Here is a 109,788-nt window from a genome sequence, read left to right as displayed (position 1 = left end):
AAACATGCAGAAACTCCTCACTGCAGGGATCTTTGGCACCATTGTGTGCTTCTGTGGCTGAGACAATGGGAACAATTTTATGCTAATCAGTGGAAATAAAATGCAACATTTTAGTACAAGAGAAATTAGCTGACACCAGCACTTGAACTTTTCTAAGCAGAAGTTTTGGTTTGTGGGTTATCACAGCAGATAATGCTGTAAGGCACTTCAAATCTAGTGCGAGTTCTGACAACTGGAACATGTGCTTGTTTACTTTTCCTATTTATTTATTTATTCTTTTTGGCAGCTAGAACATATGCAACTTCTCTGTTTTCCTTATTTGTTTGGTTGGTTTTTTTCTTTCTGGCTTTACTGGTGTTTTTTTTCTTGCTTACAATAACTTATTTTTTCTTTGGATGGAAGGATTTACTACTTTCACATGCCTAGGTTAAATGTCCTGCTTAAGGGTACTTAAAAGTGATTGATAATAGTTTCTCAGAAAACAAATACAAAATTAGAGGCAGTGGCAGAGAGAGGTCAAAGGCAAAGGGCCAGTGGGGGTGAATGTGGCCAAGTACTAGGGGGTGATAGGCAGAGGACACTGCATGAATATATGCGTGTGGAAAACTTTCGATTTGATAGCCTGTAACTCTTTTCAGCCAGTTCTGCTGCTAGACCAGAGATTTTCCTGGACTTTTGTAGATAACCCCTAGGTAACACACGTGAAAGTATGTTAAATGAGTATTATACTTAGTTGCACATTGAACATTTTAGAGATACACGCACATACACGCAAAATATTATAGACTTTCTTCATTGTAACAAAACTTTGAGTAGTGAAATAAGTAAATGAAGTTATTAGTTGTTACAATTTTTATAAGCATACTATTTCAATGGGGATTTATGATTTTGGGAAGCAAAGTCAGCAGGAATCATGGGCTTTTGATGCATTAGAATGTGGGCATGAAGCAAGTTGCATATCGCTGTTTAAGTCCTGAACATGCTGGTAGAAAATGAGGATTCTGTGAAAGAGGTTTTTTATCGAATGAGAGCAGACCCTGAACCCATATAGCTTCAGGGAAATTACCTGATGCACAGTTCTGCTTTAAAATATCAAGACACATAAACTGAACCATGGAGTCACTTAGGATATAGAGGCAAAAATAAGGAACGACCAAATAAATTTGATTAAAGAAGTTACCCACCTTCTGTGAAACTGATACTCCCAGGGTCTGCCTCTGTGGTAAATATGGTTTGTCTAACAAAGGCTTTCTTGGCTAATTTGCATTAGCTTGTGCTGAAGTGTTTACCACTAATGATTTTTAGTAGCCCAAATACTGTAGAGGTGTTCTGATAATTAGTAATAAACTATATCTGAATGTTCAAATGACTGCAGATGTTCAGTCTCGAGGCTTGCAGCTCATCCCAGAAAAAGAATCAGAAATAGCTCTTAGAACAGAAAGCTTTTGATGGCAAAAATAAAGGCTGCCTGAGAACACAACACAGAGCTTGAGAGGGGAGTTTGCAATACTGGCATCAAAGAATATGAGTGGAATTGGTGGAAAAAGAGCCTTAAAATACATGGAGCATTTGTGTGTGGTCCACAAGATTGAAAGGGCTTTTTTCATGGCAGTAGTCAGTATTTTATTTTCTTGTTTTACCAATAAACTAAGAAATACTTAAATTGATAAGCAAAAGGAATAAAAAATAATGTGATACTACCCAAAGAAAAATTATTTTTATTTAAGAGGTGATTTTAACAAAAACATGCCTTTCAAAGTACCTTTGACTAATTTGTACATGGTGAAAAACACACTGTTAGACGCTAAAATAGAAACAAATTGGCTGCACTAACAAGGAAATATTCTTTAAATGAAATTCTTGTTCCATGTGTTTGTTTGATAAACTCTGAGTAGGAGAGGATTTATATCTCTATAAAGTATGCCAACCTGGGTTTTTCAAGACCACAGTTCTGACTGAGGAAAGATAGATAGATAGATAGATAGATAGATAGATAGATAGATAGATAGATAGATAGATAGATAGATAGATAGATGTATCTAACAGCAACCTTGGAAATGGTTTTAAAATTTTCTCATGACTACAAGCTGGGATTAGTGACAGTTTAACAGTAGCACAGGACCAATATTAGGCATGGGTGTTATTATATACCATTGGAGATGGCCTCTTTCAAATGAGAAATACTTCAGTTGCAGCCTGGGGTTATTAAAGACCATGTTACATCCCTCACTCCCTATTAAATAAATGAGTGGTGTCTACCTAATTACTTCTCAAGTGAAATCTTTATTTTGTTGATGTTTTGGTTGACTTGTTCAGGGTTTTATCCTCTGTGTGAGTAGCTCCAAGTTCTTTAAATGAGACTATTTGCAGCTCAGATGATAGCCTTCAGCTGGTGGTTTGATAGACATTATATGAAAAGTGTTCCTCTCAATGCAACTGAGTTCAGTAGGATCAGAAGTGACAAGCAGGAAATATGTTGATGCTTAGATTTTTATACTATGTGATTAATATTACTGAGAAGTTTCTTAGCCTTGCAGGCTAAGGATTAAACCTTGAAGTACATTAGGCATAACATAGTGTTGCAAAGAGGACAGAATATGGCCTTTATATAAGCTAAACTGCAGCTTCTGTGTGCTTGCTGCTGCATGGAAATACACAAAGCATGTGTGTGTGAAGGGTGTAATGATCTGAGGTTTACTTTGAGGATGGCAAGTTCACTTGTTGCCATTTTTGTTCTATGATGCAGCAAAATGTTTCTGGCCCGGAACCTGATGTAAACTGAGATATAACTACCTCTGCCTTCATAAGGTCTGAGTTTTACCCTACAGTCCGCATTTTCTAGAATTCAGTAGTAACAGAAGTGGGGCAAGAAGAGGGCCAGGAAGAGAAAGAAACAGGGATAAACACAACGTTTCCACATTGCTTCAGTTTTAAATTCAACTCGGCATCCCTGCTTTCTTACCCTTCAGTATTCCGCCTTGCTCCCAAGTTTATTTGAACCTAGTACCTCACATAAATAAAGAGCATGCTCATGTTAAAGAGGTGTCAAGGAACTACTTGCTTCTCCCAGCTCCCTAGTAGTGAATGTCTGCTGGGTCTCCTTCCCTCTGGAATAACAAGTGATGAATGTGGGTACACAGCCATGTGTGCAGGCCTTCTGCATCCTGCTTTGTCAGCACTTGGATCACTAAAGCAGCTCTTGGTGACCTCAACATCCTTCAGTCAAGACCGAGCAAAGCTGTGAAATACAGAACTGAATAGTTTTTATACTTGTGCATGCCCTAATGCAGGAGAAGTTATGGATACAACATCAGAGACTACATACAAACTTTCTTCTGTTGGTTCATTATGTTGTTACAACTTTTATTTATTTGTTTTTTAAGGAACAGGAGAAAACAGATGAAAGATATTTACCTCTTATATGTGGTTGATTTTTGTGTGATAATGAGAAACTGCAAGAGCAATTGTTGACACTTAGAGAAGCATCTCTTTTGACTTAGAGATACCAAAATACCTTGTGTTCAGTATCACTCTTTTCAGGGAGGCTCCAAGCCTTAAAAGAATTGCCACTTTTTCAGTCAAATCCAAGTAACATCTGCTCTATGCAACCAGTCAATATTGTGGAAAAGTTTAAAGAATGAAGATCATTAGTAGTGTCAGCTTTACAACCAGAAGGTAATGGCATTGAAGTGAGCAAGCATAATAGCCAACAATACCAGGCTCATTAACCAGTGATTTATCATGATGAAAAGACCTGTTTAACCTTTAGTCTTCACATGCTTTCTGTTTTTAACAAAAAGACCTATTATTTCTAGTTGTCAAGTGATAATTTGTGGGTTGTTAAAGGGATGTATTAAATTATACTTTAAACGATTATACACAATTACACAAATATTGCACTTGCAATGGGATAAGTTGAAGCTAATATGATTCCCCTCCCTTTTTACTCTGTTCATCCATTTGAAAGTCAAAACAAAGGCATTATATATATTATGGATAACAGTATGTGACTTGTAGGCAAGTTAAATAAGGTTTGATTTGTGCAGCAAGCAACAACATTGTTTCATGAAGTAGCAAAATCCACATAAAATAGTTTGAAAGCTGTATAGGCCAGTGCAGAAACCTTGTTCTTGCCCCTGAATGTACAGATGCATGTAGCTGTCTGTTCTGTAAAACCGTGTTTCTTTCAGCCATATGCTGGGATGTGTCATTAATTTAATTAATTTCTTCTTGGAAAGCACGCACTGTTGATCCTCACCAGTTTTTGACAATTGCCATGTAACCTTGCCTATAGCAGATCAGCCAACACAATTTATTCTGACCTACAGTATCCATGACTTGCCAGCAATAAACCTCTCTGAAAATGTCAGTTCTGTCCAATTGTGCCAAACTGTATGGTGGCTTTTGTGATGTAGACAAACTTCCATCAAGGTCTGGAAAGACCACAAGCCTCATTTCAGGTCTAGTTGGATCATTTGTGAGCCAATTCAGATTTGCATTACAGGGCACTAGGAGCACCATGTCATTCTCTTTGTAGTTTCATGTTTTTTTTCTATCTATGGATATGAATCTCTCTATATTCATAGCCCAGAGAAGCTATGGCTGCCCCATCCTTGGCAGTGTTCAAGGCCAGGTTGGACTGGGCTTGAAGCAACCTGCTCTAGTGGAAAGAGTCCCTGTCCGTGGCAGGGGGTTGGAACTGGATGAGCTTTAAGGTCCCTTTCAAACCAAACCATTCCATGTTTCTATAATATAAAGATAAATTTATAACTGATTCAGTAATTCTCCAAGTGTTTCTGTAGACAAGAAGATTCTAGATATACCAGCTAGCATGAGCAGATAAGATACAATTAGTGGACTTCACAGCTGTTTTTTACACCTATATTTTACTCAGCATTAGGAAGTTAGCAGGAACACAATGATACTGGTAAACATGGTAGTAGAGAGTTAATATACAATATTAAAAGTGAAGAGTCAGGAAGGATTTTTTAATCTATGAGTAGATTTTGTGATTTTAGAGTTGGAAGGCAGTTGTACAGGTAATGCTGCATTTGGGAAAGTGTTGTTCTAACATGTTTTATCTCCCTTGAGCTTTATTAACACAGCTTTTCATCTATTCTTGAGAAAATGGCTAGGTACAATTTAAATTACAGAGACTCTAGCTCTGTAGATCTCTAGATACCCTCTGTATAGATATCTGTAGATACTCTCTTCCTTTCTTTTCCTACAATGCTAAAATACTGAACTCTAATTTCTGCGATGAAAGTGTTATATGAATTTTGGGGGGAAATTGCTGAGAATGTTTCATGGTGATGCTGCTCCTCACCTCCTTGGTGATCACTTCTAGGTCTGGATAAACCTTTGGGGATGTATTGCTACCTACCAATTTGGTTGGGAAATAGTCTTGGTTGTTGAGAGAGTATTTGAAAGTCTTGCTGCATTTGGGAAAGTTTGGAATGAAAATACACCATAGTGATCCCTTTTTATCCCGTATTTGCATATTTGTTCATACTTCTGGAGTGCTAGTTTTGGTGTTCTCAATGTGGAGAAAGATCAAATCTGTCTTCCTTATGCAGAGCAACTTTGCAAAGCACCATGGCATAAAAGCATGGAGAGGGTGAGGTGAGTTTCCCTTGTTTCTTGTAGGTGGTGTGTCATTATGTATTAAACATTCAGAGAGATAAGAAATGTAAAATGAGACTTGAAGAACCTCATGATGAGGACACTGGCTCAGAGAAGACACTTTATCTGCTGGCTTCAAATATCACTGACTTTGTGCACAATGGAATTGCAGTAATATGAAAGGCTGGCAATCATACAGCACCAATGTCATCATATATCCTGGTGGTCTTAGTGCTTTTTGCAGAAGCACTTCAGATCCTTTCAAGAAAGTTAAGGATTGAAACCAGGTCTTCCGAGTGACCTCCACCTGGAGGGGCTGCAGACATACATCACTCTGAATATACACTTTCTCTTTACTGTGTTCCTTTCTTTTTCTTTTTCTTTTTTTGAGAAAAACAACAACAAATCACAAAAAAACCCCAACCAACCAACCAAAAAACCCCCAACCAACCTCCCTCCCCCACAAAAAAAAGACCCAAAACCAAACACCAAACCCCCCCAAACCCAACATACGCTTCATTCCATTTCATTTTAGCTCTGAACTTTTTTTTTTTTTTTTTTTTTTTGGCTATTTTTCTGCTTTATTTTTGATCAGGAAGGTAAACACCCCATGAAAGAACAGTATTCTATCAGCTGAAGCCTATTACTTGTATGTTTGAGAGGATCAGGTTCCTAAAACAGTGCTTTTGGTACAACTAATTCGCAGTACTTTTCAAATGATCTAGTAACAAATGGGAATCATTCCTTCTTTATCCGTGGTTGCTGCAGGACTCTGCAGTTTGGGTGAAATTTGGGCCTCATGTGAATTTTCCCACTGATGATTACAGGAGAAGGGTCTCTGCTTTTGTCTTTCCACTGCGGTGTGATGAGGAGAAAGACAGACAAATATCTGAAGGAAAGAAAAAGATAAGTGACCTTGTTTTCATGTGTAGAGTTACAAGATTTAAGTGATTGACTGCAATATCTTTTTAAAAGGGACAGGATCTCTGTCTCTTGGATTGCAATTTTGCCTGAAATAGAACTTGCCATACACTTTTGCCTGTGAAAAAAAGGTTACTGCGCAAAAATATGCATATGTATGAACCTCGCATTTTCCTTTGAAAATGTAGAAAATACCCAAATTTTATGTTTGGCTTTGAAAAATTTGTGAATTATCTAGTTTGTGAATTCTCATTTGTCTCTTCTCCCTCTTCCTTGTGAGAAGAATTGGGTACGTTCAGTTTTTATATGAAACTATTTGTAGCACTCAGTGGTGTATACCAGATTAGTTCCACAGCTGTAACAATTATTTGCTCTTTTTGGGTTCCATTTTGTGAGTTCCTGAATGGATCAGACCATTTCAGGGTATGTTATCTCAGAGATAACCCATGTGTACAAGTGCTTTCCTACATGTGGGTTGAAATACCCACCACTGAAGCCTACGAAGTAACATGGTCTATGAGATCACGAGCAGCATGGTGCCTGTAGTAGGATTGCTAGGAAACTGGAATGTGGCTGAAGCATCATCTGGGGATGTCTATGCAGTTAGATGGGTTTATATAAATTTTTCAACACTGAAAAATGTATATTACTTTCTTACTGAGAAAAAAAGCCCAAACCATATTAGATTTAATTCTATTTGATCATCTAATAAACTAAAGTTTTACCATAAATGGTAGTAAAGGAATATTACTAGAAGACACCAAGAAAAGGAAAAAGATAGATGTATTTGAAAGATACATTGCGCAACTGCTTTCAAAGAGAGCCTAAAAGCAGCACAGAAATACAGAGCTTGCTTGCTCAGTGGCTCGGCACATCCCGTAGTCTATATCTACATACACATTAAAATGCACTTGGCCTCAGAACGGGCTTTTTCCACTCCCTCTACCCCACTTCCCCCTCCCCATTCTGTGCTGCCTAACAAAAGGTTTTCAACAAAAGAAATTCTTCCTGGTTTGTAAAACAGTTGTGTAAAACTTGGACTGTAAAGCCACAGTTGACTGCTTTAATGTGGAACAGTTGGGAGGGTGGGGAATCGCTGGCAGGTTGGGACAGGACACAGCAATGGTGCCCCTATTCTGTTGAGGGTCTACTTAGTCACACCACCTGCTCTCCCTATTCTTTCAAAGGCAAACCAGTCATGACAGTATGAACAGACGGATGTTTAGCCTCAATACCTTGGACACACAGCACCAGACGGAGCAAGAGGAGTTAAGAAAAGATAAATTAAGTGATCAATAAAGATAAGGGACCTGTTTTAGCAGTAAATGGTGGGGACAGAGGAGACAGAACAAGGGTGAACGTGTGTTAAATAATGCAAGTGTGTTCAGCTAAACTCAAACTTTTTAAATCCATGTATTGTTCCCCCAAAAGCATTTTTTTTACGATCATTGGTTAATTGTGTTTTAGGTAGATGTGAAGTGCCCACAGGCACATACCGGCTCCCCAGTATAAGTCTCTTCAGAGTCAGCTGTGTTGTTCAGTACTTGGCTGGACAGTGAGGAAAAGGTAGAGAAAAAGGGTCTGTGTCTGGGGCTGAGTCAGTGACTTCGTTGCACCTCCCACCTTTCTGATACAAAGGGAAAAACAGTAAGGACCAATGAAGTTCTGACAAAGAGTAAGTAACAGTGCTTTGACAGCTGATTGACTGTTCAGTGATCCAAACCCGTGGCCTTATTCTAACTGACTATCACACTCTTCATCTCAAGGGCACTCTTCTTGTTCTGTCCTTCTGCCTAACATAGCAAAGATCTTGACTTCAGGCTTAGACTTCTAGCCCTACTGTGAGCATTGCTGGAAGTTTTTATACTGCACATTGCTTTATGTTAAGTGTAAAAAAAGCTGCAGTTAAGTAGCTGCAGAAAAACTGTGTAGTTTTATGTACCAGTAGTCTGCACCACGACAAAGTTTCCTCCACCTATGGAGAGTTACACAAGAAACTGTTGATGTAGATGATCATGCCCAGCTCATATGAGAACTGTTATTTAATATGACCATGTCTCTTTTGTTCCTTTAGAGCCCCAAAAAGGAGGTGCTTTTCTCTCTGTAAGATTCAGGGTTGAGGCAGTTACATCATTACTTAATATGGCAGCAATGAGTTTGTCTTACTGTGCCTCAACTACGCTGTGGTAGCAGCATACAAGGGAGAAGCTAAATGCTGTTTAGCAAGAGAGAATCCTGGAGTAAGTGTAGGCATAGAGGAAGGTGATAACTTCACCAAGGCACCTTGTCCTTGTGTTGAGGTCACTAGTATCACCCACTCATTCAAGGGAACTGCACTTGAAGTACTACTAATGTTAGAACAGTTCAGTTGAAAGGGACCTACAAGAATCATGTCATCGAACTGCCTAAGTGTTAGTGCACAATATGTTGAGTGAACTAGGACCTTGTGGCACTCTCAACTCTCACATAATGGTTCAAAGCCCAAAGAATATAATGGCTTACCTGTCGTAGTCCATTAAGCTGATTAACTCTCTCTTCTGCTATTTGTCCCAGTATGATTGAAGGCATTGTAATTCTGTTTAAATGGATAATTGCCAGATCACACTAAATAGGCTCTCCTGATTATACTTCATCTAGTAGATCATATAGGTCCCATGGCCTCAGCTCCTAACCTTTCCATTATTTTGTGTACTTGTGTAATGCTAAAACAATGGTGCTGCGCAATAAGTAGTAAAATGTTATGAGCCTTCAAGGTGTCACTCATCAAAATGTCCCAGGATACAAAAACTGAATGGTAGCGGTGTAATGGGGCACAGAATCTATTTCTGTGTTATAAAGGTATATAAAAGTCTATTGCTTTTCACATGGCAGAAGAAAATGCAGCTTCATAGAAGTCATTGGCAGTTAGACTGAAGGGACAGGGAGAACCAGTTGACTCAAAAAGAAGAATTTGCCTCAGTGATTTGGTGATGCCTTGTAAGCACAGCTGAGCCTCAGCTGTTCTCTCTAGCGAGCTAACACTTTGATTTTCCTTTTAGAGCTGAAATGTTTCTCACTGAATGTTCTCCACAGCTGATCCTGTGCAGTGGGAACCCATTTCCTGAGAGAAGAAAGGCCAGCACAGCTGCATGCAGACAGATGTTAGGGTCGGGTGGTTCTCACCACTGTGAAGGTGGAGGTATCCTCCACAAACCATTCTAGCATTTCATGTTGCAACATATGCCTCCAACCACCCTGCCTGTTCCACAGATCTGTGGAAATACTGGCTAGCTCTGTGGCAATACTGGCTAGCTCTGCTTGGGAACCTTCCTGTGCTCCAGGAAGTGCTATTGTAGCCTTCCTCTGATGGCCACATCAAGTTCTATAGGCTCCAGTGAGAGCTCGTGGCTTAAAGGCCCTTCATGGTACAGGATCCCTTTATTTTTGCTGTACAGTGGTTTTACTGATCATGAGAATTCCAAGATAAGAATGGAGAAGGAGGTAACCCAGAGAATGAGCTTTCTGCCTGTTTTAGATACAAGCCACAGGCTGTTGAAGGGATACCTGGTTATACACCATAGTGACTGAAAACCAGATACCAATACTCAGAAACTGCCAGTTCCAATATTTGGAATTATTCCAACAGCTGTGGGAGTTAATGGCTCTGGACCAATATCCTTTGTCCTTATGAAGCTAAACTTATGAAGCTAAACTTTTTACTTTCCCTTTAATGAGACAGTGAAGCTTTCTTCCAGTGTGTGTTTCTTGGCTGCCCAGAATCCCAGAGCTCATCTGTACTTTGGAGACCTGCCTAGGCTGGAGGTTGTAATGGTATTTTCCCACTTTTATCTTTAATAGGTTTTCTGGGGGGTGATGGTAAAGGGAGAAGAAGGTATTAAATAGAGTGGGACTGGAGGATATGATGGCTTCTTGCAGTGCTGTTAAAAGTCAGTGCCATGTCACAATAGTGCTTGAAAATGGGATGGCAACACTAACTAGAAACAAAGCAAATTATCAAAACAGGCAGAAATTCGAAATATTAGCAAATAATGCAAAATGTTTCTGTTTCTAAAAGTTATTTCAGTCTTAGAATCCGAGACTGGTTTGGGTTGGAAGGGACCTTAAAGCTCCTCCTGTTCCAACCCCCTGACAAAGGCAGGGACACCTTCCACTAGACCAGGTTGCTCCCCGTCCAAGCTGGCCTTGAACACTGTCAGGGATGGGGCAGCCACAGCTTCTCTGGGCAACCTGTGCCAGCACCTCGCCACCCTCACAGGGAAGAACAAAGATTTGAAGTGAGGAAAAATACAACCCACTGTCCTCCTTCTGTACTTAATTCTGTCATCATTCACAAGGAACAAGATGGACAAATCAAGGCAGGATCTTCCGGGAGTCAGGATCTTCTCCTGATTTCACAACCAGGCCTTGTCAAGTGTAAGCATGCGATGAGGATTTTTTTGGTTCTCTTTAAAATCAGCAGCAGTGTTGAGATGTCTGTGTGTATGCTAAATAAAAGCAACAGGAAAACATTCCACACATGCAGTACCTTGACAGTGCTGTAATGAATGTGGCTTGACTGACCACTGTTGTTTTATTAGGACCTGATCCTTGCAGGTGCAGAGGGATTTCAGCAGCAGGCAACTGCTGTCTTCTTTGTGCAAAGAAGAACATAATCTAACCACAAACTTCATAAAGCAGACCCCTGGTTTTGGTAATTACCTTGATATATTCTGTGCTTAATGATTTGAATTGGTGGGATTATCATTCATGAGCCTGGCAATAAAGCTGTTTATGGGATATGTTATAATTTGAACTCCAAGAACGGCATGGTACATTAGTGTTGGTACATCAGCTTAATGTGCGTGCAGCATCAGAAAATGGTTCAAACAAACAACTGGGATCATTATTATGTGCTCTGGAATCTACCACAGTGCAGCCCCAGCATGGTTCATTTGGCAGCCTTCTCCTACAGCTTATTGCAGTCAGTTTAGAAGACTGTGGGTCTTTTTCCACAGAAAATCAGCTTGATAGTAAGATGTATCCTATGAATAAAGTGTGTGATCACTAATAATAAAGTACTCCAATAAGCCAATGTTCTGGCTGGCTTGTTCACAACATGGCTTCTCTTGCACTGAGATGTTTAGATAGTAATTTGAAGTGAATGGTGAAAACATACCTGGGTGTTTGCTCTTATATGAAGAAATCATAAAATCATAGAATCATTAAGGTTGGAAAAGACCTTTAAGATCGAGTCCAACCAAAAATTAGTATTTTTGTTCAAAAGCCTCAAATGAATTCTATGAATTCCTAAATTAATTACCAGTTCCATTCAGAAACATGTCTGGAAGGGCTAACTTGAACCACAGAATCTGGTTGTCATAGGAAACCCTGTTTTGTAGCTCTTACAGTTTTGCAGCAGACAGACGATGTGTTTGACTCTCCAGCATTGAAGGCGCTGGCACTCGGAGCCCAGGTGGCTGAAGAAGTATTTACATTTTAGAGTCTGTCCTGTTCTGGCAGCTAATCTGTTTGTTGGGTCTACATTATAAACCCAAACATGAAAATAATGTGAATTAAAAGTACACTTTTCTTGGGGGAATAAGAGGTAGCAAGGGAACTTCTGATGCCCCTTTCCCTTTTGAAGCTGGGACCTTAGAGAATTTCCCAAGTGCAGGCATACAGCAGAGCACATAAGGAGCTGTTGAAACACCTGCAGCCCTTTTCCTCTTTGTAATAGTCCTGGCTGAACCTGAGTGTCTGGAAACATAATGTTTAGATCAATGTGTGTTGTCCTTCCAGCAGTGGTTTGGCAACTATTGCTGGTTCATTAATTATCCATACAGGATGGCAGGGACCTGATTTCTTATAGCTGCAAAGTTGGGTGTTACAGGTAACCTTACCCTGCAGACAAAACCAGCATTGTCAGAGCTGCTGCAGAAGGCTCAGCTCCTGCAAGAAGCAGAGAAAGAAGGAAGGAAATGAAAGGCTTTGTTATCAAGAGAGGAAAGTGGTTGATTGCACAAGCTGGTGGTACTTTGTGTAGCCTCCTGAAAACCCCACAAGGTCAAACATAGTCTATCTGTATTCTCCATTCTTGGTTCTCAGCAGGGATGTGTGGCTGCCATAAATGAGAAGTGGGTAAAGACATGGGGAATTGCTTGTTTCTAGTGGTAGGGTACGGTTTACTTTAGAACAGGGAAAAGAGACGGCACTACTGTGGCGTCTTTAGAATACCTTTTAGAATACTTAGACGCAGACACTTGCTAAGTAGCATAACTACAAAATTAATTGTTTTGTGGATAAAATAAATAATTTGGATGTAGAATTTTATTTGGTCTCTCAGCTGCAATCAACACTGCTTTAAACAAGAAAAGGGCAGAGCAGGAGCCCATGTGTAAGCCTACAGCACATACAGAGAATATTGTACATGATGTAGGTGTCACCCAACAGAGGAAGTGGAGCTCAGTGAGTGCAGAAACAACTCCTTGGACTCTGGTAACTATGAAATGGTTTGGGTTGGAAGGGAACTCATCCAGTCTCAACTCCCTGCCATGGGCAGGGACACCTTCCACTAGACCAGGTTGCTCCAAGCCGCGTCCAACCTGGCCTTGAGCACTGCCAAGGATGGGGCAGCCACAACTTCTCTGGGCTACCTGTGCCAGCACCTCACCACCCTCACAGGGAAGAACTTCTGCCTAAGATCTCATCTCAATCTCCCCTCTGACAGTTTAAGCCATTCCCCTTGTCCTGTCCCTACAGGCCCTTGTCCAAACTCCCTCTCCAGGTTTCTTGTAGCCCCCTATACCCTGGAAGCTGCTGTAAGGTCTCCCTGGAGCCTTCTCTTCTCCAGGATGAACAAGCCCAGCTCTCTCAGCCTGGCTCCGCAGTAGAGGTGCTCCAGCCCTTGAAGCATCTCCATGTCCTCATCTGGACATGCTTGAATAGGTCTATGTTTTTGTGCTGGGGGCCCAGCGCTGAACTGTCAGCATTATATCCCACACCATCCAGTCTGAATCCAAGGATTCATGTCAGCTGTAGGGATATGAGGCTTCACAGTCTCTGTGCTGTCACCCAAAGGTGACAGAGCCAATGCATGCAGTTCACTTCCAGAGAACCCTTCCAGGGCTTAGGGCTGGGTGTGTTCCTGGGGACAGAAGCTGTAGATGGAAGCTGTAGTTCCTGCCTGGATTTTGGAGTCTCCAGCAGCCAAGGAGATTGGTTGTGCCCATGCATCCTTGTCTTCCAGTGGCTTGAGAGAAACAAGATGCAAAGCAACTTCTGATGCATATCTTCTCACATCCATGAGCTGCCTCATCAAGTCAGCTCACAGCCTAAGGTACGCATTAATCAAGCTGATATAATTCAGGTACGGAACTAAGGAGTAAATGTTGGGCTGTCTTTAATTTAAACATCCCACTTTACATCCAATTAGAAAGACAGTAGAGTCTTCTTGCTTTGTAAAATTCAGGTGAAAAGCTATAAATGACCGTAGCATCACTGAAATACAAGTAACTATATTGACTGTACATGGAGTCAGTAATACAGATTCGGTCACTGGTAACAAATAGGGCCCATGTTGCTCTAGTTTCGTGCTGCTAGAACTGTTCCAATGAGGAAATCCTGGAATAGCACAAGGACAAATGACATTTTTTCTTAACACCGCACTGCCACTGTGCATTTTGTTGTTTAAAAGACAGGAATTTTTTCCTTTTTCTCATATCTCTAACTAAAGGAATATTTAGTTTCTCTTATTTCACAAACAACTACCACTGCAAAAAAATCCCACAAAATAAAAAGGCAATAATAAAATAAGTTGAGATTTTACTACCAAAATACAAAGAAGTGTAATTAATATAATAATGGTGGTAAGCTTTAGGGATAAAATATTAAAAAATCTGCTGCCCATGGGTGTTGCTTCTGTTGTTATTACATTTGATTAGTCCCATCTTCTCTGTGCCCCACAGCTTCATTTACATAGTCATTTTTCAGTTATTAAGCTATCCTAAACAGAAGAGAGCATTTGTCAAATTCTTGCTGAAGTGATGTGGCCATGTTAGAATGTCTGAAATATTCCCCATCTCTAAATACCGTGGCTCCAATTATTGTCTGTTGTGCTGTGCTTGTGCCTTCACATCCTGCCAAGCCTGTCTTTGGCATCAGGCTTTCCTGAATTGTTTAGAATATTTTCTTCTTGCCCTTGTTGAAGGAGCATTGTTGGCACTATGGGAGAGACAATCTTGCATCATTGGTCACACAGAGTGATTACTCCAGCTGTCCAAATAATGTAGGAAATGGATTTTTTTTTTTTTTGCATTAGAATTATGCAAGCCCCGCAAATACCCTCAACAATTGCTCCTTAAGTCAGTGAAATTTCAAGCCATTCAGTTTTCTTGTAAGGAGCTCACGGCTTCTTTGATGAGGAGGTTTGTTAAGCCCAAATGTGGAGAACTAATAAAATAATAAAAAGACTCCAGAGGTGTTTATAGATTTCAATTATCTCTTACTTTCTCTCCCAGGATTGGGCTACGCAGGATTGTGCTGCCCTCAAGTACTACTTGAGGCAAGGCTCCATTTTCTGCTGGCTGTCTCTGAGGTTTCTTCTTTGTGGCTGAATCGCTTTAGTGTGGGTCGTGTACAGAGGTGCTAAGGGCTCGCCTAGACAAAGCAGCCATGCTTCACAAAAGCAAAGGAGTAAAGGGAAGCCAAATTGAATCTCTAGCACCCAGCTCCTGGGCAAACAGACAAAACTAATGGATCCACTCTTGCTCCTCCCATCCAATTACTGTGATCCAGGACAGAGAATATGGCAACATCGGTTCACACAAACTCTAATACTCTTAATCCCTTCCATACATATAAACCTCACATTCAGCACTGTTACTTCATTATTGAGCCACCCAGGCAGCCGGAGCATCGGAATGGACCCACCGGCTGCAGAAACCTGCCTCCTTCAGGTTTTAATCAGCTAATTAGGGATATGCAAATGACAAGCTTATGGGATTATGCCTTGTCTAACAGTAGTCCTCCTCACAGTGATACAGTACTAATACAGGTGTTAGTAAACTGGCTATTAGGCACTGGCTAATTTAGGCCCATTCATGCTGGGATTGTGCTGGTAGCCCTGCCATTTGTACTGGGGTTTGTGGCCCAGTAGGAGATCTATTAGGGCTGTGGTGGGTCTGACACAAACTCATTGCTGCTAGATATGAAGTTAATAAATCCAATTGGTTTGGTCTTTAGCCATACATACAGCAAGCCAGGACTGAACTGGGGACTTCCCCCTTCTTTTGCCCCAGATGCCTGGGAAATTGCCACAAGAGGGCAAAGGGGGAGTTTAATTAACAGTTAGTGAACATTGACATGATTTTTTCACATACTTTGCAAAAAAATATAGAGTGTAGCAGTATAATTGATCTATATATTCTCTCTCTTCCATGAAAAGAGCACACAGCCTGAAAGTATACAGTGAGAATGAAATATACTGTTTCTGGGGAAGAAGGCTCTCTCTGGGGCTTTGGCTGTTTGAATGGTTCAGAACAACTTCCTGCTTCTTAATTATTCTTCTTCAGTGATATTTCCTTAGAAAGCTCCTTCACTATGCATCTAATTCTACACTGAAGCACATTTACTCACTGTGTCAGTGTTGAAAAGGGGGGGGCGGGGGTGTGACATCAGAAAGGTATTCACAGGCCAGTGAACATGTGATGTGAACAACCACTGCTATATGGTTGTCTAAAATTTCCTTGAGTATACTTATTTTGTAAATAACAAATATTAGAATCATAGAATAGGACAGAATCACATAATCAACTAGGTTGGAAAAGACCTTTAAGATCATCAGGTCCAACCATTACTCCAGGACTGCCAAGACCACCACTAAACCATGTCACTAAACAGCAAATATTCCAACAAATATGGCATGTCTACAGCAATTTGCACTGTTTCTCCAAAGGACTTTGGTGCCAGTTCACACAAGCCTACAGTAGAAATTAAGATAGGATTAGCAAATAATTTTAAAGATCTGTGATTCTATGATCTCTGCTTTATAAATAATGAGATACAGAGGCATAGCTGTTTCCACGTATGAGGGACATAGAATATAGTAGAAATTGACATGCGCATCTTCTGAGAAGTGCCAAAATTAAATAGAAGATGCCCAATCAATGACAGCTTTTATCTTCTCCAGCCAGCAGAGGAAAGGAGGCACTTTAAAGTAAATCTTAGTTTAAGGCCATTGTTGAGGATTTTGCCAATAAAGATGTGATGATGTGGAGTTGTTTTTTTTTTTTAATTACAACAGTAAAAACTCAAATGACTCTTTCCTTCATTTAAATATTACTTAAAAATCAGGGACCTCACTAGAGTGTTGACGTGTCCTAGAAGAAGCCAGAAATTCTGGGGCCTAAGTAGTCTTTAAGGAGTTAAAATCTTTGATTTCATCTTCAGACTGATCGAGTTAGAATTGTCAGCCTTATACATAAGGAGACTGAGACAAAGGTTTAAAGGGTAAAGTGTTGGGAAGTGGGTCCTCAAATGTAAATAGGCAAAACCTCTTTGATTTAATGCATGCATTTCTCTTGTTCAGCTGTTTGCTCCAACTAACCCTACCTAAATATATATCTTTAGAGGAAGGTTCTGCATCTGAACTTTTCTGATACCAAAGCATTTGAAAATCAAACACGGTTCTGAAATTTGCACATTGCAATCAGCAGTCAATCTCTTGAACCTAAAGATTCTGGATAAAAGAGGCTGGCTCATCTGCTGATATATGGCACTTATACTAACACTGCCTTGCTCTCCTGGTCTGTAAACTGGAACCTGCGGTGGCCCAAGGACACTGTCTTGTTCAGGTTGTGCTTGGGATAACCTGTTGCTATATCTCATGAATTTTTACTGGATCTTGTAAAAGACAAAACATGCTGGCTAATGGATGGGGGAAAGCCAGACATAGTAGAATGGTTTAAATGGAGCATGTATTTTTGGTTTGTTCTGTCATCCTGTTCGCCTCTAAAACCTGGAGGAAATGATAAAGAAAATTTGAATCACATTGATTACAGCCCAGTGGGGTCCTGGTAGCAGGAAGTTATTGTGCTATTTGTAGTCAATAAAGGGAGCACTGCCTATTTATCCTTATGCTTTATACCTGGTTGTTATTGCTTCAAATATTGAGGTAAAGAAAGTTTATTGAGTTTGTACCTATTCAAAAGCCTAGGAACCAAAATCCCTGAATGCTCACAAAGAACATAAATACTCAGAAAGCTTAAGGAACTCTTTAGAACAAAGAAAAAGAAAAAAATCTTATAATGGATATGTCAGTGAAACAGCAGCACCTCCAGATGCTGATATCTCTGTTTTACTTGAGAACTGAAAAGGTGAAGGTATTGAATATATGAAATGCAATGGACTTCATGCATTTCATGAATGCAAAAGACATGGCAGAAAAAAAGCCTATTTGTACCTTGTACTTTTCTTTCTTTCCTTTTTTATATATATATGCACAAACAAGGATGACTGCTTCTGGCAAACCGAGGACAGTGCATACTGAATCCACGAAAAAGGTTACTCCTTCATTTGGTGAATTATACCAATATAGTTTGAAAATGAATGCGTGTGTGAAAAAGTGTCTGTGCAACAGCAGAGAGAAACACATGGGTTACAAGAATGTATACATGTTGAGGGATAAATCAGTGGCAGTAAATATTAAATTAAAATTAAATCATTAACTAACGCATGCTGATTTCCATTGGATGACTGCTGGTGAAGACAGACAATCTGAGTTTGTGAGCTCTGAGGCACAAATCAAAGGCCCATCAGCTATGAAGCTGGCCTCTTTGGAAGACCAGGGCAGCCTAGCAGCAGTGTAATTTGCCAGGTAATGCTCATTTTATTTTTTGGAAATGAACCCTTCAAATGCTAAGCATCCTTGACTTCCACATAAGTTGTAATCAAAGCATTTATGATACTACAGCTTCAAGAATCCCATTTTATCTTGCCTTATTGCAAATGCTCTTTGATTTCTACTTCTTTGGCTCTAGAATGGAAATGCAGAATGATATTGCCAAGGTTCATGGCAGTTTTAGTTTAAACAGATTTCAGGAAATCTGTTTTAGGAAACCTCTTTTAGATTTCAGGCAAATCAGTTTTTCAGCCTTATGTTTTACTTATGCTTTAAATAACAGGCATTTCCCTGGTCACCCTTGGAGTAATATTTTTGCCAATAGAAGTTGGGGGTTAGATGAATCGGGCATCTGTTTTCAGAAGCCCACTATAAAACACTTATTTCCCATATATGCAGAGAAAATACTAATAAAAAGCAAACCAAGACACGTAGCTCTTTATGAAATAGAACTGCTGTTCCAGTTTTGAGTTTTAGATGCTGGGATCTATCTACAGCTGCTGATTTTACTGCAAGTAATTTTAAAATTACTTCATGGAAACAGACATATTCATAGAAAAGATGATCCATTTTTACCCTCCTTAGCTTTGAAGTGCATCCTCCACCATACTTAAGAGTATACAGTTTGCTGATGACACCAAGCTGTGTGGTTCTGTTGATATGCTGGGGGGAAGGGATGCCATCCAGAGGAACCTTGACATGCTTGTGAGGTGGGCAGATGCAAGCCTTAAGAAGTTCAACCATGACAAGTGCAAGGTCCTACACCTGGGTCAGAGCAATCCCAGGCACAGCTACAGATTGGGCAGAGAAGAGATTCAGAGCAGCCCTGCGGAGAAGGACTTGGGGGTGTTGGTTGATGAGAAACTTAACATCAGCCAGCTTCGTGTGCACTTGCAGCCCAGAAAGCCAACCGTATCCTGGGCTGCATCAAAAGAAGCGTGACCAGCAGGTCGAAGGAGGTGATCCTGCCCCTCTACTCTGCTCTCATGAGACCTCACTTGGAGTACTGTGTGCAGTTCTGGTGTCCTCAACATAAGAAGGACATGGAACTGTTGGAACAAGTCCAGAGGAGGGGCATGAGGATGATCAGGGGACTGGAGCACCTCCCATATGAAGATAGGCTGAGAAAGTTGGGGCTGTTCAGCCTGGAGAAGAGAAGGCTGCGTGGAGACCTCATAGCAGCCTTCCAGTATCTGAAGGGGGCTTATAAGGATGCTGGGAAGGGACTCTTCATTAGGGATTGTAGTGATTGGACAAGGGGTAACAGGTTAAAACTTAAACAGGGGAAGTTTAGATTGGATATAAGGAAGAAGTTCTTTACTGTTAGGGTGGTGAGGCACTGGAATGGGTTTCCCAGGGAAGTTGTGAATGCTCCATCCCTGGCGGTGTTGAAGGCCAGGTTGGACAGTGCCTTGGGTGACATGTCTAGTGTGAGGAGTCCCTGCCCACGGCAGGGGGGTTGGAACTGGATGATCTTAAGGTCCTTTCCAACCCTAACTATTCTATGATTCTGTGATTCTAATATATTATTCCCAGTCTGCCAGAATATCTTTTAGAGCTTCTACTTTGTAGGACCATTGGCAAGCAATTGTATGTTGCTTAAAAAAATCCTATGTTCTCACTAACGCAGTAAAGTATTTCTGACAAGCAGAGATGCCTAATCAAGAGATGGGGTTAAGATAACATTGGAGATCTAGACTATGAATCTAGCCTAGCCTGAGCCCACTGAGCTGTGTCCTGAAATGGGTCTTGTGATGTGGCCCATAGTTAGGCAGTAGAGGAGGGTCTGTGGAGCTTTACTGTTCTGCTATCTTCTATGCTACGGGCCACAGTGCTTTGGCCCCATTCCATGTTGTGGTTTCAACAGAATGGCTGGCAACACAGTTGATGAGAAGGTGAGACCAAAATGTGATGTAATGTTGGTATTTTCTAATAAGTACCACCAAAGTTGTAACGCTGCATCCTACATCGTAACTCAGTTTATGTTTCACAGCTTCTTTCCATGCCTTCACTCTTGCAACCTAGATTCAAGATAAATCTGACTTCTTTTCTTATTCAAAGTGAACCTCATGGTATCACAGAATTATAATTCCTTCTTTTTCAGGCAGATTTCCTTATCTGTCTGCAGCAGTTATATTTCGCATACTTGTTCCAGGCAGTCATTTTCTATTACGTGAAAACATTATAGCATCTGTCTGCATTATATGGGTTTTAGTTATAATCCCAGGGAAGGTCTATACCTAGCTTTTCAGCTTTACCACTGATCCACTTCTGGTCCCTTAGGATAACTCTGTTATGAGGAAGATCAGTTGCCAAAGACAGCTTTTATGTCCCCTGCCCCAGGGAAAGTAAATATGGCTTCCTTCTGTGTCACTTCTGAATCCTAAATTGTTTGCAACATTTTCTGGAAAGAATTCCCAGCTCCCTCCCTGCTAAATGGGATCACAAATGGGGAGAAAAAAAAACCCGAAAACAGGCACCATGAAAAGTAAGTTTGTTTGGATTGTTGTTTAAGGAGTTATTTGCAAATGCCCAAAGATGCGAGAAAATTACATCCAAAAGTTACCTTCAGAAAATCCTGAGGTCAAACAGCCTTAATGCTACTCCTTGTGTATCTTTACAATGTGAATTTTAAGCGGATTCCTCCTGCAAGGCAGTACATAGGGTTAAAGGTTAACAACTGACCAATTCCTTGGACAAGGTGTTATTCAAAATCAGGTACTTAAGACATTTGCTAGAGGACTTAGCCATTATAGCTGTTTGGAATCAGTGCATTTTCCAGCAGGGAAAGTATTTAGGGGAACAAAAAGAGTGCAGAGATGGGGAATTCCAGAAAGCCTGTTGCCCTACAAACTGAAAGCCACCATTAGAAGATGAGTTTTCTTTACAAAAATCTGATAGTATCCAAACAGGTTGTGTAGAAATCATGGTCGCTAGAAAGACAGCATTCTCCACAAATACTTTAGCTTGGCTCTACTTAAGCTCTGTTTTCAATGTACACATAGTTTTCTCTTCCCATGTTGCTGTTCTTTGATGTAGTTCTGCCTTTCAAGACCTATCTGACTTCTTTTTTTTTTTTTTCTTTTCAGAGCTTGTAAAGTAAGTGGTAATTTTACAGCCAGATCTGAATCAAATGAAAAGGCTCTTGGAGGCTTCTGAGCTCGCACTGTTCAAAGCAGTATCTCATCAGATATTGGAGTTCACTTGGGAGAATCCTGGAATAATAAAAACTGTCCAGGTTATAGTGTCCTGTTTTGAAGAAAACTTTATAATGTAGGTGGTCGGAAACATTTGTATTAAGCAGTGAGCGCAGCTGTTGGGTCTCCTTTCTGATCCGGGTTGCAGGGTTTCTTTTCTACCTTTTCTTTGCTGTTCCTGAATCTTCTGGGTTTTGGAGTGGTTGACTGTTATGGACAACAGGGCTGTTGTCTTTGTGGGCTATGAAAATGTCCACAGTGGTTTCGAGCACCATGTAGGGAAGACAAGACAGGCACTTACGCAGCCTTGAAGGACTAACGGTTCTCAGGATTAAAACTCTGTGTGTGTGTGCATAAAAGCAAACATACTGGATTCAGGAATATGTTTACCAAAATATAAATACTGGATTCCAACACTGTCATGAGGGGAAAATGTTCATTCCACCTTCTGCTCAATCACTGTTTTGACTCAGGGTGACAAGCAGCTGGTGTCCTATTGGTTTCATTTTGGCTGTTCTGTGGCAGTTGTTTGCTGTAGCCTCCCAATGTGTAAAACAGCTTTTAGCTACAAGGCATTTCCAAGGCTTCAATTACAGGCACTGTGTTTATAGGGAAGAATAGGAAGTTTTATATTTTGCATATATTTGGACAGAAAGCAATATCAGATAGCAATGCAACACATTTTGGAGAACTGAGTTTAGAATTAAGTGGATTCTTCAGTGTTCTTGCTTTAATACATACTTTCATGCTTAGAGCAATTTTGAAACCATAGTCAAAACAGCTGTTTCTCTAAACAGAATATAAGAAGATTTGAGCTCAAGCATGATTCAAAGCCTAACTAAACAATAACAGCTTTGAGTAGCTTTCAAAATTGTTTAATCTTTTCTTTTTTTTTTTTGTAGTTGTTGCTGTCTCAGACTCATTGTGGAAATGAATTTCCCAATACGTATTTCAATGAGACTCTGTTAACTTCCTTGTCTCTTCTGACTGCAAATGTGAAAAATGGATAGATACCAATCTATCCATATAGATACAACATTTAGGAGCTGGTGGTATCCCACTGGACATTAACCAGTAGCCTTTGGTTATGCTGATTTGTAATTTGGTTGAAGTTTATCCTGCTTTCTTACGGCTGAAGAATGACCATCTGGAGGATGAGGAATTAGAAACAAGTTTTCTTAATCCCTTTTTACTACTTGAATTATGAAGACTTTGGTGGGAGTTGTGGCTTATAGTAAAGCCTGACACGATCAGGTTAGGCAGAATTTCCTAAAGAATGTAGCTAAGATTGTAAAAGCTCTGTTTTTCATCTAATGTCATGGGCAGATGCTCTTGGGTTGATGGTTCTGCTGTTGACTTCAAAGAGCTAATGTGCATGACAGTTTTTACTCCAGTGTTATTATTACAGCCAAACTGATGTTTTGCATAAAACATGTGAATTACAACAGTTATGTCATCCTCCTAGAAGAGAAGAGATTGTTCCAAACGAAATCATTCGTCCCACAGTTTATTTCCTCACCCTACAAGACAGCTAGCTGTGAAGCTGGAGTGCAGCTGGAGAAAGGGAGGTGGAAACTTGATTTGCAAAGAGAGGGATGCCTCCTGTTGCCGGCTGCGGGGAAGACGCAGGTAACACCTTTAGCTCCCAAATATGTTCAATTAGATGGACATGTCATCTAAACACCTATTCCACTGTTGAAACAAGATGTCTTCCTGGATGAAGTGCTCTGTTCACAAGGTAATGCTACTGCTGCTGGATATTTATGAAATACGAAATGAGGATAGATAGAAACATCTTCCTGTGTGTAGAAGACAAACTAACAAAAAGTAAAAATTATGTCCCCATTCTCAACTGACTGAGATTTGGGTATCGCTTCAATAGAAATTTCCAGGGCTTTAATTTGGGTGAATACCATCGAAGATTCAGGATTTAGCTCTCCTTCAGATCCTCCATGGCAGTCATACATTTATGTTTCAGTAGTGAACAGGAAGAAAGCCTGCAGCGTTCCAACTCTGTCAGGAGCAGTTTTGTCCTCACCTCATTAAGACATCTGTTATTGTAAGGCAGAGAACATGGCCCTTCTCTTTCTCTGTCACTTTAATCCAAATAACAAACAAGAAGCCTGACATCCATTTGAAGGGATGATTTAGGCATTCCTGGAGCATATACTTTGTGGAGATAAACAGCTTTGGAGATAACATGTCCAGTGCAAACTTCAAAACCACGCAGGTGGGCAAACTTGTATGACATGCAGGTGCTTCTGTTATTTCTTCTAAACTCCCGTTGATGTTTTAAAGTGCAAATACCTTACAAATTTGAGCAGGAGACCAGATCCTCCGGGTCTTAATCTTGTGGTCATGGACATTGGTTTCAAAAGACTGGTTGTGCAGAGAAATGGTAGATGTTGTTTGTGGAGCTAGGGCCAAATTCTGAAATGGTTAAGCCAGACACCATGTAACCTGTGCAAGTTCTGTTTCTGAGGTCTAGTGGTGACCTCCTGGGCTTCCCCCGGGGTCCTGTGCAGCCCTGAACATCTTGTCTTTTCCCAGAGAATGGAACTCTTTCCAATCATGCTTATTATCAACACTATAATAAACTAACTCTTTAAGGCTATTCTTATGACAAAGAGCATTGTATTAAAAGCAGTGAAATGAATCAAGAGAAGTCAGTTTTCTCTGGTTGGGTCTTGCAGGTATTTTGCTTCCATTTTTCTTCCACATTATGAGAAGTATTAAATCAAGTTGGGGATATTTTTTTTCCCTCCTTCAGCCTCCCCAGAGCTCCTAAAATTATGTATTCTCCATTGCTTTCTAAGATTACTAAGCCAGCTGACCCAAACAGCAGTGGCACCAATTAGACATCATTCAAAATTAATAACCACTATGATGATAACAAATCAAAATATTTATTCTTCTGATAGGAGAATAATTTTAATTAATTTAATCCTTGTTGAAAGATCAGCTGTGAACAGTCCTGCTCACCAGAGGGGCCCATTTGTTCCTGTATGTCCCCCATCACCTAAAGCCAGTGAATATGATCAGTAGCCAGCACTTAGGGAACAATAAGAAACAGATTGTACTGTCAGGCTTCATTAAAGATCATCATTAGTATTCCAATTTGGAAACAGTCAATCTACCCTAACCTTTTACCAATTCTTTTCTGCTGCTTTTGTGAAGTTTGGTTCAGCTGCTAAACGTAAAAACGCTGCACAGGCTTTTTGAAGAAAGCAAGCTGGATCTGGCTGACGCCTGTCAGGCTGCAGCTTAGGGACAAAGCTCGGGGGAAATACGGGTTACGCAGACGGGCTCTAAATGATATCATGTGCAGCTGCTTATGATCGGAGTATTTCTGGGCAATGAAACTTTCTTAAACTTGAAGCTTAACAATGCTGAATGGAAATGAAATGGATATGGCACTCTCTTTCATCCCATTGCTGAGGTTGGTTTTGGTCCCAAGGGGGTTTTTGTGAGCTGTGCTCTCCTGCTCCCATCCAGTGTAAGCTGCAGAGGGCATTTGGAGCATGTTGATGAGGGAGATGGAATTTGAGATGTGTTTGCAGTTCACTTTATCTTTCTTTTTGCTGAGGTCAGATTGCTTTGTTTGTTCGTTCTTGATTCCAGTGGCTGGAAATAGTTATGGAGAAATGGGTTATAGGATTTTGGGATATATTTCTGTCCAGTCATCCCTTTATCTCAGTCATATCCTCTGGCTGTGCAGGAGACGTATCTTGGATCTTAGTTTTCAAAACAGTTTGGCTGCCAAGCAATGATCACATTATTTTAATATTCTTGACATTTATCATTTGTTAACCTTTGCACTCGTCCAAACAGCTTCCTGAAGACGGTGGGAGGGCATGGATGTTTCAGGAATGCTCTGATGGAAATCCCAAAATTTAAATACCACCCTGTCATTTTGAATAATCTCTTAGAGTGCTTAAAAAAATTGGGTGTTTTCTGACACGTTCTATGTATCAGGAGGAGTTTCACAGAGATTATGAAAGCAGAATTAGGCCAGTGAAATAAGGAGGGAAAGAAAGTTGTTTCTTTGTACAAAAACAACTGTCTCCCCAAATTTGATTAACAATTTAAAATGTTATTAGTGTAATAAGAGAATGACAATAAAAAGAACCCCGAACAAAACCCTGGTGTGAATTAATGTAGCTTCTCTGTAAAAACTCAAATAATTTTCTCTAGTTTAGTACCATTTTATTTTCTGAATGTTTTCTACAGCAGAGTAACACTCTTGGGGACAATTAGTTGCAATAACTGGTTGCTCATTGCGTCCTTATGAAGATTTCTGCTACTTGATCCCATGAATAAGTGGGGTTTTCAATAAACAAAAATTGCCACAGTAAAAGTACATACTTCATAAGGATGAACTAACCCAAAATATACTCCTGACACCCTGCCATCTTTAAAGTTTTCCAAACACAACCCAATGATAGGGAAAACACTATTTTTTTATTCAGTCAGCTGCACTAATATGGAAGAAAATCCTTTAGTAGGTAATTGCAGCTGAAGCCAATGTTCATCAATTTTCTGTGTGAATTTGATCAGATATCCATTACTTTTATGCTTTCTGTGGTGAAAACTGAAAAATCTCACTGGGATCATTATTTTTCTTTCTGAGAAAATGGGAAAATTTAATTTGCTGATAAAATACAACAGTGGCATGAATGAATTTCAAATGTTTTCCTGTGTGCTTTTTGCTGTGCATAAGTTCTTGTATCTCACCTCTACCCCTTTACCAGGATGGTTTTAGCCACGTGTTGGGACAGTGCAGACACCAACCTGGCTGATCCATTTTTGAAGGTTTATTTTTCAGATTAATTTGTTTTTCATTCATTTCATTCATTCAGGAGCAGGTTAGGGTACGGTACGGATGTGAAACAAGAAACAGAAGCAGGGTACCTCCTTTTTTTGTCAGAAACAAAGTAGTATTATCGTTACTGTTACATTTGTTACCATTATTATGATTATCTTCGTTATTATATCTTATAAGGTGTTTTAAAATGTGATTATTCACTAGAACGTCTTCTATTTTCTTTTTTACCTGACTGGAATAACTACTTGAAACTACTCCATTTACTTTTTTATCTGCCTCTAAAGAATCATAATGTTGCTTCATGCTGCAGATGAACCTAGGTGTCAAAATGAAATGTGTTGCATGACAGTGTGATTTCTTGACAGTTCTTCAGTCTTAATAGTTAGTAAAGCTAAAATTTGAAAGACAGAAAAATAAATACACATATATATCAAAGTAGAATGCAGCTCACAAAAATGTTAACTAGAAATGATCATTAAAAATATCAGTATAAAATAACGATGATGGATATTACCAAAGAGTTCTACAATTTCTGTATATCTCTCTACGAGAATGTGTATTTCCAAGGAACAATGAGAAGAACTAAAAACGTTTAGGAAGTGCCACAAATGGATGATGTACAGAATTTAACGAAAACATTTTCATGATTAAGAAGTTTTTCAGCACAGAAACTCCACTGCTGTGGCTACAACGGATTTTGTGAGATTTTGCTACCGTATGATCTGCGTGCTACATGGTGCTGTTGGTAAAATATCACCCATCTTAAGTAACCATGTGCTCTAAAGGTTTCTCGACATTGTGGGATGTGATGGGATCCCAACCTTGAGTGGGACTGAGGAGGTTTCAGAAATACCTCACTCCACAGGTTCTGCACAACATAGGAGCCTGGTTAAAGAAAATATACTGCTAACAACACACTTTTATTCATGCTAACTAGCTGACTTTGCCTCAGCATGCTGGGAAAAATAGCTGTGCTTAAGAAAACTGTGCTTAAATTATGGCACCAAACAGGGCAACTTTTATTTCCCCAAACTGCTTGTTTACTTCAGTGACTATTTTGTTTGGGTGGTGTTAGTTATTTACTTTGCAAGATGCCTTTTCACTAGGGTTGCTGGTTGGAAGAACTGCTGAGAAACAAATGCACTAAAGTAAACAGAATGTGACAGTTGAAATCCATTTTAAGGACGAAATTTGCAGGAGGAGGAGGCTGACCCATCAGAAGGCATAAGAATAAATCTGCTGAATGGGTTACCAGGAAAGAAGAATAGGTTTTAAAAGTGTTTATTTCCCTTACCTATTTCACATGTTTTCGCCAGTAAGCAATTAATGCGATTAGCAATCACGTTTGCACACACACACACACAAATTCAGTATACTTGCATTCTCTAGCATTGCCTTTTTATTACAGACTTTAATTCTCTTGATAGTCTCTGCTTATCATGGATAATACAGCCGTTAAGATGCTGAAAAAGAGACGTGTAAGAAAGCAAGACTATTTGATTTTATTTTAATCTCAGACTCAGGATGGGCTCCTTTTGCTGTGGGGGAAAGGCTGCTGCACTAACCACCCACTTAGCTGAAATGGGTATAGAGTGTACTAGTTACATGGTAATACTGACGGCAGTCTGGAAGAAATTTTAAAAGCTTTGCTTTGCAGAGCCCTTACCTGGTGCCTTTAGGAAGCTCGATTTCAGACACGCTGGGTCTGCTTTTGATCTCAGCCCAGGGAGGCCAGAGCATGTACAAATGGCCATGACTCCAGAGCCATTATGGGTGATGAGCACCTGCCAGGATTTGGTTCCTGGGAGCACTGATTGAGCCACTTCCTTACACCTAGGGAATATCTGCCATCTTCCCCCCACCCTTTTCCCTTTGCTCCCCTTTTCTCTCCCTTCTTTTTCCTCTTCTCTTTCTTCTCTTCTCCCCCCCCCCCCCCCTTTTTTTCCCTTCTTTCTCCCCCCTTTCTTCTTTTCTTCCCCCCCACCTTTTTCCTGTTCCACCCCCCTTTCTTTGGCAGTACAACTATTTGCTGCACATGCAGAGCTTGAGGAAGATAGAGTTATTTTAAAAAGTGCAACTACAAATGGGTTGCCAAGTATAATAATGAAGAAAAGAGTAGAAGCTACCCTTTAACAGGAGCAGAGGCATTGCCTGGATTTAGGCTAAACTTGCTTTACGTTGAAGACCATCTGCTGCATAGAGGTTTGAATCCAAATTAGAACTGCACTGCCCTCCCGCGTCCACAGCAGCGAAATCACATGTAGAAAGAGAAAGGCTCAGAGAAACACCAGCTCCGTCACCGGGGAAGTGTCTAGTTTCATGCCACGTATGTTAAGCAAAAAGAACAAAATTATTCCTGTGCCTGACTACTTAGAGAAGCCAGGTTACATATATTTATCTATATCTAGATAGATAGATAGATATAGATACATATATATTTATACAAAACTCCAACTCTGCCTGCTTAGGGCAGATTTTGCTATCAGCTTCACCCAAAACATACAGAAAAAAGGGGATTGTCCTAACTGGAGTGTTTTTTTCCAACTATGAATTCACTGCCCAAACATTCTGGAAGCTTTGCAAGATGCTCTGCTTTTACACGCAATGAGTTCAGGCTCCACTAAAGCCTCATGTAAAGACTTCAGGCATCCTGACCATTCCATAACTGTTCGGATTTGAAAGCCATCACTGACAATATATCCAGGGGTAGAAAGCTCTACTGCAGATATGAGGTTGCTCAGTTAGTTATTTTTACTATTGCAAATGCTGAGTTCAGCAAATTCAGGTATTTCTGGAAAGCAGAAAGGAAGGGTTCAGGCTGAAACCTCTGAAAACCAGGATGTACAAGACCGAGATCTCCATGCAGCCCTCATCTAACCCCAGCTGGAGCCAGCAATAAGCCTGTGGGGTTTAGCCAGCACACTCCAGTGGTGTTGGTTCTGCCAGGTACAGCTACACTGAACAGCCTGGAGGCTAATTCAAAGGGCTTTGCAAGGACATGAAATAGTGGGTAACAAAGAGTTTCCCAGAAGTCCCTTCCCCTTGTCCAGCTTGCAGCAGAGTGGGCTTGCAGTGTCCTGAGCAGTCAATGGTTCTGCCCTCCCATCTCTGTACCTGCACAGTGGCTCCATCCACCTGAGCATCAGAAAAATTGAAGTCTAGACCAATCTTTTCATGAAAGGCTAGGAATAAGAAGAGCAACTCATTTTAAAATGAGATGTCATGCACTTAAAAAGAAACAGTGGCCTGCAAGAGTAAGCAGGTGGTAAAGGAAAACATATGTGAATACATAGAGCTGTTGCTTGTTAAGGAGTGCCCTCTGGTGCTGTACACGAATCAGGAGTGTCTTGCACTTCCTCACTGAAGTAATCGAAGCCACGCACAGAGTAGGGCTTTCCTCCCTCTTATGCCAATACATCTTGGTAATGTCTCTTCAAAATGAGTTGGTTCCTGGAAGGCAAGTGCAGAGACCTGTATCTAACAGAACAGCAGTAAAGCATGCAGTCAGTGAAAGCAGGAAATGGGAGACTGACCCCCAAATTTGATTCAGTGTTGCTGATAAGGGATAAACAGGACAGATCCTGGAGAGGACAGATTTGGAATAAACCAGCAAAGGATTAATTGTAGGAAGTTGCACCAGGTTTACTGCAATAATAACATAAAAGTGGTAATTCTCATTCCTTGAAGTGTTTTGAAGACAGAACCTTTCACAGTTTCAAGAAATCCCAGATTTCTTCTCAGGGACAAAAGTGAAAATAATATTAACAGAAAATTATTTATTGTCAGATATTTCTAAGCATGAAAGCTGAAAGTCAAAATAAGCTGCTATCTTTAAAGCCCCTGAGACTCAATTTTGATTTTATTGAATCACTGTATATCCAGATGAATCTGCCAGGGAATTAAGTTCCATGAATCTGGGTCTCAATCTTCTCTGAGTGCCATGTTATTCGGTTCTGGGGACTTAAAAGTTCAGATGACAAAACCTCAGCATACAAATGATATGGCCATTAAAGAAATCAAGTCATATTCACCCAAACCCAGTGTTAAGAAACAAAAATGCCTTATCAATTAATAGCAAAACTGCATAACTACCATCTCCAGTGTGTTCCAGTTGACAAAGAAATGAGCCACTGATTTGGGGAACTTGAGCAAAGCAGTAAATCTCCTTCCTGCTCATGTAACTTGGATAACAGCAGCTGAGCATCTGCCTCAGCTCCCACCTGCATGATTTGGCTACCAGTCAAAGAGTTCCAGTAAACATGTTGGGTGACCTAAATCTTGTACCAGTGCACAAGCATCAATGAACACTACCACTCAGTTTGCAGAGGCAGGTGACCCTTAGCGCCAAGTGAAACATAGGAGGAATTGCTCCAATTCGTGACAATTTGTCGTGAATCACAGGGATTATTCCTCTGGGAAGAACTCTGGAATAACAGTGTGCTCTATGTGACAGCAAAGATTGTTATGTTTATATTAGTCAATGGTTTCTTAGGAACAGATCATAGAATCACAGACCAGTTTGGGTTGGAAGGGACCTTAAAGCTCATCCAGTTCCCAACCCCCTGCCACAGGCAGGGACACCTTCCACTAGACCAGGTTGCTGCGAGCCCCGTTCAACCCGGCCTTGGGTTGTTTAATCAATAAACAGAAGCAAGAGATGCAGAAGCTTTTACATCCACACCACACTGAGTTCAGCTTTTCAATACTTAAAGGGGGTTTACCAGAAAGATGGTAACAAACCTTTTAACAGGGCCTGTTGTGATAGGACAAGGGCTGATGGTTTTAAAGTAAAAAGAGTAGTTTCAGACTAGATATTAGGAAGAAATTCTTTCCTATGAAGGGTGGTGAGGCACTGGAACAGGCTGCACAGAAAGGTGGTAATGTCCTGTCCCTGGAAACATTCAAGGTCATACTGCATGCGTTTCTCAGGAACCTCATCTAGTTGAAGATGGCCTTGCTCATTGCAGGGGGATTGGATTTAGATAATCCTTCAAGGTTCATTCTGACACAAACTAGTCTATGACTCTAAATTCAAGAAGCTCATAGGCTGGACTGGATTTAGTCTGGTCCCTTGAATTCTCTGTCTGCACTGCAATTGTTTGGAGCTGTCTGAACAGGCAGTTGTTTGTTCAGACTCTCAATTCTATTGCAGAGCGTATTTGGTGTGCACCTAGAGTAGAGGCTCTGGTTTAGCATCTTCTGAAAGGAACCTGAAGTGTGTCCAGCAAAAGTGCTCTGCAGATCCAAGTGACAAATCAGAAATGGGAATCACTTCAAAACTGTAAACCAAACACAAAACATGCTTTGGTAGATGCAGCCACTGCAGCCACGTTCTTACATTTTCCTGTATTTATGTTTTTCTACTGCGTTAAAAGCAGAACATTGAAGAACTTTAAAGATGAGCATTCTGGGCGAGAACTGAAAAGCTCTCTGTCCATGGGGCATTGGGGTACATTAAAGAGTGCAGTGTTAGAATGGATGAAGATAAAAGATGATAGAGTGAATAAAAAGTGGACAGACTCCTTTCAATTTCTGAGTCAGTTTGTAGAGGCTACTGCAGTCTGGACATACCCAGACCTCACAGTGCAGCAAGAACTCTTTCTGATTTTCAGCCTTTAGCACCTCTTTATGATGATGGTGCATTTCTTACTTTGCTATCAAAGAAAATCTTTGAGGTTTCATTCCTTATGTGTTTTTGTATGTTCAAATATTCCTTCCAGAATTAACAGGTAAGATTTAAGATATCAGTGGCACTTTTTTCATGCCATTATTACACAAAAATAATGTCTTATACTTAAGATGTCAATCATTTATGAAAATTATAAATATGCGTATTTTTTGTCAGTATGTTCCAGTGTTTTGATGAATATTTTTGGTAGGATAGATATTTCTCCTAACAGAAAAATTTGTTGAAAGAAGAGTTTGAGATAAACCCATAAAAGACCTAAGCCTATGCATTCACAGCAATTGTGTCAACTTCTGGAAGTTACTGGTTTGAAATGTTACCTTCGAAACTACATTTATGGTCTGTTTCAGAAGTAGTACTCTGCTGTCAATGATGATGACTAAGAAAACCTGTTTTGTTTCATTACAGCTCTCAGATGATTATATCAGCTGAAATAACTTCTCCCCTTCTACTTAAAACACAATTTGGGTATGTTAAGTCCCCCCACAAATGTATGTTTAACCCGTTTTGTTTTATTTAACGCCTGCAGCGTCAACAAGGACTTTACTAGAGTTAACTGTCTTATAGTGAAGAGTCAAGGCCAATTTTAAGATTTGATTCAGGCAGGGTATGTGTAATGTTGCTGAGGCATCACTTTGCCTACAACCCTTTTTTCCTGTTATTGCAGGGGGAGCAGGTTATACAGAAACTCACTTCAGCAGGGACATACAGAGAAGAACCCAGACTTGCAAAGCCAGCTCACCATGCCTTGAAAATCAGCATCCTGTTCCTGGGAGCTTCAGCGTGTGCCTACCAATACTGCCTGTTAGCCTTCACCCAGTGATTTATACTGCACTACATAAGTGAACTATCATTTTATTAGCAGATTTATACTGCACCACATAACTATCATTTTATTAGCAGCTATCATGATTGGTGACTCCAGGGCAAAAGCAGGCAGACAGGCATAGACGAGGATGAGTAAATCCGAGAGGAAGCGCATTTGTAATGCTGTTCTTCTTGTGCCTCACAGAAGACATAGCCATGACCCAAAGTGCAAACAAAGGGATCATCAGAGTGTACCAGGCATGCTCACGCCTGCACCTGCGCCTTGCACATGAATGGTAGCCTGTTCAATAGTGCAAGAGCTTGCTTTGTTAGTATTTCATATATTGGATATAAAAGCAGCTTACATCTCTTTCTCTCACTCCTTAGTCCCCCAGCCCACAGACTAAACAAGAATTTACCATCTTGCTATAAAAAGAAAAGGGGAGGCTGAGAATCTCTCTTATTCTTTAAGAGATTTTAAACTGATGGATTGAAAGTGGAGGAGCTAGTAAATCTGCTGGGGTTTGATGGCATAGGTTTGATGATGTCTAAACTGCGAAACTTTGACATTTGTAAATGTTCAGTTAATGGCAGCATTAAAGACAACAGAGCTCTTTTGCTTTGTGGCTTTGCTTACCAGCTACAGTGTCCCATATTGAAGCAGGAGGGCTGGGAGTAGAGGAGAAAATCCATCAGAAATTTAGCAGCTTAAAAAAACCCCACAAACCCAAACGTCTATAATCAGCTTGAGGGCTCAGTGGATTTGTGAAATCGTTTGGGATTAACAGGCTATTGATTGCTAATAAAACAATATTTAGCTTTGTCTGATGAACAGCAATGGAAAAAGGTGTGGGCACCTTGTCAAACAAGACCCATTGAGGGCAGATGATGGGTTAAGTGTGGGGGTCTGAGTGGCAGCGTGGGTGCCTGGTCTTCAAGGAGAACTTGTCAGTTGTTAGTAAGGCTGGTGAAAGGAAGGACGCCAGCGCCTGATGGCTGGGGTAGTATTGATGCAAGTTAGCTGACTAATCAGATTGAAAAAGTCTCATGGTATTTATGTCACTTTAATTTTCATCAAACAATTGGAGACGACAGCACTCTATTAAGAAGAGGTTGATCCAGAACTAAAGCTAAATAAATTAGGGTCTCAGTTTAATCAAATTATCCTTCTACTGGCCTTGGATTAACCGAGGGAGACAGCGTCCGTCTAGGCACTTCTCATTGGCTGGTTTATTTTTCTTTAAAGAAGCTGCTCCAAAGAATGGGAGATTTAACACATATAGCTACTACTTATTATACCTCAAGCAAGCAACCTTTAAAGAAGTGGGAATTAATATTTATCAGGAGAATCTGCAGTTTTACCAAAGGATATTTCCATTTTTATGTTAGTTTTGTGCAGTTTTAGTTTTCAGAAATGAACTGAAAATGAGGCAAAAAATCAGTCAATAAAAAAGCTAAACCAAGAGAGCTTGTAAGAAACTGGCTCAAAAATCTTATCTAATATCTTGTTTGATTCACAATGGATAGTTTTCTTACTTTAAAAATCATCTGATTGCAGATTTACATTTAGCTATTTTTTACTTGCATTATTTGTGCAGGGTAAGTCATTCTTTTTCCTCCTTCCTACATTCTTTAGACCTCTGGGACAAGCCTTTGAGGTAGATTGTTTCTGAAAAAAACAATTTTTCCAAGCTGTCTGGTATCTAGTTTACACAGAGAGATAGTAACTCTCTTTTTGATACTAGTAACATAAAGAAATTATGTGTTTATAGATCCTCTACAAAGATTTAACTGACTTGTTGCAGAGAATCTTTCAAAACCTTGAACTCACGACATACTCCCAATGTGTGTGTTGTCAGAATCATGGTATAAGTCTCTCCAGTTTTCTAGATATAGAAACAAAAATAAAATAGCACATCCTTTGCTGCAAGCAACCGAATTAATTCCAGTTAACTATGAAGTTTATCTTTGAAACATGCAACGTGATGGGTACCCCCTCCCATCTATCTTGGAAAAGTAATTTTACAAGAAAAATATTTTATGTTCTGGAACAACACAAGATTCCCATCTTTGATCTGTTACTCCTCATGAACACGGAGCAGAGCTGGTTCTGGTGAACTTAACATTCTTAGACGCTCAGCCTCTCCCAAGAAGGGCTTTCGGTTCAAAGTAACTCATCTGGGTACTTACATCCAGGTTTCACTAAATGCTTAATATCCAATTTTGATATGACACTAAGTATCTTGTGGATATTTAAAAACCATTAAGTGCCAAATAGTTGCTTTTCTGGGTTTGTTTTCAGTGCACAGCCCTCAGAGTTTCATGAGTTTGGCCTGTTAACTGATATAAACTGCTACCTGTCCTCACTTGCTTTCTTACTGGGAATTAATAGCAACAACATTTTTATGGTTAAAACATGATCTAAGGTTAACATTTCATTTTACTACAAAAGGGGATAGGATTTCTTTTGTAGTTTATCTTTACAGCCATTTACATCCAGATACTTTCTACTGTTGAAACACAGATATTAACAGATAGAAAAGTCTGAATTCCTTACAATACTTCTCTTTGAACACTGGTTTAGCCTTAAGATACTTCGGATTACTTTTTTCTTTTCATTTACCCTTTGGACATTAAACAGGAAAGTAACTCTGAAGATGACTGATTTTTCTAAACCTATTTTATTATTCTTTTAACATTATTTGATGAGTTATCTCAGTTGGATCCCAGAGGTCTGTAGCACCTGAAATTGTCCTGCCTTCCTCAAGCTGCTGCACAACACAGTTCTTACGCAGGCACTTCTGCAGGTGCATAAATGTGTTTTATCTCAAGGTAGTATCACTTCTTTTTCTACACTGTGGATTTGCTCTAATGGCAGAGACTGGTTTTGCTCAATCCTTCACTGAAAATGGACACTCGCAGTATTTGTACGAACAGTGCTACACTTCTGGCTGTACATTCCTGCTGCTTGCTGTTCCTCCGAGCTGCTGACTGAATAAATGCTAAAGTGTACTGGTTTAACTGGCCTGTCTGTCAGAGATTAAACATCAGAGGAAAGGTAACAGCCCATGTAATCAGTTTGCTGATCTGATGCAAGAAAGTAGGGGAGAAGGTGATGTTTGCATTTCCTTTGCCTTGCTGACAGGCTGAAAAATGCTGCTTTAATGTTAAAGGAGAGGAAAGACAGAGAGAACGAAGGGGATTAAAAATCACCTCTACAACATCCTGAGTCTCACATTTCGTTGCAGCCCTCTCTTTGCCTTGGCAGCCTCTCCCAGACTCACTTCAGCTAGAGGTCTAGGCTTTCTCTCTTAAGTTTAAACCTAACCCTACCTTCAGGGTTAGCCCTACACAGGGTTTCCTGAGCTCTGCCCAGGTGAAAAATATCTCTGTCAGTTATTTTCATTCTGATTTTTATTAAGGGGAATATGTCTGAATTCCCCCTTCAGCTGAGAGGGTAATAAAGGTCTAAGGAGTCACTGGCATTAATGATATTTTACTTGCAAAATGTGAAGTTTCTGTAGTTCTTACTGCTACAGCTATGCTGTTCATTGCTGTGCAATGTAGGGAAGTAACAGCTTTGAGAACCTCCTCATGGCTACACATCCTAAAGTCTAAATGAAACAACCACTCTGCTGTTAGACTGCTTGCTACAGTTTCCATCATTAATTTAATAAAGCAACACATTGTGATGGGAGGACTGAGTGTTAAGAGAGTGTTTGCGATCATACTCTGTGCTTTGGGGAGCATCATTCTTGGCACTTGTATGTGGCAGGCTGGGTTTAGTATCCAAGGAGCGTAGTGTAAAACCTGAGACAGTTTGGACTTTCTAGATAGAGAATGCTTTTGAAAAGTAGTCTTCAGTCTTGAGTTTGGTTTTATGCATTTGTCTGTTGATGACCTTGAGTGGTTAAAATTGAACAAATATAACTGACCACAGAAGTGACTAAGAAGTAATTTGGCTATTTAATGTTAAACTTGAAACATTTTCTCTCTCTGTTATTTTCTGATTGATTACACAGGGTAAAGTCATAGCTATTTAATAATAGCATGCTAAAAAATGTTTCATTTGTTTCCTGTGTGATTACTATTAATATTCTTTCTTTGCTTTTGAATAATGACAAGCACTGTGATCACAAAAAGGAGTGACGCAGGTGGAGAATGAAGTTACACATGCTTGGAAATCCCGATGAAACAAAGCCCATGAGCGACATGTTGACAATATATTTTGTGTGCAAACACTAACAGCCTCCCCAGTGTTGTGCTTCCAGATCAGAGGGAAAAAAAGTTTGAAATGCAGTAAAAAATGGGAAATATTTGAAGTTTCTTCTCCTTGGTGTGGATTATGAAATAGTAATCCATTACATTGTAAATCTTTCTGTACCATGCAAATCCATTTACAAGGATTAGGAGATTGTAACAAAGATGATCATATTTCAAGCAGTACCAGTGTAAATTAACCTCTTCTCCTGCAGGGTTTCATAGTCTTCACCCAACATGTTGCATACACTGACCCAAATGAGCAGGTGCTTTGCATTTATGAAGAATCTTAATGCACACCATAATAAAGAAGAAAGTTCGGTTACAAGGCTGTGCAGCACATTCAGTCTCAGAGTGGACTCAACAATAGCTGAGGGTGTGCAGTGGAGCAAAGAGTACGCAATCAGTGACCCCTTGCCCCTTTGGTGGGGGAGAATTCTAGTAAAACACAAAGAAGCTGCTGTTTCTGCTTTTGCTGCTATCAGTTCAGCATTCCTAACAGAGCAGTGGCTGTTAAATCTATTTCTGTGATTAGCTGCTTGAGCACGAGCAGAGAAAAATAGGTATAATTGTTATGTGTCACTTCTATTCCTTTCATGAAGATAGAAGCATCTGTCTTACCTCGATTTCTTCTGTACATTCAAGGTACGCAGCATTTGGCCAGAATTTTGCACTAATTCCGATTCAGTGAGTAGGACTGAGTCGCTGTGTAAGGAAACAATTCCATGAGGAGCACTGGTTTACACCACTGAGCAGGGTTTGCAGAGTTGGTGTTACCCTGTCATACTTCTAGAAGTAATTCTGAATGGATATGGAATTTAAAAACGAAACACAAAGCAGAATTTATGAAGAATTCTGATTTAGTAGCTCTTAGATCCTTTTGCAAACCTATCACTCTCGTCTTATCTAATATCAGTTTTCATATTGAGATTTTTTTTGTCTCCCTTTGGATTTGCGTATTACTAATGACTAAACTGGTTAATTAGCACCATGCTTAAAAACCTCCTTTGCTAGCTGTGAGAGATAGGAGAGTAAGCGAAAGGGAAAATTAAGATACATGGGAAAGACTGACAAGTACAGATCAGAAATTAGAGATTGTAATCCAGACAAGTAAATTCAGACTTTCAGGTTTTCTTCTTGAATTCTGCATTCCCCCTCCTTTATTTTTTTTTTCCTTCTTACCATCAATTCAAATCTCTGTAATTTTACAGTCAGCAAAGACCACTGAATTTGCACACTAAAACAGACCCTTTGCACACTGAAACAGAGACTAGAATCTCTGCCTTGGTTCCACCCCTCTAGAAATGACCACAACCTGTGATAATGGTAATGGTGGTGGTCCCTCTGCTGAGCAACAATAACTACCATGTACTAACCTGCACATGGTACTTACGCTTATGCTGAGTGCTACCTATTGCGATTAATTGCTGCTGCAAATCAAGCCTTTCTACAATAAATATAATGTAGAATAGCTTCTTACAAAACATAATATTGGAGATGACAAGGGAAGAGATTATTGCCGTGTCTGCCCTGGTGCAGAAAGCATGGTGCCTGGATGCTCCAAGATTTTAATTTGGGGCTAGGAGCTTGCAGTTTGGTCCCATGGCCTACAGTCCTCGAGCAGCCTGGAGGCTTCCTTTGAAAAAGGAACCTGTTTGATGCATTCTGAGACCATGCTGTACTGAGGGGCATTTTGGCAAATCAGCTTTAAAAGGACACATCTCTTGAAGTGCTAAGGCAGAGGCACTCTAACTTTGCTAACTGAGAAGACGAAGAGTGGGAGGTGTCTCTGCCCATGGCAGGGGGGTTGGAACTGGATGGCTGTAAGGTCTTTCTAACCCAAACTGTTCTATGATTCTATGATATGTGATCTGATCAAAAGCAGCGCGAGCAGCAGATGGAGGGAGGGGATTCTGCCCCTCTACTGTGCTCTGGGGAGGCCCGCGCTGCAGTCCTGCATCCACAGAATCACAGAATCACAGAATCCCAAGGGTTGGAAGGGACCTAAAAAGATCATCTAGTCCAACCCCCCTGCAAGAGCAGGGTAACCTACAGTACATCACACAGGAACTTGTCCAGGCGGGCCTTGAATATCTCCAGTGTAGGAGACTCCACAACCCCCCTGGGCAACCTGTTCCAGTGCTCTGTCACTCTTACAGTAAAGAAGTTCTTCCTGATGTTAACGTGGAACTTCCTATGTTCCAGTTTACACCCATTGCCCCTTGTCCTATCACTGGATATCACTGAAAAAAGCCTAGCTCCATCATCCTGACACCTACCCTTCACATATTTGTAAACATTGATGAGGTCACCCCTCAGTCTCCTCTTTTGCAAGCTAAAGAGACCCAGCTCCCTGGGGCAACAACACAAGATGGACGTGGAGCTGTTGGAGCAAGTCCAGAGGAGGCCATGGAGATGCTGCGAGGGCTGGAGCAGCTCTGCTCTGGAGACAGGATGAGAGACCTGGGCTTGTTCAGCCTGGAGAAGAGAAGGCTCAGGGGAGACCTTAGAGCAGGTTCCAGTGACTGAAGGGGCTACAAGAAACCTGGTGAGCGGCTTTGGACGAGGGCCTGTAGGAACAGGCTAAGGGGGAATGGCTTTAACCTGACAGAGGGGAGACTGAGATGAGCTCTTAGGCAGAAGGTCTTCCCTGTGAGTGTGCTGAGGCGCTGGCACAGGTTGCCCAGAGAAGCTGTGGCTGCCTCATCCCTGGCAGTGTTCAAGGCCAGGTTGGACGGGGCTCGGAGCAACCTGGTCTAGTGGGAGATGTCCCTGCCCATGGCAGGGGGTTGGAACTGCATGAGCTTTAAGCTCACTTCCAGCTGAAATCAGTCTAAGATTCTATGAAGAGAGGAAACAAAGAAGGTTTGGTAACCTGCCTCTTATCTTAAATACTGTCTTTTTCAGATGACACTTAAGCTTTGTTTTGCTATGTAATTTTTTTAAACCACTTTTTAACTTCTGCATTTCCCTCAGCTGCAAAAGCCTGTTGTTGAACTTTGTTTAAAAGCTGGTAGTCATCTGTTCTTTAACTTTCCCATCACAGCCACACTACTTGTGGAAAATAAGAAACCCATCTGCCAGTTGCCTCTCAACTGCAGAAGGTACGATTCCACCTCCGGGCAGAAATAACCTCTGGTATTTTAGGTTGGCTGAGGGGTGACCCTTTTCCCGTCCCCCTGCTTTTCTCGCTATCAGGCATTACCACAGCAGCGGCCGCCCCGGCCAGCGCAGCGCTGACGCAGACACTCCGCTCCCGCCCTCCTCCGCAGCTTGGCCCCACAGGATGACCCCGCCCCCGGCTCTCCCCGCCTCGCTGGGGCGTTTGAAATGTAACGGTTGGGGCCGCCAGAGGTGGTGATGCTTTTCACCGCCAGGGGGCGCGCTAGCCCCCCTTAGTCCTCCCTTCCGCGCTGACGTAGCAGGCGGGGCGGGGCTGCTGCCCGGAAGCGGCGCACGTGGGGTTGTGGTGGGGCGATGGGGACCCAGTGGGTGCCGGGTCGGTAGTGGGGGTTCTCTTCCTTTTCCTTCCCGTTTCCCTTCCCACCCCTACCATCCTCTCGGCACCGGTCGGTAACTATCCGCTGCTGTCGGCTCCACAGGGACCGCCGTGCGGCCCGCCGACGAGGAGGTGCCTGAGCTGTCCGACGGTGAGGAGGCCTGGGAGGAGGAAGAGCAGGAGGAAGGCACCACTGAAGGCCTGCGGACCCGCTGCCTTTTCTGTGACAGGTTTGGCAGCCACCCCGGGGCCGCGGTGTGCGCTCGTTATCCCCACGCTGGGACGGGGCGGGGGTCGTGAGGCGTGGTGGTGCCCGTGCAGCTCCTGAGGAGGGGAGCCTGGGGGGTGGGTGCCCACAGATGGCCCGCGGGGGCAGCCGTGTCACGGACATGAATAATACGTTGTTTGTATCGGGGTGCTGTAGCGTGCTGGTGTTCTATGTGGCCTCTAGAGCCAGAGGGCTGTTGAATATAAGCAAAACGAGGGAGAGATATGCGAAGGGTATCCCCCTCTCCTCTGCCTGAAACAGCATGAAAGCTTTTCTTCTGAATTCTCTTCATCTTTTGGCATCGTCAGTAAATAGATGTTAACTTTTATTGTGATGCAGCAGACCTCACTGGTCAACTCTGTGTGCAGTTCTTAAATTTTGGGTTAAATGCTGTCTCTGCACTCAAGGAGGTTTTGCAAGCTAATAGTGCTTGTGGTTTTGTTAAGCCGAGGTTTTGCATTTGTTACCTTTTGGTATAAAATGTTTTGCAAACAAAGTAAAAGTATTTTTTGTAAGCAAGTGCCTGTTGATCGTTTCTCAAAGGCTGAAGTTATATGTTCTGAGCACGTTGCCTAGCAGGTCAGAACAGAGCATAGCAAATGTTTCTAAGTGTGTTCCAACTTCTCGATGTGCTAATACTTCATGTTTAATAACTTGTTATTTACAGGTTGTTTACTTCTGCTGAAGGTGTGTTTTCCCACTGCAAAGCAGAGCATGAATTCAGTGTTTGTGATGTGATCCAGAAACATGGTAAGATTTTTCATGACTTGTCGTTTCCTCCATATATCACTGTGTCACTTAAAATAATTTGCAAAGATCAGTTTGTTCCTAACTGACTTCGTGGTTGTAGCTGGAGATTCCATGATTGATCAAGGTAAGTTATTGTATTATGTGTTATCTTTGCATTTGCAGTTTCCCATGTGCTTTATTTTCTGCTAAAGCTCTCAACTAGTAACAAAAATAAGATTGATCTCTGCTGGCTTGTGCTGAGTCCCCACTGTCTGCTTGATACTGCTGATGTCTTTTAAGCTGTTTGCAGTCTTGGCTTATTATATAATACCTTATACTTTCAGGTCATCGCAGGAAGGTATATCCTTCAGTCTCTGTTTCATTCTTTACAAGTGAAGTTTAACGTTGGCTTTGAATTGAAGCTGATATATACTTAGGCCAAGGTAGTGACTGAAGGAAGAAGGCCAAGGTAGTGACAAGAAGACTGAAGGTGCGAATAGGAGGATGTATGTGCAGGGTATTACTATTTAAACTACTGTTATTTCTGAGCAATTTTTTAAATCAGTATTGGTCTATATTACTGATGAGTAGGATCAGTTTACATTTTATTAAGCAGAAAGCTAAAAACACAAAGGGGCTTAATAGCCTAAAATATCAGCAGAGTATCTTGTAGGATATAAATGGGCTTGTCCTGATGTAGTTGCCTGCCAAATGAATTAAGTCCCATGTTCATAGTCTACATTTTTGTGTGTTCCATTCTTAAATTGTTGCAAATGTATTTGTCCTGAGGGTGACAGTTTCCTGGTTTAGTCCTAAGGAGAAGAAAAACACAAATGACAAACTTCAGATAGGAAGATTGCACTAGTTAATGACGTACAACTCAAGGGGAAACTGGCCAACTGATCAAGTAATTATATTCATATCATTGTAAGATGTGTGTGGTTTTCTGTAACATAAACTGTCTCTTTTCCTCATGCCCTCCTTTCTTTCTTTTCAGGACTTGATTTTTATGGATACATTAAACTAATAAACTTTGTTAGATTAAAGGTAGGTGTGCCACATACTACTACTGTCACTTATGTCTGGAGAAAGGGAAATTAAGATGCCTGTCTTTCAGTTTATCCTTTTTTAATAACTGTATGGAATTTGGTATTTCTAGAAATAAGAAATCACAGGAATTAAAAAAAAATATGAATTGGCTTATTTAAAGTTATTTTAAAATATATTTAATTAATGTGAGTTTTGTTGTTTCCAGAAGAGGTTCTTCAGACTTGCAAAAACCCCAGGGTATAGAGTATCGTGTTGTTTTGTTAATTTATCTCAGCCTTTGACTCTTCTGTCTTGCCCCAGTAATGGATTCGCTTCTTAATAAGTGAAGTTTCTCAGTGCTTGTGTGTGTATTGGTGTAAAAGAGTACCTTCTGGGGACATGAGTTGTCCAGACCCCTACTGCTCTGTTAGTAAGGACAACACCTTAAGTCACAGAACCTAAAATAGATCTCTGCTAAAATGATACCAGAAGCAGGAAAGCCGATGAGAACCTACAGTTTCAAGTTAGGCCTGGGTGTATTTTATGTAGTCTCTTACTTGAAATATGTTCCTTGGTTGTTCTCTGAAAGTTTAGGTTTAGACTTAATAATCATCTTACCTAATTAAGCATCTTTTTACTTGAATCTTCAAACCTTAAATCCTCAAATAGTTATTTAAGACATCACTAGCTATGGAGATTAAACACAAACATGGGAAAACTGAAGTCCAGAATGTCACCTCTCCTTTCCTGGCAAAGTATTAACTGCAATCAAGAGACAATATACAATTTCTGACGCTTGTCCCTACAGTGCTGTTTGCGTGAAAATGCTTGGCATAATAAGTATCTTGGCTTTATTGGTTAGCCCTACTGTAAGCTGGCTACTCTAAGTCTCATGCAGGCAAGCACCTGAGTGAACTTGGTTCCTGATACCAGTTTAATCCTGCAAGTATCCTTCAGTCTGTCAATCTGTTGTGCCTTACTGCTAATACTGAACTCCTTGACCCTGTAGCTTCCTGGGCTTTGGGACTAGCTCATAGGTGCAGTTTTACACTATTCTCTGGTTACCGTGGTTGTAGTGGCAGTTGTCAGGATCCAACTGGAGAAAAACCCAATGTCAGAAATACTTCGTTTGTGATTCCCAGAGTGAAATGAAGATACAAGTGAGGTTAAGTACTGTAATCAATCTGTTTGTTATAAAATATTATAAAAAAGAGAATTCGGAATGCAGAAAGATAGTCACCACCATGGATTCAGTGGCATCCCAAGGGTCCGTAGTCATTGTCTGTGGTGGTGGGTGTCCTCCTGGGTCCGTAGTTGTCATCAGAGGTGAGTGGCCACAGCAGCGATTTCCTTTTCCCCCTTTTATTTTGTGTTGGGGGGAGTATCTCTGTTCTTAATGTGATGTACTGCACATTCCTGGTGGATCATGTGCATCCAGTTTTGCTGGTCTTGCAGTGAACTTCAGCTGATATGTCTGTCGGCAATCCTTGAGATAATGGACAGCAGTTCCTCACACCAGTCCTTAAGATAATGGACTGTGGAGTCTGTCTTGGCTCTTCCCACCCATCTCGCAGACAATGGAGAGTGGAGTCCCTTCTCAGCTTCTCATACCAATCTTTGAGACAGCAAACAGTGGAGTCTGATTTTAGTTCAGTCTGTCACAGCAGTGTGCTGCGTACTGGCTGTCAGAAGCAGGATAGAAGCCAGAACTCTTTACTGTTCCCACTAGCCATGCTTTAAAGTAGTATCTTTCTCAGCCTTTGCTACAAAGCTGCTTAATAATGCCTTGCTTATTTTAATGTGTGGAAGAACAGATCTTTGCCTTATTTTATTGAATGAAATTTAAGGTGTTTTCAAAGAAACAGCTTGCATTCTCTTATGTTTTTTGTCTAGAAACCAACAGGACCATATTTGAGTTCTCTCAGCAGCCCACTGCCCTGGGAAGGAGAGGAATATTTGAAACCAGAGCTAGAAGATGATCTCCTCCTTCAGTTTGGTAAATAAATATGTTTCAGTATGACTGTACTGCTTTGTAGGATAAACATGGTGTTGACAGAGTTCATGTCATATAAGCATCATCACTGTTATTGACTTACAACCATGAGAAAGTCCACATGCTAGCTGAAGTCATGACATTAAGTGACACTCTTAAAAATTTTACCACATGTCATATATTGGCTTTTAGTGATTGAGATTTCCATAGCCATGTCCTGTTACCTGTATTCACTTATTGTAGATAAGGTGTTCATTGTGGAGACGCTGCATGTAATAATTAAGCAGGTCAGAGAGGCACTCCTTCCAAACCTAATTGGAAGGTCATTATAGAATCATAGAATGGTTTGGGTTGGAAGGGACCTTAAAATTCATCCAGTTCCAACCCCCCTTCCGCATGCAGGGACACCTTCCACTAGACCAGGTTGCTCCAAGCCCTGTCCAACCTGGCCTTGAGCACTGCCAGGGATGGGGCAGCCACAGCTTCTCTGGGCAGCCTGTTCCAGTATCTCAGCAAACTTCTAAAACTCCTAAATGTAGGTTTTTAAAGTAATTTATTAAAAAATGCGTGCTCTAAGTACGGAGGAATTCCTTTTGAAAATATCTTAATCTCTTATGCAACTCCAACCCAGTGTAAGGTACATAGTTGCATAGAAGAGTTCTGCTTCTTTAGTGGTTCTAGCAAAGTAGAAGCAGCCTTAGTTTCTTTCTCCTGACAGTTCATCAGATGGTCTTGAGAGAATTTAGTTTGACTTTTGAACTTATTTTAGCTGCCCGCTGTTCTCTCACCTTCTTCCTATCTCATGCTTGATTGTACATCTTTCTTTTACCTAAACCATAAGGTACTTAAGGCTATTTTATTCTCTGTACAATCTGGAATGTGTTTTACACTCTTCTAAGCAAGCCTTGCTGCATGATCACTGAGATAATGTGTGATAGAGGACACTGGCTGGTTATTTAGGGATTTCATATTCTACTATATCAGCTCCTGCTCAAGCTTGCATACTTTGGAGATACAAACCTCAGAAATCTTAAGTATCTGTGCTTTGTTTCAGTCCCACGGACCAAATAGCCTTTCATTACTGAAAGGAATGAATATGTGGGTTTGGTTTTTTTTTTTTTTTGAAAGAAGTCTTTTGCCCAGTAAGCTGTCAGTAACTTCTTAATACATCCAAAACCACAGTAGCACCATTTTTTATGCACTAACATCTCTCACCAGCTGAATTTAGCAGGAGGTGAATGGGACCTAATGCTAAAAAGCAGTGCTTCATCTAGATTCACTCTGCTTATGCTCCTTTGAGTTCCGTGTGTTCATAAGCTTTATAAAATACCAAAGAATTTGCTTAAAAATGAGTTTTTAATTATTAGGAAATTTTAAATGGATATGCTTTCCTACCTTTTGCTGTTAACAGCCGTTTTCGTCTCAGAATGATGTGACTGGAAAAATAGAGGATAGGACTGTAATTAACTAAATTAGTCTAAACCTAATATTTCTTTTCTCAATAATCAAACACTGGTATTTAAAGAAGCTTGAATTCTGGATTTAATTCTGAATTCTTTGTGAATTTAGAGCTTGCTTCTAGCATACTTGCTCTTACTGAGTAGTACTGTGGTGTGTGGTTCATCCTATCAAATTCAGTGGTGCCTTTTGTAAACCAGACTAATTTTACAAATCATCCAAATACAGAGATAGCAACACCAAAAACATCATATGTTTATGAGCTGCTGTGAAGCAACACATGACTGGTAGGTGATTTTTTATTTTTTTTTCCTCCTCATTTCATCAGATATAGAAGATCTTTGTGAACCTGAAAACACGTTGCCTTGTAATGGCTTAAATGATAACACAGTGCTCCTTGAACAATTAAAACATGCAGAACACAGAGCAAGACTTGCAGAAGCAGCCTTGGCTGGAGCACAAGAGGATCTTCAAAAAATGAGGTAAGTGTTGGAACTGAAGTTTTGGTGTTTTAGTTTGATGTGTTCTATGTGAGATGCTTATGTTTAAAGACCAATAGAAATTCAAAGAAGTGATGGAATGTCACTGTGGAATGGAACTCATGACTTCCGTTGGGACCATTTTTTTTACTTGTCTTGTGGATTATTAGTAAACATCTTGTAGGCGATTAGTTAAAACTGCACAAAACCTGTATAGATTGAAAAAGCAAAGCATACTTAGGAAAGATAAATAACCACGTGGCCCAGAAACATGTCTTTTGCTTCAGACCACTCTGTTTTTCACTTTTCCATTAGTCTTTTAGATGCAAATTTAAACATTGAAGATGTACACCACAAGGACGGAGGTATTGACAAATTAAATATGTGACTCTCAACATTTTCAGAAATGGCTTCAAACGATGATTGTTAGTCCTAGAATCCAGTTACAATTTGGAGAAAACCTCAATGAAATTAATAAACCAAGTTTTCAGCTACTTTTATTTTCAGCGTCAGGTGTGGATTCTGTTAGTAATTTGGTGCACTGCAATCAGGAACTGGGAGATCCCCATAGCTGTACATGCCACTTCTAAATCTTGAGGCCTTCAAAATATGGATTGATGATGCTCATGGATAAAATGGGAGTATAAACTTCTTTTTGGGTCATGTAGGATTAAGTCATGTACAAACTTGTCATTTCAAGATCACACTGATTGGGCACTGAAATTCTGTCTAAGAGACTTGGAATAATTCATATTCTTTTGTGGAGAAGTGGCAAACCCGTTGTTTTGTAAAAGTAATTTGAAGGTTCCTTGTTTGTTTTGAGAATCATAGAATCATAGAATGGTTAGGGTTGGAAAGGACCTCAAGATCATCTAGTTCCAACCCCCCTGCCATGGACAGGGACACCTCTCATTAAACCATCCAACACAAGGCTTCATCCAACCTGGCCTTGAACACTGCCAGGGATGGAGCACTCACAACCTCCCTGGGCAACCCATTAATAAACGCTTGATGTTACTAGAAACCAAATATACGAAAATAAATTCATGTATTCAGATCCTATCAGCTGTGAACAATTATGCCTGTAAAAAATGAACAGTTTTGTCTTCAGCTGGGTTTAACTTTTGCAAATAATACTTTGTAGCTGACAGCAGTTTCTTGATATCTGAGTACATTATGCATTAATTAATCATAAACAATAAGAATGAAAGAAATTTGTTGCTGTACTTGGAAAACTGAGTTTTCTTCTGTGTGTTGTCTTGTACTCTTGTTCCCTCTTTCATTTAAAAGAAAGAAAAACTTTTTCAAGTAAGCAGTTGCAATTTCTCTTCAGCTCTAAACTTCAGTCAAGCTTACATAGATTTCTTTTGAGGTTAGTATATCAAATTATCTGCTGTTGTAAAAGGCAGCTTTTAATTTTTCGTTGTCAATACAGGCTCTTCAATTCAGCAGGGATTGGCTGGCAGTAAAAATAGCCAGATGTAGATGTGATGAAGCAGCACAGGTTTTAATTTTAGATAGATGAACCTGTTGCATTGTTAGTAGTCTGTGTGCTGTGATTAATAGTGATATGAATTGTGCTGGAGGTTGCTCCGCTGAAAGAGACCATCAAAGAATGTTTCCTTTCAGGTAAACCTCTGCAAAATAAGTATATCTTGGAAGTCTGATGTGGAGCAAGAATAGTGTACAGAACCTTAATGTACAGTAACATGTATTTATATTATTTTCTGTCACTGTCCTGGGTTCAGCTCTAACAGTTATTTTTCTTACTAGCTGGTGCAGTGCTGTGTTTTCGACTTTAGTCTGAGAACAATGCTGTGGCTTAAACCACAACAGCCATGGAAATAGGTTTATACTGGTATGAAGCAGGCTGGTTGTCTGACTTCAACTTCTGGAGTTTAAAAAAAAAAAAAAATCATCTATATTCAGGAGCTTTGAATAGACTTCTAGAATGCTGAGAATTAAAAAAAGGTACAAAGCAGAGACAGGTAGCTGAAGGCCTAGTGACCTCTTGTTTCTACCCCCCTCTCCCTCTCCAAATGGTAACAGTGCTATAAATCATGTCACCTTTAGCATTTGATGTAACTTAGAGATTTAAGAGCATGGTTTATATATCCTCCTTTTTTTGTTTGTTTTTGTTATTTTTTAATAAAACTGTTTCTAGAGTTTGTTTGGTACTTGTGTGGTGTGCCTAGGCTGGAGAAAGTATTGGCTGAATCCATTTTAAATAATTTGAAATTTAAAATCAGGTTTAAATTTTATGAAAGGATAATTATACTTAATTGTATATCACAGAATCTGTTTTTTGTAAGTTTACATTTTTATCATTGTGATATTTATCTAAAAGTAAGGAAAAAGCGAACTATATTGGTAAAGAGCAATATTAAAAATAAGATCCAGACCTTACCTGTATGTCAGCAAAACTAGGAGGTTTCTAATACTGACGAACTTTTAGTGTGAAATTCCTTACCACCGTCTTTTTCCTATCCAAACTAGTTAAGCAGAAAAGTATTTGACATGTCAGGACTGAAATAGTGTTTTTGTTTGGTTTTGTTGTTGTTCTGTAAGGATGGTGCTGTAATGAGATGCTGCTTACATCTTCTGTGCATTAAGTTCCTATTTAAGCAAATATGACCACTGTTGAAGCTGAGCTTTGGCTGCTTTGGAGTTACCTGGGATGCAAGTTCTGTTGGTGTTGGACTGTATACCTTGCAGGAATACCGTCTGGCTGGAGCACGTTTGGTTTTTCTCACTTCATTGTGGGTATAATATGAGCTCTTTGCTTATTGTGAAAACAAAAAAGCTGGCATACCTCTTGATTTGTGTATTTTGTCAGCAAAACAGCTTTGAGAAATGGGAAGAGAACATGTGTATTAGGAATGCAAGGCTGTGAAGGAGCAAAAATTAGCTGCATGAAATTGAAGTAATACATAGGATTTTAAGCTGTAGTTTGTTTCCACCCAAATACTTCAGTTTTAAAACACTTTGTTCTACTTTCTGCTAGTCGTATGGTGTTGTATGGTTTGTAGTTCTTGTGCTCTTTGTATTGAGTCCCTATCTGCATACACAGTCTAAACCGTGTCATTTTGACCACTGTGGTACAAGATAATTTCTCCTTAAAACCAGAAATTAAGCCTGACAGTTTCACTGCTGATTTTTGCTGGTTGGAAGCAGAAAGCATCACTGCAGGAGGGTGATGGACAGAGATCCGCATGCAGCAGCCCAGAGGAGTCGGCAGAGGGAGGTTGTGCCTGCTCAAAGAGTGGCTCATTGTTGTCACAGCCCCTCTGCAGCCTGGTCTTTTGCCTTGTTGAAGCCCCTTCTCCCCCCTCTCACCCTTGCCTCCTTTCCATGATCTCATAAACGATGTCTCAAGGGTCTATTTCAAACTGATTGCAGGCGATTTGCGCAGGATTTTGTGATGAACGCAGATGTTGGGAGCAGCTTGTCATCCAATGCCATTGCAGACCTTCAGGAGGATGAGGATGGCATTTACTTCAGCTCGTATGGGCATTATGGGATACACGAAGAGATGCTAAAGGTTAGAAACTCATCTCAACTGCATCTTAGTAAGACTAAAGAGAAAAGATGGGATGAAGTGGGCTATGTGCCCATAAATATACTGCAGAGCAGCTGCATTTTTAACCCTTGCTATTCATGATAGTTTTTTTTCCTAGTAGTTGGGTTGTGAGAATTTTTCAGTTCTATTTCCTTTACGTAAATTCTGTTTACATGAAACATTAGGAACATAAAATCATTTACAGATATGCTTGAAGATAGAATATGTATAGCACAGCCTTACCGTCCTAAAAGCGGCTTTTTCTGGGATGGTTAAAATATAAAGGATAAAACACGGTACAGTCAGTGAATATTTTTCTGTAGTTTATGTTCTCCTAACAATTGAAATTTGTTAGGAAAAAACATTTCCCAAATATTGGGGTTTCCTATTGCAGTGCATAAACAGAAATTGTTGGTATTTGTACACATTTCAGTATATTGATAACATGACATTGAACAGCTGAAAAAACTGTATGCTCCTTTCATGTGATATAGACAATTAATGCTTAAGACTCTTCAAAGGCAAGCCTGTGTACTCCCTTTTAACTTAAAACCCCAATAAAGCAACCAAACACAAAGCCCAACAACTTATACTTGACATGTAAATCAAAATATCTTAATGCTTCTTTTCAGAAAAAGTATCATATTTGTGCAAATCATGAACAGTTTTATCATTTTAATGCAGAAATAATTTAATGCCTGCCTAATGCAGAGATAAAGTAGGGAGTTGTGAAGTGACTTTGTCCATGCAAGTAGCATATAAAGTTTTCTGCTTTGTAAATAATTTGGTGGCAATACGCATGAATCTTTTAAGAATAGCATAAGCATGAGGTTAATTCCGGGGTGGGGGGGCAGGGAAGGTGTTTTACTGAAGCACACATATTTCTGCTGAAGTCGATATATTCCCGAATGTATAGTCTAGAGAAATATAATTTGTCTTAAAGATAAATAAGAATTACAGAACCTTGGTTTTGTGGTGGTATAAAGGTGTCATTTGAGATCTTCTAGGCTATAGGATGAGGCAGCCTTTCCGTTTGCTAATAAATTTTATAATTCTGCATGTCTGCACAAGGAGATTGGGACAAAATTGTTTTTTATTGTTTTTCAAGTATGTTTGAATGCTTTTAAGACTTTTGACTTTACTAAACATATGGAAACAATTGCTTTTTATCATCAATGTGTTGCATTTTTTCCTGTGTGCTAGATATGGAATTTGATTTATTTATTTGTTGGCATTATATGAATACAGAGGCTTGCTATATTGAAATTATTAAGGAATCTTGCTATAAGAATCACTGTTCAATTCTTCACCATGTTTTTTGTTGTTTTTTTTTTTTCCCTTAGCCCTGGTAGTGATAGAATGAAATTTCAATTTGGGTGTTTTTTTTTCTGGAAGTACTTTGGAGAAAGGGGAAGAGTAGTGTTACTTTACACTGGCCAAATGGCTACTGTTTCCCTTGCTGTATTCTTTTGTTCAGTAATTTCTTGACTATCATCTTACTGATTTTCCTTAATGGGTTTTTAAAAACAAACCGAAAAAAAAGCATTACACTGAATGAGAGAATGATGATTGTGAATAGAGACACCTGAATGACAGTGGCTTACTGGAGCAGCAGTGCATAGAGTAGAAACAGCAGCTAGAATTGTATTGATTAAGTTGGGCAAGTTGGGGCAGTGCTGAGACAGTGTGAGTGGGCAGGGTGTAAGGCTGAAAGCTTTCCAGCTGACTGCATTCTGGATTGATGCTGAATGTTCTGATTGTATTTTATTTTCCCTAGACTTTTTTTGTTGCTTCAGTAAATTCCTGTTACATACTGCAGTAGAGGTGAACTGCTAAAAATAGTTGTTCCAAATATATCGTCATAGGAAACCAGTTTCAAGGATCACAGTTTTTTATTGATGCTAATTATGTATCATTTTCAAGTACCGTTTTCTAAAATAATCCCTGTTTCTTTGGCCTCTGTATGTATGTGAGATATTCCTCTCAAACATAAGACTGGATTTTAGGCTTTTCAAGCCTTAGAATAATTTGGTTAGTCTCCAGATTTTTTATGAACATTTCCTTTGTTCTTAGTCTCTGTTTTGGATCTTGTTTTTCTAATGAAATAAACTTTGTTCTTTCTTACTAGAGGAAATTCCTTTAGTTTCTGTATTGCTTGTAAAAATTCTTTCCTGCTATAATAGAAAAAATATTAAGTATAAGCAGATGGATTTTACACTTCAGTATTATTTATAGACGTGTCTCTACTAGGTGAAAATAGCTTAAAATTTTTCTTAGCTGTAACTGTTGAACTGCAACAGCAATTCCAAACCCTATAGTTGGCTTTCAATTTGTGTACCTGCTGATGCATATTAAATCAATGTTTTAATAGATTACCTTGTATTGAGCTATGCTGCTAACTTTCATATACCAAGGTACTGTAAATGTTTAGTTCTGTGTGTGAAAACATTCCAGTTTCTTGGGTTGTATTACAGTTAAATTTATTTATTTATTGTACTGGGGGTTCATAGAATGGACTGTACAGTTTCAGTTACTAGCTGGCATGAGGTTTGCTAATTTACAGTTTGTTCAGAAACAAAAAAGGTTAATCTGATCCATAACTTTTTTTTTTTTGTCAGAAAATAAAATGAAACAAATCATTGTATGAGCTCATGACTCCAGTTTTCACCATTGTATAAAAGGTGGTTATGTAAAGTTGATGCAGTATTGCCGCTCTGTTACTGCTCTTCCTGGAAAGTGGTGGAGAGGTATTAATAACTTTGAAACAAAATCAAACACAGCAGGTTGGGAAACTGTAAATCAATTTCTTAGTTTTCCCCCAGAGGCTCAGCTGGCTTATTTGTAAGGAAAATAAACTCTGGAAAAATATTGTATGGGAAGTGTGACTGCAGAGCCCTTGTAAGTAGAGTAGCCACAAAACAGCTTTAGGACTAGTTGGAAAGCAAGATTTTCAGCATTTTTGAGCAACATGCTGTGCCTAGGTAGAAAAAGTGAACCCTTTTTTATTCTTTAAATTATAGGATAAAGTGCGTACAGAAAGCTATCGTGACTTCATCTACCAGAACCCACATATCTTCAAGGACAAGGTAGGTGGAATAGCTCTGCGAATACAATAATTTCTGCTCTGTATTATTTTTTAAGTGGTAGAAATCCCTCAGTTTGGCTACTTCTTAGCTTTGGGAATGGAATACCATGCTGACAAGATTTGATTTAATGTCCTCTGGCTTTATGAGGCGGTAGAGTGCTATTCAGCTGCTGGAGGGTGCAAAGTGCTGATAACAGAAGTGCTGATCACTGTTGTCATTGCTGTGTGTGCCATGTCGAGGTGTTCATTAATTATGTTGGTGGGGTTAAGCTGAGCCTTTCCTGTCCAGTATATTAAATGGGATCTACCTTAGAGGGCCTCTTTACTAGTAGTAAAGCACAAATTTGTGCCTGATATAGTACAAACATTTTAGAAGCACTGTGTAATTAGAACTCTGATGAGCTTGTTGTGATTTGAGTTACAATGAGCAACCTTCTCTTCTGGATTAACTTTCCTCTACTTGGTGCTTAGCATTCTTAAGCTGCATGTGGATATTTCTTAATGTGAAACCAGGATGTCTAGGTTTATGGAAGACAGTCGTTGATTTTTATTTTGGTGTTGATTGAGACTTTATTAGTAAGTCATAAGGCTTCAGAGTAGTTGTGGAAGAAGTAATAAAAGTGCATCCATCTGATAATTCCTCAGGAATTATCAGAGAATAGTGCTAGATACAGTTTTGTCCTAGAAGGGAGGTATTTCAAGGTAGATAGTGTAGGGACAGGTAGATAGTGCAGGGATAGGTAGATAGTGCATGCTCTTTGTCTTACCTCAGTTTTCTGTTGGCAATTCCAGCAGAAAAGTTAATATGAAAATAGTTTTCTTCCTTTTTTGCTTCAATCCATGTCACAAACCTGTTTCTACTAGACATTTGTTTTTAGTTATAGTGAGAGAACAAGCAAAAGTGTTGGAAAAACATTATGCTTTGAGCTACTTAAAAGATGCAGGTGACAGCACAGGTTGGCAGCACATCCGACACAGCAGAAAGATCAATAAAAGAAAGAGAATTTTTGTGGGAGAAATTCAGTTTCACAGATGCCCCTAAAATTGGTAAATGCAGGCTTTTACAGTGTGAGGCTGATCTCAAGTTACATGGAATGTGTGGAAGCCCATGGAAATGGATTTCTGAACTTGGTGTTTTTACAGCTGTTTTGATCAACATCACCTCAAATTCATAATGTATTAGTGTGTTGAGGCTGAATGAAAAAACAGATTCTCAGTTGCTTTGAGTTCCCAGCAGCTTCCATCTAGGTGACCAGTGACCCACTTAATTTCTTAAGATCATCTAGTTCCAACTCCCTGCCATGGGCAGGGATGGCTCATCTTAGACCATGTCAACCAAGGCTCTGTCCAACCTGGCCTAGACCACTGCCAGGGATGGAGCATTTACAACTTCTGGGCAACCTGTGCCAGTGCTTCACCACCTTCACAGGGAAGAACTGCCTTATATCTGACCTGAACTTCACCTGTTCAAGTTGAAACCTTTCACCACTTGTCCTATCGCTACAGTCCCTCATGAATAGTCCCTCTCCAGCATCCTTAGACCCCCTTCAGATACTGGAAGGCTGTTATGTGGTCTCTACATAGCTTCTCTTCTCCAGGCTGGACAGCTCCAACTTTCTCAGCCTGTCCAGGAGGTGCACCAGCCCCTTATCATCCTCATGGCCTCCTCTGGAGTTGCTCCAACTTGATATGCTGTAATGGAGAATATATGAGATTTTTTTTTTTTTTTTCAGAGATCTAGCTTTGAAGTGAGTTGTTACAGACTTCTGAAGGAACTGTTAAGATGGTTTGCTTAGTTTATGTATTGTACAGTGCTCTCAGAACTGTATTGATGAGTGAAACTTCCAACGTGAGGAAATTGGCTCTCTTCCTTTAACATTTTATGTCAATTAAAAAAAAAAGAAGTGAGGAAAAGTCTGATACTCTATTTCCTAGAAGTTCTGTATGGTATTCCTCCCTAGAAAACAATGTTTTTTGTGTTTCTGAAAGGACACTTGTGGTGGGCGGGGAAGAGCTTGTTCAAAGAGCTCCATTGGTCATACTAGCTTTGGATGCAAATCTGCAGTATCCCAAAGAGGTGTAATTGCATGGTGACAGATGATAACAGAATATCTAGGGCTGCTTATTATGCATACTTTATTCTGAACAAGCCAATTTGTTCTCTCAGTTTTCAAAAGTGATTACCAAACCTTGAATAAATATTGCTTGCTGTCTTTATTTTCTACCTGTCAGATGTACTTGAGATGAGAATAGGACAGTTCAGGTTACCTAGCAGGAGTGGTTGAGATGGCCTTACTCAATAAAAGGAAATGTGATCAATTTTAAAGCAAGAGTATTTTTTGGTGGAAAAAGAATTGATTAGAAAAGCATTACTGCTGTGCTTATTTTTGGTTGTAGAAGTCTAGGCAGCAATCAATGTCCTGTTGATGGGGAAAGAACCAGGTTTTATACATTGTTCCTACTAAAAGTTCATTGCTGGAATTAATTTAATTGGTGAAAATACCTGACCTCCTGTTTTTCTGAATTTGAAATAATTTTTTTCTGTTACTAAAAGTAGAATGTAAGTTTTGGTTAGACTGCAGGGAAGGGTGTAGTGCTGTAGTGAGTTATGGTATATTCAAATGGCCAGTCCAGGCTGCTCCAGATTTCTGGTGGGAGGCCATATGTGATCACTGCAAGAATACGTTAGCCATAAACCCTTGTCCTTAGGCTAATTGGTGATCATTCTGCTTGTCTTTCCATTCCTCAGATGTGTTCCAGCTTGTGTATTTTCTCTCCTGTGCCTTTTTCTCCACTCCTATTCCCTGCGTAAGGCCAGATGAGTTCCATCTGGGTTTTTAAGTGACCAGGGCAGCTGTCCAGAGCAACGCCTGTTTTGGTTTTTTTCCAATTTGTGGTGATTGCTCTCTTCATGAACTGTACATCAGGTTCATTCTTTAACCTAGGTTTATATTTGGCTCTGATTTCCAGCTTTCATGGCTCAGCAATTTTTTTAACTGCCATCGGTAAAGTGTTAGAATAGATGATGCTAAAGGGTCTGAGGTTTCAGCAGCTGCTGAAACATGGAATTTTACCTTCTGTTCCTGGCTACAGGAGACTTCAGCCTATGGATTTCTGTAGCCATTACATATGCATATGTAACTTGTGAATGAGTTGTAAAATTGACTCCTATTGGAATGTAGCTGCAAAGTGGAACAAATAACTCTGTCCACAACTTTCATGGCCAGCACCTACACAAGGTGCTATAAAAAAAAATCATAATGCTTTTTTAGTCTGATTCCAAATTGTAAGTTGCTCTATGAAGGCGGTTGGTGGCCAATTGCTTCCCAGGATACCACTTAGCTTACTTATACTGTGCTGCCAAGGACAAACAGCTATTTTTATTCATGTTGGCTTCAGAATCATTGTTCTGTATCCAGCATCAGAACATAGAGACTTGTACACAAGGGCAGGTAAGCAGACCTGGTGTGTAGAGCCTTCAAGTACTTACTTAGATATTACCTGTCAAGTGGAATTCAAAAGTGTACATGCATGTCTTTGTTGTGCCAAAGAAAGCAAATGCTCAATAGCTCATAAGCTAGAAAGTTTGTCAGAAGGGTGTGTTACTGCATTGATGTATTTTGTAAAATGGGGTTATAATTCTCAAGTGTGGGAGTGATTCGATGAGTTCTTTGGAAAAAATTAATGTAATAAGCTGTGAGGGCACCTTTTACTGGATGTTGTGCTAAGGAGAGGCAGTGAAATAAGTTTTTGTTTCCAATGAACTATTTTTATGACTAGTAATTCTGACTCAAAGTTTTCATCTTAGAAGTCTTCTAGTAAGTTTCGCTTGCTCTCTTGTTTAGGTCTCTTGTATGGGAAAAGTCTGTCTTCACAGTTCTGATTCTGTTAATGCTTAAATGCTATGCATAATATGAGTGACTACATTGTATTCAGGAAACTGATTTTCATATTTCGGAACATTTTGGGGTTTAGTGTTTAGAATTTTTGAACACATAAGTAATGTGTAACTATATTAAGTAAAAGTCTGGTGGTAAGCATGCTGATCATTGTTAGTGATTCACTGATTAAAATTGCTCAGGTTATAATTTCCTTTTTTTCCTGTCATGTAACTTTTCAGTTACTGCCCAAATAATTGCTTGTGATAGTTTTCCTTGTGACTGAATGAATCTGCAACTGGAGCTAGTCCGTTTCATTTTCTATCTGCAAAAGGTAGTGGAGGGTGTGGAATTAGAACTGCAGTTTCATTTGGATATCTCTGAATCATAGAATCATGGAATGGTTTGGGTTGGAAGGGACCTTTAAAGATCATTTAGTTTGAATGTAATAAGACTTGATGCTACCTTTTGTTCCTTCTGTTAGAGTATGATATCTCACCCCCGATATTTGCTGGAAGACTCACACAGCCAGTCATTCACAATCTAGGAGGTTCCTCGAGTGCATTGATGATAATTTCTTAATGCAAATGGTGGACGTACCAACTAGGAGAGCAGCGCTGCTAGATTTAGTACTCGCCAACAAGGAGGGTTTGGTCGAAGTGGTGACGGTCAATGGCAGCCTTGGCTGCAGTGACCATGAGATGGTGGAGTTTAGGATCCTGTGTGGGAGGAATAGAATACCTAGCAAAGCCACAGTTCTGGATTTCCGAAGGGCCAACTTTGGCCTCTTCAGTCAACTGCTAAGGGAAGTCTCATGGGAAAGTGTACTAGGCGGTAAAGGGGCTCAAGATAGTTGGTTAGCATTCAAGGACCGCTTCTTCCAAGCTCAGGATCGGAGCGTCCCAATGAGTAGGAAATCAAGTAAGGGATCTAGGAGACCGGCGTGGTTAAACAAGGAGCTGCTGGGCAAACTCAAGTGGAAAAGGAGAATCTATGGATTATGGAAGGAGGGGCTGGCCGCTTGGGAGGAATATAGGACAGTTGTTAGAGGATGTAGGGAGGCAATTAGGACAGCTAAGGCCTCCTTGGAACTCAATCTTGCTAGTCGGGTTAAAGACAATAGAAAGGGCTTCTTCAAATACATAGCAAATAAAACTAACACAAGAGGCAATATAGGCCCACTGCTGAACGAAGTGGGTGCCCTGGAGACAGAGGATATAAAGAAGGCAGAGGTGCTGAATGCCTTCTTTGCCTCTGTCTTTACTCCTGCAGACTCTCCCCGAGGGCCCCGGATTTCTATAGCCCCAGAAGGAGTCAGGACAAAGGAGGAGTTTGCTTTGGTAGATGAGGATTGGGTTAGGGATCAGCTATGCAATCTGGACATCTGTAAATCGATGGGTCCGGATGGAATGCACCCACGGGTGCTGAGGGAGCTGGCGGAGGTCATTGCTAGGCCACTCTCCATCATCTTTGGTAAGTCGTGGGAAACGGGCGAGGTGCCTGAGGATTGGCTGATGGCAAAGGTCACACCAATCTATAAGAAGGGCAAGAAGGAGGACCCGGGTAATTATAGACCGGTCAGCCTTACCTCCATCCCTGGAAAGGTGATGGAACAACTTATTCTTGACTCCATCACTAGGCATATCAAGGATGAGGGGGTCATTAAGAGCAGCCAACATGGTTTTATGAGGGGGAAGTCATGTATGACCAACCTTATAGCCTTCTATGAGGAAGTGACTAGGTGGAGGGATGATGGTAGAGCGGTAGGTGTAGTTTTTCTTGATTTCAGTAAGGCATTTGATACTGTCTCCCACAGCATCCTCATAGATAAGCTAAGGAAGTGTGGGCTTGACGATCAAGTAGTGAGGTGGATCGAGAACTGGTTGAAAGGAAGAAGGCAGAGAGTTGTGGTCAATGGCGCAGAATCTAGCTGGAGGTCTGTGACTAGTGGAGTTCCTCAGGGGTCGGTGCTGGGACCGGTGCTGTTTAATATTTTCATCAATGACCTGGATGAGGGAACTGAGTGCACCATCAGCAAGTTTGCTGATGACACAAAACTGGGAGGAGTGGCTGACACACTAGAAGACTGTGCTGCCATTCAGCGAGACCTGGACAGGCTGGAGAGTTGGGCGGGGAGAAACTTGATGAAATTTAACAAGGGCAAGTGTAGAGTCTTGCATCTGGGGAAGAACAACCCCATGTACCAGTACAGGTTGGGGGTTGACCTGCTGGAAAGTAGCGAAGGGGAAAGGGACCTGGGGGTCCTGGTGGATAGGAGGATGACCATGAGCCAGCAATGTGCTCTTGTGGCCAAGAAGGCAAATGGCATCTTAGGGTGCATTAGAAAGGGTGTGGTTAGTAGGTCAAGAGAGGTTCTCCTCCCCCTCTACTCAGCCTTGGTGAGGCCGCATCTGGAATATTGCGTCCAGTTCTGGGCCCCTCTGTTCAAGAAGGACAGGGAATTGCTTGAAGGAGTCCAGCGCAGAGCCACAAAGATGATTAAGGGAGTGGAACATCTCCCTTATGAGGAGAGGCTGAGGGAGCTGGGTCTCTTTAGCTTGGAGAAGAGGAGACTGAGGGGTGACCTCATCAATGTTTACAAATATGTAAAGGGTAGGTGTCAGGGTGATGGAGCTAGGCTTTTTTCAGTGATATCCAGTGATAGGACAAGGGGCAATGGGTGTAAACTGGAGCATAGGAAGTTCCACGTTAACATCAGGAAGAACTTCTTTACTGTAAGAGTGACAGAGCACTGGTACAGGTTGCCCAGGGGGGTTGTGGAGTCTCCTACACTGGAGATATTCAAGGCCCGCCTGGACAAGTTCCTGTGTGATGTACTGTAGGTTACCCTGCTCTTGTGGGGGGGTTGGACTAGATGATCTTTTGAGGTCCCTTCCAACTTTTGGGATTCTGTGATTCTGTGATGTAGGAAGATGTGAAATAAGACTTTATTTTTACCTTTATTTGTTTCAGGTGGTCTTGGATGTTGGCTGTGGAACTGGAATACTCTCCATGTTTGTTGCCAAAGCAGGTGCAAAGAAGGTGATTGGAGTTGACCAATCTGAAATCATCTATCAGGCCATGGATATCATTAGGTAGGAATAGTTCCAAGAAAAGGATGGTAAATAATGCTGTAGAAAGTTATTAAAACCAACCAAGCTAAAAAAAACCCCAACCAAATGCAAACCCATTTTAAGAGCATGCGCAAATACACATGCACGTAGCTTGCAGAGTCACTGAGAAAAGTTTGTTTCCGTCAAAGATGTTGAGTGCCATGTAAACTGTCTTGGGGTAGTATAGGATGGAAGGAGCCCGTGGGAGTGTGTCTGGTCAATCCTTCTGTGTCAGAGTGAGTCTTAGGTGGCCCAGATTCAGCTTCAGAAGATAGCTGCCTCTTCTGTCTAAACTTCGGTGGGAGGTGTCTCATTTGGCTAGCCTCACTCTTTGTTTTAAACTAATCATAACTTCTGTTGTTTCAGTCTGTCTGTTACCTCTCATCCAGCCCCTGTGATAAAAGAGAAGAGGTTGGCTCTGTCTTCTCTTCACCCTTCTCCTAAACGGAGGCAGACATCAGAATGCCAGCCCTTAACTGTCCCATCTTCTGGCTGAACAAAGCTAATTCTGTCACCTTCTCCCTGTGTATCATGTGCTCCAGCATCCCATCATCTTGATGTCCTTCACTGGACTTGCTTTGATATGTCAATGTCTTTCTTGTACTTGGAAGCCCACAGCTGGCCACTGTGCTTCCAGATGCAGTTTTGCAAGTGTCAAAATGAGGTGAGGTGAAAGCTCACTTTTCCTTGACGTGCTGCTGCCCTCTTGCATATCTGACAGTAGACTCCTTTTGCTACAAGGGTCCACTGCTGACTTAGGTTCAGTTTATTTACCAGGCCCCTTATCAGAGCAGGAACAGTAGCAGAGCTGATTTCTGATCAGCAGGAACCCATTTGTACTGTTTCATGGGGTTATTCCCACTGAGGTGCACGTCTGCACCTTTGCCTTTGGATCTCTGAGGTTCCTGTCATCCCTTATCTACAGTCTGAGGTCCCTCTAAATAGCAGCCGTACCCTCTAGCATATCAAGTGCTCTCCGCTAATTCAGCATTATCTACAGACTTGCTGAGGGTGCATTCTGTCCCATTTGGTCACTGGTAAGAGTGTTGGTATCAGAAACAGCACTGAACCCTGAGCGACACCTCTGGTACTTGACTACCAGTTAAACTTTGGGCTCCTTTTCTCACTTCTTGTAATCCTTATGGTCTAGGCGGCTTTCTTCCCATCTCATTGTTTGTGTATTCACTCCGCGTTTCTCTAATGTACCTGTAGAGGATGTTAAGGGTGACTGTGAGTATATGTAAAAATGAAGCAATGGCACCTGAAAACTTAGAAAGTATTTCCTAGCATGACATAGGAGAAAGGTAGGTATAAATGTGTACTGTTGATAGCTGAGGCATGTAGCGCTTTTTGTTGTGGTTGTTTTTTGTGTGAGCAACTGTGGAAAAGACAGTCCAGGGAAATACTGGAGAATTTGGGAGTGACAGTTTTTATCCAAGCTGACGTTGTACAGAAATAACATTGTCTTGGTGGAATTTTGGGGTTAGATACCATTTCACAGTAGAGATGCAGCACTGCATGCTTGGATACTGTGAACTTATGCTATCAAATAAATGCCTGTTTAAGAAAAGTACCATGTTAAGCATTAGGTGCAACTTAGACTCGAATGCTTTTGGCACAAGAACTTGTTCTCTAAAGAGAACTTTTCTCAGGAATCCATGACATCTCTAAAACAGTCACAAATGTGAAATAGTGTTTTATTTCTAATGTACTGGATGACAAACTTAGGATTGTTCATTCCTTCAAACAAGTGCACAGAAAGTCCTTTATGTGTTATTACTTAGAGGAGGATAGAAGTATCAGCCAACATGTATTACACTTGGTGAGGAGATGGGCAGGCCTTTAAGAAAAGCAACAAATCAAAACTCTTAAACCATTAAGAGTGATGAATTGCCACCTGAAGTACACAGTGAACCATCAGTGTAAGGTACACCTTGATAGATGCCTTCTGCTTTAAAAGATTCAATTCACATTAAAGTCTTCTGTTCGTATCAAAATTATTTATATTTGTTTTGTTAAATCTCCTTTTTGCTAAAGGAATAAAGCTGACAAACCTGTAACAGAGTAACAAGTATTTATTGGAATACTAAACAGCTGTGTAGCTTAAAACTCTCTATTGCAGTGTGCTTCCACAGTGATTCCAGCATGTGCCCAAAAGAGCTTTTCTGCCTCCCAGAATTCAGAATAATTCCTAACATGTTCATGACTAGAAACAGAGCAACCCATGTGTATAAGTGAACTGGAGTAAGTGCCTGAGTGACATGATTATTTCCCAAGGTTACACAATAAACTTACCTGTAACTAAATACTTGCCTTTTTCTTACTGTGAACGGCTGCCCATAAAATTTCCAGCACACTGAATGAGTTGATTTTTGTCATTTATCACTGTTATGTTAGAACAGAAAGTTGAATTATACTTCCTAAATAGCATCTGATCAGTTTTTCTTGCAGTGTGTAAACTACATAGGTTTGTTCAGGGATTTTTAATACCTTACAATTGAAAACAAGTATGTAATGAATTTGTTTCCTCTTTTATTTTATGTCCTTGTATGTGGTCATCTAGGAAGTTATCTTGGAATCTCTTTTTGTCCTTCTTGAAATATGGTTGTGGGAGATAGCTCTTTAGCATTTTATTTCTCACTTAGAACTTCAGGGTTTACTTTTGTTTACTGCATTAAATATTATATTAATGATAAAATGCTACTCTTCTGTCAGAAAACTGTCTCATGTAGAGTGGTTAATTGATCTTTCCAACAGCCCACATGTTCAAGTAGCCCTTTGACCCTTTCCTTTGCTTCCCTTCATTTTGATTGTTTTCCCATTGTCTTCTAGATTGAATTTTTAATGTGATTACCAGTCTGCACATTCAACATTCTGTTGAAAGCCAGACAGAATGTGAGAGTAAGATATCAGGATAGGGAGGGAAGGGGCAGAGATAAGAGCTGCCATAGGAAAATAAATTTATTGGGTGGAAATACATTTTTGCCATCACTAAGAATAGCTATTGTGATAATGGTATGTGAAAGACAGACTAATATGGTTTGCCAAGAAAAAAATACTATATATCAAGCGTTTACATATTTAGTAATTTCACTGTAATGCAGTTTTTGTTTAAAAAGGTGAAGTCATATCACAGTACCTTCCTCTTTACACAGAATGTTGGTACCCTTACTTGCCTATGAGGTGTAATACCTGATGACTGCAGTTACTAAACATTGCAGATGATTTTGGCCACAATCACAGTGGGAAGGATGCTTTATTGTGGAATGGCTGTAACACTGATCTAGAGGGAATGTTTGTTCGCAGTGACTTTGGAGCTAGTTTTAAATAAAAAAACAAGTTGTGCAAAACAGCTTTGCAAGGAAGTTAATTTCCATTGCTATCCTAGTGTGATGAGTAGTCTCTAATTACTATAGACTACAGGGGTCAAAGAAGGAGAACTGGGAACAAGGGACTCTGAACATTAGTGTAATTTTCTTTTTCTCTATTTTCCTGGTTTCTGAAGCTTACGCGTTTCCACGCGCAGCATGTTGGAGGTATACAGGTCTACTGTCTGCCACCTTTGCCTGGCACTAAATCTGCTGCAGTTTTTCGGCTATTCGGAATCATTCCCTCTGAAATATAACTGAGAAGAGTTAAAAAAGTTATTGGGGGGAGAAAGGCAAAATATAGACATCATTCTATCTCTCTTGACAGGATGAATTGGAAATGGAAACTAACTTATTGATGTTGTGACTTGCAGATTAAATAAACTTGAAAATATCATTACATTAGTCAAAGGAAGAGTCGAAGAAGTAGATCTGCCTTTGGAAAAAGTGGATGTGATAATATCTGAATGGATGGTAAGGTGCATGAATATTGCTTTCAGGACATAATTATTTTCAGGAAAACTTGTATTTTCGTTTCTTTTTTTCTTTTTTTTCCATGTAATAATGATTCTTTAAGCAATGCAATTTTTTTTTTTTTTTTTAACCAAAAATATATCATGCTTGCACCAGTGTCCTTGACAGCATGTGAGAAGGGATAATGGTATGGATTATGTGATACTGGGGTACAATTCTTGATCTCTTTTGTTCATGCTCTTTCAAGTCAAGGTTCTCTAAGTACAGTTGACTTCTTTTGGGTACAGCAGTAAGTTTCTGTTAAGTAGTAGTTAGTATGCCTGTCTACACAGTACTGTATGCCTCAGTAATACTATTGTAGGTGCTCAGGTGAAAGTAATGGAGAATTTTGTAGTAGTCATCTAGCTCTATCATTCTGATGAGTAAATTACCTTTAGTCTGCAATGACAGCTAAAGACTATCGTGACTGCGTGGATAACGGGATAAGGAGGTGAGGAGCATACACACTGGGAAATGCGCAAATACATCTAGAGCTTGAAAACAGCATTACTATTCAGTGCAGTTTTGTAGTATAAGAATGGAGTAACTGATTTTAAAAGCACATAATGAAGAGGTGGCCAACAGGAAATGCAGTGTGTAAAGGGGCCATTTCCTGGAATCCATTGGATTTCAGCTGTTTGCCTGTTAGTTTTCTTTCATATTCTGAATAGCTGAGGGAACTGGGGAAGGTTAGTCTGGAGAAGAGAAGGCTCAGAGAGGACCTTATCGCTCTGCACAACTACCTGAAAGGAAGACGGAGCCAGGAGGTGGCTAGTCTCTTCTTCCAAGTAACAAGTGACAGGACAAGAGGAAACTATCTCAAGCTGCACTGGACATTAGGAACAATTTCTTCACTGAGAGGGTGCTCAGGCATTGGAACAGGCTGCCCAGTTTAGTGGTGGAGTCACCGTCCCTGGAGGTGTTCACAAATCATGACATGGTTCAGTGGTGGACTTGGCAGTGCTGGGGTAAAAGTTGGACTTGATGATCATAAAGGTCTTTTCCAACCTTGGTGATTCTGTGACTGTTAGACAGTTGTGCTTGCTACCTGCCATTGATCCTAAGGAAGAAATCTGTGTGGCAAGACCCAGTGCCAGGCTGAACTTTGTAGTGACTGATCAAGCCTGTTCCCTATCAAAAATACAGTAGGATATACCCCTTGAGGACTTCCAATATTCCTCCTGATATTCTCCTCATGTTGCAGACCTTCAAAAAGCACTTCAAAATATGTTTTTTTTTTTTTTCATGCTAGTTCCCACTGTTTGGACTTAATGAAGAATTCTTTTATCCTTCAGGTTGAAGATCAGTGAAACTTACATTCTAAATCACTTGTTTTTTTTGTAGTTGTTTTGCAAACTGTGTCTCTTCTACTATATACAGCAGCCTTTTGGAGAGTGGTCACATACCCACTATGGATCACAGAATAATAGAATGGTTTGGGTTGGAAGGGACCTTAAAGATCATCTAGTTCCAGGATCTATATCTATCTTTACTAGCTTCCAGGTAAAGGTGGAAATGATTGGGGTGTTTTTTCTTTGAGTTTTTTATATTATGTATTTCAGTGAGGTGAAAGCTGCAAAAATTTTTCGTCCACTACTATAGTGAACCTTATTTGAAACATGAGCTTCATTTAGTGTTGAGGTCACTAGTTTCAAGGAAGGCTTAAGCCATTGGCTTGAACTATGGGTTTAAAAATAGTTTGTTATAGTTGGTGATTTCTGACGGGATAGTAATTTCACTAGAAGTGTAATTATAGTTCTTTCAGGGCAACTTCTAATCAGTTGTGCACCAAGAATAACGTTCCCAAAAATGTTATTTCTCATTCTGCAGCCCAAGATTTGCTTTTAAAAGCAGCTTGGGTGCTGAAGAGCTTAAGTTGTGTTTTAAGTCAGTGCCTCTGAGGTGAAGTAAAGGATTTCAAAAGCAGCTCTTGTTAGAAGTGAAGTATTGAGTGTTCCATGTTTGCCATTTGTGTGCTGATTTACCTTGTAATGTCATAATTATACAGACATGTGCATTTCACTTAATTAGGTATTCTAAATATTTAGGAATGTTAGCATTTTTATAGGTTGCTGCAATACAGAGATAAAGAGGACAATGCTGTGGAAGTAAGATTGATAGCCACACAGTGTACGCACTGTTCCAGCACTGTCCAGAAAGAACATTATATTGCCTAGATGCAAATGAAGTTTCCTCTTTGTCTGGCTTTCTTGTGTGAATTTGCTTTTACTTTCCCTTCCCTATATGATACTGACCAGTGTGGAATATTTTGTTAATATCTGAATCTTAAGTGCTTGAAAATGTTGCAAATGTGAAGCATGAGAACAAAAAAGTGTATGTCAGATTTTAGCTCTTTATTTAAAGAATCCGCGTGGATTAGTAGGAACATTCTAATGGGAACAGTGTTCTTTCTTTGTAACAACAATATGAAAAGTTGCTGTTCAGAAAACAGACTGCATTTAGATTAGTAAACATCAAACCCTTTTGTGGAGCCACAGCTTTGTTTTGCTTGGTACAGAGCAACATTTAAGACCAGTGCACTATAGGCTGCTGTTTGTTTTTTTGTTGTTTTTTTTTTTGTCCTTTAGAGCTGTGTCTGGCGCATCAGAAAATTAAAAGCAAGTGTGAATCAACAGAGAGGACAAGTACTGCATCCCCCACAAATGTTTCTAAAACAGGCATTTTGAGGAAGATGGCACATAGAACAGAGTATTGTGAAAGGTACAGCGATGCATTAAGAGCCTCTCCAATGTAATGGTTTCTGATCCGGTCTCTTAATAGTGTGATCTGTGACTTGCACAGGCTGCTTTGTTGTGCCTACTTCTTTCGTTTTTTTTAAATTTGTTCCTTCTAAATGTGCAAATGGGAGAAGCATCTTAAATATTACACAGCAGATAGGGCAGTATGAGTTTGTATACATGGAGTCAAATTGTATTTCGCATGTGTACTTGTCACCTTCCAAAAGAATATATTTCCACTTTAAATTCATCTGGATATGATTTGTCATGTTCCAGGTTTAGCGGCTGAGTGATGAGCAGCTCTCCCTTCAGTGACTTTATTAAAGCCTATGAAAGAAACTAGCCGTGATCTTTTAATATAAAGACATAAATGCATTGTTTGAAACAACTGAAGTATGTGTGTTTGACACTGTTAAAATCAGACGATAAGCAGGAGATCTGTGTGATTGTGTATAGGTAAAACCAGTATGAGAATGTCATGGTATAAGCTGTTGAGAAAGACAGTGGAAGGCGTGATGAGCTGTTCTTTGGACATCCAGAAGGTAGATTGCTGAAGTTTGAGGGCCTGTTGGACTACTGAAGACCCAGGTAAAGCCAGCTGTTTAGACTTTTTCTCCCCAAAGACAGCTGTGCATTCCTTACAGCAAAACACTGGTGAAGTGCACAGCCTGGCACAAGCGCTTCTTGTGTGCTGTGAACCAGCAGCACACAGTAGAGCAGGTGGACCAAAGAGCAGCTTCACCCAGTGAAAGAACACAAGAATGGCCAAGTAATAGCCTGTTCTAACCAAACTGATTCTATAAGTAGAATGTCTTCCAATTCTTTGAGAAAGGTTGTTTGAATGCAAGAATGGGTGAATTTTATGTAAGATCTCACTGCTGGCCTTGTTTTGTAGAGGTTTCCCTCTCCAAGGTCATTTGATACTCCATAGCAAAGCTGTGTAAGCTTCTGATGCACCATCCTGCTTGGTTGCCTGTAGCTCTGATGTGTGAAACTTTTGAAAGCCTTAGTTTGTGGAACTTAGTGGTTACAGTTACCAGCCTCTAACCTTTTTCTGCTTGTAGAGCATCTACAAGCAAATATCTTATTTTCTTAGTCAAACTGCAGACTTAACATGAATGATGCTTCTAAGCAAAGGTACAGTTATTTGTGTACACTGCCTCATGGCAGTCTTAGCTGCAAATCATTTCTGAACCCACATCAGTGATTTCTTTGCACCTTGGTGTAAGGGATAAAATCCCTTGTCAAGTGACTTGACCTGAAAACAATTTTCAAATTCTCAGATTTTGTAACAGGTTTAGTATTTTGACTTGGATGTGCTGCTGTTTTTACAGGTGGTGGGAAAGTCCTGAGAAGATGCATACACCATAGACTTGTTCTTGAGATCACATTTACGCATTCTCCCTAGAAACAACAGATTTTGAGAAACAATAATGGTTTACTGTATTTAGAATAATTTTACATACAGCATGTAAGTTTGAAATGAGAGCTGCTGTGCAAAGTGGTGAAGCTAGGTTTTGATTAAATTGAATACTGGGCAGGAAAAGATTTGCTATAAACATGCCAAGGTGGCTCTGTTATTGCACATGGATTTTGGTAATGTAATTGTAAACTTTGTGGACTGCTTATTGAAAGGGTGACTGCAGAAAAAAGTGGATGTAATGCTTTTCTGGAATGTTCTTACCCAGCTGCATCTGTGTTGCAGGTTTTTTTTCTCTGTATGCTTTCCCTTCCTTTCTCTAGCTACAACTGTAAAGCTAGAGGTTGAGTTTAATTCACTTGAAAATTATCTCCATTTCTTGCTTCTAAGGAGGATTACTTTGACAAACAGTTGTCTGAGATGGTTGTCTCAGATATGTTTTTTGAGTACTGTGCATATTCATAAATTGCTGTTTCATGTAGTGCTTTATGATACCGAATATGCAGAAGCTTTACACAAGGAAAAGAGGTGGACTCCAAGTAAAATAAACCAATGTTAGAATCCAGTACTCTTGTCTCCTAAGCATATCATTGCTCAGGCAGCTAATTTATTTCTTTTTCCTTCCTTTTTTTTTTTTTCTTCTTTTTTTGTTAGATAATTCTGAAGTGATATCAGGATGGGCTGTGAATAGGAGTTATTCAGGATCTAGAGAAAAGGACTAGGAAGTGAGCGTGTCTGAAACACTGCAACCATCTTTTCTCCCTCCTTTTCTCTATTTCTATGACAGATACATGGTGCTGGCTTTCTTTGAACACTTATTAATCTTTCTGTAGTCCTAATATTCTCTATTGTTTCTGTTAGTATTTGGAGGTGCGTTAATATAAGTGTTCTATAACACAGCAATAATTTACAATTTTATGTGTAAAAACGGGGCTTTGTTTTTTTGTTTTTAACGATGCTCTGTAAAAAGCATATGACGTAGCTGAATGCTTTAATTTATTTACTTCAGAATGGGTTTTATCAAGGAATTGTTTCCTTGCATGGATTATTTTTTTCCCAACACCAGTAATGGGTATCACTTTTCTGTTCTTCAGATCTTCCCATTTGGTGTTCTCAGTCATAGTTGAGAACACAACAGGGTGTGCATAATAATAAAGTCAAGCTGTGGTTTTGAAATGTGTGGGCTTGCTCTGTCAGTAATGAATTATTTCCATTTTTTTCTTTTTTAATTAAATCATACATGAGAGATCAGCAGGAAGGCTGGCTTGTCATGAAGGAAAAGGTGCTGCACCACAGCACTCAGAAGTTTACATGTAGGTGCTGCTTCTCATTGAAATGTGAGACAGGTTTTGGGGGGGGGGGATTTTGTCAAATAAAAAGTAATTTTTCACAGAACTGAGTTTGCAGCATCAGTTTTGTGCAACTGTTAGTAGACTTTTTATTTTAAATCAGAATGCATTGTCCAATCTGTTTTACAGTACCCTCTGGAACATGTTTTACTCTGTAGTCCAATGGAAACCTTGCAGTTAGGAACTTTGGTTTAAGAAAATAATGCACTTTTTTGTATTAATGTATTTTTTTGTATTGATAGGGACTGAAAACAAAATAAGTCCATTCTCTGGACCAGAGATTTGGTAGCTGCCTTTTATCTCTTTAAATATTCAAGTGTTGGGCCTTACTGAATCTGGTGTACTGGACCAGATTCAGTTATGTTACAGCAAATCATAAAAAAGGTCTTTAATAAAAGGCAGGGGGAAGCTCAATGCTTATTCAAGTAAATACTATTTCTTAATTCTATCTTTACAAGTTTTCTCCATTGTACCAAAAATTCTGCTATTTCTTGCTATTGTAAGCATGCTAATACCACTTTTTGAAATATATATGGCTTTCACCAATAAGTAAAAAAAGTGAAGAAAAACCCAAGTTCCGCTATGGTATTTGATAGGAACAGGTAAGGGAGCTGTACATGGAGAGCCATATTTAATCTCAAATAATTTATGTTTTAAACAAAGCATTTTTCTGTAGTATTCTCCACACAGCGTGGCATATTCAGTGTTGTTCTTGTGTCTTGATGCTTTTAAAGAGCTTAATCTCTTTTTCTCCATGAAGAATATTGTGATGAATACTGAAGCACTAATGTAAAAAGAACTTCCTATACTTATATTTTGATTAATTAGTAAAAGATTTTTATGTAGTTTTGAAAATAAATGTTAGTGGTGTAATGTATTTGAGTAAGAGGAAAATACAACGATGGGAGATATTAAGCCACTAAAGTCTTGTGAGCCTTTTATAATTCTGTTAAACGCAAAATACAAATATAAAGGATATTCACATTCCTTTGGATTCAGTTTGTCAGTGGGCTCATGCATTTTGATAGCTGACTTGATGTAGGACAAACGTATGCTTGAACGGAGTAACTCCATGGTGCTGTGTGTTTGTGTTCTGTCCAAATCACTTTATATGTATGTTTGTTGTTGGGTGGAGAACCATTTCTTTTGAGCTTTGAAAATATAAAAATAAGGAACTTCATTTTGAGAAAGAAATGGCCAGCTTTTTAGTAGAAAACACATATGACAGTGTAACACTTAAAGATGTGCTCTGTATTCAGTTTGCCTTTAAACAGACAGTATGTCAGCTTTTCTGTGTCTTAGTTTAGCCACTACCAAGACTGAAATAATAATCTGCTGCTCACAGAGATCTCTTTGCTGTAATTAATTCTGAGGATGCTCATACACACTTAAGAAAAAACAAACCCCTGAATGTTACTGGGGTAGAAGCAAGAGTGCCCCACAGCATCACGGGAAAGAGATGTCGGGTGTAATTCTTTTTCCAGATGGCACCCCTACAGGTGAGGCAGCAGGCTGTGAAATTATGTTCTAAATTACACTACAGATGAGCACAGCACACTGAGCAAAAGGCTTTGGTATAAGTGATAAATGAATTAATTCAGTACCGCTGACAGCTTATTGTAACTTACAGGAATGCTATAATGAGTTGGGGGGAAGATAGAACTGAGATTGGAAAGGTCAAGGAAAGGACAGTGACAATTTCCTGTATTTCTCATTGAAAAGTGTGTTTTGCAGCTGTACTTCTTGCACTTGTTTGGCAGACATAGGTGATGGGCATTTTAGCCAGGAAGAAATAACTGAAGAGCTGATCTGTAAAAATGTTGATTCGTAACTTAATGACTCTTGGTGACAACTGGTCTTAAGATGTGTCCTAGGGGCTACATTAAAAGTACTGTGAAAACAACTCATTTTCAGTTAAAGGCATCTGAAGAGATTTTTTTAGTATCTATTTTTTAAACTGTAAGAGTCAGAGTAAAACTCTGGTCCTGTTCTGTTCTCTATGCTGTAAGCATAAAGTCTGCCTGGTGCAATTGGAGCTTCTGGTCTTTGCAGGTCTTTTGCAAATGCTTACTAAAAGTACTGCTCACAAAGCAGTAGTCTTTGTTCTGGGACCTATTCTAAGGACATGCGAAAAAATAGGCAGTAAAGTGGAAGAACAAACATTTGGAAGAAGAATGTCCAGTAGTGCACTGTCCTGTTACTGGAAGAAACAGGTTGAGAAGAAGGCATTTCCATTTTCTTCAAACTGTGTTCTTGTTGAACACATATACATTGAGCTTCAAGTTTCTTGTGTTCTAATTTTTTTTTTTAGGTTAGTTTTCTTTTTAGGCTGCAGTGTGAATGGTGACTTCTATACGTGATTCTGAACTTGCAGAATATTTTGTTCTAAGAGCTTTAGATGAAATAAATATTCAAGATGTCATGAACTTGGAGTAAACTTGGTATTCTTAGCTGTACAGTTCCTATGCAATGCTGCCTATCTTCAGTAAGGAGGCATGATTGTAGAATCACAGAATGGTTTTGGTTGGAAGGGACCTTAAAGCTCATCCACTTCCAACCCCCCGCCACGGGCAGGGACACCTTCCACTAGACCAGGTTGCTCCAAGCCCCGTCCAACCTGGCCTTGAACACTGCCAGGGATGGGGCAGCCACAGTTTCTCTGGGCAACCTGTGCCAGCTCCTCAGCACCCTCACAGGGAAGAACTTCTGTCTAAGATCTCATCTCAATCTCCCTTCTGTCAGGTTAAAGCCATTCCCGCTTGTCATGTCACTACCTGCCCTTCTAATAAGCCCCTTTCCAGGTTTCTTTTTGTCCCCTTTAGGCACTGAAAGGCTGCAATAAGGTCTCCCTTCAAAATAAAAATTAATCCCTTTGGTTTTAAAAATATGGTTGGTTACTGCTGATGGGTCCAAATTCTGGACTTGCAATTGCCTTTTCTTCTTTCTTACTGGCAATGAGTGTATAAATCAAACCATATGGCTAAGCTGTTTTTTAAGCAAAATGAGAATTAGGATGCTCTGTGAAAATCCAAAATCTGTGCCAGTTAGTCTTAATTGATTTCATGTCATAAGAATGTGGTGTATTTGGTAAGTATGAGGATCGTTCTCAAACTTGGAAGATAGAAAGGGTGTAAAGTAAGTAAATAAAGTGAAAAGCAAAGGGTTTATATATCTCTTGGAAATCTGCAGTTTACTTAAAAGTAGTTGAGAAAAAGTATGTTCTATATAAGATGCCACTTGTATCCAATACTTCTATATAGGGGTCTTGGAAATGTTGAATTAAGAAATATTATTTTCTGTTTCAGAAAATGGCTGACTGAAGTTTAAGTTATTCTAAACATGCATAGCAGTATGATTTAAACTGCTATAAAATTAACACCAAAACCCCTATGTAAATCTAGTTCTGTCCGTTTTTATCCTGAGAGTTCTTTAAGTTCAGTCGCTGCTAAATGATGCCGAACATCCAGAGAACTTACGTCTTTGGCATAAAATTTATTTCTGCCTGTCTTAGTGAGCACCACGAGACTGCAAACATGAAGAAGCAAAGGTGCATTCCACTTGGTGTTTCTCTGACAATTTTAATGTTACTGGAAGGTTGAAGTGGGAAGGGATTTTCTTGGGATTTGGGCATTTTCTTCATATGGTGCTTCCGAGTTATTCCGAAAAAATCAATCCATACAGCTTTTCACTTTGAATTGAATTTGATTTCTTTTGATGTTGTAGGACTATAGGGTAATTGTTGGTGTGTTGCCTGTAGTTTATTAATTTAGTTAGGTGATAGATACTTGTAGTTTGGGAAATTAAAGATGTTACTTCGTGTAACATAAGTTTTGAAGTGAAAGTACTGCCATTGAGAAATTCTCTGGGTGCTGGCTCTTTTTGAGGTGTATGGGCAATATGAAGGTCTTAAAATATGTTAATAAAGTCTATATGTAAGTTGATTAAATAGGCTACAGAAGAAGCATGATGATTTCTGAAATCTTTCCCTTTTCTGTAAACAGGGTTATTTCCTTCTCTTTGAGTCAATGCTGGATTCTGTCATCTATGCAAAGGACAAGTACCTGGCTGAGGGAGGCTCAGGTTGGTGTGCATAATTCTTTTAATAAATTTAGCTCTGGGGGGAAACTAAATGAACTCTTGAGACTTAGAATAAGCTGTGCATGATGAGAAAGTTGCCAGTCTAAATGAAAAATGTTTCCATTAGTATGAGCTTCAAGGCATTAATTTGCTGTATGGATAATAGAAGAACGTTAGATGGGGTATCAAGGTCTCAAGTTAATGGTGTTTTTGAGAACAGAAGGGCTTATTTATTCTTAAGTACAGTCTAAATTTTTCCTCCCTACTTCTTCCCACACATGTGGGCATTTGTTTTCACCTCTCAAAATCCCAGTTTCTGCATAATTATAAACAGAGGAAAATAAGTTCTATTCTGTAGGATGTGGCACTGTTTGAGTAAGCTGTTGTGATTTATAGGAAGAATGGATAGGATGGTTTTTTTGGAGGAGGGAAGTTGCATGGGAAGAACATAGTTTCAGACAACAGAAGCCACATGAAATAACTAATGGAATTACACTGTTTTTTTTCAGCATATTTTATCCTGCTGGGAATATACTAATTTTCTTTGTGATTGGATGGTAGGGAAAGGTCAGAATATTAAAGTTTTATTTTTAAGAGATTTCTTTTATCTTTTTAAGTAGCTTAAGTAGTATCATCTTAAGCAGTGTTTAAGTGCCTGTAAATATTTATTCCTCATGTGATGCCATTTTCTGCACCAGCTCTGCATATGCTTTATTCCTTGTGCTCTGTTCCTTTGTCAGTATTGTATTTCATATTGACCTTTTCAATTGTAGTCATCAGTCTGGGTTTTTTTTTTTTTCCCCCTTTTGTGCTAACCATGCACATAGTTAGTTTCACTACGCTGACTTAATGATTGGATTAATGACTGTGTAAGTGCTCACTGCAGTGCTTCTCTGATTGCAGCAAGCTTTTGTGTGCTACAGAGTGCAGTAGAAAAAATGGGGGATTATGCAGTGGTTCAATGTTTGATCACAAAGCTGACTATACCAGCAAGAGATTACTGTTCGTGTGATAAAATACTTAGAAGCCACTTGAACAACATGACAGAGTAAGAGCTTTTTTTGTTTTTAGCAATTTAGGATTGTCAGCAGATCTGGAATATAGTCGTTCTATGCTCTGTACAGATATATGCTGATAATTTTACACTGCAATATGATTAAGTCTGGGAGACATTCCCTAAAATTGTAAGGAATCTTCTTATGTTTAGCTACTATTTCCAAAGCTTCTGAAAAAGGCCAGAGACTTGTGACCTCTATTGAAACTGTTATAGTATCTTGTTTTCTATTTGTATTGTTGGTAAACTCGCTAGTGGCTTGTGCCTCCCAAAGTTTCCTTTGAAAGACAGGGTATGCTGATTCTGCAGTACACATATCCTTTGTGCTTTGGGAATATGTTGGGACCTTATTTGACTCTTCAGAACATACAGTGTTGTACAGTCACAGGTTGGTATGGCCAGATTTTAAATGGAACACTATTTCCTTAAGATGCCCACAATTACTGCTCCCCTGCCAGCTTGTATAGCAGGTAAATGGCTGTGCCTAAGGTTATTGAGAAAGTTGCTCAGCAATCAGCTTAGCAAGACAGACACTTCTGCAGTGTGGATGAATAGCAGCAGGACTGTGGGCTTATCCATGTTTAGGTGAGGCAAAACTAAGAGCTCATTTGTGGGTGAAGCCTTACCAGAGAAACTCCTGAGTCTGCCATAAAGCTTAACTTTCTCTTGAGCTGCTTTGTACTGTTGAGCCCAAGATCATTATTACTGGGACTGTTTGAAAGCTAAAAAATATCAGTAGAAGCAGCTGTGATTTGGCCAGATTTTGAATGATTGAGCTAGGAATAGAAACCAAATGTGTAACTTTGTGCTCAGTCAGTCAGATCGTCGTTACTTTAATTTTGCCTATTGGCCAGCTGAAGTGAATTATACCAAACTGTCTAGGGTAATTTATACAGTACATAATAGCTTTATTTGGGAACAAAATTCTTGCTGTCCAGGACCCATCTGTTTGTTCTTTAGAGCTGTTACTTGCTCGAGTATAGGTTTTTGCATACACTTGAGCTGAGTGCATGTTAGTGAGGGGTGGCATAGGTAAGGAAGGCGTCATTCAAAAAGTAATGCTGTTTGCTTGGTCACATTGAAATGATGATGGTATTCACTTGGAATCATTTCCATATCCCTGTAGGATTGCTGCCTTACCCTTCTGCATCGTGAAGTTTGTGAGGCATTGCTAAGGGATAAAGGATTTCCCATTGTATTCTGTTCACCACGTGAGCTGTTCCTAGTGACAGATGACTTCTGGGCACTGAGTCGAGAAGGACACAGATGGTCAAAACGATGAATCTGTGAGAGCATTGAGGACTGTGCTTTTTGTCCAATCAGCATTTTGTTCATTTCACTTGTGAGAAGGAATAATTATTAAATTGTAGGCGTAATGAGATTAAAAAAATAGTAAGTCTGTCAGGATTGCACAGGCAAGTATTGCAGGGTTGCAGAAAGAGCAGAGGATTTCCAAGGGGATCGATGATAGTGGGTGAAATGGCAAATGCAGTTTTTTAAGCAGATGCATTTAAACATTTTCAAAACTCTATAGCGTTTAGATGATTTAGGCTGATATTTAGATAACATGCTTATATTTCAAGTCAAACCTCAATATAGCATATGCTTCTGTACGTAAGTTAGGTAAATTTGGAAGTTAATGCATCACTGTAGTTTCTTGCCTGTGCACTGTTGGTGGAACACAGATTTGTTCTTGTGGATTCTGAACAGGCATTGTCTACTTCTTTGTTGTTATTTTGATTGGCTAAACTAAAATTGCAGCTTAGATTAGAGCATTAGTGTTTACATTTTTGCTTCTTGTTAAGCACTTTGCATATAATATCTATAATATATATAATGATATTTGATATGTAATTAATCATAAGTTCCACTACTAATTTAAGGATTTGCTGTGTGGACCAAGAGATTTAATTAAAAATTATTGTACCACTGAAATATTTAATGCTTGATAGACATGGTAAAGTTTTTCCTATTAACAGAATGTCCCAGAAACGTGGGCTACTCAGAAGAGGGGAGATTATAAAGTAGTTGATTACTTTTTGCTGTGGTTTTCACTTGCAGTGATGCCAGCATGCTCCTGTAAGTGTATTCTGTAACTAGAGACTTCCAGTCTCTTTGCATTGCTCTTCTCGCCAAATGCCTGGCATCCTTTTGAAGAGCATTTCCCTGAAAAATATTCCCTCAAAGGCTTGTAGTCTTAGCTTTTGCTGTCTTGCTTCACACTGTGTTTGAGGTTTTGCGGCATCAGTGGTGGCTCTTGGAGGTCTGAGATGCTGGGAGGTAAAGCCAAATTAAATGCAGTTGTCACACTAGTAAACAGCAACATCAGATCTTCAAGAAATGGAAATTCCTTATTGATGGCTCCAGAAATCACTTGCAGATACTCCTGCCATCAGATGTTGAATCTTTGTGTGTGTGGCAACTGTCAGGTGTGCTGGAACTAAATTATTTGTTTCAGGCAAGGCAGTTTGAACGCCTTCCTGTTTCCATTCTCATCAGACTGCCTTTTTATTGCCAAGTTAATTGTAGGCTGTTCCTGGAGAAACCTGCTCTGAATCCCTTGTCTGTAAAAGGTGATAGCTTACCAGTGGGATTCCAGTTTAAGCTTGCTGGTATTTCTTTATTTATTCTGTTTTAAACAGAGATGAGACAAATGACGGCATGTTCATATTTTGCATAAACTAGTCATGCTAAATGTAGATTGCTTACTTTAATGTCTTCACATGAAAAGAAAAAAGCTTTTTTAGACAACTCTTCTTTATCATTAATATGTGTGATCTGATTTCCTCGATCTACTCTCACTAGATAAAAGTTCTAATTTCAATTTTCTGCTTCTATCTTCCGTATAGGGAAAAATATACTGTTTTTCTGACTTACCATGCTATACCAATGATTTCTCCATACTTGTTTTGATAAGCTACAATTTCAAGCAGTGCTGAAGACAAGATTAATTTTACAGTTCATCAGACTTTGGAGAGAAAAAAAGAGAAACTTAGCTTTAGTTTTATCAACACTGACACATTCATGTTTCAATAAAAAAAATAAAGTGCTTATTAGTATGCATTTTGTTCTGAAGCCAGCTCAAGAATTCAATATATGCGGCTTTTAGAGGCTTTAAACCTCTAAAACCAAAACATAGGAATTTCTTTGTGTAAAAAAAACTGTCTGAATATAAATTGGGCGTCTCTTACTGTTCCATAGTGCTGTAGACAGCCATGTTCATAGCAGCTGTTCTTTGCGTCTTTTCCAGTCAGCAGTGGTTGGAGATTGCTGAGGGATTGACTGGCTTTGCTGTAGACAGCAGTCAAAAAGGCAAATGTCGATCTTGCACTGCCATTTGGAAAAGCTGTAAAGAGTACTTGTTCTGAAGGTATTCTTGGGAAAAGTGTGAAGATAATATAAGAACAATAGCTGTCATCCTAAAGCTGTGGGGGGAATCAACGAGGAAGTTATTCTCTGTCTGTTGGGTCATTTCCATATTCTTGAGATGCAGATAGAAGAGTTGTTAATCTTTTCCAGTACTCAAAAATGATTTTTTAAGTTGTAAGGCAAGTACCAGCCAGAGCTGATAAGAAACAGGAATAAAATTCTTGAGTGAGTATACTTGTGCTTTTCTGGCAATAGGGTATTTTCACAGAGGTTTCTTGTTACTGCAAAGCTCTCATCTGAATTTTCCTTTGGATATATAAGCCAGAATAGTATGTTCTAAGTTACTTTCTTCAGACATCAAATTTCCAGTTGTTTCCTAGCAGTGGGATTCAACTACAAAGATCTTTTGTCATGAACAGGAAATACTTGGGTAATGTGGGAAAACTATGTTTCAATCTCTAGTCTCTTCTGTGGACAAGTGGGACTCCAGAAAATAAAGTAGTAGAAAGTATCTTGTCCAATAGCTGAGAAAGGTTATTTGTTCTTTTAAGATGTTGCTCACTTAGAGAAAAGAAAAAGAAAGAAGAGAAAGTCCTCTTTATGCATACATAAAATTAAAAAATCACTAATCTGTTTCTTTTGTTGCAGTTTATCCTGACATGTGTACCATTAGTCTAGTAGCTGTTGGAGACATGAAGAAACATGCAGACAAGCTACTTTTCTGGGAAGATGTGTATGGCTTTGACATGTCTTGCATGAAGAAGGCTGTAATTCCAGAAGCTGTTGTGGAAGTGCTGGATCCAAACACAGTGATATCTACAGCCAGTGTCATTAAGGTACCATACTTAAGTGTGTAGAAAGCAATTAGAAGTTTCCTCTTTTTACAGAGGAGAGGATAAAAAATACGCATGCACACAGACTTAGGCATCTTCAAAATGCAACAAGTTCACTAAGATTCTTCGTCTTAAGACTGGAAGACTCATTAATTGCCTTAGTTTTAGCAAGTTTGAGCTCTTAATAAAGTAGTATTCCCATATTTAGATTGCTCTGTTGTATATTTTCTTCTATCCAAACCCAAACTTGCATTGAAGTTACACATTGCATCACTGAAATCTAAACTATACCAAAAAAACCCTCCACAACATAGAATGTAGAGTTTTCTTCTACTTTGCTTCCCTTTTCAGTTCAGTCCATCTGCTGAGTTGCGTAACTTTATCCAACAGAGCAACCATGTCTAAAAATGCAATATTAGTTTCTGCAATACTAATTGAATTAATTTTATGCTTGATTTTCTGTGGTGTCCTTTTTTTGTAGCAGCGAAGTTGATAGTACTTCATATGAGAGAACACCTACATGATAAGATCTAATTCCAAAACACAGACTGGTTTGCAATTCTGATGAACTTTGTGATTAGTAATATTTCGAGCAGGTCAGATAAAATTGAAAGAAGGACTATTATAAATCAAGATTTTCTGCCACAATGGCATTCTAATTATTGTTCATACAGTTAATTTTCTATTGTAATACACTGAAAACAGTACTATTACTGCCATTCCTTCAATGGGAATTACCACTTTAGTAAAGAGGTAATTTCTATTTAAATGCATTCCTGTGTTACTTTGATATAGAAGAAAATAGATTTGTGTAATTTATCACTGAACTTGAAACCATTACTGAGGTCTCTTCCAGTGTAGAAACTACTTGCTGTGGTCAGTTGTCAGTCCTGCCCACAAAAGCAGTAACAGGTCAAGTACAGTTTTGTTGTAAGTATATCCTGATGCAAGTTATTGTTTAAGCTTTTCTTGTCTATAATTTGGTTACAGAGATTTTAAATTTCCTTTTTTTTTTCTTTTTTTAATTGGGCATTCAATTATAGGAAGTGCTGAGACTAATGCTTCTTTAACTTGAATAACTACTTTGGCCTCCTTATGCATCTCTACATCTCTACTTCCTTTTTTTACAGGACACCTGTAATAGGTTCTGTGGCTTAAGGCTTACAAGTGACTGTTTTCCTTGAGTGTAAGGAGAGGGTCGAGTGATCAAGTCAGTTGTTGGAATATATTTTGCAGACCTGTCATTATAGTGAAGATAAATTCCACCATTAGTGAATGAATGTGCACAAAACAGAGGTGCAAAGCACAGATTAAGAAGAGCAAGTAGAGACAGGACAAGGGGGAATGGCTTTAACTTGACAAGAGAGATTTAGATCAGATATAAGGAAAAAGTTCTTCCCTGTGAGGGTGGTGAAGCCTTGGCACAGGTTGCCCAGAGGAGCTGTGGCTGCCCCATCCCTGGCAGTGTTCAAGGTCAGGTTGGACGGGTCTTGGAGCAACCTGGTTTAGTGGAAGGTGTCCCTGCCTGCAGCAGGGGTTGGAGCTAGACGATCCTTAACGTCCCCCTTCCACCCCACACCATTCCATGAGTCTGTGAAGAGTCTGAGGCTGTAATTGTTAGCCATCTGACAGGTTTGTGCAATGAGTGAGGCATAGGCTTTCTCACCCACCATTTTAATAACATTTTACCTGTTCTAATTCAAGTGGAAGTGTAGTTGAATACTTCTTGCAAATAGGTTAAGTTTGGTATACAGGAAATTAAGAACATATATGGTACCTTGGGTGGGATGGTTTAGTGTGAGGTGTCCCTGCCTGTGGCAGGGGGGTTGGAACTAGATGATCTTGAGGTCCTTTCCAACCCTAACTATTCTGTGATTTTACTGAAAATAAACAGCTGCAAGGATGAGTTAAGCTCTGTCTGTTTGTTAGGCAAACAGATAAACAACATCTTCACCTGGAAAATGTTGATAACTAGTTTAATGTGCCAAATGAGGTCTATAAGCTGATAATACATGCCCCTTTCTAATATGTGCCATCATGAGCAGTCACTGTCCAGCTCAGGTGTATGTGATTTGCAAATTGTGTCATTGTGCAGCATTTTGCATCACTTTGATGCTTAATGCTTTTATACTCCTTTGTACTCGGGTAGCAGTCACAGTTTTTAAAACAACCTAAAGTCAATGTATGAGCTTCTTAGCTGAAGTTACAGCACAAAGTTGTAAAATTAATGAGTTGAGCAAAGTGTCTTTACAGGTAAACTGTTTTAATCAGTAGCCATTCCATAAAGCAGATGGATATATTTTTAAGGAAAAGTTTTAAAGGGTTCCAATTTATCATGTGATTATTACAGAAGAGATTTTAGTGTGTTTGCTCTGATTAGCTGCTGCTTGTTTTATATAGTTTATAGTGTAACTTCTCAGGAAGCAAAACTTTTGCTTGAGGAAAGACAAAGCAGCATCAAGAAATATTTATTAATAATGGTTGTGATACTATATTCAGCATTATATGGCATCAGCCATAAATAAAGCATCAGCCTTCCAGTATCTGAGGGGAGCCTACAGGGGTGCTGGAGAGGAACTCTTCATCAGGGACTGTAGCGACAGGACAAGGGTGAATGAGTTCAATGGGTTCAGGTTAGATACAAGGAAGAAGGTCTTTGTGAGGGTGGTAAGGCACTGGAACAGGCTGCTCAAAGAAGTGGTAAATGCTCCATCCCTGGCAGTGTTCAAGGCCAGGTTGGATGGAGCCTTGGGTGACATGGTATAGGGTGAGGCATCTCTGCCCATGGCAGGGGAGAGCTAGATGATCTTAATGTCCTTTCCAACCCTAACTATTCTATGATGCTGTGATTTTAACTGAGTACATAAGCTAAAGAACTTAATACAGTGGAAAAAAAATGGTGGTGTAATTTTTATGAACAACTGAAAATGGAAGCTTATTGTACTTTACAAAGTCTGATTTTATATACGTAGGTGCTAAAAAATTAAGAGTATTGAAATGCACATTGCAACGTTACCATTATTATCCTGGATTTGCTGTGTTTTGTGTTAAATTGAGAATAGCAAAGCAGGCCTCTGTCTCTTGTGCTTTTCTGCTCGGTTGCATCACTTTGATATTTCACATACTCGTACACCTCATGGTTGTGCTGTTATTCAGGAGGGCATCCAGAGGCTGGATAAATGTGCCAATGGTTGTCCTGTGCAGAAAGCTCGGGGCAGCCAAAGGGTGATGCATAATCCTGCTGAGGGGAGGGAAGAATAATCCCACACATCTACAGGGGCTGAAAGTCTACTGTATTGAAAGCAGCTTCACTGAGAAGAGTTTGACAGGCTGAGGGAGCTGGGCTTGTTCAGCCTGGAGAAGAGATGACTCCAAGAAGATCTGAGAGCAGCTTCTAGTGCCTAAAGGGGCTGACAGGAAACCTGAAGAGGAGGTTTGACAGGAACATGTAGTGACAGGAGCATGTAGTGACAGGACAAGGAGGAATGGCTTTAAACTGACAAAGCGGAGATTTAGATAACAGGAAGAAGCTCTTCCCTGTGAGGATGGTGACGCAGTGGCACAGGTTGCAAAGCTGTGGCTGCCTCATCCTTGACAGTGCGCAGGGCGAGGTTGGACAGGGCTTTGAGCAACCTGGTCTAGTGGAAGGACCTTATCGGTGTGTATAAATGACTCATGGTGTTGGAACGTGGAGAAGGTGGGGCCAGAGTCTTCTCAATGATTCTCAGTGGCAGGACAGGAAACAAGGGGCACAAGTTGAACTACAGGCAGTTGTCTTGAAAGATCAGGAAATGGTATTTTACTGTGAGGGCAATTGAACAGTGTGGCACAGTTTACCCAGAGAAGTTGTGGAATCTGTCCTTGGAGATGTTCAGGAGCTATTTGGACATGGTTCTGAGCAACCTGCTCTAGCTGACCCTGCTGTAGACTGATTTCCAGAGGTCCCTTTCAATTATTCCATGATCAATACTACGTTAACCTGGCAAATCAGAAAAGCTCAGTTTGAGCCTGTAGCACTTTTGATACCATATTCTGCCATGTGGCTGTATGAACAGGGAGTAAAACAGGTGAAGATATGTGTGAAAACGACTTGATCTTACCAGTGGGCAGCTGTCATCGAGCAATTGTCTTGAAAGAAGTGAGCTACTACACCTGGCTCCATAGTGCTACTAGTCCAAGTGTCTGTTAGTCCTGGCATTTTGGGAAGGAGTGTTTTAGGTTGTCAGTGTGCAGGCAGGATTAAGTGGGTTTTAAGCCTCTTCCCATTTTTGGAGAGCTGAATTAGTATTGCCCTCAAGAAGTTGTCTCATTATGTAAGCAGCCTTCATCCAAAGGAAGATCTTAAATTTAGCACTGACAGAATTATATTACTTCTTTCAACAGCGTATTGACTGTAATACTGCATCCACTCCAGACTTAGAATTCTCTTCAGATTTCACCCTGACCATCACAACGAGCACAAAGTGTACGGTAAGACAATTTTAGTTTCTTCATGTATGGTCAATAATCATGTTGGACTAATAGCTCATTAATTATGCTTCATTTATGATCAGTCCTTGCCTTGAAACCTTCATTTCCGTGGTACAGAGGTGTCAAATGAGCTCTTCTTGTAAAGAGAGATAAATGTAAAACTCCAGTAGTAATGTTACAGTATAATGCAGGTAGATGAGAAAAGGAAAAGATGAGGAGCCTTAGTACTGGGGTCATTCTGCTTTGTTATCTAGCCCATTTTCTGAAAGAAGAGGTTTCTGTTCAGACATGTTGTTACCACTGTGGTCAAGAAAGACATGGGCACTATTCGCAGATGAGCTTTTCTGAATTTTGGTAAAAAGTGAAACACGGCATAAGGCCAAGGTAGACTACAGCTCATACAATAAACATTTAGCAGCTCCTATGGCAAATGCAGGTTTTTCAAGTTGATGAGCTTTATGTGTGAAGACTGAAGGGGAGCAAATAGAGCATTAGAATCTGAATCTGATAACCAGAGGGTTTACTGCATTTATTGTATTTATTTTATTCAAGTTAGTATTTTTACTTGATGGCAGTTAATATGACTTATGTTCAAAAGAACACTAAGTCTAGAAAGGCTGTGAAATTTGATGGGAGGGGAGTTCTAATTGCAGCATACACAAGCTTAGTATTACTGACAGTATTACAGTACACCTCTGTACTGTGGAAATGAAGGTTTCAAGGGAAGTATTAGAGTGTTGCATTAAATTCAGTAAAGAATCTGGAACAAATCAGAGACTGATCAATTATTTGTTTATCAAACACTAGTCAATATGGAATGGAAGAAAAGGAAAAAGTTTTCAGTCTGGGCGTTAGAATTAAATGAAAACTCAACACAAGGGCATCTTTCAAACACTTCAGAGAAGTTGTGCCTATGTTGTTCAGTATGAATTTACATAAATGCACATTAATTTTGCAGCTTTTTTTTTTTCTCTTTTTTCTCTGGTCGTTCAGTGTTTGGTGCGTGGGAGAAAACAGAGTAACACTGGGTTTGGATTAGTGAGAAATGTCCCCTGCTGGTTTTTCTGGGAAGGCCCATGCAATTTACGTTGTGTGGCTTAGTTTCCAGTTTTGAGGCTTAAGTCGATGAATATACCTGAATGTTTTTACTTAACATACTTCATGTAGGGGAGGGGGAGTGACTTTTGAAATAAAATTACATGAATGTGTTTAAAGCAAAAACAAATTAGGTATTCCAACATAAATATTTATAAGTGTTAAGATGTGTACTTGTTATAGATGTGTATTTAGAAGTGTATAGATGGGTACCTATGTGAGGCTGCATAGCTTGCTTTCTTTGTTGGAATAGGGAAGAAAAGAATCCAATAGAAGGATTTTTGTATTTCTGCCATTAGGCAGGGCAGTTGTGATAATAGTGTACAGATGGGAGTCTGGGTGCTTAGATTAAAGTAATGCATTGAGTTTTTAAACATTAAATGATAAGCAAAGGCAGGGTGACCTAATTTCAAAGATTTTATGATTGCATTAATATGCTTTTACGTTCAACATCAATTATAAATGCTTTCTACCAATTCATACGACTGTCCTCATCAAATTTGACAAAAAGTGTTAGGCTCTGAGATCTGCAGTAGAAACTCAGATTTTTGTAGTCTAGGTTTTTGTGATACTTCAGCTGAGAGCTTCATGCTTAGTTTTATGCCAGGGCATGTCACAGAATCAAGTCCAGAGGGGTAACTGATTTTTAATATATTGTGATAAGTCTGCTACAGCTGTTTTATTTGGCTTTTGTATGTGTATATGAAGAAGAAATGCAGGCTTCTGATACAGACACAAAGAACATAGAATTGTAGAATAGTTAGGGTTGGAAAGGACGTTAAGATTATGTAGTTCCAACCCCCTTGTCATGGGCAGGGACACCATGTTGCTGTATGATGTAATTAGTTAAGTATTGCAATCTTGGGATATCTATATCAAAAAAATACCTGTTTTTCAATGGGTCTGTGTACTAGTTCATGCTGCTGTGTATCTCCTGGTTTTAGTTGTCATGGAATCATTCTAGTTTCCTCAGGGCAGGGTCAGCTTTGATTGCAGATCAAGCTCCAGTTGCAGCCCTGGGTTAATTTTCTTAATGCAGCCACTTTTGAATATCTGGTTAGTTAAACAGGAATCTTTACAAAATCTTGGCCATATTTTTGGGTTTTGGGTAGAGTAAAATAACTTCTTTTGTAAACATCATTTTCCTTAGCGTTAGACCCTTGCAAAAACTTCATTTCTGTTCTATGAATCTGTGGTATCATTGACTTATAAATCAAGATGTGCACCTTGCAGGGAGAAGGAGAGGGGAGTGAGGGAAAAACAATGTTTCTGCAATTTCACAGTGAATGCAGGTCCTAAAAAATGATCAGAACTCTGTGAAGTATTTTGCACTTCATGATTTAGGTTTATTGACACTTTGAGTGAAATTTCTACTTCTTCTTTGATGGATTGGAGAAGTTTAGTTGGGAGTTGACAGTTCATCCATCATATCAGGCTGCCTAACCTTGCAGTAAATGAACAATAAAAGCCCATTATTTATATTGAGATTTTTAGGAGATGCTTTAGGATTCCAATTTGTCCTTTGAAAGTAACATTTGATGTATTTCTTGTTTGCATCCATGTTATGTTGTTCTATTGGCACAAAAAGAGACAGATGGTTTAATTTCCCAAACTTCTAGCTTTGATACATGTCTCTGCTGATTTTGCCTTTTTCAAAATATTAACATTTCAAAATATTTTTGCTTTATTTGCAAAGTATTAAAAAAAAAATAAATTGAAATGTTATACTTGTACATATCAGGCTTTTTTAGCTTGCAACCAAAAATTTTTCTCAGCCCTTTTTGTGCCATAACAGTGTGAAAACAGATTTGATTATCTCATTCCTAGTGTTGCCATCAATAATAAAGCTAACTTTAGACAAGTGTTACCATCAGGAGTAGTACTCCTTCTGTTAAGTGGTCTGTTGTTCAAACCCAAGCAAGTGGAAAACTTAGGTGCATGGTGGTGGTGCTTAGCTCCCACATCATTGTCAACTGCAGATGAATCTTAATATCTTAGAATCACAGAATCATAGAATAGTTAGGGTTGGAAAGGACCTTAAGATCATCCAGTTCCAATCCCCCTGCCATGGGCAGGGACACCTCACACTAAACCATGTCACCCAAGGCTCTGTCCAACCTGGCCTTGAACACCGCCAGGGATGGAGCATTCACAGCTTCCCTGGGAAACCCATTCCAGTGCCTCACCACCCTCACAGTAAAGAACTTCTTCCTTATATCCAATCTAAACTTCCCCTGTTTAAGTTTTAACCCGTTACCCCTTGTCCTATCACTAAAGTCCCTAATGAAGAGTTCCTCTCCAGCATCCGTATAAGCCCCCTTCAAATACTGGAAGGCTGCTGTGAGGTCTCCACGCAGCCTTCTCTTCTCCAGGCTGAACAGCCCCAACTTTCTCAGCCTGTCTTCATACGGGAGGTGCTCCAGCCCCCTGATCATCCTCGTGGCCCTCCTCTGGACTTGTTCCATCAGTTCCATGTCCTTTTTATGTTGAGGACACCGGAACTGCACACAATACTCCAGGTGAGGTCTCACAAGAGCAGAGCAGAGGGGCAGGATCACCTCCTTCAACCTGCTGGTCACGCTTCTTTTGATGCAGCCCAGGATACGGTTGGCTTTCTGGGCTGTGAGTGCACACTTAAGCTGGCTCATGTTCATTTTCTCATCAACCAACACCCCCAAGTCCTGCAGGGCTGCTCTGAATCTCTTCTCTGCCCAACCTGTAGCTGTGCCTGGGATTGCTCCAACCCAGCTGTAGGACCTTGCACTTGGCATGGTTAAACTTCATGAGGTTGGCATCAGCCCACCTCACAAGCATGTCAAGGTCCCTCTGGATGACATCCCTTCCCTCCAGCATATCAACTGAACCACACAGCTTGGTGTCATCAGTAAACTTGCGGAGAGCGCAGTCAACCCCACTGTCCATGTCACCGACAAAGATGTTGAACAAGACCAGTCCCAACACCAGTCCCCGAGGGACACCACTCGTTACTGGTCTCCAGCTGGACTTTGAGCCATTGACCACACAACTCTTAGTGTGCGGCCGTCCAGCCAGTTGTTTATCCATTGAGTGGTCCATCCATCAAATTGATGTCTCTCCAATTTAGAGACAAGGATGTTGTGTGGGACAGTGTCAAACGCTTTGCACAAGTCCAGGTAGATGACATCAGGTGCTCTACCCCTGTCCATCAATTCCGTAGCCCCATCATAGAAGGCCACCAAATTGATCAGGCAGGATTTCCCCTTAGTGAAGCCATGCTGGCTGTCACCAAGCACCTTGTTGTTTTTCATGTGCCTTAGCATGCCTTCCAGGAGAATCTGCTCCAAGATTTTGCCAGGCACAGAGGTGAGACTGACTGGTCTGTAAGTGAGACTGACTGGTCTGTAGTTGTTGAAGAGCTGAACATTTAGCTGACAGCTCTGGAAGCATTTGCCATGTTGGGGTCTGTTGCTTCCTCCCATTAGCCCATTTGCACATCTGTGGTGATAGCGTGGTTTGTTGTAAAAGCTGACAGGAATCGGAGCCATAATGCAGTCTTTTTACCAACTCATTACCACATTTGCCTTGATTATGGCTTGGAACACCACTAGGATCTCTCAGGCAGGAGAAGCTGCACTTATTTCTGTAGTAAGATGTTAAATAACTAAAATCTGACCTTATTTTTAGCCTCGGTCACTTTGGGATTTTGTTTTGTTTTGGTGTTTGATTTTTTTCCTTTAGAATCATAGAATGTCTGAAGTTGGAAGGGACCCATAAAAATCATCAAGTCTAACTCCCAGTGCTTCTTTGCTGCTGCATCTAAAGCTATTTTGATAGCAGCATTAGAAAACAAAGGAGCCATGACTTTCAGTTGACTTTTCAAATTAGTCTCAGCAAAGAAGTTGACCTCTTCTTGATTTTTCCCATCCGTTATTTCTGTACTTGTAAATTGTTCTGGTGAACACTTCTGAGAGGATTTCAGAAAGACTGTAGGAAAGCTTCACCTGGAAGGGTTAGGAACAGAGGTTTTTTCCTGTTCCTTGTCTGGAAGGAGCACAGAAAGAGTAGCCTAATCTCAAGGCTGACCTTTACGCCTTGTCACCCACCTTTTTCTCATCTTTGGATTTTTATTTTTCCCTTCTCCATTTTGTTTTGTCTGTTTGCAGTACAAACCTTTTACTTCCTGAAAATTGATAATGCAAATGCTGAAATAGGTTCTTCTCTTCTTCCTAGGTATTGAAAACTTTGTTGGCAAGTTTGTTCCTGGAGTTTTCTCCGAATCAGTATCACAGTCATTGCTATTCTGACCTCTTGGCTAATTATCTGGTTGCATGATAGTGGCATTTAATTGTACAACTTGTTCAAAAACCATGCAGTTCAGAAGGCAACAGGATAACTGTTTTCTGGTTTTAGATAAATGGACAAAGGACATAAATGCCTAGAATTAGCAATGAGCTTGCATGAAACAGAAGAACTATGCAATTCCCAAAATGTAAGACCATAGTGTTAATTGACTCATACCTGAGTTGTCTGTCCTTCCATCTGTAAAATGTTTTAAATAACTCTTATACTTTTATATGGTCAAAAAAGCCTATCCTAGCAAAGTAATTAAGTCATTTTCATAACAGATTAGCCTCATGTCTCTCTGTAGGTGTATCCTAAGGGTATTGCAGATGATCCTGTAATGCATTTATTGAGTCATCCTTAAAAAAAAGAAAAAAAAATTAATGCTCCAAATAGGGGTTTTCTTCTAGGTATTCAATTGAATGGGTCTTCAAGAAAAAAAATTGCTAACAAACCTGAGAAATATGGAAAAATTGAGTGAAAATAAACATTTTTAGTGTGACCTTATGTCATGCTTAGGACTTATTGGCAAGGGGTGTAAAGGGGTTTTGTAGAGTATATGTTCTTCCTACTGACTTTTTCTTTATTCTTCTTGTGGTACATCCCAAAACAGTATTTTTAGCAGTAAGTTTATTTATCATTATTTTAGCTGTCAAAGACTGAAGGTTTTCAAAGCATGAAATGGTTGCGCAGAATCATCTATATGAAGTTGTTTCAAAGCACTCCTAGGGCAAGTTGCCTTGATTTCAGTCTTGCAAAAAGATAATGGCCAAAAATAAATTTAATTAGCCTGCAAAAGTGCATTTTCCGAAGAAAGAGGTAGGGTTTGTCACTGCTGATTTTAATGAGACATCTGGCTAATATCAGTTAGTAGATGCTGCTAGGAAAATATTCCATTAATTGTATTCTGAGTTTGATCACTGTGTGAGCTTTTGAGATAAAATATAATGGTGATTACCCTCAGTGTAGAAATCAATTGACAAACTTTCTCTTTTGTCTCTGAGCATTTCCCCTGTGAGTCCATCAAGGTTGATCTTTCCTAGCTGAATAACAATATCCCCTGGGAGGAAAATGGCAGTATCTCTTCATTGCTCCCAGGAGATGTTGTCAAAGAGCAGTGGATGTGTATAAAAAGTGGGAGGGAGGAAGCGGATGAAAGAAGGATAATGAACCAGAGGACGTGACTGACGTATTAAAACCTTTAGGAGGAAAAAGGAAGTTGAGTTGACTGGAGAAAAATATTTTGACTAAGGAAAATCTTTGCTTGTTGGAATTTTCTTAAATGTTAAGACAGTTTAATTTCTTAATACTAAATTTTCCATTTGAGAGCCACCAGTAAGCATTAGGATACAAGTCTTTAATTCCAGCCTTAAGTGAGAAACTAGATTTTGTAAGTTAATTGGAAATCTGGCTTTGAGTACCATGGTTAAACACACCTTAAATGCCTGATTTCTGTTTTAATGAAAGACTACTTTATCACGTTAGAACACAGGATTTGTCTTTCTGATCTGTTTAGTTGTTGGTAGCCTCCTCTACAGAGATCTCCAGATGCTTGGTCTCTTTAACAAAAATCATTGTGTTTTAATAGTGAGGGTTTGGTTTTTTTTTTTTTTTCCCTGGGATAAAAATGCAGCAACTCTGCTGCATGGATGACAAACATTCCATCTCCATGCTTGGATAAACTCCATCAAAAGCACATTATCTCCCACTTCTGTGGCCAGCTGGGTAATTTTATTTGTTGTAGCCACTCACTGTTGGAACATGATACTAGTGGAGAGCAAGAATGATAAATGACTCAGTGTAGGTGATAGCGATAGTGATAATTTTTAATTTCCTTGTTCCTAAGTGAATTGGTAAGATTGTTCTCATGAGTTCTCACAAGGAGTCGAGCAGTCTCATTTGTTTTATCCTGTTAAAATACTGCATATACAGCCAAACATTTTCTTCAGAAAAAACCCTTAGTATTCAGATACATTTGAAATAAAATATAGACTCCTCTTCCAATTTCAGGAAGGGCTGTAAGTGGAAGGGTTGAAATAATACGCACTGATATACATCTATTACATACGTTAAAGCTTTTTGTGATCTTAATATGTTTAGTACATGTTACATGAATAAATGGTGGGAAAAATAGGCTCAAGATAATTTGTGTGTGAGGGAATTAAAATATGTTAAAGACAAGCGAATCTTACTGTGGGAGGACCTCATTTATAAGGGGTGGTTTTCATATGTTTGCATTAACGCCTTAGAAACCCTCAGTGATGGATAAAGACCTTAAGCTGCTTTGTGAGCTCCTCATCGAAACCTGGGTTTGACAAAATTCGGGTAGAAATTAGCGGCTGCTATTGTAATTTTGGAAATATTTTCTTCTTAGTTGAGCAAACTCTTTGTTGACCTGTATGCGGTCTCTGTAATGTACGTCTATTCCTAAATATTTCCTTAGTTCTTTATTTAACCCTCTTAGTTCCCTGGGTAAATATGGAAACTTTGTTCAGGGGCTGAAGTTTTTGTCCTTATAACTCTGCTTTTCTCCTGGCAATTTATAGGAGAATAGGAAGGATAATATTTCTATGGTGTTTCCAAATATTTAACATCCTTTGAGGCTAGAGCATGTGTCAGGCTAGAGCTGCAGTTATTTATTACCGTTTTAAAAGTCATTATTTTTGTTTCCCTCCTTCATGGTATTCAGGAGACTGGCACTTGAAAGATTCTTCCAGAGAAGGCTCAGGTTCTTGCTGATGAGTCATTGGGGAAGTTGTAAATGAGCTGTCAAAGTGGAGCAAAAAGATGAGAAAAACTGCTGTGGAAGAAATAACTGTTATTGTAATGTTTATTTAAAAAAAAAAAAAGGCACCTAAAGCAATAGTTGTAAAGCATCGTATAGAATTTATGGGGGCGTTGTTTGCTTCTTCCTTTTCTTAGGTTTGACTCTTTGTAAGGAAGATGCCACCTTTAATAAAAATCTGGCCAGCCCTATATTCCATTTTAATATGCTTGTGTCTGTGGTTGCTTCTAGTTTGCCACTTGTAAATGATTTTTTTTTTCCCTTATATTTTACTGCTTAGCTGCATGTGTTAAATTTTACAAGAGGAAGGGAGGACTTAATCTTCCTTCGAGCTGTAAACATTGGAAATTACTTTCTTTGTAGTATTGCATCTTTAATAGAAGTGCGTGATTGTTACAGCTACTGCGATTTGTGGTAGTGTTCAAAAGTGAAGTGAAAGGAAAATATTTTGAACTTCACTTTCATAAAATTATTTCACCAGAATGTGCTTAAACAGAAAAGATGTGTGTTCTGGGTTTCAGAATAAAACCACCACCAAGTAATAAAAATTAAAAAACCTAAGAGGGTAAGGGAAGCTATAAATTCTTCAAAAGAAAATATTAACCAAACCCACAGTGTTAAAGCTAGTTTTGTATCATCAGGTATTTTAGCATTGATGTGTAGATGTTTGGTATTTTTTTTCTTTTCCCAAGCTGTTTATGTCGGGTACCAGATAATTTCTGTAGTGGTGCAAGGCTTACACTAGTGTACCTTAGGGTAATGGTGGGGAGCTGATTTAGTTTAGGGGGTTTTAGCTGTTCTGTTTGGGAGTATTGAAATAGGCTTCTGTAATGCAGTCAAAGATTTTAGGTTTTAGTAGCTCTTTTGAGGAAAACTTCCTGCTGCTTTATGAAGAAGCAGGAATTTTAATGTTTATGTAAATCATTTCATAAAAAGTTGGTAAGAGAAATAACTGGAACTGTATTGCAGCTTTGTATCCCCCAATACTTCGCCAGTGACAAGTCTTTTGTAACCTGAATGATTCTAAGAGCCACATCTACACATCTTAAACACTTTCAGGGATGGTGACTCCACCACTACCCTCAGCAGCCTGTTCCAATGCCTGACCACCCTTTCAGTGAAGAAATTGTTCCTAATACCCAGCCCGTAACCTCCCCTGGCACAGCTTGAGACTGTTTCCTCTTGTCCTGTCACTTGTTACTTGGGAGCAGAGACCAGCCACCTGGCTCCATGCTCCTTTCAGGTAGTTGTATAGAGCGATAAGGTCCCCCCTGAGCCTTCTCCAGACTAAACGCCCTCAGTTTCCTCAGCCATTCCTCATCAGACTTTTATCTAGACCCTCCTTCTGCTTCATTGCTTTTCTCTGGACCCGGGAAATGGTGTCAGAGATTTTACTATATCCTTTGACGTGGCAAAAAAACCCCACCTCTTTCTGTATTAAAGATTCTGCGTCATTGACTGATTTTTGGAAAATCAGTTGTTTTGTGGCTCCCAGAATAGCAGACTAGTTTAAGTACAAAAAGATCTATAAAACTGAGCTGTAATGAAAAAAGGTACACCCTGGATTTAAAATACTGTGGTAGGCATTAATTTTTAGCGTTTGTACTTAGTCTGTGCTACATGAATAAAACCAGACCATCATAATAAGGCTATAAAGGTCTATCCTTTAAATTCCTAGGTTTGCTTAAACCAAAGCTTGGGAGCTTGTAAGAAGCTCTCAACTTTCCTGGTATGAAGAAATCATAAAATTGGGTAAAGAAAAAGGTTGCTCTTTGACATAGACCTACCTCCTCTTTAGACTGAGGTTTTCTAGATTGTGTAAATTTGAGGCCTCCCTTCCGCTTGGGTTCCTTCCTTACATGCTTGCTTTCTACAGAAAGGTCTTAGAGCTACACTGGGATCCTTCATGCCCCCCTGTATTTTAGCATTGAAGACCACCAGCCTTTTTCTTTTCATTAAACTTTTATTTGAACCATCAGTTTCATACACAGATGTATTGGAGTGGGTGGAATGAATTGTTAAATTAAATAAAATGGAATATACTCATGACAATAATGCATAATTTGGTTGAATGCCTTTTTAAGGGTTACGTTATTGGTAGGGGAACATATGCATTCTGGAATCAACTAGATTAGAAAAGACCTTTAAGATTGTCAAGTCTAACCATTAGCCCAGGACTGCCAAGGGCACCACTAAACCATGTCACTGAAATCTTCCATGTAAAATCAAGAAGAGGAAAGGAAGAAGGCAGTTAATTTAGGCTGAAGTTACCGGAAGGCTTTAGGATACACTTGAGCTTATGTTTGTTACGTAGGTGAAGGCAAATAACTGTACTTCTGTTTAATAGCATGTTTAAACTTTTGGTTTGGTTTCTTGTTTTACAGCGTAAGCAACAGGATCTGTGCAGTTTCACTTTCTAGATTTCCTCAGCTGTAATTGGCTTGTGGAATAGCTGCCATAATTGAACAAATTTTACAGTTTAGTCTTGTTTTCCCAAAGATGTGAAACACATGGAAGAGATTTCTATCTGGATATTAAATGCAGCATTGGTAAATTATGGCAGGTTGCCTTAAAATGTTTATTAAAAACAAATTACATAGTTGAAACCAATTTTGCAAAGAAAAAACGGTCAAGCCATGTGTGTGTTTTGTTTTTATTAGTTGTTTCAAAACCGGTTCGAAAATCTATTAGTAAAGATACCCATTACATTTTGAAATTGCAGTATGTGCTCGTAAGAGTTTTCAAAACATCTTTCAAACTCTCCCCTGGATGTATTTAACTGTAAGCATATACTTTCTATTCAGCTATGCAGGACTGGGGCTGCCTGTTGACATAGCTCACCAGAGTGTGTGTTTTGGTTTTGGTGTGATTGAAGCTATTCACAAAAGTTTATCCTTTTGGACTTGTGGAACTTGTTTTGTTGGAATATTTGTCTGCTTTTTTTTTTTTTGGCTCAATAATTGTTTCAGTATCTATACTGAAGGACATCCATCCATTTTAGAATGTAAGAAAAAGAATTTAATGGAATAGTGTAGAACTCCTATTCTCTGTAGTCACTTGAAATCTGTAACCCCTGAAGCTCTGCATGTGGTAGTCTTTGTGATGTTTAATAATTACCGTTTACTACCTCTTGATTTAGATAGTCAAAATTCAGTGTTTCAGCTTGTTTCTGTTAGGGAAACCATTGATTATATATGAAATAAGGTAGATATTTATCCTAGTCATTTACAGAAGTTGCACAAATCTTGTTTCCTGAGCACAAGAGGCAGCAGATAGCAGGGGGCAGTTTCTTTCCTTGTACCCACAGTTTCTTTCCAGTCTGAACCTCATCCTCCCAAAATAAAAATGCCAATGTGAGGATGTTTTCTCAGTGTGTTGTTGTTACTTCTTCTACCAAATATATAGATAAAAACATCCACCTTAGCTATGGTGTGTCTGCATGGAGCTTTTAGCTTTCCGTTCAAAATGTAGCTTGATTGCCTTGCTTTCTCTGGAAGCCAGTTTTTTTCCTCTCCATTATTACTGTGTTTTTGTTGTTGCCACCTTGTTCTCCTTTCTCCTGTAGTCATATCCTAGGTCTTATTTGTAAGCATATCAACTGTATTGACCTGATGACTGAAAAATATTTGTATGACTTAGATCTCTGGCTGATATCCAGAAAAGATTGTGCCTTGATAAAAGCAGTCTGATGGGTCAATAAAACTTTGTCAAAACCTTGTCAATCTTTACCCAAAAAGGCGTATTAGAGACAAGGCTGTGATTCACTTGGCAATGAGTTTCTCAGCATTGAGTGTTAGAACTCAATGAGTGATAGGGATGGAAGAGTCACCGTTTCCACCATCTGGTGCTCATTTGTCATGAAGCTCCCTTAGTGTCTCCTTGCTTCTTACTTTTAAGAATATTTGCCCACATCAGAATTTGGAACTTGCCAGGCTTCTCTGGAGTGCCCTTAGCTGAAAAGCAAACCCAGGTGCTTTAGCATACTGTTCTCCACCATGTTGGTGAAATCTGTTCTGGATTTAGACCAGAGAGGAAAAATACCAGAATGGTTTAGCTGTCATTCGGTTTACGTATTTCATAATGATAAAGCCTTGTGCCATTCAGTTTACCTGGATCTGTAAGCATATTTGACTTTTTGTTTTCCTTTCATAGTCTGTCTCTGAGTGGGTATGAAGGCCATGCTCCAGAAACTGTCTTTTGTAACCCTTGAGAACGACTGATTTCCTGGAGTAGGAGAAAAATATTAATGCTGTGAGAGGAAGGTTATAATCAGTTGTTTGCAGTTAGTTTTCATGCAACAGGCTTGCCATCATGGAGTTGGTACATACCTTGTTTGAACATACTATGGGTGGTGTGCAGAAGGTCCCTTCCTGCTGTCACTGGGATGAAGTCCCCAGCTGCTGTAGTTAAGTTACTCAAAAGCTCTATTCTAGGTCATTCCTTAAGGCTGACATAATAGAAAAACATAACTGCCTTGGTCTGATTTGTTTTTCATAGGAGACAGTGGAAAGCAAATAAAGGTGAGCACAGACAGGATTTCAGAGGTGAAGCTGTGGCATAGAAATACCTTTTAGTAGCATTAAAGAACTCATTTTTGAGTTCTTTGAATTTCTGGAACTCGTAAGGCTTTTCTGTCAAAAAAACAGGCTAGTATTAAAAGACTGCATAACTAATACTGTTGATACCCTGTTTTGTGTGCAGGCATTTTGTGCCTCTTTCTCTTCTTCTTCCTCTAATGAGCTATGTACTTGAAGAGAGAGGTTCTTTTTGAGCTTAGGAGTGGGATGGCAGGAGGGACAGAAGAAGTGTTCCAAGGAATCCTATGGAGAGTTACTATTAGAAACTGCCAAATGCTGGAAAGGCCAGCGTGAAGTATTTGGGAATCTTTTGTCTTATCTGTGTGTGTAGTAGAGGAAGGAGAAATATTCCCTGCCTGTTCATGCTCTGCCTCAGTTCACAGGGAGTTTTTATGCAAAATAGTGTTTAGCTATGCAAAGAGTGAGCATGTCATGCAGAATCCCTCGTGCTGTGTGTTAATTTAGTGATGGCTGTGGTAGCTGTAGGGGACAGGGATGGAATTTGATGCATTTTTTGGGGTCTGCATGTCTGAAAGTCTGTGTTCTGTGAAATTCTAGTTGCAGTTAGTGTGTGGGTTCTTGTGGAAACTCAGACTAAAAGTTGGTATGTAATAAAGAGCATTTTCAGTGGGCTGAATATTCTCAAGTACGACAAATGTGCAATGACTGATTTTTAATTTTTTTTACTTAGGATTTCTAGCATAAATCTAATCTTGTTTCTCTTAGTGAAGGCATGAAAAGGAACAGAAATCCCAATAAATGTATATATCAATAGAATTTTTCTGAAGTGTCACTACTATTCCTTTATTATATTTGCATTTTATGATTCTATTTACTTCTTTTTATAGGCAATTTCTGGGTATTTTGATATCTTTTTTGAGAAGAACTGTCAAAATAAGGTGAGTATTTGGGGTTGTGCATTTTAAGTGTCTTTGGGAGATGAGGGTGGGTTTGTATTTTATTCTGCCTCAAGGTGTTTGGCAGGGAGTCTCTTGCTGTAGCAAACACTTCATTTGCATGCATGTTTGGTAATTGATTGATGTTGTGTGATATCAAAAATGCTGTTCTTAATCAAGCTCTTGAACTCTTTCGTTGCAGGTCTTGTTTTCAACTGGTCCCCAGTGTACCAAAACACACTGGAAACAGACAGTTTTTCTCCTGGAGAAACCAATTCCTGTAGAAAAAGGTATATTTAAGTGCAGTTCTGGTGCAGCAATGGTTGTGTTGTACTGTTGTTATCATTAAATTGAAATCTAAAATACTTTAAAAATGACATAAATGTAAAAAAAAAAAAGTAAATCTTTCAGCTGCTCTAAAGAATTTTTCTATGTCTGCAGACCACTGGGAAATACCTATCTGTGCAAAATTAATGTTAAAAATACATATTAATATCTTCATAAGTGTATTGTAAGTCGGCATCTGTCTTGCGTAGCTTCATGCTGTAATTTTGGTGAGAACTTCTGTATCAAAGCATTTATGAGGCTCTAGAATTTAAGACCAGAACAATGCTATTAACATTCTCTTAATTTTAACAGAAGTAATGTTCTGAAGTATCACATTTGTCAAGTGATGGCATAAGTTTTTTTGTAGCCCTCCTGAACTATGCTATATTTTTTAAATGAATTGTGAATATATGTGTGGATGTTGTAGCTGGCATTGTGGGGATTGCTCTGTAAATTGGAAATAGTTTCAAAGATCATGAACTTGAAACAGCCATGAACTTAATCCATTGAAATATGGAAGATGCTATTTTGATACACTGTAAATTCAGATAAAATTGATAAGTACTAGTGTTATAAGTTTCACCTTGAATTTGATACATGTGAAAAGGCTTTAGTTGTCATCAGGGATAACCCAAAATCAGATGATAAATGGTTCAAGCGAGGTTTTGAAGACTGAAATGGTGCTTATTAGTGATTTCAGTTAGTTCTGTTTGGTAAGTCTTGAAAATACATTTCTTTGCAAGTAGTCAAATATTCCTTGATTTATAGGCAGAATTATGTCCATGACTGTCATGGGATAGTCATGCAAGAGGATGAACATAAAACTAGTCACGAATTACAAGTCTTGCCCTCTTGTTCCTGTAGAACTGCACTTTCTTTCAGACCCTCCCAGTCTGTTTTTTATATGTTTGGGGTTTTTTTAATCAAAGATGATTAAATAGTTACATTTTTATGATTTTATTATTTCTTACCTTTTTCACTTAACCACTAAGTATTTACTCACCATCATTGAACTCTTACTTGATGGTGAATTTGTTGTCTTTGAAGACCATTTTTCTTCACAGACTGTCAGGACCAAGGGAGAGGAACCTCAGAAATGAGGCTCATTTCTGCTGGTTGGTTAACAAACTCATGGTAACACCTGGCCCTGGCCTGAACAGTTGATAAATAGCTTGGATAAATTGGGGAAAAGTCCACAAAAATTTATGTGGATGTTAAAAAAAAGATGAGGTCAAGAGGCTTAGAGAAGCTATAGAGAAATATTGATGTAGCTGGAATATTCTCTCTCTTACCAGACCCTAATTATGAATATGAAAGCAGCATCTGCGTTCATTTACATTGCTTTTACGTTTAAGTCTTCCAGCCATCAGCCATGACAACTTTTGAGCAGGAACTTCTTTCCTAAAGGCACTATGGTCAGTGTTATCTGACAAATAATTTCTCTCCTTCATGCTTTGGCTTTATGTCCTTAAATAAGTTTTATTTGCCTATTCTTAGGTTTTGTCACTTCTTGGTACATATGCATTGGTGCATTTGTACTTGGCTTGTGTTCTGTTCAGCTTCTCTTTCTAGACAAGGCTGGCTAAGGCCTCCTTGCTGCAACTCATTAAATTTCAACATCATAGAGTGTGAAGTAAGTGCAATGACATTTGTTAGAATATGCACATTATTTAATATTACCTAGATCGTTTGACATCTGCCAAACGTGTGAAATGACTGGAAGGTGTGCCTGGCTCGAGAATTCTAGTCTAGGTGCAGTGACTTTCTGAAGACAACTGCAGAAACTATGTGCTTTGAAGCAGTGAACACAACCTAGTTGACCTTCAAGATCACTTTTGCTGTAACCCCTTCCTTACTTTATTAGCTCGTATTTCCTAACATTATCCCTGTAACAAATTGTTACAGCTGTTTCTTTTTTATTCTGTCTCCTCTTCATCATTAAATTTCCCCTTTCCATGCTTTTACCCATTCTGTCTGTTTCTATATGTTATGTAAAATTGCCACTTTAATCTAGGATTCTCTGTTGTTTCCAGTGTTAGAGAAGGTTCTGAGAGAAACTCTCAATGTAATTTCCTTTTCCTTTGTAATCCTTTGTGGGGTATTTATTGTTCACGGATGACACAAACCCATCAGGGCAGTAGGTGTTTATTGATACTTACATAGCAATGTTTCTTAATGTAGGTGAACACTAAAAAAACATTCTCTCAGACTTTGATCCTTCTCCTTCATGGTTCCAAAAATCTTTTTTTCCTCAAGACATGTTACTATAAGTACAGATTTCCCCATGTTCCATTTTTCCCATTTTTTTTTCTTTGTAAAAGTAGTGACTTAAATATTCATCTGGGTAATTTGACATTGCCCTTGCAGTAATCTGACTGGTGTGCCCATGGTGGCACTTGTTTTCAGTATTTTAATGGGTTGTGAAAGAGGAATTTGGTGCTATGAAATGCATTTGAAATGTTATCTTGAAAACATCCTTCAGACATGACCCTGTCTTTTTCCCCGGTAAAGAAAAATTGTTCCCTTGTATTTCTAATTCTGAGTAAAATAGTAAGGCTGACTTAAAAGTCTCTATCAGATGCTTTATAGCTTTTGGCGATATGCCTGACGTGGTGCTAAAGCGCTGATTGGATTTGCTCTGTAGAAGAGGTTGAGCTTACAGATATCCAAACCTGGCTCCTTTATGCATGTCAAAATGGTTTTATTCTGCAGTGTGAACTAGCTAATTTTCTCAGCTGCTTGATGCCAGGTTACTTCTTGTAAAAATAGATCTGTTTTCTCAGCCATAAAAAAGAGTGAATGTTTTGTTCTCTAACAATAAAATGAAGCTGTTAGAAGGCAAAGGATGGGATTTGCAAGTTTTCCTCCCTCCTTTACCGTTCCCGCCACAGCCTGCACTGGATGTGCAGTGTTTGCAAATTCTTTGGGTTGCAATAGGAAAGATTTAATCTAGGTCCAAAGATCTGGAGAGAGGCAATGAGAAGTTTCACCTAATTAATACTTCTTAATTTGCCACTGAATATCAGCTTGATACCCAGCTATGGTAGACAGGTTTCTATATTAAAATTTATATATTTGTGTATTAAAACATATATATATGTTTTTATGGATAATTTCTGTTGGTTTGGTTTAGATTTTGGAGGGGGAGGAGGAGATAGTCACTTTCTACTCATGTATTCTGCAAAACTGGTTTTCCTTCTCATGGAAGAGAGACTTGAAGCTGGTGTACAGTGAAGTGGAACAAAATAGCATCAGCATGTTGGATATGTTCTAACTGCTTAGCAAGCAGTAAAAATGAAGAAACCGGAGAAGGAAGGGAGGTGATATTTTATTGCCAGAAAAATTGTTTTCTGAAACATGAGTCTTGTATTGTAGACTTTCTACAGAGCACAAGACTTTACTTAAGCAGCCCTTTTAATAGCTTGAATATGTCTTTATTTTGAAAATTGAAACTGAGATGCCAAAGCAGTATCTTTTTCTTATTAATGATCCAAACATGTATTTTCCTTTTGTTGTTTGTTGAAATATTCCTGCTAAGTTAGATAGATGAAAAACTATATATAGAACGGCATTCTCATTTGATAGTCTCAAGCATTTACTGAATAAATGAAATGCTTTCTGAAATCATTTTAAAGGGCCCACAGAATCTTTTCAGTAACAATGAATTAAGTTAAAACCCAGATCTTTATGTAAGCAGATTCTATTAGCAGTAAACCAGCATTTTGTGTTCTTGATACTGCCTTGCAGTGGATATAAAACCTTGATTTGATTTTCTATGGTGCTAAAAGGTGCTAGCACAGCAAAACTGAAGTAGCGCTCACATGACTAAGCCCCTGTAAAATCCTTGATTATCTTTTAACTCCCCAGTCTCCCTAATTGAGCTGTTTGTGAATTTACAAACTGTAAAATGTTAATTTGTCTACCTAGAAAGCATTGTTAAAAGTAGGATAACAACACTAGCACAATTAATCTGTCTGAATGTTTTGATCTTATACTGAAATACTTCAGTATTGTGCATCCCAGTTGGGTAATTTGTTTCCAGATTGAGATTTTAGCATCTGTTTTGCCTGTCTACAGCTGTGACATGGTGTCTATAAAATGCCGTCACTTGTTTACTTACAAATGACACCTCTGAAAGTGATGCTCAATTTTAAAATCTAATAATTGTTAAAACTTGGATTTTGAGATCACACTACATCTTCTATGTTTTAAAGTGCGTCTCTTGAAATCTGCTGCTTAAAATCATCCTGCTGACTTTTCAGAAACAACACTAAATTGAGAGAATCTCTTCCCATGGCTGTTCTATTGCATTGAAAGATAAAAGAGGTTCTGTATCTGACAAGAGAACTTCTTGTGCCTATCTCTGTGCCCCCTCTGCAAGTTCTGCAATCGTACAGCAGCAACAATCTAGTTTTGTCAGAATTCTGTCACAACTGCAGAGAGAAAGATTGGAACAAGACTATACGGTTTAGGATCTCTACTACAAAAAGTAGTGAATTAAGATTAGTTCTAGGTGAGTGAGCTGGGCTGCTGCAGCTATACATGGAGGAATATGTATCTGGCCTTCACCGTTCCCTGTGGCAGCTATTTCTACCTGAGCTACGCTGGGAATCTTACTTATTTGCAGTGTGTGCACATTATCTTAGGTAGCTCTCCTACCTTACTCGACTGGCTCTATAGACTTTGCAGCAGCCTAATTCAGAGTTTGTCTTGGGGTGTTGAAACGTGCCAATACTCAGAGCATGAAAGGTAAAGGTAGAACCCCAACATAGTTTCAAAGAGGGTGAAGAGTGATGCAACAGTAGGGAGCTGACAGAGATATGCCTAATTTATAAAAGTAGGCAGCCAATGGAAGAAGGATGTCACGTATCAGATGGATAGTACCAAAAGGCAGTGATTACAGCTCCATAAGGAATCTGTTCATTGGATTTCATTGTGTTGGGGATTCAGTAAGAAGTAGCCAAATAGGAAGGTGGCAACCTGCGTACAGCTGCAGGTGCTTATAGTTTAAGAAGATGAATGGGAGGATTAAGGATAAACTATTGAGTTTAAGGGAAATGCCCATGATCCCACCACAGATGATTTCTATCTTTCATTTTTCTTTTTCAGTAGATGGTATAGGGAAACTACTTTTGAGCCAACTCTTCCAGAGTAACGCTTTTGAGACTTGGGATTTTTTTCAGTTGCATGCTGGACCTCAGTGTTGCATAAAGTTAGGGGGTCCAGTTAGTCTAAACTAGAGTGGAAAAATAGATAGTGTTTAAATTGTCAGCCTCAAATGAGGACAACCTTATTGTAAAGAGCGGTGTCAGAGCTTACTGATGTGTAACTGAAGGCATGTAAGACTATCACAATACATTCTGAGGGATCTGTAAAGGTATTTCTTACCAGTAGTTCAGAAGTTAAGGTGTCTTTAGCCCCAAATCCACTGCAGTTTTCTGGCAGGTCCCTTGGGAATAATTCCAGTTAGATCTTTTATAAGGTTCTTAAATTTCAGCAGGGTTCAGAATAAAGAAAGCTTTGAGTACTATGTTATTACTTGTCTCAGCTTCATAAAGCTCTTCCACAGGAAAAGAAGGAAACCTTGAAAGACCTTGAATGCTGGCCTCCATTAGCTCTTTCAGTCCTTTTCATAATCAAAGAGGGAGGAAAGGCAGGGTAGTTCTTCACATTTCAAGTTTGTTGCCATGGGTCATTTTGAGCTTTAAGTAGACATTGTGGATATGTGTGCAAGGAGACTTCATGAAATCTTTGGGTTTGGTCAAATCCTTCCAGATGAATCAAGTTATAGACTGAAAAAGTATGCTTAGTTTGGCCTAAACAGCATCGTAGTGATAGGGGTCTTGCAGTGAGAGGTGTCTTAGCTCACAGACTGCAGGCTTGCCCTGCGTATTGCGCAAACATCAGTGAAAGGTGCAGTTGCTTACAGTTTTACTGATGGTAAAGGAACCAAAATAAACTATATTGTCCAGAGCAGTTGTATAGGGTGTACTGTAGAGCATGTCATCAGCCATGCAGTATTTGCAGTGGGTCAGTACAGACACAGAGATGCATTTTTTCCTGTGCTAGAAAGCTTGAGCAACACTTCTGCTGAACCCTTTTGTCTTTTTCTGGGGACAAATTTCAGGTCTCCCCAAGGGATAATCAAAATGCAGGAAGGGGATTGTAATTGATTCAGTTTTGTCCTAATCAGACTGCAGTGGCAATGTGTGGTTTACTTGCATTCAACTGAGCGTGATAAGAGCAAGGTGATGCAGCTGAGTCCCAGCGCCAGCTTCCTCCAGGCAGCTCACAGGACAGCAGTGGTGAAAAAACATCAGTCATTTTCTGTCTAAGCGACATTGATTAATTGTTCTGAGCTGCCTTTCTGTGTCTTGGTTGCACTGCTGTTGTTTGCTTCAGCCCTCAGAAAAGGTGGTTTAGAAAGGCAGAGTTAATGTGGTTCCAGGAAAAAAAAAAGAGAAAAAATGGAATGCTTTGTTGCATTCGCGGCCGTTGCAAACAGGATCTGAGGGTTCTGTTCTATAAAGTCAACTATAATTTCTGCAATTAGACTTTTACTTCATTTATTGTTAATGTTTTAAATGCTACGATTGAAGTATGGATTAATTTAAATAATGGAATTTTAGTTCTCAGAAGCTCTTTAGTCTTACTGAACTAACATTTAAAAAAAATAAACATTTAGAAATTATTATCATAGGATGCTAAAATAGGTCAAATAGTACTTTTTGTAACAGTTCTGAAAATCTGTATGTTCAAACTAGGTTAAACTTCCCAGCTACACAGAAGCTATAATGCCCTTTTTTCCATACCTTGTCCTTCTATCTGTCAAATCTCTGTTTAAATAATCTGTGAAACCATTTTTGCAATGCTTTGCAAATTGCATTCTTATGCCATCTATTGTGTCCAAATAATCAAGCTGTACAGGAATTGAAGCGGATCTCCAGCTAATGGTTAAATTATGAGGAAAAAAAATTATCAAAGAAAATGTATTTTTTTTCTTTTATACAGTATTCTTACCAGCTATTTTTGTTGAAAAGTTTTCTTTGATGTTTATACTTCAGCCTATGACATAAAGTCCTGCATTTGTTATTTATAATCTGTCAGTTTACTGTTTGTGGGTGCAACTGAGAGTTGTGGTAGATTGAGAATTCTAAAATTCGTAGAGAATTTGAAACCAGCAAGTTTACAAATTGCTGTTTGCTTTCATTTTTGCAATAAGGATATTGAAAAAGTTTCAGCTTTTCAACAGAACATAACAGTGGTTTTTAAAATCATGGTAAGTAATGAACAGCTTGGAAATACTTTGGATCCAGTGAGCTAGAAAAGTAGTAACAGTGGATGTGGCTGGTGTAAAGGACAGAGATGACTGAGGCAAGGGAGGCGTAAGGGAAGAGTAGCAGAGAACTTAGAACTATAGATGGAGATCATGTCCTTCTATAATGTGTTTAGTAAAATCATCTGTTGAAATGTAATTCTTGTGGGTTTAAAAAGATGGTATGAAAAGTCTCAGCAGTGGGCTTCCTACATATTTACAAATATAACTTAATGTGCAGGTTCTTATTAAGGACTGAAAATAAATTGAGATTATTTTTCTCTAGTAACTACAAGCAGCAATCTTCACAAAAGCATTGTGAAAATAAGAGATACCACTTGGTAAGCTCATTAAAAACAAGACTGAAAAGCCTTTATAGGTAATATTTCCTTGCAATATGAGGCAACATCTGTATTTATGGGTTTTTTTCCTTCAGATATTAGATTATTTCCAGAGTGTGTTGTTTCCTAAAGATTGAAAGAATGCTATGTGCATGCTGATCATCACACCAGAGCCAGGCTATAGGAACCAAATTTGTTATTCCAGAGTTTTTGCAATGACATGGAAGTTGCGTAAAAATTTGAGCTGTAAGTGACCTGAGTATCTGACTAAAGGCCATTGAAGAAATTATCCCATTTCTTGTAGTCCTCCAATGTGTTACAGAAGGTGAAAGTCCTTCAACTTCAGAGTTAGTCTCTTGCTGGGGCACATCGTTTCAGATACTTGAAAATCTTGATGCTGTTGGTTGTATCCCCTGAAGCCATCTCTGATGCGCAATGTACTGTATTTAGGTAGTTCAAAACCCATGCAAATCTAGTCATTTCTACTTTAAAGGGGTGTTGATAGCTTCTCTTTCAAGCTTTTAGTCTAGATTCTAAAATCAGGAAGCCATTCTTGACACGTGTGTACTTGAAATTGCCATGTATATAAATGTTTAAAAAATAATCTTTTCACGCATACATGATATTAATACATTGTCGTGTATGTCTGTATCAAAGAAATTTGCATATAAGTCTGCAGTTTGCTTCTATTTCTTTACCTTTTTGATTGTTTTTCCGTGAAACCAGAGACTTGAAGCTGAAATCTTCAGGTGCTAGATTTATATTCACACGTTTTTGAAATATATTAACCTTTCTCCAGTATTTAGTGAGGAAGATGTAGCCCAAATGTCAGTTGTAGATGGTTTAGGAAATTTACGAAATTCGAACCCAGTGGGAAAAGGGGGTTGGGGGAAGCAGATGAAAGCTGAAAATAACCCCTAAATTCTCTTTAATGTCCTCCTGTTCTGTCTTCTCAGTAAACTTGTGCTTAATATGCAAAAATATGAATATTGTTAATTCAGGTAGCTCCTTCAGTATCTGGAAATCAAGAACCTTGTTGAAAACTTGGTCTCTCAGAACTGCTTTTAAGATCAGGTTTTCAAATAGGCAAATAGTAAACCCTATGACTAGTTGGAATTGATAATGGATTTCAGTTTGTGTCACTTTTATATGACAGATGCAAACTTGCAAGTTTGCCTTAAATTTATATAGCATGAATCAGTTCCTGGAGCTCCTAATATCTGTAAATCTAGTTTTCTGCTATCTTCTTCTTATAAGGATTTTTAGATGCAGGGGGAGAGAGAAGTTAGTAACTGCTGTGCCTGTGGAGAAATAGGTTATTTACCCCTTTGTTTAGTCCTGTATAAAGTTGCAGAAGGTTGCATAGCTATAAAGGCTTTTCACATCTTCTCCATTGAATATTTTTGTATGACAATAAAAATATACTGCTAGTTCAGGAAATTGGACTTAGAGATCCACAAATAAGTCTCCTGTCTTCTGTGTGAAAAGTAAAACATTTCTTAGGGATTATACTCAAGTTCTCTTAAGCCAACATGGCAGGTTTGATTTTTCTCCTCATGTATTTTGGACCTTTGAATTATGTAAAGGATAAATGTAGGAGAATTTGATGAGCTGTGGAACTGTAGCTGCGTTAGGGATGGAACCCTAGCAATGTGTATACTTGAAATGCTCTGAAGATTTGTGTTAATGTTTCCTGCCAAATAAAAAAATCACCTAATTAGAACTCAAAAAGCAGTGCAAATATAAACCACATGCCATTTGCAATAGGAAGTGGAATAGGCTTTTGTGGTTACTTAGTTTTACTCAGTAGTAGTGATCCCTTTAAATTAGGGAGCTCAGCAAAGGAGTAGTGCAGTATTAAGTATCACGGAGTAGCAATTTCTCCTTTTTTTTTTTTTTTTACTGTTTTATTATTGCTAATTTGCTTATTTCATGGGTGGAAATCTAATTTGAACAACTTAAAGATATGTGTCATTTCATGAGAAAATTAGTTGATATTTGAAGCTTAGAGGGTGGAGGGAAATAGTACAACAGCCTTTAGTACCTGTCCAGCTGAGTGTGTGTGCCCAGACATGGTGCGTAGTGATGTGCAGATCCAGCACAACCAGATTCGAAGAGAGGTTAATGTACCCAAGGAATACAGAGGTTTTCCCCAGTCACAAATAAAGTAACTGGTGTATCAGTTCTTTGGGTGTGTCATCTGAGAAGTAAAGCATGGGATGTAACTCAGCACCTCACCAGATTTAACTGCAGTTAGTTAGACTTATGTTTGCTGTCAGGACCATTGCTTAGAGCTTAGAAAACATCAAGGAAACCTTTACAGACTAGTTTAATTCTAATTAATTGGGAACAGTGTCTCATGCAACATAAGGGAATGTAATGCATCTTTACTGTTGCTGTGCATGGTTCAGTAATGTAAGCATAGCCTAAATATTTCCTTTTCACTTCTGCAGGAGAAGCCCTGAGAGGAAAAATAACAGTCCGCAAGAACAGAAAGGATCCACGGTCCCTCTTTATAACCCTCTCCATGAAGGACACACAGCAGACCTACAGCCTTCAGTGAAAATTATGTTCATATCAATGTTAAATTTAAATGTTAGAGTTACTTGTTGATAACTGTTTCTAAATATCCCATAATTACAAACTCTAGGGTTTGCGTATGTATACACACACACAAGAATACGCAAAGCTTATCTAGAATGGAGGGAGAAATGTCTGGATGCTTTTGCATCCAATGTGGATGTGGAGACTGACTACAGAATCAGATTCTGCTGTGTTTCACATGATGTGGGGAAGGCAAGAAAGATGATTTTGGTTACGTGAGTCTACTAGGTGAGAAAAATCGGATTAAAGTCTTGCTGTGAGGAATAAGAAATACAATCTCTCAGTATTCGTTTCTCTCCAGCTGGCAAATTCCTTTTGTGATTTATTTTTCAGAAGAACCTAAGTTGAGGTGCCAGTGCACCTCAACAGTAGCCAGAAGGTCCCAGTGAGAATAAGTGTGGAATTCCAACTGCAGGATTGCAGCAACAGAGACTTTATTTTTATTAGACTTCTATAATTAAAAAGTTGTATCACTGTTCAGTTACATTTATCTAAATAAATGAACCGAGTATGTTGTATAATGCAGTTGCCAGTTTCCTTGTTTTCTTTGTAATTGGAAATTCTCTCTCTCCACTAATGGCTCATTTATTTGTGGCTACAGTTTTTTATGTACTAGCCTACCAGAGCATGAAAATGTGTATTTTAGCAGCTTTAGGATAAGTAGTATGAAGGAGTTGCTGAAATGGTGGATTTTGTTTAGCTGCTTACAGAAAACAGTCTAAGAACAACCAAGGATTGATGCATGTGTTGTGATGTTTCCACATTTGAAACTGCAGAAGAGTTGGAAATAAGTGTAACACTGTGCAGTTTTATGTGCTTGTATTGTATATTTGTGTGAAAAGTGGTTTCAAAAGTCATTTCAAGAAGCAGAAATGACAGCATTTCACTAGTGATCTCTGAACTGCTGTTAAAATTATGTTAGGGCCTTTTTTGAAGGGTGAAGTTGAGAAGGAAATCTGCTCAACAAAGGTCAGCTAATTGTATATTGTATAATGAGGTGGAATACTTTTTTGCCTAGCTAAAGAGGAGTGTTAGCCATAGTAATGCCAATTTGACAGAAAAGTGGAACCTTGTATTCTGAAAGCTGAAATTCTTCTGCAAAGCACTTAATTTCATACAGTGAAGTGAAAATTGAACAGGAAGTGACAATTGCTACAGTGCTACTGTCTTTTTACCTGAAAAGAGTTGTGGATTTGTATTTCATCTTACACTGCTTTTATCCTCCCTTGTATAAACATGTGGCTTCCTCATTTGCATCCAAATAATTTCCTTGCTCTGGGAGGTGAGGTGGAGATTCTTTCCTGAGTGAAAACTGTTGAATTACCTATAGATGCTTAAATGTCCTGGTTAACACCTAGATACTCAAGAGCTCAACTCCCATATGTAGCTTATAGGAACACAGTGATAGAGATGATGTGTTTAAGGCTCGGTGGTCTGCTAACATTTTTCTCTCTCAGTGACATCTATTCCTTTTGAAGATACATTGAGCATCTTCAGTTGTTAAAATGCTTGAGTGTGGTTATCTTGAAACTCAGACTGTTCAACTCTATAAAAATTGACCTTGCAGATGAAGTGGCAGCAGTTACCATTGGGCTGATAAATGGAGTTTGTGATGGAGTTATCATTATTGGACAGTAAATATGCAGGCTAGGGGATGGACTGATAATTTTGTCTTTGCCTGTGGAATCGCAGCATATTGACAAAATGAAGTTCTCTTATGGTGTTCTCAGTACTATAACAGCCAAAAGCTGGAAGAATCTGCATCTGATTTTGATCATCTGATGTGTAGTTGACTGCGGGAGCTTCATGTATGTTTAGTGTCACTAATGCTCTGACTTACTGGTCTTGGGCTAGATGGTCTTGTCGAGGTCCTTTCTAACTTCAGTTTTTCAGTGGTTCTACAGATTTTTGTATAGCCTTCAGTAAGAGGGCAGAAAATGGAAAAAAGGTTGAAAATGTGTAAAAGAAAATGGTAAATGCTAGCTTTTATTTTGTAAAAAAAATAAAATTAAGCCCCCCCCCCCCCCACCCCCAACTGCATCGGAAGAGAGGAT

At 39.4% G+C, this 109,788-nt stretch overlaps 1 protein-coding gene across 2 annotated transcripts; it reads left to right on the top strand.

The window, feature by feature from the left end:
• The first annotated feature begins 40,623 nt into the window (after positions 1–40,623).
• Positions 40,624–108,259, top strand: PRMT3 (protein arginine methyltransferase 3). 2 transcript variants are annotated; one of them, XM_065683420.1, is made up of 17 exons: positions 40,624–40,692; positions 40,796–40,922; positions 41,628–41,710; positions 42,687–42,736; positions 44,612–44,714; positions 46,498–46,651; positions 50,048–50,189; positions 53,228–53,293; positions 60,144–60,265; positions 64,026–64,125; positions 73,673–73,751; positions 78,820–79,007; positions 83,388–83,474; positions 97,100–97,150; positions 97,350–97,437; positions 98,539–98,593; positions 107,584–108,259. In XM_065683420.1, the coding sequence occupies exons 1-17, from the start codon at positions 40,671–40,673 to the stop codon at positions 107,741–107,743; spliced, it is 1,677 nt and encodes a 558-aa protein (XP_065539492.1). In that variant the 5' UTR covers positions 40,624–40,670; the 3' UTR covers positions 107,744–108,259. The 2 variants fall into 2 exon arrangements, with proteins under 2 accessions (XP_065539492.1, XP_065539491.1); XM_065683419.1 differs by lacking the exon at positions 98,539–98,593.
• The last annotated feature ends 1,529 nt before the right edge of the window (positions 108,260–109,788 follow it).

Source organism: Lathamus discolor, chromosome 6 (assembly GCF_037157495.1).
Source record: "Lathamus discolor isolate bLatDis1 chromosome 6, bLatDis1.hap1, whole genome shotgun sequence".
Classification (NCBI taxonomy): domain Eukaryota; kingdom Metazoa; phylum Chordata; class Aves; order Psittaciformes; family Psittacidae; genus Lathamus; species Lathamus discolor.
This window is presented reverse-complemented; position numbering and strand designations above follow the sequence as displayed.

Excerpts from the sequence above, each read along its gene's own strand:
- PRMT3 (XM_065683420.1), top strand. The coding sequence starts at position 40,671 with ATGGGGACCCAGTGGGTGCCGG. Across the intron at positions 40,693-40,795 it reads GGGGACCCAGTGGGTGCCGG|GGACCGCCGTGCGGCCCGCC; the intron begins GTCGGTAGTGGG and ends TCGGCTCCACAG. Across the intron at positions 98,594-107,583 it reads AGGCTCATTTCTGCTGGTTG|GAGAAGCCCTGAGAGGAAAA; the intron begins GTTAACAAACTC and ends TCACTTCTGCAG.